Source organism: Xiphophorus maculatus, chromosome 4, assembly GCF_002775205.1.
Source record: "Xiphophorus maculatus strain JP 163 A chromosome 4, X_maculatus-5.0-male, whole genome shotgun sequence".
NCBI classification, from domain to species: domain Eukaryota; kingdom Metazoa; phylum Chordata; class Actinopteri; order Cyprinodontiformes; family Poeciliidae; genus Xiphophorus; species Xiphophorus maculatus.
Window position 1 is genome coordinate 16,473,598 of NC_036446.1, and position 119,173 is coordinate 16,592,770.

At 38.2% G+C, this 119,173-nt stretch overlaps 5 protein-coding genes across 7 annotated transcripts; 3 read left to right on the forward strand and 2 right to left on the reverse strand.

The window, feature by feature from the left end:
* The first annotated feature begins 331 nt into the window (after positions 1-331).
* Positions 332-10,220, forward strand: lipc (lipase C, hepatic type). The gene is made up of 9 exons (XM_005816477.2): positions 332-634; positions 2,951-3,129; positions 4,030-4,209; positions 4,278-4,395; positions 5,741-5,974; positions 7,655-7,897; positions 9,069-9,183; positions 9,510-9,728; positions 9,881-10,220. The coding sequence occupies exons 1-9, from the start codon at positions 553-555 to the stop codon at positions 10,011-10,013; spliced, it is 1,503 nt and encodes a 500-aa protein (XP_005816534.1). The 5' UTR covers positions 332-552; the 3' UTR covers positions 10,014-10,220.
* A 9,039-nt stretch (positions 10,221-19,259) lies between these two features.
* Positions 19,260-48,054, reverse strand: adam10 (ADAM metallopeptidase domain 10). Its single transcript, XM_005807728.2, has 16 exons — positions 47,818-48,054; positions 41,348-41,498; positions 34,948-35,066; positions 32,808-32,966; positions 29,443-29,543; positions 29,050-29,208; positions 28,189-28,281; positions 27,867-28,050; positions 25,365-25,528; positions 25,100-25,283; positions 24,866-25,016; positions 24,585-24,768; positions 23,990-24,101; positions 23,519-23,739; positions 23,288-23,414; positions 19,260-22,692 (listed from the first exon to the last, which is right to left on the reverse strand). The coding sequence occupies exons 1-16, from the start codon at positions 47,867-47,869 to the stop codon at positions 22,577-22,579; spliced, it is 2,277 nt and encodes a 758-aa protein (XP_005807785.1). The 5' UTR covers positions 47,870-48,054; the 3' UTR covers positions 19,260-22,576.
* A 1,978-nt stretch (positions 48,055-50,032) lies between these two features.
* On the forward strand, positions 50,033-67,870 carry mindy2 (MINDY lysine 48 deubiquitinase 2). The gene is made up of 10 exons (XM_005807712.3): positions 50,033-51,148; positions 51,361-51,418; positions 53,597-53,661; positions 58,445-58,603; positions 59,271-59,373; positions 60,444-60,586; positions 61,622-61,795; positions 62,219-62,416; positions 62,800-62,926; positions 63,044-67,870. Exons 1-10 carry the CDS (start codon positions 50,261-50,263, stop codon positions 63,127-63,129), a joined length of 2,001 nt encoding a protein of 666 aa, XP_005807769.3. The 5' UTR covers positions 50,033-50,260; the 3' UTR covers positions 63,130-67,870.
* Positions 67,871-69,826: 1,956 nt separating this feature from the next.
* On the reverse strand, positions 69,827-82,320 carry sltm (SAFB like transcription modulator). Of its 2 annotated transcripts, XM_005807713.3 has the most exons (20): positions 82,160-82,320; positions 81,177-81,264; positions 81,015-81,070; positions 79,971-79,998; positions 78,232-78,799; positions 77,581-77,624; positions 77,396-77,490; positions 76,631-76,780; positions 76,428-76,537; positions 76,195-76,334; positions 76,024-76,121; positions 75,881-75,937; positions 75,639-75,784; positions 75,353-75,533; positions 74,515-74,639; positions 73,765-73,935; positions 72,550-72,831; positions 72,377-72,470; positions 70,998-71,146; positions 69,827-70,909 (listed from the first exon to the last, which is right to left on the reverse strand). In XM_005807713.3, exons 1-20 carry the CDS (start codon positions 82,292-82,294, stop codon positions 70,801-70,803), a joined length of 2,826 nt encoding a protein of 941 aa, XP_005807770.2. In that variant the 5' UTR covers positions 82,295-82,320; the 3' UTR covers positions 69,827-70,800. The 2 variants fall into 2 exon arrangements, with proteins under 2 accessions (XP_005807770.2, XP_023188041.1); XM_023332273.1 differs by having other exon boundaries at positions 77,396-77,624.
* Positions 82,321-85,031: 2,711 nt separating this feature from the next.
* Positions 85,032-116,911, forward strand: rnf111 (ring finger protein 111). 2 transcript variants are annotated; one of them, XM_023332298.1, is made up of 15 exons: positions 85,032-85,503; positions 90,173-91,121; positions 95,991-96,123; positions 101,791-101,945; positions 103,804-104,001; positions 104,985-105,349; positions 105,976-106,222; positions 108,123-108,480; positions 108,559-108,684; positions 108,790-108,907; positions 109,925-110,008; positions 113,007-113,102; positions 113,359-113,445; positions 113,856-113,959; positions 115,353-116,911. In XM_023332298.1, the coding sequence occupies exons 2-15, from the start codon at positions 90,245-90,247 to the stop codon at positions 115,468-115,470; spliced, it is 3,066 nt and encodes a 1,021-aa protein (XP_023188066.1). In that variant the 5' UTR covers positions 85,032-85,503; positions 90,173-90,244; the 3' UTR covers positions 115,471-116,911. The 2 variants fall into 2 exon arrangements, with proteins under 2 accessions (XP_023188066.1, XP_023188067.1); XM_023332299.1 differs by lacking the exon at positions 113,359-113,445.
* The last annotated feature ends 2,262 nt before the right edge of the window (positions 116,912-119,173 follow it).

Below are 119,173 nucleotides of genomic sequence, written 5' to 3' on the forward strand. Positions count from 1 at the left end.
TGGTTCTCACAATCACTGCACTGAAGCTGCATGTTGAGAATAAACAGGTGCTTTTTTTTAAGGCCCAACATTGGAAATGACAACACATGGGAACAACAAACCAAAGTCCTGCTTGGAGCAACAATGTTGCTTCATTGCCTGGTTACTCTCAATCTTATGATCCCCTTCAGCCTGAGCCAGGTACATTTTAGTAAACGTGACGCAACATTGTGGGAAAATTCCACTTTAAGGACTCTTATTTTAATGACTGGTGTAATGCTTGATGGATGAGTGTGTTGAGGGTTTCGTCTGCAGCAGGTTTCAGCCATGGTTTCTTTCTGTCCATACCTTCAGTCTTTCACAACGTGTTGAAAGTACACGGCGACGCCTCAACCAATCAGGTCAGCACTGAAACCACCTGATGTCTGAACCAGGACTTCACCTTTCTGTCCGTTCGGAGCGGTACGATGATCTCACCTCAGATTTCTGGACAGCTATGATGCTTCTCTGACACAGCTTCAAAACCCTTCATGTCTAAACGCCCGGTTCTGAGGAAATATCAACCGTGAAGTCATGTCTGCGCTCAGACTCTTGTGCTGTTTGCTGATAGCATGTTGCCTCAGTGAGGGGAAGAGAACTAAAGGAAGCAGAGAAAGTAAGTATGAGTCGACTGAAAAATGTGACATAAAAGACATTTTTGTTGCTTTATCTTAAATGGAAAATTCATAAAGACAGAACTGATATTGTGAGTAGTTCTAGTTTATATTTGTACTGGTCCACAAAGTCCTTAAATACATCTTGTACTTTATTATATAAATGACATAAAATTTAAACTAACTCAACCAGATATACAGAGTTTTATTTCAGCACAACACAAAAAATTAAATGACCACTTAAAACGATCAGTTTCTCTGATTTTACCCTTTATTGATATATGTTTGAGTAAAATGAACATTGTTCTTTTATTCTATGAACTACTGACAGCATGTCTCTGAAAATCAAAGCAAAACGTTAGTATTTATTTGCAGAAAAAGAGAAATGGTCAAAATAAGAGATGCAGTGATACCAGACCTCAAATAATGCTAAGAAAACATTATTTTCATTTAGAAATAACAATACTAATGTTTTAACTCAGAAATCAATATTTGGTGGAATAACCAGGAGGTTTACAATGGGGTTCAGTCCAGCGGACTCTTCATTTTTTCCAGATTTTTATATTTTAAACAAATTTCCAAGTCGCTTGGTGCAAAAGTGCTCAGATTTTACTTGTTCTATTGAAAATGTTGCCACTTTTACCCATTTTCTGATTCCTAATTTTGATTTAAACTATCTTTGAAATGTTTTTTGTTCATCTGTACAGTCTGTAAACTTCTTATATCAAACAAACAAACTGGAAAAAATGTTTTTTGAACCACCTTCAAATTTTCAACCAAATCAGAATTATAGCTTGAGCAAAACTGGTAAATTAAAGTAATTTTTCAAAGACGGCTCAAAGAAATATTTGTTCAGTGCAGTTCAAACCAATAAGAATAATTAATCAAATCAGGACGGCGCTTTATCTATCATTATAATCTTCACATGTGGTTACGGTTGTTGTTTGTAGCTCCTGGCAAGCAAACGGATCCATCTGTTTAAGCTTATGTATATTTGAAAACTTTATATACACGGCATGTTTATTTATGCCAAAATGTGGCAACAAAAGTCAGCAAATCATGTCTTTAAAAATCTGAATTTGTCTTAGTTTTATATGTGGACATGGATAATCCAGTGTTGCAGTGAAGAGACCAAAGAAAGAAAAAGCAAATCAAAGAGAGTCCATATCTGCTCAGAAGGTTTAATAGTTAACTTCAGATTGAGCAGCAAAAAGGAACTTGATCTTTGATGTGAATATCAAAAGAGTGAAAACCAACAAATGTCGCGAGAGATATTTTGGTCAGAATCTGCAGGATTTCGTTCCTATTCCAAGAGAAACTCTTTTTTTATGCTTAGAAAACAATGACAAGTTGATGGGGGAAATGTTTTGCCTAAATTAACCAAAAGAGAGATTAATCTTGCTGAGGCATCTGTGCATGTCTGCCAACAAATCTGTGTAACTTGACAATCAAAACAAAATGTTGAAAGCAAGCGATTAATCAAAAAATCTCACTTTACTGTTTTATGTTTAAGTTCCTGTGGAGATCTGGGGAAATATTTACAGAAGTTTGTCACAAACACTTCATTCATTGCCAAAAAAAAAAAAAAAAGAGCTGCTGGGATGAAACATTGGCTCATTTTGTGAACAACAAACAAACTTTTTTAAAAAATTCAAAGAACCTGTTTATTGAACTCAAGACTGTTTGTGTATTTTTTTGTGCGTTTTTTAAAAATTTATTTCTGGAATGGAGAGAGGCGTTTTAATGCCATTAACATTAAATTAAAGCTGCACGGTATTTGGACAACCAAGGGCTTTTCTATGTCCTTTTGTTGAGTAAAATCATCAAAACAGTTGAAACGCATGATTGAAATAATGTCCAAATGTTTACATTATATCCATAAGGTACACAGTTTTATCTGGGTTTAAATTACAGGTTATATCACTGCTGTTTTGTTATCATGCTTGTGAGATTTACATTATTTTGTGCGTGCATTAGTTTATATCTCAAATAGACATTATTCAACTCTCTTTAGCGTAGAATAGACATGGATAATTTTAATAATTTAAACCAGATTTGATGTTATTTATATTGAAATATTTGGTGTATAACAAATTAGTGAAGACATTTTCTGATTGTTAAAGTCCAGCTATGAAATCATTTGTTTTGTAAATCAAGTTACTAGTTGGATATACTTTCAAGCGTTGCACATAAATGAAAACTAAAGTGAATTTTAGTGAAATGCAATGTTCGCCTCCTAAACCTACATAGTAAACATCCTGATTTCACTGCAACTAAGACAAAAGCATAACGAGCAGCGCCTCTGTTTGCTCTCTGAGGTGCGACGCACCCAGAGGACGTCGTCAGGCTGAAGGAGCTTCATGTCAGCGGTTCCGTGTTCAGGCTGTTTTTGGGAGGTGAGGACACCTGCATGCTGGACCCTCTGCAGCTGCACACTCTCACCTCCTGTGGTTTCAACAGCAGTAATCCCCTCATCATCATCACTCACGGGTGGTCGGTAAGGTCATCTCCTGCTTTCTGCGCACTTCACTGAACACAAAAACTCAGAACCAAGAGAAGAAACGTGTTCAAAAAGGATTACACGCAACGACTACTGCCGTTTGCACATTCAAAAATGTGTTTCAACATTTTTGCTTTGCTACACTGCAAAAACAAAAGATCTTGCCAAGTATTTTTGGTCTTGTTTATAGTGAAAATATCTTAGTACACCTGAAATGCGATACAATTAATTCATAACTTTTCAGCAAAATATAAAAGCTTATTTTAAGTATCAAATTCCTTAATATTGAGGAAAAAACACTTTCCCTCATATAACACGGGAAAATGTGTTGTCATAAGTGAAATAATTAGTTTTTTTCCCATCCATATTAAGGAATTATTGACTTAAAACAAGTTCCTATATCTTGCTAGTTACTTTTAAGTTAGTTTTGTCGGTAACACTATTTGAAGGGGGACATGTTGTGAATATGCTTATATCTGTCATCATGAAGTATCATTTAGTAAATAATGACACTTTTAATGCGAAGTTGACCTTTAATTTACTTTTAATGCCAGGTTTAATTGAACGTGTCATTATTTGCTGAATAATGCAAATTTGACACTTTAAATGAACTTTCAATGCAACTTTTAGAGCACCTTTGCATTAAAAGTGTCGTTATTTACTGAATGACATGTCATGACAAGTCGTAAACAATTATTAAGCGTCATTCATGTCGTTGAGTGATGTTATGTCACGTTTATGACAGTCGCATGTCATCAGATAAAGTGTTACCGTTTTGTCTCATTTCAAGATATTTCCTCTAGAAATTAGACCAAAATTACTTGGTAAGATTTTTCGTTTTTGCACTGTAGGAAAATGAGATTCCAACTTTATGATTTCTTGTTTTTCTCGTTCAAGGTGGACGGTATGTTGGAGAGCTGGGTGGTCCGGATGGCCACAATCCTGAAGAGGAACCTTGTGGATGTTAATGTGGTGATGACTGACTGGCTGCGTCTGGCCCATCAACATTACCCCTTGGCTGTGCAGAGCACTCGCACCGTGGGCAAAGATATAGCTCATCTGCTGCAGTCACTCCAGGTCAGATTCACTAACCAACGTGCAAAAATGTGGAAAAGATGTATTTAAATGTAATAACTCCCAAACAGAGAGAGTACCGGTACCCAGTGAGAAAAGTTCATCTGATCGGATACAGCCTGGGAGCTCACATATCCGGATTCGCTGGAAGCTTCCTGCGGGGTGCCGAGAAGATTGGGAGGATTACTGGTGAGTTTATTTTCTCTTACTGCCTCTCTTCTGACCGATCCAGAAAGGAGAAAGAAAAAGATTGGTGCACAAAACGCAGTAATAACAATGATAAAATATTGCATACAAATCTGAAATTATGGATCTGGGGAGAGAAAACATCTGGCTGAGGACAGAAGCCGTCTCAGATTTTAGAAATGTGACTCTCCACCAGTTCAGCATTAGCATTGAAAAAATGATGCCATTTCTGCAAGCCATACATTCTGGGGTGTGGACTGAGTAAACACTGTAAGAAAACATACACCATGGTATGAAACTTCTGATTTAATGTTGAACTAAGCAGCCTCTATGTTTAAGACATTTTAAAATACATTTGATAATTTCCAAAGCTCAAAAATTTAAATTTATAACTTTAAATAACTATGGATGTGTGCCATCATTTTTGTAACCCGTCTTAATCTGAGCCACTGACTGTCTTGAAGGACAGATTTTAAATCAAGAAGAGCTTAAAGGTGAAATATTTCAGCAATCTGGACAGGGTGTGTAATTCTGTAAAACAGACTGAGCAAATCTAAATATAACAATATCTACTAGTAAGGATAAAATGTAAAATACAACATTAAAAACAAACCAAAGTCCAGCAAAACCACAAAAATAAAATAAAAAGTCTTTTAGTCATAATATGCACAATTAAGAAAAAATAAATAAATTAAAGAAAATCCATTTTAAAAAATGCATTTGCTATGAAAAGTCAATTAAATGGCTTCTAATTTTTTCATTTAATGTAATTCCAAGCAGTCTGAAAAACAAACAAACCATTTAATCTTTACGTTTACTTTCTAGGGGCAGGTAGGTTTTGTGGATCATTGATACAGGAAGAAAGGAAAATCTCTTAACTCCCAAAAACTGACAATGGAAGAAACTTTGAGGAACATTTATCCAATATTTTTATTTGTTAGAACTGATTGTGCAAATTAAGGTTGAGAGTTTGTTGTGATCCAAAGTGTTACTTTGGTCTAAATGCAGCTGCATCCTATACAAACACACTGAAATGATTCAGTTTTGATAAAACAGAAAAAAAAAATACTTAAAAACAATATACAGAGCGCCATTCACACGCTCAATTTCTGAATGAAATCAGGATTTACTGGCACATCTGTAAAGTATCTATTAATAATGACACAAGCAGCCACTTAGATCACATTTAAAATTTCTAAACAACTTTAAAAACTTTTCTTTTTTATCAATGTGTTTGTGCTATTTTGGGTTTTTGCATATTTGTAAACTAATGCTCATTATTCTCATTTCTTTTTGCATTCTTTTGGAGAAGTGTCGTTCCTGTTTAAAACATTCCCTGTCCCCGCAGGTCTCGATCCGGCAGGGCCGCTGTTTGAGGGCATGTCTCCCACAGAGAGGCTTTCTCCTGATGATGCGGAGTTCGTCGACGCCATCCACACTTTCACACACGAACGTTTGGGCCTCAGCGTGGGCATCAAGCAAGCTGTGGCGCATTACGACTTCTACCCCAACGGAGGAGACTTCCAGCCCGGATGCAACTTTCATAACATTTATGAACACATAAGCGACTACGGGATCCTTGGTAGGACGAGTAGCACTGAAAACAATTTTAAAATACTGACTTTCAGCTTCTTATTCTCTCAGAAACAAGAGTAGCATAAGTCTCGATGGTTCACTATTTGGATGGAACATTTTATTTCTTTCAAAACCATATTTTTGCTGGAATAAACGTAAAACTAGATTACAGTATTCAGAGAGTCTTGTGAAAGTATTCACACCACTCTCCCTTTTCAGCTCTCATTGTGTTACAATATACTTCCAAGTAATGCTTAAAGGTGAAGTGAACAAAAGGTGCAGGGTTTGCAAAGAATAAAATAAACTGAGAATAGTGGCATGTACAGCTCTGGAAAACATTAATAGTCCACTGCACTGAACCCCCTTTTAAAACTTTCTAGTTATTCCACCAAATGTTGATTTCTGAATTCTCCCCGAGTTAAAACATTGGTGTTGTTGTTCCTAAATGAATATGAACTTGTTTTCTTTGCATTATTTGAGGTCTGAAAGAGCTGCAGCTTTTTTGTTATTTCGACCATTTCTCATTTTATGCAAATAAAAACGACACTTTTGCTTGGAATTTCAGAGACAAGTTGTCAGTAGTTCATAGAATAAAAGAACAATGTTTATTTAAATCAAACATATAACTATAGAGTAAAATCAGAGAAACAGAACATTTTAAGTGGTCTCTTAATTTTTTCTAGAGCTGCATATATTCAGCACCCCTTACTCTGATCCATCACAGGTCACCTTATTACTGTTTTTAGAGGTTTATTATACATCATTATTTAAAAAACAGCATCATGGAAAACACAGGAAACACACCAGGGAGGTCAGACTAAAGTTGCCGGAGACGTTTAATGCATAATTAGATTAAATCATCGAGTTCTCTGTCAAGCCGCCATCTGAAAATAGAACGTATGAAGCGACTACGAGCCTACCAAACCAAGCTGTGAACCATAAAACATGCTGGGCAAGAAGATTATTAACCTGAGATGCAACAAGATCTCCGTGGTAAATCTGGTGGAGCTGCAGAGATCATTTTTTGACAGTTCAAATAAAAGTCCCACACCCAAATCTGCTCTTTATGGAGGTATGAGAGGACAAAGGTCACTGATTTTCTTCACGTTTCAGACTTTTAGATGGAAAAAGAAATGAAAGAAATACTAAAACCCAATAATCGATTTACATCCACTTCCAAATTACACACTACTTTGACCCCCATGTGTCATTTTCAAACCACTGCATGTGGCACAGTGTGTTCAGCTGCTCCAAAATATTTCTGGTTAGCTGCTCTCTGTGCTCTACCATAACATTTTAATTCCTTAATTGCTCTTTCCAAATCAAAACATTGGTGGTTTGGAAGCCACATCTTGGGCAGCAGTTCATCTTTTTGCTTGCCGACGGTTTGATTTTGATGCATTTAATTCCCTCCGGTCCCACAGATGCTGTTCTGGAAACTGTGGTGCCCTTCAATTGAAAACACATCTGCGTAATCTGACAGCGATAGCCACATTAAAGCGACTGTCATCCTTAGGAGATAATCGGCAACATGTGCCGCTTTGTCCGTGAGCTGCCCCCAGGCGGCAATCAACAATCAGCGCAGAGCCGAGATAAATACAGCGAGAAGATGTGACAGAAAGATGCCACTATTGTATGATCCGACCCTCACAGTAATGTGTGCGGTTTTGTCCTGCTTTCCTCACAGGCTTTGAACAGACGGTGAAGTGCGCTCATGAGCGCTCCGTCCATCTGTTCATGGACTCGCTGCTGAATGAAGACAAGCAGAGCATGGCCTACAGGTGCAGCGACAACAGCGCTTTCGTCAGGGGCGTCTGCTTGGACTGCCGGAAGAACCGCTGCAACACCCTGGGCTACAACATCAAGAAGGTCCGAACGGCGAGGAGCAAGAAGCTCTACCTGAAAACAAGATCCCGGATGCCTTACAAACGTGAGAATGAACTCTGAGAATAATGAGAATATCATTATTATTTGTCTGTAATTATTGAGGTAAACAATAATATTGTTCTTTTGAGGCCATTTTCAAGTGATAATGGCATAAAAATGCAAGTTCACCATTTTAAAGACTAATAAGATTTAAACTTGTAAAGAACAGTTCACATCAGGATTTTAATAAAACCCAACAACCAAAAACAATAAATAAAGACAGATAAAGTCTCTGTAAGCAAAACAGCTGGTCCAATTTTTTTTTTATCACAATTAAAATGATCAAGTTCACCTTAATTCATCATACAGTTAATTGATTGCTGATTGAAACAGGCTTAATTAACACTTTTTTCATATTATGCCACGTTACAACCTCAAACTTCAGTGTTTTTAAGTGAGACTTTATGTGACAGATCAACTCAAAATAGTGCATGATTGTGAAGCTGAATGAAAACAGTTCATGCACTGCAAAAACAAAATCTTACCAAGTATTCTGGGTCCGGTTATAGTGCAAATATTTCAGTTCACTTGAAATAAGGGAAAACTAACTTACATGCAACTTCTCAGCAACACAGAAAAACTCGTTTTAAGAAAATAATTGCTTAATGTTGATGAAAAAGTGCTAGTTCCACTGGCAGATTATTTCACTTATAACATGGGAAAAATATCTTGCTACAAGTTAAACGATCTGCCAACGGAACCAGTACTTATACATAAATATTACAGAATTATTGACTTAAACCCAGCTCATATTTCTTGCTGAGAAGTTATATGCAAGTTAATTTGGTCTCATTTCAAGTGTACTGGGTTATTTGCACTAGAAACTGGACCAAAAATACTTGGTAAGATTTTTTTGTTTTTGCAGTGTGATTTTCTGCAATTAAGTTTAAAAAATTCTGAAAAGTGTGGCGTGCATATATACTTAGTTCCCTTTAATCGTATACTGCCAAACAAAAAAAAATAAATTCGGTGCAATCAAAAGCCTTCAAGTTCAGCTGTGTGTAATTTAATCTTTAACGTGAAGATCAAATTAATATAAATGCAGCTGGTCTAGTGGGAGCTTTCAAATGTGGAAAAAGTAAGATGTGTGAATACTTTTTCAAGGCATGGTGTTGTCTGTGTGTTTTCCACGAATCAAAAGCTGTTTGGTTAGTTTCTCGCTCTTTTTTCTGCAGTCTATCATTACCAGTTCAGGATCCAGTTTGTTAATCAGACGGAGGAAATCAAGCCGACCCTCATCATCTCCCTCCAAGGAACTGAGAATGAGAGCGGAGAGTTGTTCATCACAATGTGAGTACTGCAGCAGATCTGGTGCAGCGCGCATCTGTGCTTTCAGAGAGAAAAACCAACTTAACAACAGCAGCTGACAAACAAACTGCTGCATGACAGAAAACATGAATACGAATTGAATAAATTACTACAGCAGGACATGATTCATTCACAGTTATGCTGTGTTTATGCTATGTGCATCAAAGAGCTTTAAACAAACCACTGCCTGCAGAAAAAAACTCAACTGATTTCCTGCTGTGGGCCTTCGCATCAGCAAGCCGTCACTCTCCAACAACAACATGAGGATTAAACGATAGCCTTGTTTTTATTTACTCCCCTCGATGCAGAGATGAAGGCATTCGTGAAAACACAACTCTTTCCTTCCTGATTACGCTGGACAAAGACTTGGGGGAGCTGATGATGCTGAAGCTGAGTTGGGAAGTGTCTGATATGTGGAAGAACGTGTGGACTCGCATGCAGAGCATCTTTCCGTGGGGCGGCCAGGAGAGCAAACCTCAGATGATGTTGGGAAAAATCAGCGTCAAAGCAGGAGAGACACAGGACAGGTACAGCGCACGGTACTGAAATTTCAAATCGTAGTTCCACATCTGACAGTGGAAAGCATCTGGGCTTTTGATGCCATCTAGTGGACACTTCATCGGTATTTAAGCTTTTATCTTACAGTGTAACCACATTGTAATGTTTTGGTTTTTTTCAGGACATCATTTTGTTCCATGAATAATGATGGACAACAAATCGAAGTTGCTCAAGATAAAGTGTTTGTGCGCTGCAAAGAGGATGAACCGGCGCGCCACAGGAGAAAGCACAGCAGACTGGTTCAAATTAATTAATCCGCTCAACAGACTAAATGATACCTAATGGTCTCTTCATGATGAGGCTTTGCAGAGTAAGAAATCAGCAAAAAATAAATAATTGAGGGGGAAAATTAACTGAGAAGTTTGTCTGGAAGTTAAAAACAAGCAACCTGTTGACACTGTGTTTACAATGAAGTGTGATGAATGATGGGTTGATTAATAAACTACATCTTTTTCAGCTGACAACATAAGTTAGAATAAGTCAGTAGGTTTTATAAACCATGTTCACATTACATTGTTTGCACAAAATCATTCCCAAACACTGGAGATTTCACCAGCTCAGTTCTGCTTATTTTGAGCTCCTTTCAGTGTGAGCTGTTTTAGAGAATCTTGTTATTTTAAACATCAACATCTACACTCGCATATAAAAATGGCAGAATCTGTAGAAACATAGCCTCCTGACCAAAACTGCAGCAGTGGTTTCTGGTTAACAACTAAACATTTGTCATTTCCAGCAGCCATTGTATACAGCGGTAAGACCAGCTGACCAAACCTGCTGGTCTTCAAATAATAATAACTATTGACAGACAAGATATCAGAGCAACAATGAGCATCTCCATTAATTAACAGCCATTACATAACTGGATTCTCTTTGACCTGCTTCAAAATAAATACCAACAACCTGGCACAAACAAATTATGAAACCTTAGCTCACTTCAAGGAAACAAACACTTGTAGCAGCACTATTCTCTAAGTGCTGCTAGTTTACTGAAACTAACAAATATTTGATTTATTTCAAACAGGTCTTTAAAAACAAGCAATATGTAGGACAAAATAAAATCATGCATACATAACCAAGAACAAAAATAATTAGCTTACCACTCCTTTTCTGTTTAAAAATGAGTGGTAAGAACACTTAATTAATCCTATCCTTTATCTCAATTTAATTACTTACAATGCCCTAATTATCAAAAATTTGTAATTAAAACCATGTTATAATGTTCATGTACTGTGCTAAATAGTCAAATAAACTGCATCACATAAACAAAATGACTACAAACTCATAAGACAAGAAAATCTACTAATACATAATAATGACAATTTAAATAACAATCTGACATAAAGCCATAGAATAATTACCAACTCCTTGCCAATGTACACAGATACATTCTTAATTTGTGTTTTAATTATGACACTCTGGGATAAACGGCCAATTTTTACTGAAATAAATAGCAAAATACCTGCAGCATTCCTTAAGGAAGATTGCTAAGAAAGTTTCAAGTCAAAATGGAGAACAATCAGGAAGTGTCACCTGGAAAAGCTTTCAGGGTTTCCTCCAGAAAACCTGCTGAGCCCAGTGGAAGAGCTGCTGGGCTCGTCCATCAGTGGTCTGCTGCGTGTTTGAGTTAAAAAATGTCAAGTTACAGAAAGTCTGAGGTGCAGGATCAGGCATCAAAACTCAGAAACAACAGCGTGTGAAGCCAACGGGAAACTGATGGGACAGCACAATTGGTTCACAACTCCTCAGTCAGTTCAATGTTTCAAATATAAACCTTTACTTTAATCTGTATTTACCGTCACTGGTGGAAAAAAATCCCCATTTAAAATAACAGTCCATAGCCTGGTGGCCCGCCAGGCTGATAAGACACTGGGAGAAACTGACTTCTGTCTATAGCTCTGGTTGTAAGCGGGAACCCTGTCTATATTGCTATGTCTAAATAGGAACATTCTGTTTATATTTCTAAGTGATCTCTGGGCTGCTCTTGGTCCTATCCCTCACCTAGGACCAGTTTGTCCTGGCAGACCCGACCCAAATAGAGCCATGAAGCCTCCGATGGCTCCTAGGATCACTGGGACACTCAAACCCCTCCACCACGATAAGGTGGCAGCCCACGGAGGGGAAAAAACAAAGACAGAAACAGTTCCATTCTCTGACCTGAACTGATCTGGGGAGAGGCCAGAAGGTGGCGCTCTGGTGTTTCTAACTAAACAACCAGCTTAGTTAGAAACAAAATATTTTCTAACTAAAAAGTATAGTTAGAAACTAAGCTTCTTGTTTTCTCAGTTATTTTTCTCTCCACAGAAGCTACACCTGGTCTGGCGTTGATTAGCTGTGGTTGGTTCCTGGAAAAGGTCATTGGCTGACATGATGCTGCCATCACCTAACCGTTCTCCCTCTCCTTTTCATTTCCACGAACATGGAAAGTTCTCCTGATCAGTTGACCTGTTGTTGTGTTCCTGCTTGGTCTTCTCTCAGCTCCAGTCGGTCATGGCAGATGGCTGCTGGTACTGAGCCCGGTTCTGGTTCTGCTGGAGGTTTCTTCCTGGTAGAGGGGAGTTCTTCTTCTCCTCTGTCGCTACATGCATGCCCTGTATGAGGGACTGTTGTAAAGTGAACAACTCGACACAAGCGATTTGCTTTCGCCCCCTACTGGTCAGATGGAGTGAATGCTGTAAGTAATGACTCTATACAATCTGCTAGGTTTTATTTGGTACAACTTTTTAAATTACTTTATAACTAAATTAGCCTATGAATTGATAACTTGGATCAATAGTAATCTGACTAAATTGAAATGATTTTTCATAAAATGCATTGATAACATTGTTGTGAATTAGCGTTATAATTATAAGCTTTTAACCTTTTGGTATCTACTGTTATGGTTTTGAATGTTTTGGTATCTACTGTTATGGTTTTGAATGTTTTGGTATCTATTTTGGGGGTTTTGAACTTTCTTGATTTGTTTGTTGGGGTTTTTGTTTGTTTTTTTATATTGTTTTTTGGTGGGAATCATTTGTTAGTTCGAAAGTTCAATTTTATATATTGCCAATTCACAACAAATGTCATCTCAATGCACTTTGAAGTAACTATAGTTCAATCACATATACTCCAATTTCTAGGACAATAAGCTCAGTTGATTATTAAAGTAGTTTAAAAAGTTGTACCAAATAAAACCCAGCAGATTGTAGTCATTACTTACAGCATTCACTCCATCTGACCAGCAGGGGGCGACAGCAAATCGCCTGTGTCGAGTTGTTCACTTTACAGCAGTCCCTCATACAGGGCATGCATGTAGCAACAGTGGAGAAGAAGAACTCCCCTCTACCAGGAAGAAACCTCCAGCAGAACCAGAACCGGGCTCAGTACCAGCAGCCATCTGCCATGACCGACTGGAGCTGAGAGAAGACCAAGCAGGAACACAACAACAGGTCACCTGATCAGGAGAACTTTCCATGTTCGTGGAAATGAAAAGGAGAGGGAGAACGGTTAGGTGATGGCAGCATCATGTCAGCCAATGACCTTTTCCAGGAACCAACCACAGCTAGTCAACGCCAGACCAGGTGTAGCTTCTGTGGAGAGAAAAATAACTGAGAAAACAAAAGCAGTTGAAATAAATAATGCAGCAGAAATAGACAATGACAAACGGCAGCATAAATACAGACAGATCACAATAAACGCCAAAATGATGCAAGAACACATTCTCAAAAATCAATATACATTAAATTCTAACATTTAACACAAACGTTGGAAGATATTTTACATATCTAAAATAAATAAACAAAACAAAATTAATAATGAAATCTCTAAACAAAATTGTCCATAAAAAAAAGAAAAAAGAAAGAAACAATGGCTGGAGGAGGCCAAAGTACCAAACTGAAGACTTATCCAGTTTTTGGTAGGAAGAAAAAAATAAACAGATAAACTGAAGTCGTTTTGATAAATGTTTTAAGTTCAGCCATTTTCCTCTGTCGGCCGATGGGGAGCGATGAAGGGTGAAATCCGAGACAAAAAAAGATGATCCAGGAGGATTCCTGAAGGACAACAGGACAGAAAGACAACAAGACCTGTGCAGGTTTAAGGTTAATCCCTTTAACTCTGAAATTGTCACTTTTCAAAAACTCAAGAGACTTCTTAAATTACCTTCTTAGTAACCTTTATAATGGATTCCATACACATATTTGACTGAAGAATAAAGTTTGGTTGGTTAGTTTTTACACCTTTACCCGTCGGTAGGATTCGTCTTCACACAAACCCGACCGAAAGGCAACTAAGCCGTTCCCCATCGGGAGGGTTCATTATCACACAAACCCGACCGAAGGGCAACTAACCCCTTACCCGTCAGTAGGGTTCGTCATCACACAAACCCGACCGAAGGGCAACTAACCCGTTCCCCGTCGGGAGGGTTCGTTATCACACAAACCCGACCGAAGGGCAACTAACCCGTTCCCCGTCGGGAGGGTTCGTCATCACACAAACCCAACCGAAGAGCAACTAACCCCTTACCCGTCGGTAGGGTTCGTTATCACACAAACCCGACCGAAGGGCAACTAACCCCTTCCCCGTCGGGAGGGTTCGTTATCACACAAACCTGACCGAAGGGCAACTAAGCCGTTCCCCGTCGGGAGGGTTCGTTATCACACAAACCCGACCGAAGGGCAACTAACCCCTTACCCGTCGGTAGGGTTCATCTTCACACAAACCCGACCGAAAGGCAACTAAGCCGTTCCCCGTCGGGAGGGTTTGTTTTCATACAAACCCGACCGAAGGGTAATCCTAACCCTTTGGAACTGCGTGTGAAAACAAACACCGAACACACAACCTTTTATTACCCTCGGTAACAAAAGGTTACCAAGGATATCCACTGTTGGTTAACCAAAAAGATCTTTGTAACCAAGATCAGAACTCCTACATTTCAAATGACCTACCGTGTTTTTCTTGCGTGGAGTATTGTGCATGGAATGGATCAACCCCTTCGTTGTACTCATTAGTTACTAAATTTCTTGAACTCATCTGATGACTTCATAGCCTTGAGGAGTGGCTACCGGAAGTACCAAACCACATTTCCTGGCCTTGTATTCACAATCCGAGGCCATCTGGTGTCTTCGGAGTAATCGTTCCATCTCAACAAAAAGTGTTGATCAGCTTCCATATCTTCCTGGTCCATATACCATAGCTTCCTGGTCCATATCATGTCCATATACCATAGCTTCCCGGTCCATATACCACAGCTTCCAAAAGTCTAATTTTGGAATACTTTCCAAAATGAGACCAACACTGCACCAATTATACCATGTGGTGTTAAGGCCTTAAATTCTCTATGAGCTCAAAACTACCATCCACCGCCATAGACATTGGGGATGCATGTGGTTACCAAAAAAAAAGAAGAAAAAAGCTACCGCTATCCAACATTGATTAAAAGTTATCCAAGTTGAAGCAGAGACTCATACTGAAGATGTATGCTGTGACAGTGGATAGGAAAAACTTCCCTTTAAGAGGAAGACTTTCCAAAAAGACTTCCCTTTAACAGGAAGACTTTGCCAAAAAAAGTTAACAATGCACCAAGTAAGTAAGTTTAAGCAATGCCTCCTACTGAGGAGCCACATAAGACTTCCCAAAATAAGGTTTATATTGCACCTTATTTAAATTGGTTAGAGGTTAAGCAATGAGTCATACTGAGGATCCCATCTGGTGACAGTGGAGAGGAAAAACTTCCCTTTAACAGGAAGACTTTCAAAAAGAAATAATTCCCTCTAACAGGAAGATTTTCCAAAAATAAAACCTTCTCTTTAACAGGAAGACTTCCAGCAAAATGAACACTACACCAATTACATAAATTCATTATAAATAAGCTTAAGCATAAGCAATGCCTCCTACTGAGGATCTATGTGGTAAGAATGGAAAAACTGCCCTTTAACAGAAAGATTTTCAAAAAGAAATGCTTCCCTTTAACAGAAAGCCTTTCCAAAATAAGGTTGATAATAGACCAATTATTTAAATTGGTTAATTATTTAAATTGGTAAAAAGTTAAGACTTCCCTTTAACAGGAAGACTTTTCAAAATGAGGCTAACACGGCACCAATTATTTTAATTGGTTAACAGTTAAGTAAGCTAAATCAATGCCTCATATTTAAGATGCATGTAGTGACAGTGGAGAGGATAAACTTCCCTTTAACAGGAAGAACCCTCCAGCAGAACCAGAAGTTGGCTCTGTATGAAAGGCCATCTGTCACTACCCCCGGGGGATTTGAAAGGACAGAATAAAGAGAGAGACAGAAAAAGAAAAAGAGCTGCTCCAGGAGTATTTCTATAGGAGAAAAGAGTGTTAGTTATAGTAGAAGCTACTTTGGTGGCTTCATCTATGAGGAAAAAAAAAAAGTTATTTGCAACAAAAGGTCCTCCAGTTGCTTAGTCTAGGAGAAAAAATGGGTTAAAACAAACTTAAACACTGAAGGACAGGTCCCAGTCGATCCTCTCCAGATGGTAAACATGGAGCTCAGCTGAAAACCTGTAAATAAGAGATGGTGGATTACAGTGTGAACATTACCTCTGGGACCTCCGGCCTGCAGCTCCAGGAGATCTCTCCGTTGTCCATCCTCGTCCAGATGAAATGAAGTCAAATGACGAAATTGCACGAGGCCACGCGTTGTTTCGGCGCAAAAACTAATTGGTTTTCGCATTTGAATTGAACGTAAATTAAATTTGTTTGAGTTTTTGAATTATTAAAGTATGGAACTAAATATTAAATGGGTACAAAAAAATATAAAAGTAAGTATGTTAAAATATAAAGACCTCACCTTCACCCAAAAACATATTTGATATTCATTGGAAAGATAAATATTATCCTGGAGCTATACTAATGTCAATATAGACACATTATATTAGTACTAATAAGTAGGTATGTTGTCAAGGTTTATTATAGTGATATCTACAAAGCCTAAGCTGAATCACTTCTTACAGTCTCTAAACTGCATTTGCCAAGTTCTTGGCAGCCTTCTTTCTTTCACATCACAACTGACTTTAAGCCAGGAACTTCAGATTGTAGATATCAGATTCTAGTTGCACCTAAACCTAAAAAACGTCACAAGACCACAACAACTGCTTCAAACACTAAAAATCCAAAGACCGAAGGATTTACAGCAGCAGAATCCTTCTCAGCTCATTGACTCTCAGCAGAGAATCAAACCAAACCAGCACACCAAGAGGCCTAGCGTTGGCCTTCAACATTAGCAGCGTAGCAAAACCCGCAACCGCTCCTACCCTGAGATGTCTTCTGGACCCGCCATTGGAACAGTTCTTTGACTTAACCAACCTTTGATGGGTCGGGCGGATCCGCCAGGCACCTTGTAGGGAATCCTCAGCTTGACGGAAGCGATCCTCAGCTTGATTGAAGGGAATCCTCAGCTCGATTGAAGGGAATCCTCAGCTTGATTGTAGTATATCCAGAATCGATCAACTGCTAGCTCCAGACGCCATTATATCACCTCAGATGTTTCAGGGACGCCAGCAACCAAACTGCCGCTGAGAGGCCATGGTCGGGTCTCTCCTTGTGTGCTGCTCTGTTTAGACACAAAAAATGCCCTCACTAACGCCATCGATGGAAAAAGACAAAAAACTGGGAAAAGTAACTTACCGAATAACCAACGCAGCGATTTCAAACGTGGCTCTCCCGCGGCCTACTTGGCATCACTGCGGCCTGCTCGTAGGTCAAGTACAAGGCCCCAAACTAGGCCTCGATAAACACTGACACGATTTCAATCGCATCCACAAAAGTTTCAGTCATACGTCTGGGCGTCCGCTCGGATTCCGCTTCTTGGGAGATCAGAAAATATCATTTTTAATCCAGGTCGTCCCAAAATTCATGAATATCAGACCGTTAGTTCCGTGTCTCGTGCAGCCAGGTGCTAGCCGCATCTTTTTTTAAAAAAAAAAAAAAACGCTCCACCTAGAAGCTGCGTCATATTTCTATCCAGCATGGCGCATGCGCGTCACGCTCATTAATAACAAAAATGGCGCCATTGACACTTTTGTCAGATTTGGCATTTTCCAGTAAAAACAGGGTAAAACTAAACCTGTAAAACCTGCCCAACTGCAAAGAAACAGTGCAGATCTAAACCTCTAATAAAACTCATGTTAATAGCACTATAGGTTTTATTCATAAGCTATCCCTAATATATTTTTACAAATAATTTAGGGAAACAGCAAAATTTTATATTTATTTTTTATTGAGTAGGACTGAAGACTTTTTTAAAAGAACAAACTAATACAGTTTTTAGAAAAAATTTGCTTAACAGTAAGAACATTTTTTTTAAATAAATAAATATATATATATGTCCATAGCTTTTAACCCTAAAACCACATGAGGGATAAATGTGTTTTTATATTTTCAGAGCTTAACACCAAACTGCTGCTCCAGTATGTCCCGACTCTTATGGAGAGTGAAGAGTGTCAAATTACAATATATAACCTATGTAATAATTATTTAAGTGTGCTATTAATTTATCAAAACTCTTCATTCTCCATAGATCTGTATTTTTTATCTGTCTTTAAATAATAAGTTTATTCATAAATTGCTTATTTAAAAATGTACAATAAAGTTTTGTAAAATAACATTTTTTTTATCTTTGATTTTTTATTTTGCAAATATAAGTAAACAGATCTTAATTAAATGTTCAGCTTGGATTTAATTTAAATGTAAATCTTGAACTTCTTGTTGTTTTGATGTTCCTGAACTAAATAAACGTTATTTACTGGTCAGAATCCAGAGCTGCGCAGTGCAGATTATTACCAACTTCAACTGTGATCCCTACAGAAACAGAGATGCTTGGCCTTCAGCGAAACCACCAGCCAGATCCACTTTTCTGTTGAAAATCCATCTAGTTACAACCATATTTATTATCTTTCAAGCCCCTTACTTAACTATGAACCATTTACTTAAAAAAAGATAAATAAAATTGCAAATTGAAAGCAGAAATTTCCACCACTTTTCAATTTTCTCTAATGTGTTTTTTTTTAAAAAAAAGAATTCAATTTAAAATAGCAGTAAAGCTGAACTGATAATGTGCAGTTGTTGCATAAAACAACATAATGATCAAATTGTGTATTAAGACAACAGATCAGTGTGGCTACACCCCCTAAGAACTTTCTGTCATCTGTTATCCTGAATTATGTCACAGCATCATGGCAGCACAGTGCTTCCTGTACATGGAGGGGAAGAAATCATAGCAGTCTCTCAGTCCATTGAACAATACAAAATATAAGTAAGCAAAGAGCTTATTTATTATATTTTTATACAATCATAAGCCACAAATAGTGTTAAAATGTACATTTTCTGTGTGTAACTAATGTCACATATTTTCTACATTATACTAAAACAATAACTATGATTGGGTTTAATTCTCTTTCAAGTCTTTAGTGTAAGACAGTTCAGGATGCCACCTTGAGGATTTAAATAATCCTCCCACTCCTTTCAGAGATTTATTGCTGCTGTGTTTTTCAGAGAAGAAAACATTTAAAACCCATTTATTTAGAGCAGCAAACTGTCATGTAACAGAATCATGTTTTCTGATTGCTGGTTCAATACAAACACAAGTTTCAGACTAAATGGAAAGATTTCTGAATTAAAAGCTCCCGTTTCATCAATTTTCCGCAGGTAAATCTGTAAATGCATCCACCAAAAGCCAAATAAACTCATATCATATTTAAACATTCAAAATGCACATTTCACTTTACGCTGACCCAAAAGAAGAGCTGTTAAATATAGCTATTTCCGACTATGAGCCGATCTCATTCATTTTGCAACATTTTTCTAATATATTAAGGAGCAAAAAAAAAAAAAATCTTATGAGCCGTTTTGGAGACGAAAGAGCCGACTCTTTTTAGTGATCCGAAGCAAACGAGCAGGCAAAAGAGCACAGATGGTTAGAACACCGGTGCAGTGTCCGGTGATTTTGACTCAATAATTGGGATATTTATGAAACGGCTGCTTTTCCAGACACAAAGTTACAAGTTACAAACTTATAACTTAAAAAAATGTAAAGCATTTGGACTTTTTCCAGAAAGAGCCGAGATCCAAATGGAGCAAAAATGTTCAAAAATGAATTTTGAATAATACGTCCCCTTTAAGCTTCCTAGCATCAGTCTACGGTGCTTTACCCACCCCTAACAAGTTTTAAAAGGTTAAGGATCACTTTCCTGTTAGAACACCCAGTTTGGTCCAGGTTTCAAGCAAGTTGATGTAAATGTATTAAGTTGAAGAATGTATAAGTTTTTTTCCTCTTCTCAGTATGACTAGCAGTAAAGTAGACCCTCGCCATGATGCCACCACCACCGTGCTTGAAAACTGGAACAATGGTCTTAGGTGTAAAAGTCTCATCTCAACTTCCCCGAACATATTTTCCAATGCAGACTTTGACTGGATCATTAACTTTCTGAGCAAGTTCAGCAGCCAGTTTGAGACTCAAAGGTCCAACAGTAAATACAGATTTCAGGTGGAGAAAAAATTAACGAGCTATAAAAGCTTCACAGGTGACAGATTACGGAAACAGAAGAATGAAATGGCTCTTACTTAATCCCCTTGTGATTTCTTGGTAACTTGAGTCAGCAGCTCCCTCTAGTGGCCAACAGTCATGGTTGAACTGTGACACATTGAATACTTCTCCAATATAAAAACCGTGTATACAATTTAATCACACTTTGTTTTCTTTCAAACACATCAAAAAGCATTTTGATTAGTTTTAGTTTATTACTTTATTTCAAGTAGTTGTAAAGAAATTAGGTTTTTGCACATTTCTTGCAACTTTGTAAAATGTTCAAAGTAAGCCAGACGGGATACGGAACAAGAAGAACTGCACCGAAACGTGGTATAAAAAGACAAGAGGCATTAAAATCAGACCACAGCTCTGAATCTTTACCTTTGTTGGATTCGGTTGCTTTTATGACAGTGCACATTTTCACATCACAAGGAATAAACACATTTCCCAGAGACATCAACTCACTGAGGATCACCCATATCATACTGCTTTAACATAGGAAAAAAAAAGAATACACCCATAAAAGTTTGAATATAATAAAAAAAACACCATCAGCACCAAAAGCTAGGCAGTAAGTAAAAAAAAAAAAGAAAAGTTTTTTGTCGACTTGTAAGCTTTTTTTTTCCAACGTCTGTATGAAAACCTTTCATGTGTTCTGATTTGGGAGGAAACATAGAAGGCATTTCTCTGTGATGAGGCCAGCTTGTTCACTGATGAACTCTGATTCTCTGCATAGGCTGATCAGTGAGAACCTGGCTCTTTGCATACGAGAAACAACTTTGGGTTGCAGCAGTTCTCCGGACAGCAACGCTCTTTACGTTTCAGCCCCACCTCAAACCAAAGATTCAGCCATTTTCAGTGGCCTCGCTCATCTCTTTAAAGGCGATATGAAGTACATCCTGAATGAGGACCACTGAAGTTCAACTTGGGATTTAAAATGACGTTACAAGAGAATCTGAAAATCAAAAGGAGTTAAAGATTTGGCTAAAAAAAAAAAAAAAAAAAAGCATATGTATACCACATTCTCAAATATTTTCAAACCTTTGAATTTCAGCAGTTCATGTTTAGCAGTCATGCAACTTTAGTCATGCTGCTTAACGTAGGCACATTTTCAAGCAGTTACACAAACCAAGACGGTGCAAAGAGGACAATAAAGCTTTTCAGATGAAAACCGCAGAGTAAAGCAGAAAAAAACAAAAGGAGATTAGCAGAAGACATACTGATTGTTCGCTCTCACATAACAGCAGCGCCAAAGCGATTAAAATTCACAATCTACCCCCTATCAGACTCAGTTCGTCCATATGTACAAAGTCATCTGAACTGCAATATATTTCACTAAAAGAAAGAAAAATTCTCATTTACATTCAAACCAAAGAGCTGAACCGACTGGTTTCAGGTGGTTTTATTTGGCCTTTTTCTTTAACAGCTGACTAACTTACTAGAGATGAATGATGGATTTACTATGATTTAGTAAAACCGTGGAACAATCTGTTGAATAAAAAACAAGTTTCTCAAACTATTTCAGTTCTGTGTACAAAAGCAAGTGCAAAACAGGCTCCAAAGTCTAACCCTCAGATTAGAGGCGACTCCATGTTTTCATGCAACTTTTTCTAAAATTTGCATGCAACCATCTTTACACTTGAGCGCTATTAGTAATCCTGAGAAAGTGAATTAGAACAGTAGACAACTTAGATCCCCTAAGAAATATTTTTTCTCGGAAATAAGGGGAAAAAACTCTACACCAAACAATTAAGATGCTTGCATTAGAAATCAAATGTATTTGGTTTGAAAGAAAGAAATCCTCCAGCAATGATGTCAATACGATTATTTTAAACCGGCAGCTAAAACTCATGTACCGACATTCAGCTGCCATCATGCTGAGGATGGAAAAGATGCAGGACAGACACAATTGCAGACCGGCGAGAAAAAAAACATACAAAAAAAAATCAAGGCCACACTAACAAAATCATATTCTCATAACCATCTGTTCTCATAAAAGATGAGAAAAAAATCTTTCAAAGAAACAAAGCAAGATAATTAAGACCATGTGGAAAAACAACGGCAAACTTCCCCATGTCCCTCCTTGAAAGATTAGTTTCCTATAAAAGCTTTGTGAACCATTATTAAACTGGCTCTCAGAGTGGAGGAGGGGGAAGACAGCAGCCCCCACAATAAAACATCTTCGGTTCAAAGTTCTTGGAAATTTTATTTTTTGTGGTGAAGGTAACTCTTTGGAGTAAAGTGCTCCTGTTGTAGGCACTAAGAACAAAGGCAAAGAGCAGAGCGTCGTCTCAGCGCCTCAGCGGTTGCATCAGAACCTGATCTCCGGACCCTTGTTGGTAAAGCTGACTTCGAGGTGGCCGTTGCCGTTGCTGTTGTCGTTGACCTCTGTTTATTCTTAGTGTATCTGCAAGATTCATGTCAGAGAGACTCAATATAAATGACTCAGTAAAACGAGGATTTACAGGTAGTAATGTCATAAAACAAACAAGTAGTACAAGTATTTTAGCACAAACGTAACTTATTTGGGTATTTTTTACTCATCAGAAGCCATAAACATCACAAAAGTATATCTTTTTGGCACTCTTAGCAAACATTTGTAAAAAGCCTTAAGATAAATTCTTCCTTCGCTGCAGCAGAAACATCCCACACTGAAAATGTAAGAAAAATTCATCACTTGTTTAATTAGTGAGGGGGAAAATAAATCACAGCCTTTATAATCATTGCCAACATTAATACTTTTCCTTTGTAAGTTGATGAGTTTTTAGAAACTTTAAATTAGTAAGCCACAATTTTCTGTCTCCCTCTGTAAAATTTCTCAGTTTTTGCATGAACTGCACCCAGAGCTGCACCAAAACACAGGAAATCATCTGAACTCATCCTATTCTTCCGACGTCCATCATGGCGCCTCGAATGATTAAGTGACGTAGTTGCAAAGGGTCAATGCGTCATTTATGTTGTTGATTAAACACTGTTCAAGGATACTGCCCAACATTTTGTACCTGTGAGGTGTTTATGTTCAGGAAGTTTGGGGTTGTTGCTGGGTGTGTGAACACTGCAGATCTTGATGAAACCCGCCATCAGCATAATGAGAGCAATTCCCATCAATAGCACAGCCCACCAGTGAGCCTGAACAGCAGGAAATATAAAACATGTCAAGGGGTCGATGTTTTCTTTATTGGAAATTTGTCTGCATTTCTTATATACTAGACAGGTCTGCTGCAGACACTCACCACAATCCAATCTGCGATGTTCTCATACAGCTCTGGGTTTAAAAACGCTTTCTTCAGCCTGGCCAGCGGCCCGTCGGCGTCCACCAGTCGGCACTTCTTGAAGACGTCACAGTATCCTTTAAAGTCGTTGCAGGGTGAGCCGGGCTGCAGCGTTTTCACTTCTTTATTAAAGAATTTAGCCCATCTATCTGAACCGGTGCTGCTGCAGGTGCTGGCATCGTCTGGGTGAAATAAAGTCAAAGTAAAACCTCACAACATCTTCAAATGAGAAAGAAAACCACACAAACAAAGAAAGTGGTTTATTAACGTGATTTGAGCTATTCTAATTAGTGTCTCTCATTAATTAGAATAGCACTGAGTAGTGCTATTCTAATTAATTTTCAAGTTGTGATACAACAAATATGTCCGACTGAGTATTACTACTGAAATTGTACATGTTAGATGTAATCTAGAGGCAGCAGATCTACTCACTTTTTTCCTGGCAGCAAACATGGCAGAGCTCAGCTGCTTCGTTCTTGTCGTCTTTGCTGGCGCAGGTGCACACTTCCAGATCGTACTTCATACAAATAGAACCAGAGCAGATCTAATACACAAAAAGGTAAGAAAAATAAAAATAATGAATTAACAGAATACAAAGAGTGTTGCTCCTATTTTTATTTGTAGTCATGTAGTTCCTTTTGGAAGCACCTTTATTCATCTTAACATATGCGTGTCAGGTCACTGTCGGTGTTTATGTGCATTTAAAGGTTAGAGATGAAGAATGATTTGGTCAGAAAGTTGACAAATTAACATGTGCTTCTGCATTTGCTGCTTGAAATGGGTTTTCCTTAGTTTTACTTTTGCCAAAAGACTTAAAAATATGAGCAATTAAGCAGTTAAAATGTAAAATAAGTGTAAAAAAATGCAATGTAGTAATATCACTGATTGACATGTTCTGCTTTCAAACTCATTTTAGAAGTGTCTATATTTCAAACACATTGTCAGTTTTCTTTTTAGTTTTTTTTTTTTTTTACATCAAGTACTACTTATACTACACAGAGAAGTACATTAGAAATTAATTGTGTACCCCATTGATGCAAACTTGTGTTTCCTCGTGGCAGGTGGTTTTGTTTTCCTTTGGCTCTGAGGTTGGACACACTGCAGTGCGTCCGTTGCAAAAGCCTGTTTTAGCACATTCAGATTCCGTTCTGCAACTCTCACTGGAACCCTTAAAAGCACATTTGGTTGTACAACACGGGCCTTGGCTTGGACTGGGGGGGAAAAACATTACACACATGCAATCAGAAGTGGAAAAAGTTAGGCCATGACAATGTTGTTGTTTGATATTGTACTCTAAGAAAAACATACCTGCAGATTTTGTCAGGTTTAAGTTTGCACTTTTTCCCCACCTCTTCGTCGGCATTATAGCAGCACTCGTCCTTACAGTCATTGCGGTAGCCGCAGTCGCACTGCTCTCCCTCTTCCACCAGTCCATTACCACAGATAGGCTGACCAGACTCTGAGCAGAGATACATGATTAAAACAGAATCTACCTCAAACACACAAAAAGATTTTCTACATGGTTAAACATAGAAAGCTTACCAACAAAGCAGGAATCTTTCTTCTTCAACAGAACTGCACTTATATTCCGAATACTGCAGATGGAGAACCTGTTATTGTTTAGTTTGTCCCCAGATGTGGCTCTGGCGTACATGATGAAGTTTCCCGACTCCTTCTTAATCTTCTCCTTGGATTCTCCAGGGGTGCACTCATTCCCAGAGTCATGCTGTAAAACAGTAAGCACTTAAATTACCTGCAGGACGCATAGAGGAGCTTTGAGTGAGCCGTAGTGTTTCGACTAGCTTACGGGAGAGCCAAAGTTGTGTCCAACTTCATGTGCGAAGGTGATGTGTGACACTTTAGGCGGGACATGTGAAGCATAGTTCTGCACAGTGATGATACCGGTGTTGAGAGATTTCATCTTCCCATCAGAATAGTGCTTGCTTTTTTCACAAATGCCTCCAGAGCTTCCTGTTGAGTGGCAATAAAAAACAAAAACAATACAGGGCTGTAAGATAACATCAACGTGAGCAATGTTCCAGAAGAATTTGATTAAATGTCTTTTTATCAGCTTAGTAACATAAAAAACAGCTAATAGTTTATTGATAAAGTCCCAAATGACTAAATCTGACAGGACTATGTACAAGAAAAAGCAACCGCACCCAGTGAAGACTGAAAACATATGGTTTGCACAGATAATTGCTGGGTCTATCTAAACAAAACTACCATTTTGCAGAAGTGCCTGCAAAAAATCTCAGAGATGAGATGACTCCCCTTCTGCCAGTCGCTCTGTCTGAGTTTCTTTTTTGCTCTTATGATCAGAAACTCCTGAACGCGGGTTTCACTCTACAGAGCAGAAAATGGCAGATAAGCCTTTGAACTATCATTAGCTTTCTCTGTGAATGGCTGCAATTATAAAGGAGAGAGTATTTGGGAGAAGATTAGAGAACTTTGAGGTGAATCTTGACTATGAAACTTCTTAAAATTAAACTCTTCCTGCATTATCTATGACATGAGGGACGTGTGTGTGCCAAAGGTTAAAACAAACTGTATAGACACCTAGAAATATACAAGCAATGTGTAAGATTGTGATTGCCTAACCTGTTAGGGAACTATAAGTATGTGCATTTTCATGCCTCTTAAGGTATTTTATTCAATAACTGTTTAACATTTTTAAATAGATGCTTATGGATCAGATGTAGAATAAGAGAAAAAGATTTAAAAATTCCTTTCAGAGGACAAGAAACTGCTCTTACATAAAAATACCGCTGAGTGAAAATTGTTATTCCCTCCTCATCATAAACTGTAATTGCACTGTATGTGGTAGCCAACGTTTATGGTTTATATGTGCTTTGACATGAAAAGCAACACTTTTTTTCTTTCCCTCTGATGTTCCAAATATAATTCTGCTTTGACATTTGAGGTAAAGTTTATTAAAAAGACAGCAGAATCTACTGAACAGATCTGAATTTTGCCTGTGGGTTTTCATGTTCTTTGATCGCTGTGCATGCAGAGCCTGTTTTTAGTTGGAAAGAGAAGAAAAATAGATGCTACCTGGAGTATTTCAATAATCCAGAGCATTTGCTTTAACAGCCTCTTAAGCAGCTGTTTAAAACAGTGCTGTAAATGTTCCTCTTTTATATTTAAGATTGGTCTCAGTTTTATAAATACTTCAAATATCAAAGAGGCTCTTCCAATTTGCTATAACATGTGCTATGGCTCGGACACTTATTCAGAAATTATTTGATTTCAGGGCTGGAATTGATGGCTTTATTACCATTAATATTAATCTATTGACTAATGTTTCTCCAAATATCAAAAATTACTTTTTTAGTTTCTTTTTATTTATTATGCAACAAAAATAGATAAGGAAAGACTGAAAAGGCAAAGCTGGCAACTTAAATATGACAAAAAATTTATAAAACGTAAAAAAACATATATTTTATACTATATATTTAAAAACAAAAAATGCCTGAGTAATCAAAAGGTGACATGAAAAGAGATGAAACAGAAAAAGGCACATTTTAGAAATGACAATTGGTTTCCTTTAAATCCTTTATTCATAAATATTTATATATTATTTAAATAAAGACCAATATAAAAATAATTCATACAACTAGAATAATTAGGACATGAGTAAATCAAGTACACAAAATTTTTCCTAATCAATTTCTTGAAATATAAAATTTCAGAAAGTGTAACTTTATTGAATAATGAGTAGCGATACTTCATAATGAAATTACTCAAGTAAAAGTAAAGAATACAGCGTAGTAATAATACTCCTAAATGTACATTCCTTCAAAAAAGTTAATAAAGTGAATGTAACTGAGTAAATATAACTAGATACTACACAAATTTACCCAAAATAACACAACTAATCTGTCAGTGAGGTAAATGCTACATCCACCATGATCGTTCTGAAAAAGATAATTTCAAATTATAGTGGATTACTACGGCTGAACCACACATACGCACAGGGCCGTGTGAAGAAAAGAAGTTATTTTTGTGGAAAAGTACGAGGAAAAAATAAATAAATAAAATTTATCTGTCGGCCACAAATATTGATGTTGACGGATAATTATTTGACATACATCGTCAGATATCGTGACTGGTCAAAGCAGAAAGAACCTTAAGCATCTTAGGCATCCACATGTTCTGTGAAAAACCACAGTACGCAGGATGAAACTGTTTCTAACCAAAGTGGAGCAGATAAACATGTAAAAGCAGCACATAACACTTATGAAGAGAAAAATGTTTATAAACTTCACTGGACAAAAAAAAAGAAACAGCTTCTGGCTGTGATACGGACCTGAAGGAGCGCCGACCCAAGCCAACCCGAGCACGCCGTCATCAAAGTCCCTGTCGGTGAAGAGGTAGGCCAGGCAGTAGTCGTCGTGGTTCTGCTCAGAGTTCAGCTCCAGAAATTTTTCCACGCCAATATTAGAAAAGCGAAATGGATTAGTGGTTTCCTTGGTATCGGCTGTGGTATTGATCTAGACGAGGTCAACAATGAGAAATTGAAAATTCAGAAGAGAAAGCTTCATTGTACTACAGGCTCCTGAAACACCATCTGCTTCATCTGTTCTCAGCTCAGTTTATTTTAAACCAACTCTACCAAAGCTTCAACTCACCCTGATCCTTTTAACCATGAAGTTGATGTTTCGGATGCCCAAGAAGTCTGTGTCCTGGTAAATGGAGTCAATAGCCTTCACATGGCTGGAGATCTATAGAAAATGTAATTAATTAGATAAGCAGTAAAAGCACAAACAGAAGCTAATAAAATGCCTTTAATTAATCCATATTACATCATTCCACTGCAAAGGGGAAGACCAGGATTTTATTTGCATAACATGAACCTGAAACAGTGGAATAGTGAAGTGGAAATTCAGGAGAGGGGAAGGGGGATTTTGAGAAATAAAATACCGTTTGCATGTTGACAAAAAAACCCAAATCTCTGAGTTTACTCAGCTTAAAGCTACCAGTTAGTACTATAACTCACCAGATTTTCCAACTAGGCTTTTAAAAGATTTTTATGTTCTTGTAGGTCAAGAACACGCTATATTTTGTACAAGACTTTTAATCCACTTCCTAATATTTTTTGGGATGTGTTGTGATGTGTGAATCCTCAGTTCATCCAGTTTCTCACAGCACCCGTATACTTGCAGGCACCAGAAGTTCTGCAATGTTTTTGTTGCAAGTCCATGTGGGGCTAATGTTAGCTCTCGACTCATTAGCCCCTCATCCATGGCGTCTATGAGGACCAAATATGGCACTGGGTCACTTCGAGCCATGCTAGAACTGACACCAATCTGTTTCTGTGACTGGAATGAATTGAATTTATTTCTGTATATAAATTGGATCTGTTTGTCTTGAAAAGTTTTTTTGGAATTGAGAGTCACTGCTATATAAATAAAATCAACAGAATTCAACTGATTTATAATAACATGCTTTTACAAACATGATATTAAGATGCTGTTTCTGTGTGCGGCTACCTGGGCGATGACGGCCTCCCTGGAGCCGTAGTAAGCATGGAAGAAGTGGTCAGTCTGGATGTAGAGCTGGCAGGTGTTTTTGTCCTTCCCAGCTGCCCTCTTTTTCCTCAGAATAACTGGACCATAAGCGTCATCGTCTTCTGTCACCCTGCTTACATCCTGTGAAAAACACAAAACAAACATATCAAGTCAGTTCTGATTGTTTTATTCTGTTAAATAACACAATCCATGTCTAGAAAGAGAGAGAAAAAAAAAATCAAAGATAAGGAACAGTTTCTGCTCTGAAACGCAAAAGAAACTCCAATGAAAAAACAGATTAAACAAAGTTCACTCGTCCACCATCCTTGCCCAGCTGTGCTTTTAGGCCGGGTTTGTTGTGATGTTGGCACTTACATTGCTCGGCTCTTCGACTGCAGACGCCTGGTACTTCTTCATCCTTTCAAACACAGAGTGGTCAGCACAGCCTCCCTCTGAGCCGTACTTATGAGGATAATCTGGCAGACAGAGTGGAGATACGGGAATGACTTTGAAATGCTTAAGGAACATGATGTATCCGTTTTGATATGAGAGCTGATTAGTGGAAGAATGGAGCAGCTGGATTTAATAAAAGCTTTAGTGTAAGTGACATGATGCATCATGATATTAGAGTCAAAGTTTCACAAGAGCATTGGCACCAAAATGTTAATGAAAAATTTACAAAATGACACTAATGCTTGTATTTAAAAGGGAAAAGCAAAACATTTTGCTATTGCTGCTAAAATGTAACAACTGACCTTTAAAGTGTTATTAAAAGGTATCTTATTCATTGTTTTTTAATCTTTAAAAATGCACTAAAGCAGAAAGATGTGCTGGTATTTCTGACGTGCTTAAGATTTATTGTATCTTTCTGTCTGACTGGATCTCAGCTGAAGCTTTTCTTGTTCATATGTAGGAGGTTGCACATGTAAAGTAAGTTTGGATGACACTTATTGTGATCTAAATAAACTAAATGAGCTACCCTGAGTACCAAGAAGTTGATATTAGGCTGCTGGCCTGCAGTCAGCTAACCGTTTTTATCTGTTCACTCTGAAGTCGACTCATCTTGGTTCTCCTTCAGTTTCCAATCCATGACTGTTTGTGTTTCTCGGAGCAAAAATAATGTGCAAGCAGCTGATTTTGTCAAAAACCGTAGCAGCTGATTGACAGTGAGCAGCAACAGGTGCCAAAAGGAATACGTTGGCCTCAAGTTCATGTTTTATAAAACTGGAGAAAACTCTGGTTGCTATGATGGAAAATATTTGTGGTTTTGAAAATGTGACCTTGTTAAGGCCTCAGAATGTGATGCATTATTTGAACAAATCAAACTTACCAATTAACTAATTTTTCTAACTCTAATGTCAGCGAAAAGCAGAGCAAAAAAAGCCAGATATCATCACTAATACATCTCAAACAAGATTTTCTTCTCTGTTCATTTATGTACATATACAAAAGCTGAATAAAGAAAAAATGTAAAGGAAATCATTTCCATTGCAGTTGCACAACTTAGAAAGCTACCACCAATTATAATTACATTTTCCAGTAAATCTTACATAAAGTGCTACATGCTATTTAATCAGGGTATAAGTAACTGAACATGAATAAAATCACAAAGCCTCACATAAAGGTTATTTTAAAAGCAAGATGGCTGTAAAGCAGCAGTGAGATGTGAAACTATGCTGACCTTTCCATCAAAATGAAAACATTCCCCTCCATTATTCTCTAGCAGCTGACTAAACCGGTGAAACTGACACACACTGCAGGAACAGATTCAAGCTCTGACAATGTGTTTTTTTGGTGTTTTGTAGGAAAAAGATGTCTTTGTTCTTATGAAAGAGGTCTTGTACAACTGCTGATCAAAAGGCCTTTGACTTGTGGGCAGAAGTACAAAGAAATACATTAAATGATGGATTTTCTATATTTCTCACATCAAATGTCCTTTCACTATCTACAAGTTTACAGTAAATGTACTGGGAGCATTGTGAAGTGAATAGAAAGCTGCTAAAATAATCTTAATAAATCTTAATTAAGATAAAACATTTGAAATACAAAGATATGAAAAAGCTAGATATGCCCAGCTGTGACTTACAAGAAAGATTTTTTTTTAACTAAAAAAGGTCAAATTAATCTAGATATGTGTGTAATTAGAGGTTTGTTAACCAAAATGTGACACCATGGTGACATCTTTTAGGTAAAATTATTCAAAAAGTACTCTGCTTACACAACGTGTTCTTCAAAATGTCAGGTTTGTACAAAATTTGAAGAATTACAGTCTGAAGGCAGAAATTGTTTATTATGTGAAATTTCTTTTCCAAACTAATCCAGACAAACAGCAAAATCCAATTTGCTATTTATCAAATTGGAATTTGACAAATTAGTCAAATTCCAATTTGATAATTTGTCAAATTTGACACAAATTGCTTTAGCAGGGCAATACTTCATAGTACTAGTGACACACACAAACATTTAAGGAACATTTCATCAGGATTTAAAACCACATTTGGTTCTAGAAGAATAAAAAACATACAGTTAAAATTAGCTCATACCTCAAAATACATCTAAAAAACTAGAATATTGAAATCAATAATGATTATGGTTTGCGTCTAAATTCAGTGTTTCAGAAAATAAAATCAGCATCTCCACATGCTATAAAATGTCATGGTAAACGCCTGTTAGTGGAAAAACAGTGGACCAACACCAGTAGATGACTTGGCTCCTAAAACCATCACTGACTGTGATACATTCACTCTGGGCTTCAAGCAACATGGATTCTGTGCCTCTGAACTCTTCCTCCAGACGTTGAAACCACTGATTTCCAAATGAAATGAGCAATTTGTTTAGAAAAGAGGATTTTGAATCACTGATCACCAGTCCAGTCTCTGGTTCAGGAGGAGCTTGACACGAGGAATGCAACGTTTGTCAGTGCAACGTGGCTCTTGATGTTCTGATTTCAACCTCAATCCAGTCATATTGAAGCTCCTCCAAATATTTGAATGAATTTTTCCTGACAATCCTCTCAAGGTCGTGGTTCTCCCTGCTGCTGCTGTGCGGTAGGAAGCTTTTCCTACCACACAACTTTCTGCGAATATGCTTGGATACACCACTATATGAATGCCCAGCTTCTTAAGCAATTAGCTGATTATCAAAAGTTTCCAGTATTTCCACTTTTTAACCATATTTAAATCTGAGACACAGAATTACAATATCTGTACACCATAATCATCAGAACTACTAAGAATTAAAGGCGTGACATATTTCACTCTATGTGTTATGAACCTACAGTATATTATGAGTTTCACTTTCTGAAATTATAAAGACTAAAAAGAAGTTGGACTTTATCCATAATATTCACATTTTTTGAGATGTACCTGTATACATTGAATATTTGGTAACACTTTAACTGTGTCATTCGGTAATTAATGACAGTTCTAATGGAGTTTTAAAGCAAATTTTAATAGAACTTTGATTTAAAAGGGTCATTATTGACCAAATAATGCAAAGTTGACACTTTTAATGAACTTTTAATGCAACTTTTAGTCCAACTGTGCATTAAAAGTGTCATTATTTACCGAATGACACTTTGTGACATGTCATAACCATTCATGAAGACTCCTTTGAGTTCATAACATGTGTTGCGCCATGTTTTTGATAGTGTCATGCCAGTCTTATGCACACCCCTTCAAATAAACTATTAGCAAATATTTTTACTTCATTCCGTAACACTGGTTTTCATCAGTACTTACGAATATCATCTTCATGATAGATGACGGAGTGGAACGGCACATTGCTGTGCTCCAGATACCTCTCTGAGGGTTCGACATAAAACGTTCCTTGGTGGGTTTTAATAAATCCTTCAAATCGTCCGTCAACCACCGAGCCGTGAGTCAGAGTCCCCTGTTCACCTGCCAAACAAAGGAAAGAGCAGCAAAAAAATCTAGATCACGTCCTGCTAAACAGATAATCTCAGTTATAAGATGCCCCCAGACGACGTTCCCAGGCACAAAAACATAATGGCATACACTTCCCATTTCACCTTTTGTTTAAAACAATAAAAGCCCCTTTCCTGATGTTTATGTGAACTTACGAGGAGACGTGCAGCAGGAAGAAGAGGAAAGGAAATTAAAATATGTTGGGGGATGGGGTGGAAGAAAACTGGATTTACACTACTCACTCGGGTGTATTTATATATATTTATCTGGTAAAATACAACTCAGATGACGCAGACTAATCTGTAGTATGAAAATATGATAAATGAGGCAGAGACCTTGACTTTTGTAGCATCACACAACCTTTTTATCTCCAAAGGGAATTGCTTTCCTCTTGATTTAAAATGCCCTCATAGATTTTACTATGAAGTTAAAATTGTGTCTTAGTATAGAGAAAACAAAGCATTACACTTGTCTCTCAAAATAGTGTTTTACTGACTTTCCACGTTGGGTTGTAGGTTTTGTTTTTATAAAACCACATGAAGCTACTCTTGATTCCTTAAAAACGTACGGTCACGAGGGTTCCTCAGTTTATTCTCTTTTATTTCCAATCATTCTTAATAAACATCAAATTCAATGCTGAATGCTCAAATATCAAAATGTTAAAAGTATGCAACTGCTCTTATTTCACAAAGTTATTTAATCTCTTTAAGTCAGGGTTCCTAATTTTTATGAATAAATTCCTGACTTCTAAGACTTTTATTTCCTTTATGTTGATTTTAAAACACGCAAAAAAGAAAGTAAGGAAGTAAAAACACAACTAAAGAAAGGAAGGACACAATGACAGGCAGGAGGAAATGCACAGTGAATGAAAGAAAAAAGGAGAAAGAAAATGAAGGAGCATAAGGTATGATCGAACTAAATACGTGTGAAAGGAAATGAAAACGGTCACAAGAAATCAGAGAAGGATACAAGGAAAGGATGGAAGGAATACAAAAGACAAGAAGAAGAAGAGAAGGGCAGGAGAAAAGCAAAAGAGTACAAATATTAAAGAGCCGAATGAAGAGGAGTGGGAATGTAGACATGTTGTTTAGCAGAACGTTTTAGCTAAAAGAGATACTATTGTGAAGACGCATTTATACTCACTTATTCTGATTGGATAGCAACAGGGATTACCCACGTTGCTCAAAAGCCTGGTTTTATTGCTTGATCAACCCTGGCTGGCAGAGTCCAGGCTGAACGCTCTGAATGTTATGAAAAAAGCTTTGTTCAAACAAATCCACACGCTGGTGGTGTTGGGTTGGATGATGGTTGGTTTTCTTTTTTTTTTTTATCGCCCCGCAAGGGGTCTTTTTTGTGGGCTCTAGTGTCCCTTTTTCAAAGTATTCTGACAGGAAAGGGGGAAGACATGCGGTAAAAGTCGTCGGGTCCGGGAATCGAACCCGCGACAGCCGCGTCGAGGCCATGTTGCCTCTGAATGTGGGTCGCGCTAACCCCTCCGCCACCACGGCACATGGTTGGTTTTCTATCGCTACATCAAGATGTTTATTTCAGAGTAAAGAATTGCAAGATGCAATGTTGATATTTTTCACTCATCTCAAAAGTAAATCTCAAAGTAAAAGATTTCCAGGAATCCAAACCAGAACCAGGAATAACCCGGCTAGGTTGACCCCAACTTGCTCATTTCCTTTTTGCCCTCAGTGAGTTCTCTAACAGCATCGGTCACCCGAAACCATTTTTTAACTGTTTTTTTCCTCCATTGTTTTTGTTGGGTGAAAAAGGAACAAAAAAAAAGGGAAATGTTTTAAAAATAATTATACTGATAGGTTAAGAGCCCCATTTGATTTTGACAATCAGTAAGACTTGTGGAGTTATTTACAATAAATCATTTAAAAGAGACAGACAGACAATGAAGAAACTGTAAACAGGAAATGATGTGAGGAAAGCGCGGCCTTACCGAAGATTTCTCCACTGTAAATATGTGACGTGTCGATGGGTTCCTCTTGTCCTGACACCTCAATGACGAGATCCGGAGAAAAGAGCTTTGTATCTCTCTTTAGCCGCAAGTTAAAATGTCTAAAGAGAGAGAAAAAAAGGAAAATTAGCTTCAGCAATAAACAATAAGCATCCAAACTTATCTCACAAAATAAAGTCTGTGCTGAAAAACACAGATTCACAACAAAAACCTCAAGGCTGCAGATCAAACAACCACAACGAAAGCTTTGTCACTTTGTGCTGCAGGCTGTTGCCTAAAGATTTTCTCTATAATAGTGATGTCGAAAGAATAGAATAAAAAAAGAAACTCATCGCTGATATAATCCCATATGAGCCACTAGCTTACCAGAAACTTGCAGCGATGTTTGAAACACTTCAAACGATGAGAAATATCCGTGCTTAACATAATTCTTATGCAATCACACGACTGTGAAGGTTCTTCCACATGACTCAACTCTGAATCACCACTGCTTCTTACTCACTCGGACCCTGTGAGTTCAGCCATTTTGGCTTCATCATGTTGGTAAAATGGGGGTACTTTAATATCTTAGCTGTATTTCTCCCCCATTATATTTGTTTGTTCAGATGTACAATATAACTTAGCCGTGCTTCGATGCAGTTGGCAGTGCTGCAGGATAAATAATGAGTCCTCTGTGAGAAATAGCAATGAGTTCTGACAGGTCTTACAGAGAGCAGCTCTGACATTACAACATGCTATTCATTTTTTCTCATTCTATTTTTTTTAATTACAAAGCCACATATTTGCTTGGAATGTCGTCTGACCTGATTTCAGCGTCAGATACTGATAAATTCCATATTAGTAAAAATCAAGTTTCTACATACTAAAAAAAATCTGTTCACAGTTAAAAACTAGCGACCAGGCCCGATATCTGGGTGTAGTGATGGACTCTGACCTAAACGTTCAGAGCCACATAAAGACAGTTACAAAGTCGGCCTTCTATCACCTGAAGAACATTTCTAGAATTAGAGGACTAATGAATCAGTGAGATCTAGAGAAACTTATCCATGCGTTTATCTCCAGTCGCATTGATTACTGCAACAGTGTCTTCACAGATCAATCAAACAGCAGCTGATACAGAATGCTGCTGCTCGCATCCTGGCTAAAACCAGGAAGATAGATCACATCACCTCAGCTTAAGACCCCTGCACTGGCTCCCTGTAGTTCAGAGAATAGACTTTAAATACGTTATCAGTTTATAAATCACTGAACGGTTTAGCACCACAAAAGATTAAATATCTGCTGTTGTATCAACCGCTCAGGTTTTCTGGTTCTGCTCTGCATCCCCAGAAACAGAACCAAAAATGGGTAAGCAGCATTCAGCTTCTATGCACCACAAATCTGGAACAAACTTCCAGAAAACTGCAAAACTGCTGAAACGCTGAGTGCCTTTAAATCTAGACTAAAAACCCTCCTGGTTCAAGTTGCCTTTGAAGCATAATCGATTAAGAATTTAACGATGGCGCCCGACTAAGTGTAATGTTTCAATTGTTGATTCTATGTTGCATGACTTTGTGTTTTTTGTGTTTTTATGATGTAAAGCACTTCGAAATGCCTTGTTACTTAAATGTGTTGTACAAATAAAATTTGTTTGATTGATTGAAAAGAGATTTTTCTAAATGTGAACAGGAATATAATTGAAAGTCTAGCAGCGTTACAAAGTGAACTGCGTTTTGAGGGTCAGACAGAGAGCAGGATTTCCCTCTGCAGGATGAACCTTTGACCTGTCCAAGCATTCACATTTGAGGACATTTGCTGTAAACAGCAAACAGTAAACATTTGCAGTTTACAGCATCTTTCAGGCAGGTTTGGTTTTATTTTTTATATACAGAAACCAAAAACATCAACAAAAAAAGGTCAATATAGCCACCCAACTAGATTAATGTAACTGGTAATGGTACAAATGAGGTCAAAGACTAAATCAAATGCATTTTTTCTTTAATCACCGCATGTCCAGACTGTGCATGTAAAGGCTCTAATACAGAAGCACAGGTGAAGCTGTTTGCTCTCCAAGCGGGACACTGGTGTTATTTGTGTGAATGGGTGTGGCTACCACTGATATAGACAAAGAACAAACAGGCAAACAGGAAACAGCCAACTGTATCAAAGGTGACGTCTGTCACTGACACCATGAATGAAAGCACATCCAAATGATCCACAACAACAACAGCCCAAATAGCTGGTCTTTCAACTAACTGGTAACCAGTAAGATTATAGAAAACACTCAAGTTTACAATGATTAAAAAAACTACTACCAAGGTTTTTTTCCATGTTGGTGTACAGTGGACTGCACAATGAGTCTTTATTTTTTCCAATTTGTATTCAATTACTCTCTTTGCTCAAAATTCTAATTATTATACATCAGCATGTATATTTTAAGGCTCTTTGAATGAAATAGGTAATACATTTGAGCATTCAATTCAATTCAGAGAAATAATTACATTTCAAAATCTGAACAAAATTACAACTCTTGCTATAGCATAGACATAGTACATAATATTACTAAAGGTAATATTTTTAATAATTTGACTTCAACTGGTTCTTTTACCTATGATGATTTAGACAAAGCTTGGTCATATTTTACACACTATTCTCTTTATCTGGACACAAATATTAATGTGAGTGGGAATCACAAATAATGCTTTTCAAACGTTATAACAAAGATTCAAAGGCCTCTGCTCTGGTTAAGCACAAAGTGAGGACTATTTATCTTTTTATCTCAACTCTTTTTCGTGACTTCTTTAAGGACCTAATGTGGTTTTGAATAACTTCAGATATCTTAGATAATATACCATTTAAAGGATTTTATAAATGTCACTTGTAGCATCTGTGGTGTATTATTTCAGCTACAAATAGTCTAGTGAGAAAGTACAATCTCTCAACAGAACAAATAGTCTAAATTAGAACTCCATTAATACAACACAGCTAAAAGACCTGAATAATAATAATAATATTCTAATTCCTGAGGAAGGTAGATGTAAAGATAGTCATACTGGTACATCTCAACACATTACAATGCCACCAGAAAATCTATATATTTCAGTAATTCACTTCAAAAGATGAAAGTAATTTAGATTACACACATGAACGCAGTATTTTTGTGTTTCACTGGCGATTTAAACCCCCAAAGAGCAGGAGTCCAACTCCAGTCCTGGTGATCCAGTGTTCTGCAACTTTTAGATACATTTCTTGTTGAGCATTACTGAATCTAAACGCTGAAATATTTACTCAGCAATTACTTATTTTGGGGGGGTTGTTAAAACAGAAACAAATCTAGACGTTGCAGGAAATCGGTTGTCATGAACCAGTTTGACACCTGTGTCATAGAGATGATAAGGCAGTAAATAAGACAATCAGACCCAATGATGAGCTGAAAGCTGCTATTAAAGCAAGCAGGGCTTCCTTAACCCTCAGTAAAGTCACAGGGCTGACTGCCTCCATGGCACGATGCATTGATGTAGTGAATTGATGTAGTGAATAATGCAAAAGGAGCTGAATAGCAAAACTGAATGGCATACATCTTAATAAAAACTCATCTTTTTATATTGGTCTTATGTAAAGCTATACATTTGAAAAGAAATCAATGTTTAACAATATGTAAAATAAAATAACTTCAATATTTTAGTTTTGATATGATGGAATGAAAAAATTTATTTGGAAATCAATGAGAGATATGACTGGGCAATAAATCAATAACTATATATATATATAGCGAAAGACATGATCAATATCACTGAATTCCCGCCAGAAACGCACAACATTCTGGGGGACGTAGGCAAAGGAAAGGCTTTAGCTCTTCAACCTCTCAATGTTGATGGCATCAACTAACTCACTCTCTCGCTGTTTGGTTACCTAGCAACAACCTGACGACTAACTTACGCAGCAGCAGTTTCAGGTTTTACCACAGTGCCTCGAAGCTGCGCTGTGGTAAAACTTCTTGCGGTAAAATGCTTCTTTGGTTACCGAGCAACCAAATAGGCAAGAGCACTGTCAGGTTTCACCACAGCGCCACAAAACTGCTTAAAGTGAAGGAAGAAAATGATCACCATATATATTGGCTGATATGAAACTCTGGTATCGTGTTACTTTTTAAAAAATATATATTCTAGTCTGGATGAGAGAAAATCAAACCCTATGAAGACTGTTTTAAACTTGGATGTTTACATAGATGTGTGAAAATATTGAGTTGTGTGTCCATACTGTCGCTCTATACAGAGCAACGAGACCTCAGCAGAAAAAGATTACATTTCAACAGATATTCCACAGAAAACAGGTTTCTAAAACATAATTGGAACTTGCATTCTTGTACAATGTGGCTTTGGAATGTTCACCTTGATTTTCTTTGCATTTTAAAACTCAAAATGAATGAACGTATGGAGGAACTTTTGTCAAAAGCCGGCTATGACTAAGGTGTTCAAGAATGTGAAGAACCTGTAACCGTCAATTATAACACTGTGGGCCAAAGGGAAATCCAGTTTGCAGAAGCCTCATAACTGTAAGAACTGGTTTAAAGTTTGCTTGACACTTGTTTTTAATACACATTCTGATTTCTGTAGCTTAACAAATCAGGCAAAAACCTAAAAATAAGAGATTCACAGTCTCATGATCACCATGCAGCACTGAAAGGTGAAGGAGAGACAACCAAAATAAAAGCTAGACCGCTATCTAAGACATCCTCTTTGCTGATAAAGATGAATACATAATCAACACGGAAATACTAAAAATAATGTTGCAAAATCAATAACAATAAAAGCAGATCACATTTCTCCATAGACAACACAAGCAAAATGTTAAGACATTCTGCTTTACATGTCCCTAAAAGCAGCTTATGATTCTGTGTACAACTAAATTATTCAAATAAAATCTACAAAATGTGCATACATGTGTTTTCATTTGGACTGTGGATGCCATTACAAAACAGTAAGCCTTTAACAAACAACCATCCAAGAGCAAAGCGACATTGAATAACCCAGCAGTTCAGATTTTGCATGAAGCACTGTAAACCTTTTTTCCTTCTGGTAGACTTGACACTCATTAACGTGGCTTATCTGTCTAATTTTCCAAGCTTCTGCATCAAGGGTACACTTGCTGCTGTTCACTCCAGGTAAGTCACAGATGCGTGATATTATAAAAACATGCAGCACGCAATATTATTGCGAATATTTCTTTTCCACCATCAAAATCTCCCCCATCACTCTGCATTAGTTACAATGTCTTGGTCACTAAAATCTATAGCTAAATCTAGGAAAGCAGATTCTGAATGGCAAATGGTAATTTCCTTCTAAATACTGCATTCAAGTCGTTTTTCTGCTTCTGCAATATTGAGAAGCTTAGGGCTGAAAGGATTAATCAGATTAATTGATTATTGAAATAATCATCAACTAATGTAGTAATTGATTAATTGTTAACTGAATTACACAGCCTCAAAAAGAGGCTATTTACTGAAAGAACATGTTACTCAGAACTATAACTAAAACCGAACAAAAACTACAGACATATCAAATTTAAGATGAAAAAAACTTATCTTAAAAGATTTAAAAGACAAAACAAACTTATCTTAAAAAAGGTTCTATTATGAACTCCTCAAGTGACATACTTAGTAAAAATAAAAGCCTTTTAAGCACATTTTGCTATCCAATAATCAATTTCTTAATCCAGTGATGAACTCTATGCTGTATTGATGCCAAGTCAAGCAGAAATAGCTGAGCTGTTATTGTATTTTAGGAAATAAAATGCTTATTTAAAATGAATTAATTATTTCTATATTGCATTTTTCAAGGTATTCCAATAGTCTATAGAAAAAAATCCCTAAGTGGTTAAATTAAATGAAAAATCTGCAGAATGTGGCCAATTTTTTTATCCATCAATAGAAAAGTTGATTACTAAAATAATCGTTAGCTGCAGCCCTAAAATTGAAAATGCAATGCCAACGGTGATCTAATATATTGAGAAGCTCAAGTACAGGCTAATCACTGGGATTTCCCATAACTCCACTCGAAAAAAAAAGAAAGAAAAAAAGCTTTGTGGGTTTCTCCTTTGCTTGTTAAATTCCTACTTCCAAAGAGAAACCACGTGCAACAAAAATGGGAAGTGTTCCAACTTAGCTGTCTACATTATTGTGCAAAGAGAAAAATATAAATGAAATAATAACATCTGCATTTTTGAAACTTTAAACTGCATTGGTACATGTTGGACAATCTTTTCTTTTCCAGAAAGGAGTGACATAAAGCAGATAAAGGATCCAAATTTCCACTGCAGATTAGTAAGATTTCAGTAAGGAAGGGTGTGTGTGTGGGGGTGGATGTGTGTGTGTGTGTGTGTGTGTGTTTTGAATTGAACTGACCTCCCATGAGCCTTGAAGTCCAAGTGAACCGTCTTGTCTTGCGGATGAAGTGCCCTTTTGGCTCTCTGATGACTGCTGTGCAGAGCTTCTGTGTCATATGACAAACCCTCATAATGGCGAATATATTTGTTCAACGGCTTTTCAAACTGGCCTGAAAGACAATTCAATGACACAATGAGGCAAACTTTGTTTAAAAAAAGTCAGATGCAACATAATTTCTCTGATTTCTGGGACAAAACAAAACATTTGAATGAGCAGTCATCGAACGAGTCACGCTAGAAAATGTTAGGAATGTCTCCAAAACTGAGCAGGGTAAAGCTGTCACTCCCAGCACAAGTGTAAAAGGCTTATTCATTTTAACGCCTCAAACCCACAGAGTTCTTCCAACCATCTTTCATTCTAACTGCTTCCTTTGTTCTTTTATCAAAAACACTGAGTCCTCAGTTTAACACAAGGGGAGCAGAGCACATGATGCGCATCAGGTGACTGGGGGTCTGTTTCCACAGAATAGCCTGTCTCAATGCCAGTGAATGAAATCGCTGAAGGCTGCTGTAGTAGTAAGAAGCTCCATTAAAAGGAAACACTGGATGCCATTTAAATACTAGTTTCTGTTTATGTTGTCACGGCAGTTTTCAAAATAATGGCATTACAGTTGACAATTTATTATTAAGCAGAGAACCGAAGTCATTGATTTAGCTCCATTAACCTTCATGAAAGTATTAAAGTGCGAAACACAAATGGTGGAATAAATAGATGACAATTAATGTTGTTATTCTCAATAAAACCAATTTATTGAAAACACTAGAGGAACCAAAGAAACATAACAGAATATATAAATGCACCGATCAGGATTGAAAAACCAATTTCTGGTTTGCTTCAGCAGAAAATGACAAAATAACATTTTCCCCATTTATGAATGAAATTATTCCTTTTGGTTTTAATGACTTCACAACAAAGTGCATAAATGAACCAATGTTTGCTGGCGTTTACCTGGGTGGGGAGGATCATTTGTTGTTTAATGTTTTAGTCAATTTCACTCCTTTTATTTTTTGTAGCTACATGAGTAGCTCATTAAATGCTGCTGTTAAAAAAACAACAAAATGGTACAAGACTGAGTGAGTCAAACTCAATCAGTTACCGGTTGTAACTATGAGGAAATATGATTTATTTCTGTCATGCTCACACAGAATTCTGATACAAACGGAAAAACACTATACAGGCGTGTTTATCTGAAATATTTGAGGTTATAGTGCCTTACTTTTATTGTGGTAAAGCACTATAACAGTAAGAAAATGAAGGTTAGAGACATTTGGTCTGAAACACCAAATGTCTTTATTTTTCCACCCCACTGTTTTGCTCTGTAAAGTGGGAGTCACAACTCCCCAAACAGGGAGGGAGAGGCTGTACCAGCAACTTGTTCATGAGTGCACATGAAGCAACTTGTTCATGACTGCACATAGGAAACAGCAACAATCTGCTGCTCTCATCTATTTCTAAAATCACAATAATGTAAACAAACTAAGACAGGCATAAACTAGGCTTAGGGATGCCTGGACGGGCTTAGAGTGAAGGTGGCGGGTGTTTTTCTAATCAAGGAATGTAAATTTAGTACTAAAATAAATACCGCTATCCCAGATTGCAAGATCTCCTCCCTCAGGAGGATGTGGAAACTTTATTGATGTTTAATATTGACACTGAGTAGTAATTACATGTTTAATTCTGGGTCTAACACAGCAATTATTTTTATTTTTTTTTAAAAAGGAAAAAAAAGGGATTTTGTCCAAACGCCATAAATAAAACTTGCCTATAGCCATAAAACCCAAATCATCCTCTTAAAATGATAATTTATAAAGCATAATAAATGACTACTGTGTAAATGTATTTGTTTTATGGTTATATTAAAGAAACACTGCTTTATTTCTACTTTGAGGTTTAGGAACAAAGACAAAAAAAATTAACTATTACAGCAAAGCAAATCCAAATGACTTTTATGCAGTTTTCAACCTTAAGCTCCTAAAATATAGAGCTGCTGCTAAGATTGTGCAGCCTGTATAATTACCCTTATTTTAGATGTTTTATTCTATTTTTTTAATCTGTCTAATTTTTTTTACAATAATCTTTAAAGATTCTCATTTTAAAATCATGTGCTACTAGTGAAACAACAAGATTTAATAAGAAAGAAATGCACTGAATGAAAAATTATATTTTTATGTTAAATGAAAAAAAGAATGTAGTTTGCAGCAGTTTCTTAGAATTCTCAAAATGGTCATGAAAGCTCATCAACGACCAGTTAAAATTAACCTCTTATCTCATTTAGTTTGCTTATAATCAGATGTTTAGTTGACTTCAAAGATGTGCATGGCACAACCGCACGAGATTTGCATCTACACAAATACATTCCACACCTGAGTTACTTGAAGTCTCGGTGGGTGATCAAGCACAAACCCGGTCAAAATAATAACAATTCTGTTTTTTTGTTCTGGAACAGCCCAGTCTCACTCCGAACTTTTTACACAAGGATTAATGGTTAGTAATTAATACTAAAGGAGAAGTAATTCAAAATATTTTTTGCAGTTTCACTGCTGCTGCACATCTTCAGGATTGCAGAGCAAAGTGTTTCGAGTGCCTTTGCAAAGAGCAGCTGTTGACAGAAAGGAAACTGTTTTGCTGACAAGAAGCGAGGAAGTGGTAACAGCATGGATTCAACTCTTCTGGGCTTTGCAAGCAAGTTGATAGTTTGACAACAAAACCAAAACTGGCAACTCCAAGGTCTGCACTCAACTATGGATATAGCTGTGCATCCCACAGCGAAGAACAAACAAACCTGAGATTTAGTTGTAACCTGGAAAAACCCAAATCCTTAAATAAATACTCTTAAGGATCAACAACAATGAAATTAAGAAAACAAATCTTAAACTGTAGTGACATCAACGAAATTATGCCAGACAAATAACCAAACATGACTTAACAAAGCCCTGTTGGGCTGGAGTACAGGAACTTCACAATATGCTTTGTGAAAGCAGCAGTGTGGTGAAGCTGTTGGACTCAGCCTGCTATTGTTTTGAAAGTGTCTGGTCCAAGTTGTTTGCTCCGATTTTATGCTAACATTGACACGAACTGACACAGTTGCTGCGGATGATTTATTTCACCTCCTTCTGCTGCTATTCCTTAGACATGAGAAAGTCCTGCTAAGAAATTTGAAAAGGATCTTGTAGAAATTATTAGAGTTGACCCTCGCCTACTCGCAACTTGGTATTTGTGAATTTTTCTGCAAAACATAACTCCAAGTTATTTGTGATTTATCCTTAGAGCCTATTTTAAATAAATGAAAACATCTGTATTCCCTTTTTCGTGCTTATTGTCTTTGTTTTATTTGTATAATATATGGCTGACTTCTAGTTTTTGATTTGATGCTTTTATTTTGATAAGATAACTTTCCCTGTATATATTATAGAACGGCAGTTTAATGACAGAAAGTAAAGGAAGAAAGGTTGCAACAACATTAAGTGTATCTTATTATATTTGATAGAGGCACAAGGTACGTTTATTTTGTAAAAAATGATATTTCTAATATTGATTGGTTGAAATTGTGAACTTGTTTTACTGTATACAAACACTAGGTATAGCTTTTGAATTAGAGTTGACATTTTTAGTTGTGAATGTTTTTGTTAGTTCAAACGTTATGGTTGTAAGAGCATGGTTTTGTCCCTTACACTGTCTTTTTCTTGTGTGTTTGTACATACAGCTCCTCCTTCAGTGAAACTCAGGGTTTATTTCTAATAAACCTCACTGTTCTTCAGTAAAGCCTAAATCCTTCATTGGGCCTGGGGCGGGGGAGTCTGCTACACATATGTTCAGTCATCACATAATTAATTATAATTTCCTTTTTTGGCATTTGCTATAAATTCTCAACAAAACTTAAAGCAGCTTTAATCCAGATTGTACATGAACCCCCTCCTCTCTGACATCAGCAGCAGTAATTGTGTGTGGGCCTTTAACGCAGCCATGTTGGGCTCCAGCCATCTTGGATTTCATAAAGCACTTCCAGAGTGATATTAAGGTGTCGTTTTGCCGTTTCAATATATTTTGTGAAAGGACAGATGGTAGATGTGGCAGAAGTGAGCCAGCCTCTATTCTGCTGCTGACTCAACAGTGGAGGACATCACAGCTTCATCAGCTGACTCGTATAAGGGCAAGCAGGCTTTTTGGTGGAGGGAGCGATGTAGAGATGACATATGGTTTGTGCAACCACCCACTCACAAGTTGCACAATCAGGTTCTTTTGTGACAGAGGCTATTGGCTGGTTCTATCTACAGTAGACTACTGTGTGAGAAAAAAACATGCCAGATAGGGCTTCCTTTTACTCCCTAAAGACAATAGATTATTAAAGTTTCCCTCCTCCCAAAAAAACAAAGTGCTTAAGTATTCTTTAAAGCTGCTGAATGTACTGTAGTCAGAGGAGAGACAAGTCATCTATCTGCTATGCTTTCCCTGTAATTTTGACTTAATTAGCTACCTGCCTGTGCCTGTATGTTAATGGGCAGACTTCTTCCTGAAGATCATATTACTTTTCTTCATCCATTTCAAATCACATTGAACTGAATGTGAATATCTAATTTAATCAAACATTTTTCATGGTGTATAAACAATCATCTCATTTTGAATGTGAACAAAACAAAAGAAAAGATTGTAGATTTCCAGAGAAACAGGGTTAGATCATTATCCATTATCTGTTGTCATACAACAATGTCTTCAGTCAGAGGCTTCTTCACAACCACTATAACACAGACATCTACAGGACTCCCTGTAGCCGTCTGCCTTCTTGAAGAACCTTGAATAACATGAGTTGCAACAAATAATTTTTTTTTAATTTAACTGAAACAGGGACAAATTTCTAAATAAGCTAAACATAGTTGTATTACATTTTAACTAAAAAAGTGTAATATAAATATGTTTTTCTTTGGAACTGCACTATGAAATGAACTTAGATCTATTTTTATGTTTTCAGTTCCGTCTCATACTTGAGATTTTGTAAATAAATTTAAACAGTGCCACATTCACCCAAAGGCGCTTACAAATGCGCAATAGGTGGGCAACTTGGGGGTAAATGCCATGCCTAGGGGCACATCGACATGTGACACAATAAAGCTGGAATCAAACCCACAACGTTCAGATTAAAAGACAATTACACCTCCCAATAAGCTACAGTCACCGATAAGCAAATACATAAACAATAAAGGTCTTACTTTATTTATTTATGCAGGAGTTAGCCATATATATTCAACATTAAATATATTCTTTAATTATTAAATTAATCAAAGAGAGTTGCATTATTTGTGAGTGGCAGCCCAAAATGACACCAGTTTTAGATACTCAGGAAGTAACTATGTCTATAACAGAGGCACACCGATCAATCGGCCAGACTTGGGAATCAGACAAAGTTTCATTAATCAGCTCTGACGAGTGATCAACAGACCAAATGCTGAGATATCTGACACTTTTCTAACTAACAAACTAACTAACAGTGACAAACTGTCCTGGACATTTTAGATGTTTCTCTGATTTAACACACCGTTGCGCAAAAGCCAGTTAATCAGCCATAAATTGAAACATGTAAAGCATCCCAGGCAGTGTGCCTTGAGGAGCTGGGTTGGCAAACACTGACAGATGCAATTAGAAGCACTTTTATTCCTGTGAGCCTCTAAAAACATGTGCTTTGATCAATAAATAGGAAAATCTTGTAAATCCTTCACTTTCAGCTAGTTCTAATACTGCCTTGATCAAGAGACGTGAAGCACATTTTTCTCCTTTCTGCAACAGAAAAAAAAACTGGTACTGGCAGGTCTGACTTCACAGAAAACTTTAGGTTCGGTTTATTTTGAAGACTTTCAACACTTGGATTTTTTTTTTAGATCTTAAAACAATGGATGTCCCACTGGATTTACTTTAAATAGTGGCTTTCAAAAGAACAACACAATGCTTACAAGTGAAACAGCTTAACTTCAATTAAGTTGATAACTGAATTAGCTGCATGGTCTGGGCTGAAACTACAAAATAGCTGACATTTACCTTTGAACAGCTTTGTCTTTTGTAGATGTAACTATGAGTTGAGCTAAGTTTAGAGAACCTTTTTGCAATATTTCCAGCACTAGTGAATGTTTCCTCCTCCTGTCTGTGTAGACTTGGCTAACTGTCCGCCCTAAGAGCTCCTGCTCGTAGACACAACATGAGTTTTCCCACTCAAGAACTGTCAAAAAAGCTTCTATTTACCTTGACCGTGTCGGGTTTAATTATTCAACCTGACACCAAAGCTAATTTTGTCACGCTTGGGACCGACTCGTGTTCAGGCACAACTCTTAAAATGAACATTAGCCACCTAGCTAGCAAGTTAGAAAGCCAGAGTGCAACTGTTAGATCCGACTAGCGCCACCACTGAACACTTTCCCGGTGCGAGTGAATGGAAAACTTACCTCTAATATCCCGCAGGTAGCAAAAAATGATAAATAATTTGAAAAATATCATATCCGACAGACGTTTAGTACTAGTGAACTAAGCTAAAATACACATAAAAACCCGTGAAGCGCCTCTCGTTTCGTTTCGTTGTGTTGGTTGGAGCTGGTCGTCGCCCTCTTCCTAGTTCGCTGCCATAACAAACACCGGCGGCTCGGATCCGAACTCGCAAGCAGACAGGCCCCCCTCCCTTCCGGTGTGTACTGCCAAGAGAGCGTAGACACACCCATTCAGTTACCAAAGCACAACACGAAATCACCTCTAAACAACTATTCACTTTACAGTAGGATAGTAAAACTCTGTCTCAATCCTCTGCAACGACTCTAACACCCGGCGTTATTGTTCATGGCTAGTTTGTTTGCCTCTATTTACATTTGCTTTCTTATGAAAAAAAGACTTCCGGGTTCACTTACTGGGCCTTTCAATGTACAGTACTCTTTTGAGGGGAAGGAGATGAAATCTGGACTATGTTTTATGTAAAATATGGTTAAAATGAAGAACAAATATTAATAATTAGTCATATCCCGTATTATGTAGAGATTAAAGTGGGCATTAAGATTTTATTTGCTGTGTTTATTATTTATTTAATAAAAAATTTAAATAATGCAAAAAGTAGACAGTACAGTGCATTGAAAAGCATTCATATTTCTTTGACTCTCCTACATTTTGTCACATTATATTGCAATATATTTTTTGAGCTGCAAGGGTACAATTTACAGGATTTTCACATTTTTCATAAATAATTACTAAGACTTTCGAAAACTTCACAGTTTATTAACTTTCTCTGCTGTAAGGCTCCTCAATAAAAAGCTTACAATTTATTTTGTGTCAGATGACAGAATAATCTAATTTTGTTTTGTTTTTACTTGTTCCTTTTTGTCTTGATACTTATATTTTTATTTGTTTTTGTGCACAGTTGTGTGTGTGATGCAGTTTTTATTGACTACACCTCATATGAGAGGTACTCTTAATTTCATTTCACTAAACATTGACAATAAAATGTTCATTCATTAGAAGTGTGGCATGCAACTGTATTCAACATATAAATTCTCCCGTTATATAACTGCTAGCAGTTATATAACGGGAGATTATTTAAAAAATTACATTACATAAAATAATTACATTATAAAAAAAATAATTATTTACCTAAAATTAAAGCATAAACATTTATTTATTATTATTTTTTTTTTCATTTAAAATAATAGTATCCTTGTTTGGCTTTAGTAGGTTTATTTTAAAGGAAATCAAACCCAACTAAAATGTTCCCAAACCCTTCTATAACTCTAATTGTCACATTTTTAAAGAGAATTAAAGTATGAAATTTACATAAAGGAGCAAGTCTATAAGTCTAGATATATAACATTAAAATGTTTTATTTCTTGATTAAATTTGAATAATAAGATCATTTGTATCACTTCGTCTACTGTTGAATAAACAATTACACTGTCAAGTCTTTTCTGTGTTTTTGTACACTTGATGATCCAGGAGGTCAATTTCAGTCTTTACAACCTCACAATCACAGTTAGGCCCCTTACAGTCTTCAAAATAGCAGTCAACAAAATGTCAACAAAATGATGTGTCTGTCAAAAGTAAGAAAAATCCCTCAGAGAGAATCTTCTGCTTCACAGAGTCTTTGCTGCCCCCTACTGGTTATAAGAGGATACTGGAAGTTAATTTAGCTGTCAGTGCTGTACAGCTCTCTGGACCTTTGTTCGCTTGGTGGTCTGTTCATTTTTCGAGTTGTAGACATCAAAGCGAAATCTGAATTCAACTGAACCGCCGAGCCAAAAAATATCTGGCTCCTGAATTGTAAGGCTGAGTTCAAGTTCAGAATAATGCAGGTTTAATGGTTAATAGGGTTAAGTATATGGGTTAGGCCACAAGTAGATGTCAAAGCAACATCCCAGTAATACTGTGCATGAGTGTGCATGTCCTATACATTCAGGGTAGCTCTTTTCATTCAGTCTACGCTTGAGTTGCTTGCCACTATTTTTGCTTCACATGCAACCAGTGAACTTGAACAGCACATGAAGCTCCTGTAATGTCGCGTTAGAGTGGAGTCACAAAATGGGTACATCATATTCTCCATCACGCAGCCAACAGCTTTAATGGGCCGACACGTGGCTAATGAGACCTCATACTTTAACATCATATTTCTGTTTGAAAATAACACATCGAAACGTAACACATTCGTTTAGAGTTTACACGGCCGCTAACGTAGCGTCCGAACTAACAGTAGCGAGTTCGCAGAATACAAGCGGAACTGAACGCATCACCCAGCCGTTGGTTTTCTACTCTGGTGACGTCACTTGAAGAGTTGTCATGGCGTCGTCGAGGCTGAAGCTACCGTTGCAGTGTTGCTAAAAAAAAAAAAATATATCTGTCGACTGCCTTTAAACCGAAATGGAGAAAAATGCAAACCTGCATCGAGACACTGAGGTGACCTCTGTGTGTGGCTCTATTGCGGGCGAAATGGGCGACGCCACGGTCGCGGGCGACGTGAAAGGAGCAGTCGACAAATTAAAGAATAGTGAAGCGCCTCTCAGTACTTTGGATAACGCTCCTTGTGATACCAGCGCCTCAAATGCTACTTCTCCGAGCTGCGATGGATGTGTTCAGAGCGCCGTGCCGGAGGTTATCGAGGTCCCCCCTGTGCGGGAGGATCCGGAGGAGAACGCCGAGGCGATCCCGTCGCTGTTGAGGTGCGAGGATCAGGTCAGTAACGGGATGGACCAGGACTCGGAGCAGGCAGCAGAAGACAGCCAGGGAGGTGCCTCAAAGTTAGTAAACAACAAAGCCGGCAGCCTGTCCTCATCTCCCGCTGGAGACAGCATACATGTAAAGGCTGAGTTTGCAGCCTGTGGAGAAAGTGAGCAGACAAAACTTGCCAAACCGACTGCTCTGTGTCCGGACAGCGCAAACGCAGCGGACCGCAAATCTGGACAGTCCGGCGATCACACCTTATCGGAAGGACTGCCGAGTGGGAGTGACCCCGACCCGAGCCTCGGTGGAGAGTCTCGGAGCATAGATTCACTCGAGTCGTTCTCCAACCTCAACTCGTGTCCAAGCTCAGAGGGGCTGGATGACAGGGGACTGGCCTTGGCCTTGCAGAGCGAGTACGCTTCCGACGGGACAAAGACCTCCTGCGCTAAGGACCGAGCCGCTGGCCAGTCCATATACCACATTAAGTGGATCAAATGGAGGGAGGAAAACACGCCGATCATCACTCAAAACGAGAATGGACCCTGTCCATTACTGGCAATCATGAATGTCCTTCTGCTTGCATGGAAGGTAATCGCTCAGATTTGTTCTGTCAAGCACTCCACACATCGACACCAGATCACGTTTTATTACAGCATATCAATACAGGATGTATGCATTCAGCACGTGTGTATTTGGTGCAATTTCGCCCAGCAAAACGTATTTGGGTTAGTCTTTTAGGCGAGTTTTTTATCTAAGGTGTAGGAAATCATGGACAGCTGGTGTACATTCTTCTCTTTCAGGTTAAAATACCACCTATGATGGAAATTATAACTGCTGAGCAACTGATGGAGTATCTTGGTAAGTGTTTGCAGCTATGTTACTCAAGATCAACACATTTGTTGCTCCAAAGAAGAAGAAAAAAAATGCCTCGTTGAATCTTTTATGTAGAGATGCGCCAGTCTACCCCCCCCTCCCCCCCCTCCCCCCCCCAGAGATCAGAGTTGGCCAGTTTTCTCTTGATCATCTCTGGTCAGTGATTGGCAGGTCAAATAGTGTGAAATCAGAAACCGGGCCATCCTCTGCTCCTTAACGAGATGAAGCACAATTTAAAATTGGAAGATCTGTACATAACTTGTCAACTATGTAGCGCAAACAGTAGAGATGTACCAAAATTAGTGTGAGGATCAGCCACTTGATTGGCAGGTCAAATACTGAGAATTCAGATTGTAATGAATTTTTTGTATGTTTTATTTGTATTAATTTTAAGAGGGAACAAAAATTGCAATCAGTCGAACTTAGAATTGGCATTGCAGACCACTTAGAAATCGTAAATCGCTTACCTGCCCAGAAAAGTCTGATTGGTGCATCTCTACTTTTTAATCCAGGTAACGTCAGTGGAACTGGGCTCATTCTGTTTGCCCTGTGCAAAATGTCTTTGAAGAACGTTTTGTACAATTAGCTCACTGTAGTTTTTTGGGGGCCAAAGTGTAGTCTGCACAATCACATACTTGTATTCACAGTTGTCCATGAACTCCCTGCCAGTAGGTTTCAACATCCTGGTGAACATTCTCGTGTTTCATGCTCACACTAGTCGGCGGTTATTTTAAAGGCACAAGTTGGTCATCTGACTCAACTATGTATGTATTTATTGACGTATCCTCACTGTCCATCCAGAGGAACAACTTTATTCCCTGCAGGGAATATTAAGGAGTCGCACAGTTCAATATTCCAGAGTCAACAGAGGAAGCGACCACAGCGGGGGAATCCCCCCATGAACTTCTTCTGCTGCTGTAAGGGAAATAGGAGCTATGTCTTCTGCCTGGCTGTGTCCTGCCCCTCTTTACTAAAACAGTTTTCGGTGTCCAGGAGTCGTGTCTAAACAGCTGCATTTCTGCCAGTGTTTTCTTCCAGCTCTGTCAGGGATTTACACAACTCACCTGTGTTAGGAGTACAATATAATTTAATAAATGAAGCGTTTTTAATAATTCAGCAGCATATTTTTCCCTGACTTGTTTGTGTCCTTTAGTTAACATGACTCATCTCTATGAATCTCCCTGGAGAAAACTGGTGTGATTGTGGAGAGCTGTCCGTGGTTTTCATTTCTCCCCCAAATGTCAGGATTTGTTTTTGAAACAGGGCGAAACAGTTTGTTTTGTATTTGCATTTATTTACTTCACACAAAGACTTTAGTAGCTTTCAGAAACTTCTGGGCTACCTCTATCCTCTCCTGTCATCCCAGAGACTCAGGAGAAAGGGAGATAATTCTCCCCTAATAAAATCTGTATCTTTGGTGACGGCTTGAAGTAAGACGAGTCCGTGGGTCTGTTCAAACATCTTGTGAAATAAAAGCTCCTGTTGCTTAACACAGCTAGAGTTCATTAGCTTTACTGATGCACCAGATTTATTTCTGTTTAGTTGGTGATGTGCAAGTTTGACTCTGTTGAAGTATGTAGCCTCTCTTTCCGTATTGGTTGCTACTCTCAGGGTACTCTTCTCCTTCCAGGTGCCGAGTGAAATTCCAATGTTAGCGATTCTTTCCACGCATGGATGTTTTCGCCCATGTGGATTTGATGACTGGAGGTTGATGGTATTCATCTGAGTAATTCTCTGGAAAAGCATGAGTTGACAGTGCAGCGTGATGCTTTTGCCAACTCCTAATTAAATTAATGACTCTCAGTGAGATGTCATGAAGCATGCTCACACCAGACTTTTGAAAGGAGCTGGCTTTTTGTGCAATACTAGAAATGAAGCAATGTGAAAGGATATTCTCTAAGACGACTGTGTGCTACTGTTAGCTAGGTGATCTCGTGGAAATTACCAATGTAAAAGCCATCCTGACACAAAGCTTAACTGATATAGCTCTATAGGGAACCGAAAGGCATTTGAGCCTGCATACTTTCTTGGGAAACAGCTGTATAATGCGACATACGCATGATAAACAATCCGAAGCATCAAACAGATTCTGCTTCAAAAACAAATGATTTTCTTGAGTGTCAGTCAAGAGTGAATCAGCATCTGTTGACATTTCTTTTGCAGGCGACTACATCCTGGAAACCAAACCTAAGGAGATATCAGAGGTTCAGCGGCTGAACTATGAACAAGTAAGATCTGCCTTATAACTGCAGTTTGTGCAGAGACACACAGATGAAGCGTTTCCTGAATGGATCAAGTTCAATTTTGATCCATTCAGATTTTTTTTTCTAAAAATTATAATACAAAAAAGGAAAAAAAACATACTGTGAGTTTTTAATAGAGGTAGTAGTTATAAATCTAACACAACATAAAATAATTACAACATTATGCCCATTTTATGCTTCGAAGCATAAGCCCTAACTGTCATCTGATTTATATTTAAGTCTTCTAAGTACATGATGTTTTTTGTTGCATTTATTGACTAAAAATAGTGGAGGTAATTAGTTTTGATGCATTTATTGAATAGGGAAAAGTAATTTAGTATTTGACTAAAAAAGCTGTTTTTAAGGCTGATGTTGGTGCATCTCCAGCTGTTTTGTTTTTGTCTAGTGTCACTGATGCACTCAGAATATCCCAGCTATTTTCATATTCTACGTAAATATTTCCCTATGCGTACAAAGTGACTGGTCCGATGTAGCTGTATGGTCGAAAGAATGCGGGTCTGCACATTTGCATGGAGCGAGCCTGGGTCAGCGGCCGCTCAGTAACAGGGAAATAAGCAGGGAGCTGATTGGAAGCTGTGTGAAGCTGCAGCGGAGTGTCTTCCTGCTCCTCTGCAGGTTACATAAGACGACTCTTGCAAGTCTCCGGGAACAACAGGGGTTAGTAGTGTCAGATTGCGTTGTTTCACATAGTGGTGGATGCTTGGAGACGCATGGCTGGGTTCAGCTACCAGCTATTACTGAGAGAGTGTGTGTGTGTGTGTGTGCTTGTGTGTGTGGCTTACCATGAAAGGCACTTAGAGATGGAGCTCCAGCCTCTCGCTTCCTCCCATCTCCGTGGCGGCCTGCCTACGGTGTGGGAGGGGCCCCGCCTTTTCCCCCTCTTGCGTGGCAGCGTTGGAGCACATCTGTGAATGATTTCAAGCCCGTCAGTTACAGACGACTAAAAGTAATGTGCAGTTTCCTCGTGGAAGCTCGGGGTTTCTAAATTTAAGCCGAGGTGGAACGGAATTTCTTAAATAAATCGGCGGTGGCCCTCAGCATGCGGAGCTATAGTGAGGGAGGGGCCTGACTTCGGGCTGCCTTGTTATTATGGTTGTCTAATGACGGGTCGGTGAGCTGTTTTACATGTGGGTGTCGTCATGTCCGTTCGCCATCTGTCAGTGGTGTGGTTAGTTCACACAGAGCATTCGGACAGTGCTGCGGCCAGACCTCAGGGAAACGGGAATGTCGGTCAAACAAATTGGATTATCTTCCTAACATGTCGGGCGGGAATATTTTGTGACTTTCTAATGAGCTGTAAAACACAAGTTTTCACTCTTCTGTGGAAAAGCAAACACTGTAGCAGAAGTAGTTCTATTTATAACTTCAGCTTGAAAAAAAATCTCATCTGTCACGTGACTGCATTTGGATTAAAATAGCAGTTGCCTGGTTGCTCTTTAGCTTTTGTTAAATATTTACCGAGGAGAGCAGAGGAAGTGAGCGTGTAGTTTAGTTCGGCTTTTGTCTCACTGGACCCAGCTCAACAAGGTGATTCATCCATGATGACTGTTCAGTCACTGGAAGAAACAGGCTAACGTATTTAGGAAAAAGTGTTTTTCTTGTATTCCCAGTGTTTAATCGCTCCTTGCAATGTGGAGTTTTGCACACAACTGTTAAATGATCCTGCTTTTTATTTCAAAATACACGATAGCCCACCATTTGTGTCAAAGTGAGTTCACAGATGGGTGCAGGGGTTATGCTAATACACAACGAGAATCATGGAAGGGAAAACTTTAAAGATTCACTAAAAAGAATAAAAGCAGCATCGTTCATCAAATCCATACGAAGGAACAGTTCTCTGTGTGGAGGGAAACGGTTTGATCTGTTGTTGGAGTCGGGTTCATGGTGCGCACGAGCAGTTTCACATAAACTATTACAATAAACTTGACTATAAAAATTCAGAATATACTGGAAATGGTCCAGCTGCATGGAAATTTAGTTATATCAACTTCAAATGCATGGAATTAGATTGACGTATTGATGTGTGAAAAATGCTAAATGTAATAACAACACACTCACAGCAGTAACTAAGTCAAAACTTTAAAAAAATCTATACATTTTGCATTTAAGATAAAAAAAAAACCTTCTTTGTCTGTAAAAATGTTTTACCAGACACGCCTCAAAAAGCCTAGATTTTGCTTCATCTGGTTTAAATTATGTAAAAAAATCAACATATATCAGCCCTACACTATAGCTACGGTTAGGCATAGTGAAAGAAAGGGCCGAGCTTTTCACATGTTGATGTCAGAAGTATTGTTTAGCTGAAGATGCATCCTTTGCTACAAATGATCAAGCGTCCATTACAGGAATGCTATTTTGCCGCATTTTAAGCAATAAAATGACATTTTCTTATTTTAAAAATTAATAAATTATTTGGTTATTTAAATTTAATGAAAAATCTACAGCATATGCCAATTTGTTTTATCTGAATAATTGATCAAATAATCTGTGACAAAAAAAAAATCATTAGTTACAGCCATCATGTATTCCACAAAACAGTGAAAGTTTCTAATGTTTGACGGTGAGAAGTTGACTCTCACAACGCTGTAAACACGCCGATCATCACTCAAAACGAGAATGGACCGTGTCCATTACTGGCAATCATGAATGTCCTGCTTGCTTGGAAGGTAAACACTCAGATTTGTTCTGTCAAGCACTCCACACTTCGGCACCAGATGACGTTTTATTACAACATATCAATACAGGATGTATGCATTCAAGACGTTGGTGCAATTTCGCCCAGCAAAACGTATTTGGGTTAGTCTTTTAGGCGAGTTTTTGATCTTATGGTCTTTTCAGCTGATAATGAGATGCTATCCCATTACAGTATTGATCAGTATTGATCAAAAGTGGTCCAAGGAAGGAAATAGTGGACCGGTAACAGGCTAATGGTCAAAGCTAATTCTGCTAGTCTAATTGATACATATGGGAAGCAACGTTGGGCTCAGGTTGCTGAAGTAGTTAATGCTGGTTCTGTCACAAAGCTGTGAGAATACACAGTTCATCTCAGCTTGTTGAATATGGGGGACAAACCCTCCGAGCACTGAGGGTGGATGACAGCTTTGGCCTTTTGCTTGGAAGCTAATTCTCTCTGACACAAAGCAAAAACAGTTCAGGAATAGTCTGAGGAGCACAACGAGGTTGACATGTTGACTTGACCTCCAAATTCCCCGTGCGTCAATCCAATCGAGCATCTGGGGAATGTGCCAGATAAACAAGTCCGACCCATCGCTGCTCCACCTCACATCTCTCATGATTTGAAGGATCTGCTGCTGACATCTTGGACCCAGATATAACTGCACACATTCAGGGGGGCTCGTTCAGTTCATGTCGCGACTACAGCTGTTTTTGCTGCAAAACAGGGAGACTAAGAGGCATGTGGTCATAACGGTGTGCTCTTCTATAAGTGATGATTTAATGTGAGAACTGATGCTCAGTTTGCACGGGATTGTTTTAACTAGGACAATCATGATCAGAAAAGCAGGTATTGTAGAAAATGTCGCTGGAAACATTTTCTACAATGTAGTTGCTTCTCCTTCATTTTAGGATAAAAGTTAAGAAACATGATGGGGAGTAGGGCCTTGACTTTCAAACCGGAGAAGAACCTGAGAAAGCTTTAGGTGCTAATATAACAGTGATGAAGTGCGTCCACGTTGAGCTGGGATGATTCAGAACTAATCAGCTGATATCTGAAAACTTGAAAATAGAAAACGAAATCTGGAATATAAGCTCTATATGCCGTATATCAAGATGGGATCTCTGTCTGGAGAATTAAAGATTGAAATTCACAGCAGGGTTATTTCAAACCACCTGATGCTTCTGAGCTAAATATGAAATATTAGTTAATGAGCCTGTGTTTCAGAAAATATCTGTTTGAAACATCATTTAAATAAGCTCACAATAACATAAGACTCATTAAACTCAATCACATTTTAGTTGGACAAAAAGTTAAGTAACACTTCTATTACTAATTTATGATGATTTTGTAAGAAGCTTCAAAAGCTTAGTATTTCTCCATTTTTATTGTACAAAACTATATAATGACTAATCTGTTTTATCCGTCTTAAAAGCCAGACATACTTTCTGCATACTTGAGGCGTAGGGGTCATTCCTCTTCGGTGTGTCTTCTCTTAAGTTGAACCAGTGGACACTGCGGTGTCAGGGCTCAGCTGCAGGCCCGGTCTCGACCTCGGGGTTCAGCAGAGCGTTGGACCCAGCTGGGACACTTTGCTCTGGGCGTGAAAACAACAATGAGTTGGTTTCTGTGGGTTCTCAGGTGTGATGCTTTTATGTTTGCAGATCACTGATATCCGCTAAAATTTGGTATTCTAAATAAAAAATAAGGGATTCAAGTTAAATGTAAAGTGTTTGGATTTAGCCACAAATTAAAAAGGATATATTTTCCTCAAATATGTTTTAATGTGCTTGGTAGCAAGAGCAAATATTGAGAAAAGACTAAATAAAATAAAAAAACTTAACCGAAAAATCCTTCCTTACTTCCTCCTTTACAAGTTGTACTTTTTAATTTCTGCAAATTATTTAGATTTCAAAGACTTTTATGTGTAATTTTCACTTTTACAAGGCCTCAGTCGGCTGAAAAAATGAAAATAAATAAATAAGCGGTTTCTTTGCTCGGATGTGTCTAGTTAATATACCTGCTTTTGGAAATCTTTATTAATTTCTGTTCTTTTTTCTTTTTCTTTTTCAGAACATGAGTGACGCCATGGCAGTGCTGCACAAGCTGCAGACGGGTCTGGACGTAAACGTGAAGTTCACAGGCGTGCGAGTGTTTGAGTACACCCCAGAATGCATTGTGTTTGACCTTCTCGACATCCCTCTTTACCACGGCTGGCTTGTTGACCCCCAGGTACGGCCAATCTTTTTGCTCCTGAACTCCAACCCAAGGACCTCTGGGTATTCTTCAAGATCTAGTGCACTGATAATGAGTTAATGTTGAATTGCTCACGACAATAAAAAATGAAGAGGGAAAAGAAAATGTTAACACGGAGCACCAGATCTTTAAAAAGTGAACACTGAAGCAAATCATTAGCAATTAATAATAGTGTCATCATGGAGGATTTGTAGAAATGCATTGCCTGAAGTCATGTTCTTAAGAGATAACTCACAGGTTGCACATTATCCACATTTTTCTTGACTTCAAGCTAAATCTGCCATTGAAATACAAAGTTAAAGGTTAAACATACTCCAAAAGAATCTAGTTCAGACCAGATGCTAATCTGAATTCATGTACTTTTCTTCCCTAACAAGTTACCTTATATCCTAACAATTCTCTATTAAAACACCAGTGGTTTTTAACATCACCTACAGCGTCTATAGCTAGATGAAATAAAAGCCGTCAGGAGTAAATAAGTAAAGTTTGAAGTTCTCAGAGAGTAAAAACATTTAAGCGTTTGTTTAATCTTTCTTTCCTAAATCTTCCATAAAACAGCTTTTTAATGCCTGTTGGTTGGCGTCCTTGTTTTTGCTGAAGGTCTTTTTTCACGTTTTTAAAATTTTTTTATCTCTGTTTGCAGATGCACGACATTGTGAAGGCAGTGGGCAACTGCAGCTACAACCAGCTGGTGGAGAAGATAATATCCTGCAAACAGTCAGACAACAGCGAGCTGGCAGGGGAAGGTGAACACTTGCTTCCTGGCCACTTTCTGACTCTCTATTGCTTGGCTTTACTCCACACAGAAACACTCTGCATAGAAGTATAGGCCTAATGTAATAGATCCAAGGCATTTATTCTAATATTTCTTTTGCTCTTTGTTTTCTTTACCAATATCAGAACTTTTCTACCAGATATTTGCTCATTCAGCTCAAGTAGCTCCCAGCAGGACTGAAAGAAAACATTTTGATGCTTAGTCAACGATGTACTGATAAAAGATGCTTCCTCTTTGCTGTTGTTGTTCCACATTTCTGACCCTTCCTTTGATGACTAATGTAGCACTGAAGGTACCCATCACTTAACCTTCAACAAATCCCTTTGAATGGGATTATAGCAACTCGTAGAGAGAGTGTTTCTTTCCTGACTGGGTTCCACACAAGTAAAAGATTTGGTTGTAGCAAACAGGCTGTGGGTTTTTTTTTTTCATGGCCATTTGCAGGTCATTTCTGTAGAGGGTTCCTATTCAGTTTGGAAACTTGAATCTTAAAGTATTTTGAAATACAGTACACATCAGTGGTGTCCAAAGTCGGTCCGGCATCCCTCAGGTTTTAGTTCTCTCCCTAGTTTAACACCTGGATCAAATGATGGCTCATTAGAAGGCCTAAGAAGAACATTGACATGTTGGGGAGGCTGTTACTACCAGCAGGGAGAAAACTAAAACAGGCAGGATGGTCTAGATAAATATACCACCACTGGTCTAGATAAATATAGAAAAGGAAAATAGAGTATGGAAAAGTATTGTATTTGTTCATTTCTGTGTTCATATTTGTTGCCTCTATATATTGTTTAAATAAATGTCTTTGTGTTCCGTAAATTTGCACTGCTGTCACTATGAAGTGTTTATTAATAACTAAGGATTGCTTAATTGGGCTGTGTGTGTAGAGTAGTCTGCTATATCATTTCAAATGATCAAAACAAAAATATCTTAACATATTACAGATTTTTTGTGATTTTTAAGACTGTCTGTGTCTCGTAAAACAAGCAGGTCCATGTTTGTGTTTCAGCCATGTGTGTTTTCCTCCGTGTTTTGTCACAGGCATCGTGGCAGAGCAGTTTCTGAGCAGTACGGCCACTCAGCTGACGTACCACGGCTTATGCGAGCTCACCTCCACTGTGCAGGAGGGAGAGCTCTGTGTCTTTTTCAGGAACAACCACTTCAGCACCATGATCAAATACAAGGTAAACAAGTGCTAACAACTTATTTGGATACAGTCTGTGGTAGCAATTTGGCATTTGGGTTGGGATTAGTGGACTGCGAAACTTACACAACATAATAGGTCAAAGTGTGTGTTTTCTTTCCCTTTAAGCAGCAATGCTTAGGACCTCTATGGTTTGTATTGTATTTTCCACATGTTTCAAATCAAGATATATTTTAATATTAGACTAAAGTAACCAGAATAAATTAATTACAGTAAGTTAGTAGGAAAACGTGGGTGGCACAACCAGTTTAGGGGCAGTTACTTAGTTTGGATACATTACTACCCTTAATAAATTAGCTTAGCATTTATAAACAACATTTTGCTTTTACTCAAGTTAGCGTTGTCTGACAATAAATTTTCTTCATGCTCTGAAACTTTTTCACAGTACTGTAGGTCAGACTTATGATGGTTTGTTCAGGTTGGTTCAATTGTGTTGTGCCTTTTCCCGGTTTGTCATGTGGATATTTGTAAACGTTAATTTTTCAGCTCACCTCATCACTTTGTCAGTGTAATAAAAATTTATCCATCTGCACTGATAATTAAAGCCTTATTTAGGAGGCTTCTGTTGGATGTGTAGTGTAAGTTAGCAAGTTTTCCTCCTTCTTATTTTTCTTTCTTCCACTGAAGTTGTCTGGTATTTTATCAATAATATAATAAATTGTGAAAGTAATGCATGTCATGCTCTGATGTGCAGCTGGGATCCAGAGAGTGACTAATATTTAGACCAATTTCCAGAAACATGTGTCCCATCTGTAACAATTCCCAGCTAGCTTGACACATCTGCAGTTGGAACAGACCTTTCCTGTTATCTACAGGAGGGAAGTGGGTCTGCAGTTGTTTCCAGCGCAAGCAAAGCACTGTGTGTGTTACGATAACAGTCACACCAAGCTTCAGGACCGCTTTGTGCTCTTCTAATCACTTTTTGGAAACTGTATGTGTCTGTACAGTCAGTAAAAAAGTAAATCTTTAGATATTTAGAGTATTTCTCATCGCTTTGACTCCAATTTCTTCCCAGGGTCAGCTGTACCTTCTGGTTACAGACCAGGGTTTCCTGACGGAGGAGAAGGTCGTCTGGGAGAGTCTGCACAACGTCGATGGAGACGGAAACTTCTGCGATTCAGAGTTCAGGTTGCGGCCTCCGTCCGATCCAGAGACAGTGTACCGTGGACAGCAGGATCAGATAGACCAGGTCTGATCGGTTCTAGCCCAACTTGTAAAAACCTAACCAGGAGTTTGTCAAAGATTTACAAGTACAGCAGAGTAAAAACTTGAATTCTGAATCAGTAGCAAACCAACAGCATTCAGAGACAGAAATAAACAAAGACTGTGAAATGAAGGATCATTACACAAACATAAGTAACATGTAGGATCTGCAGTTCTACTACCATGTAGGACCCATAACTACTGGCTATTCAATGCATTTCCTAATAAATACATACAATAAATAAGTCACGGAAAATAAAAATATGAAATATTTGTTCATTATTGCCCTATTACTTCCCAAAAGAAACAATGGGATCAAAAATCTTTTGTGACACAGATGTGACACAGATGTGACACATTACACATTGTATTTGTAGAAAACATAAAGTAAGTTTTTGTTTGTTTTTAGGACTATCTGATGGCGCTCTCCCTGCAGCAGGAGCAGCAAAGCCAGGACCTGCAGTGGGAGCAGCTCCCCGAAGGCATCAGTGACTTGGAGCTGGCCAAGAAGCTTCAAGAGGAGGAGGACCGACGAGCGTCGCAATACTACCAGGAGCAAGAGCAGGAGCAAGCAGCGGCTGCAGTGGCTGCACAGGCTCAAGCACAGGTAAAGATGGCAGGAGGTGGAGACTCCAGGGAGACGGAAAAGGGAGGGAGGAACTGATGGAGCGGCAGCGAATGTGGGATTTAATTATCTTACTGTTGGGTTTTTGAGTCTAGCTCCATGTTTGTATCAAAGATTTTGATTTTGGATTATAAGCAGTGAGTTGTCAGTGTGAACAGATGTGTAACGTATGAATTAGATGCTTGTAGTTTCATAATTTAAAATGTGTTGAGAATCAAAAAACACATTTTAGATTATCTATAGTGTGCTTTTGGATTATTCTCCTAATCTATAACCTAAGTTTTCTTGAGCTTAAAAGTCTTTTTCATTAAGTTAAATTAAATCTGCTTCTAAAGCTGTAAACCTGCGCTCTCCTGTCTGCGCAGGAGCCAGTTGAAGGAAGTGAGGTGGACAGAGGAGGAGCCCCAGCAAGCTCAGCTGCAGCAGCAGCATCTGGGGCCGGGGCCTCACCTGCAAGCGGGGCCACATCCAGCCCGGGAAAACAGCCATCAGGTGGGGAGCGCAAAGCCAAGAAGGAATCGAAAGAAAAAGACAAGTGTGTTATTTTGTAACACACAGCATGTGGGGGTGTGTATGTGTGCTGTGTGTGTTTTCTTATATGTGTGAAAGAGACACCACCGGTCTCCCTGCGAACTGGACAGACAGCGTGCGGCCGCCGCAGGACGACGACGACGACAATGGAGAGACGTTACTGACAGAGGACTGGCTGTTCCCAAAAACCACTGGTGCCTGTTTTCTTCAATCCTCAGTGGAGCCTGAGCGTCGGAGGAAGGGACACTACAGCTACAGCAACTGGTCTTACATAGAGCCGGCCAAACTTTGTTACAAGTCACTCGCTGCACTGCAGATACGTGCCGTGGGTTGAAATTTACCTGGGGCGGTGTGTTTTATAGAAAAGGATAAAAATCCACACTTGTTTTCTGTTGTTTTTTTCAAACGCAACTTATTTCATTTTGTTTTTCACTCGTGCAGCTTATAAGCTTTTTTGTAGGCAGCAATATTTACAAAACATAGTTTGAAAGATTTGCTTTTTTTATTATTAAGTCAGCTGTTAATGCCAAGATACAAGTTTTGTTTATTTATCAGTTACACAGGTAGCTTTTCGGGAGTATTTTTTGTTTTGAAAGCCGAAAAGGGATTTCATTTTCATCTTGCCTGTTGGAAATCAGCTTACACTACTTGTGTCCCTTCTGAAACACTACACACTAAGGGTTAATGATGCCAGATTGTTGCCAGACACTGTAGCTGTGTAATAAGACTTTATGACCACTGCTCGCTCTGTTCAGATTTGCCTTACCAGAGTATGGCATCGTTGTTTTCTGCTCTGTCCGAATGTGAACGAGTGCTTGATTCGGTGAAGTACTTTGCGTGATGCGACAGTGTGTGGCGTGCGTTCACTAAGCACCATGGTTCTGACAAGTTTCAGTTTGGATTTACTCCGTTTTGTTGTAGGTAAGCTACACATTTGTTGTGATTCTGTTAGGCACGACCGTTTTTTGCAGATTAGATTTTAGTTTTTAGTTTGAGTGCAAAAGGCTCTTCTCATTTTTCTGTCAGGATGTCAGCTTCCTGATGAGATGCTGGGCCTTTCCTGATAATGCTGACCGATAACGAAATGATCCTGCTGTTTCCTCCGGGCCCCATTAATCAGTCAGTACAAAGAATCTAATTACTTACAGTAATTATGCTTTTTTTTAAAATAAAAAAGTATCACATAATCTTTTTTCTACAAGTACAAAACTGTGACCCTTGCAGAAAAGTTTCTATCATCAGAGCAACAAGCAATCTCAAAGGATTAATGACTATAGATAATTATTTATATCAGTAATGTAATTCAAAACTTAAACTCATGTATTATCTAGGTTTATTACACAAATGTGACATATTATAAGATTTTATTTTTTGTTAAATTTTATCATTTTGGCTTCCATCCAATGAAAACCTGATCCTCAGTTTCTCAATAACTGATCATTTCACGTAGGAACAATAAACATATGTTCTTATTACAGAGACATTTTTACATATACATATATTTCTTGCTTTAGTTCTGGTGTCGCTCTGCAACCAGGCTGTGAAAAAGAATCAGCAAAATAGAGTAACCGAAATGCTGTATTTTTCTAAATTATTACAATTAATGTTGTAATTTGTGGACATTAGTGAAACAAACCCACATTTAAATCCAGATGTGTGACTGGATCAGGCAGACGTTTAAGCTCAGACTGCAGTGCTGACAGCCGGCTCGGTTTCATGCTGAACCTGTGCAAATTCATCCACCTGGCTTTGTGTCAAATTTCCTCTTCTTTGCATAACTTTGCTCTGCAGCATTTCTGAGGACTGAATATGTGTAATATTTGTAGAGTTTAGGCCTAAGTGTTGGAATTCACAAACAGAGCAGCCATGGAGGAACGGGGTGCGCAATTCTTGACACTGAAATTCTTTGCTATCGCGTTTCAGTTTCTAAGCATTTCTCTGCAACACTGAGCATGCAACCACGTGATGTACATATTTAACCTGTTGCATTCTTATGACGGGGTTTAGCTGGTTGTTTGTGCCATTATTGTGCCGTGGGACTGCCTCCAGAGACATTTTTCTATCTATACATTCCAGCTGGATGCCTTGACACAAGCGCTCAGTCGTCACAGAGGGTCTTTGCAGTACTTGTGAAACGGTCTCTGTTGCTTTCTTGATTGAAAACAGATTCTCTATTAGGACAAGAGGATTAGACGGAGGCAGCAGGCGACCCGACTGTGTGGGGTAACCTTTGTTTTTTTTTTTTTTTTATGAGCTCTGTGTGGTGGCATGCGGTTGGCTGTGTTTCTGAGACAATCCATACATATTTTCCACAACAGAACTACTCTCAGGCCCTTTTTTATGAAGGGACATATCCTCACGTGTCTTTTCTAGCGCGTATGCTTTTTAACGGCACAGTTCCTCGGCCTGCAGTCGCTTTCTCAGTCACGGCTTTTTAGTACTTGTATACGTATAAACGCAGAACGTTTGACACTTTAAAGAATTTAACATGTCACTCTTAAGTTTTGATCCACACTCTAAAACCAATGAACTGGCTGCCCAAATAAAGACAGGGTTAAATAACATTAGGTGTGCGCACCTTTCATACAAGTTTCTTTTTTTTTTTTGTGCAAACGTAATTGTTTTGAGGTTTGTTTTTTTTTACTTCGTGTGTGTTGGCCAATTAGCTGAACACGTTATTAAACATTCCAGTAGGTTTAGAGCAATGAAACAGGACTAAGGAAAATCTGGATTGTTTTATGTTGGTTTGAACGTGTGAAGTGACATGCCACCGCTTATTACAAACATACTTCCTTGCTTTAGCTTGATATTCCTGGTCACTATTACCTGAATCTGATGTTTCAAGTGTTTGCTTCATCCTGGGTTCTTATGATGAAATAATCAGAGGGATATTGTGTGTTCTGTGTCTCATAGTGGGTTCTTGTATGCTTTGTAAAAGTGATGGTGGGGTAAATGCTGTAAAGTTAGTATTTTGACAAGGTGATCGTGGAACATATGTATATATTTTTTTGCGATTGGTTTTGCACTGTTACATTAATATGCACTAACACGAAAAGAAACATACCTCATTTTCTATTGAACATTAATTGTGCAAGAGTGCTATTGTTTTTTTTTGTGGGGTACCTTTGAAGAACAAAATAAGATGTAAAAGAAAAACAACTTGGCCAATTTATTTCTAATGTTGCTTACAGCTGGTCTTAAGTCGGCTGCGTAACTATTAATTGTAAAAGTCTGAAAAGGGCTGTTTTGGCTCAGACGAGAAAGTTTGTCAGAAAGGTAGCACCAGTTCAACACAACTTGCTGCAATTTAATACACTACTCAGGTTAGTGGTACATCTGTCTTAAGGCTACCAATGTACACGATTGAGTAGCAACACATCGCTTATAGATAATGAGTTTTGTATCATAAGGAAGTAGAGAAAAGATGTTGAAGGTAAAAATCTAGAGCTTGATTCTATTAGCGAAAAAAAAAATAGTTAAGGGCAAGTGTCATCACATTTGCAAATAAAAAAGTGAGCACTGAAGAGTAGGCATGATGTTATGTTTATGCCAAACTTGGGCATAACTCAATGTTCTCCCCAAAAAGTAATGACAGCAAAGTTTAAGTTTATAAAGTCAAGTTTTATCTTCTGAGGAGTCAGTAGAAATGTTGTCTGAGAGCAGTGGATTGAAGACCTAACCAGCTGGCATGCTATGGAGGGATTTAAAAGCACTCTGTCAGAAGCTCAACCTGCCTGTAATAAACAACAGCAGCAAATTACCACTTGTGATAAGGCCTGTAGTTGGAAACACTAAAATTCTGCCCACATTCAGATGTTGTACTTTCTGCTCCAATTCTGACCAGCATTGCTTATCTCCAGAATAGCCTACTTTAACTTAATAAGTGCAGTGATTGTCCAAGTTCCTCTTTGCTCCACACACAGGCTGTGTGACTCGTTAAGTTGTTAAACGTTATTCTGAATCTTTAATTCTGTCTGCATTACGTTTTCCTATGGAAACATGTCGTTTGGCCCTAAAAATTCACTTCAAGCTAATGCTAACCTTTAGATGGAAAGAAAGTTATAATACTAATATACAGACAGGCTGTAGTTACACTTAAACACTTCTTGATTTCGTGTAATAAGAAACTAATTAGCATAACTACAGCTAATTATAATGGCTAAATCTACATGTGGAGAACACAAAAAAGCTGAATTGATCAACTTTATGCTCACAAACAACAGCTTGAAACACATCAGCTGTCTGGCTGTAGAGGCTATTATGACTCTAAAATATGATGATATTTGCCCTTTAAAAAGTCGGTAGGTGTACTTCTAATTTAGGTAGTAATGTTTCAAGCCTGGTCCATAATTACACTACATAATGTTCTCATAGAAGAGTGATATGCTTAAACTAAAATGCAGAACGGGAAAGGTTTGCTTTTTAACGACTGAGTGTTACTGTAGCAGAGGAAGCTGTTCATTCATTTGGTATGAGACGCATCCAGAGGGCTGCAACAATCTAATAGAGATTTTTCTTTCTTTTCTTTGATGCAATATCAGACTCCCAGATTTAACTTTGTGAAGCATGTGTAAGTGGGGGAATGAAATGTTAGGCACAAGGATATTTTATTATTTACCACCGTTAACTCCGCTGTCTGGTCTGTTACGTTTGAGTGTCACATGAACAAGCAAAACGACTTTGTTTGAAAATAGGGGAGGTTACTCATTGTTGTCAATTTCATTGATCATTATTTACTTAAATGACCAAATAATGTATGTAGCCTTTCACATTACAGTCACATATTGTATATGGTGATGTGTGTGTATATATATAAATATAAATATATATAACAAAATGCCTTATAGACGAGGGACATTCAACCTGATTAGAAGTTACCTGGATAATAAAAAAAAATTAAGATCATCAAGTGGTTTGAGGTCTTTATGTCCAAGAAGACCTTCATTTATTTATTGTTCCTTTGAAAACGTGAAGCATAATCTCTCTTTTCTCACAGGATGATGGAACCAAACCAAGACAAATGACAGCTGCACTATTTTCTAGTAGATCTCCATATTACAGTTTGCAACATGACAGATCTGCTAGCCGGTAACTGAACCTAAATGTCCTTGGATTGTTTCCAAGAACAGACTTTTCATCTGACGACGGTGTAAATGTCAGACTGCTCAGATGACTGCAAATGTCAGAAGAATTTACATGAGGCACCATGGGCTCCGTCTCTGATATATGTTCTCAAAGTTGCGTCGTAACGTCAACTTCAGAGTTCACTTGAAACCTGGACAAGTTTATATATTATAGAACGTAAGGTGCTTTTTAGCCATTTTCTAAAAATCCTGTAAATTTACTATACATTTACTTTAGGAAATTAGACTATTAAATGTTAGTTACAAAACAAGAAACTCCAAAGAAAAAATAATAATGCACACTGACAAATTTCAAGAGCTTATTTCTTTTGATAAAACACCAAAATTAATTTTCTAAAAATGATGTTAATTTGCTTCCAATTCAATTCAATTAAAAAAAAAAAACACGTTATTGATCCCAAAGTGAAATTAAATCATTTATAAAAGAATTGAGTTTTGTTAAAAGGTCTCACTGTGTTAAAGATATTAAACACACAAATGTTCTCGCTGTCATGGGGAGACTTGACGGCGTCCACAGAGGTTAACCCACATAAGCTAAATGAGCTAGCAGTTTAGAGTCCAGTCGTTTTACTGGAGGATTTAGTGAAAGAATAATGTATGGTATAAAAAAGGAGCAACCTTGAGAGAATTGTGAAAGATTATTTAATGGTTTGGGAGAAATTTACAAGATGTGAATTGTGACTAGAACCAAATTACATCAGAGATTTTGTATCGGCTAAAGGGAAAAATTATGACGCTGTTGTCCAATAAGTGGACTTTGGTTTATGATCCTCTTTAGGTTGTGTTTGCTACTTGAGTATTTTTTTCTATCACACTTTTTCCTTCCACTTACCTTCCCATTAACATGCTTGGATTAAACACTCTGATCATGACTTTTATGGAGGGTCACAATGACTGCTCGATTAAAAATCTTATTTTCTTGAGTAAAAATTTGAAAAGTGAATTTAAGTTTTTCCATTTATTGAGCCACAATCATCTCAATCTACATTTATAGTTTAAATCTTCAAATATTTCACTGAGTTTTACTTTCTGAACTGATTTACAGAAGAGATGCACCTAAATTTACCAGACTTTCAGTAAAGCAATTAAAGTAATTACAGTGAGAACATAATTACTGTCACCGGTGACAGAGTTGAAAAGCAGTTTGTAGTCCTGGTTTGTTGCCTACATATATATATATATATATATATATATATATATATAAACAGGATTCAGTGATGGCAAATATATTATGGTTTTAACCAAACCAAGATGAATAAAATCTAACCTCAAGTGTACAAAAACTGTCATTACACAAAGTTAAAATCTTACAACTTTCTGTGCAAAAGGGGCATCCTTGCTGCTTCAATAACAAGATAACATTGGTGCTGCTAATTAATTTAAAACCTTCTCACTTAGTTTTGTCCAGTTTCTACTCTAGAGCATTAGAACATTATCGCCTGGTGGCAGAAAACCAGACAAGACAGTTGCATAATTTCCATCTGAGCAAATTCAACCTAAAGTAAAAGGTTGTGAAGAGCTAAAGACAACTGAATAATTGATTTTTTTTTTATTAATAAATATGTGCAATTGGTTGTTTTATGTAAATAATTTCAAAAGCAGATTATTTTCATGTCATTATGTAAAGTTCAGGAACTAAAAGGTGCATTTACTCTTTTTTTTATAACCCTGATTACATACACAGAGCAGCACATTAACGGGTAAAAAGCCACTTCACTTATTTTGTTTTCTAATTAAGGTTTAATAACCAATAACATCCGGTGTGTGGTTAAGGTTACAAACATGACATCCAAAGTGGCGACTGGTGCAACTGAAAGGATAAAGCTTTGAAATGACAAAAGCAGTGAAATAACAGGAATCCCTCCACATGATGGCCTAGTCAAAGCAGTGCCCTCTTCACTTTAGTAGCAGCCTAGAGCTTTTTCAAGCTTCAGACTGATTTTTTATTGTGCCAAACCTTCCAGATTCAAACCTTCAATAGAGGAACTGTTCCGTTTACAGACAAGGTAAAAAAATTTAAAAAATTAAAAAAAACTCCATGAAGATGAAAACTGATACTCAAATTATATTTGTAAAATGTCCACAGTTGAATTACAAACAGAAACAGATTTCCTCTCGCCGTTTCTTCTTAGCAACACCTGAACATGATTCAGTCCTCCCTGAATCCAGTCCATCACAGATTTAACTTTACACAGCTTTATCCTGTTCAAGCAGATTAGTACATCTTTACAAAATTTGACACCTTCATTAAAGTACAACTTCCAAACAAAATAAAAAAAGTATAAATAAAAAAAAAAAAAAAAAAAAAAAGAGGACCGTCATCCATTTCAATGAAACATCCAGATCCAGCAGTTATTTTGAGTTCTATAATACACTGAAATAAAACATTTCACAGGAAACAGAGCAACACTACGCTAATGAAAATATACAAACACTTGAGAGAAGTTCTATGTCATAACTGGAAAACTTGTTACAAAGACGCTGGGCTGTGCAGCAACTTCAGAAATATTAAAACGTGCACAGGGGTGTTTTGTGGTACCAGCAGAACTGAGGTCAACACTGTCCGTACAGATTAAAACAAGGGACTAAACCTCAAGGCTGCTAATGTTCCACCCAAAACAGTTACTTTAAAAATAAAGTGTTCAGGAAAATCTTCAAATATCCAACTCTTTAAAGCGTCTCTACTCGGTGTTAGAACGGCCGCGATGCTCCTTTGAAAGCCTTGAATCCGCCCACGGCGCCGCTGGAAATGGAGTTGTTGGTGATCTGTACGATCCGGCCCAGTCCTGACGAAGAGTGGCTGCAAAACGGACAACATATCCGTCAGGACTGTGACAAAGACGTTTCTTTAGGACTTCGATCATCAGCACTGCGTCTAATCTGTTTACCTGGAGGAAGCCATCATGCCGCCGCGACCGTCTCCCATCCTGCGGTTGTCAGAAAACACCTGAGAGCCTGAGCCGCCGTGCCACTCCTTCCTCAGTCCTTGATCCCGACTGTGACGCTCCACCACAACCTGGCGCCCCGAGCTGAACGGCTGCAACCACAGACGAGTCAGGAGTCACTCAGTGTGCGACAGCAGGAGCAAAATCCAAAGACTTTTCACAATGCAAATTTAATCTTTTTATTTTAAGTCAGCTGAATTAATCATGATAGAGAATTTAGTCAATTCAAGGACATAATGAAAAATGCACATTTGGTATGTGGTGATTTTTCCACAACCAGGAAGCATTTATTAGAGTCGCAACAAGACTGGGCTTAAGATCTGTCACAATAACTAATTTTGCTGGATGATAAATTGTCCCAAAGATTATTGCGATAAACAAGGATGTTAATGTTTTGAGACCATTTTTAAGAAATAAAGTAGCATAATGCAGGTTCACCCTCTTAAAAACAAATTTTGATTTCTAATAAACATTTAAACACTGGATCTGGAAGACATTTTAAATATTAAAAATAAATAAAACAGAACTAAATAAAAATAATTATGAAGTCTCTGTAAACAAAATTGGGTTTAGTTGAGATCAAAGCACCAGACTGAAGAAACAGAGAAAAATGATAATTATGCAAAAAGAAATCAAACTTGTTTTAATTTGTCATGCGATTAATTTATTGCGACAGGCCCATCTAGACTAGATTTCAGTTCAACTACTTAAATAAAACAGTCTAAGAAATGTGTTTAATTTTCTTTATTGTTTAAACCAGATTTAGGTTGGAAGTACTTTTTTTAACATGTTTGTTTTAAAAAAATATTTGAGAGGCCTAGTCAAAGTCCTGGCTTTAATCTGATAGTGAATCAGATGAAGGAGCTAAAGATTAGGGTGATGGCAAGCAGCTCCTCCAACCTCAAGCTCATAAAAATACCAGTGGAAATATGACAAAGCTGCTAAGCAGTTACAAAGAGCAATCTAACAAGCGATTAATCTTTCCCAGACACAAACTTCTTAGCTAAATGAAAATTGAAAGACTCAAAATCTGTAACTGTTTGCTTCCACTTCCACAGACATACAGAATTTAAATTATGTGTTCATATTGAATAGGATAAGCTCATATTTAGTCCAACTAACTTTAAATTAAATTCACAGTGTTCAAATTTTAAATTTCCTTCAGTCTCATCTACATCAACATGAATCATTTCTATTTTTTAGGTTTTATTGTACTGTTTATACAGATACAGGTTCACTTCATTAACCAAAGAATATGTTTCTATTAAAATATTTAGTGTTTTAATAATAAAAAAAGAACTGAACTGTCTTTAGAAACTCACCTGCTCATTCATCCCCATGGGTTGACCTCTGTTATTAAAGCCGCTTCTCCCAGCGTCTCTGCCAGGACGATCGTCACGCATACGCATCGGCCCTCTGCACGAAGCACAGGTTTTATGAGGCGCAGCTTCCAAAAGCTGCTGAATGAACTGCAGCTTCATTAACAGCTTCTCACCTCATGTCCCCCTTGCTGGAATTCATTCCTCCCTCATTCTTCCATCCTGCGGCGCCGTCCCTCGGCGGGCGGTTGTGCGACATGGCAGGGATCGGAGGTCTTGCTCCCAGGGGCGGCGGGCGCCGCTCGTCCCTGTCCCTCCGGTCTGTGTCCCCACGTGGGGGAGGCTCGGGTCTGTGGACGGCGTCGTAGTTCTTGGGGTATCTATCGAAGCCAGAACCCTCTCTGTGAGGAGCCGGCCGACTCTTCTTTGCCTCTGGTTCGCCCTCGAATCTATTACGTCTTGGAAAAGAAATGGCAATATTGGATTCATCAGAAACTAACAAGCAAAAAACAAAGCAGGAAGAGGCGCCAATTTACCCTTTGGTTGGAGAGCAACATTAAAAGTGACGTAATGTGCTTCCTTGAATTGGTAAAAATTCGACGATGGGTTTTCACAAAACATGTTGGTTGCACCTTTTGCACAGAATAATTCTTGGACAAAGAGAATCTAGTCTACTCAATTTGCCAATTTGGAGCCTCTTTTCACTTTAAATCCAAATAAGCTTCTGCTGGCTACGTCCCCATTTCAGCGTTTGAACTTGGATATGAATATGGCTGCAAACAAATCTTTGAAAAGCAGAAGTGGAGCCTCCTGCACAAGTACAGCAAGTGGTTTCTGGATGTTATGTCAACAACAAAACACTTGTCTTTTCCAGCAGCCATTGTACAGCAGTAAGACCAAACCTGCTGGAAGCCCAGAGGTTGCTAGGTAACGACGCAGTGCCGTCAAATTTAACACTTTGGGAGTTTTTTTTTTTAGGGTCCAAACTAATTCTATTAACTACAATAAGTCAAATAACGGAGTGCTTCTGTTGAACTTTAAACATTACATTTAGCAGAAACTTTTACTGACATATACTTAAAGAGCTGATGAGGAGGGATCATCAGGAATAGATACAAGAATATGATCAGCTTGATATGCACTTCTTAGCCAGACAAGCCTTTAGTTTAACCATTCAAAAATAGTAAATGTTAATATTTAGTGTTTCAGGTCATTTAGTCCACGTACAGTTACTTTTGCATGTTGACTGGAGATTTTGTTTGAAGGAATATGAACTTTCAGCAGCACATGCACAGATTTGCTCATTATGGAAACAATTCCTCAGACCGATAACCATATGGGACTGAGAACAAAGTTACAGTTCTACTCCAAAAACTACTGGAGTCACATACCTGTCAAACGTGTTGGGCTGCTGGCCAGCGTCTGGAAAACGGCCCCTCTCCCGAGGATTTGTGTTGGGGAAGCGGTTCTGCTGCCGGTTGTAATTGGAGCCCTGGTTCAGACGGACCTCCGACTCGGGATGCATTTTTTTGTTGCCATTCCAGTAGGGATCGTCCCGCCGACTGAAACAGGAAGCACAGATCAATCCTACATGACAGATATGTGAACTCAAGGAATGATGAGAGTTAAATCCATGAAGAAATTATGAATGATCTGGAAAGGTACTAGTAGCTACTTACAGGATTACAAAATATTAAAAATAAAATCTCTTGAATAGCATGACACTTTATACAGTTTATAAATTTAGTAATCACGCAGTATGGCAGTCCTCTAATATGGCGATTATATAGGTTAATGTCACAATAACTACATAAAAAAGGTGCGACAAGTTTATAAAGGAATGAAAGGAATGTATTAATGCAAAGCGCTTTGCAAGCCTTTTAATGAGGCTGAAATATAAACACTGGAAGTTATTCTTTTAATGTCTGTTCAGGTTTTCTAATGTGTTTACAATAACCTTTTTTTTTTTTGTTAATGGACAATTCTGCTCAGTTGTAATCCAACTTTGATTAGCAACATCTCGCCTTTCCTGGTTTTCATACCATCAGAGATCTGACTTGGATTTTCTCAAATCTCATGCATAAAACTCAGTTCAAAACTCCAAACAAATTCAAAACGAGGGTGAACAAAACGATAAATACCCGTGTTCCACCTCACGTCCTCTCTTCAGATTATTTCTCTTCTCTTGCTCAAAGCGGAGCTGCTCCTGCTGCCGCCGAAGCTCCTCTCGTTCACGCGCCATGCGCTCGGCTTCTTTACGCCGCTCCTTTAAAATGAAAAATTATTTGTTTGGATTTGACTCAAATGCCAACATGAACACCATCTATTGTTTTGAACTAATGCAAGTTCAAAAATGCCACTTCTTGATCCCGATAGTTTGTTCTTTGCAATAATGGCACCGACAGCTTGATGGAAGATGAACACTCAGCTGTGTCCAGAAAAATTTGTATTAAAGCATTATTTACCTTCATTCTCTTATGTTAGTCGTGTATTTAGCAAAGTGAGCTTCCTCTACATTTGTATCCTGTGTGCTTAAAACTGTGCAAGTTCCATCAACTTCCATCTAGGAAGGAAAGAATGATTTTTATGGTTTGTTCAAAAGTTTTTCAGTGTTTAGGAATGTTTTTCTTTAAGAGGAAGTTAAAAAGTTGTTCGACATAAAATTTTAAAATGTTGAATCCCCTGCATGAATATCTGCTCATTTCTAATGCGTCAGGTTTTTGAGTGAACTACAGAGGAAGATATGAGGCACTGCACGCAGTTCAACAGCAGTAAATACGTTGAAAAGAAAAAGAGCCAAAGTGAAATGGTGTGTCCAATACGTTTCAGCATCAGCTAAATCTCAACCACTCAGTGTGAAACCCCTTTGTTCCTTCAATCTATTGTTAAGCCCACTGCACAGTGTTTTCCTGTACCCAGTTTAAGCCCTGAAGCTCAAACTGGGTACAAACTGGGCGAGTTGGTTCACGCTCCTTTTACCTGCTCGATGCGAATCCTCTCCCTCTCAAGCCTTTCCCTCTCCAGCCGCTCGCGTTCCAGTTTCTGTCTCTCCATTTCCAGTCTCTGGCGCTCCCGGAGCAGAATCTCCCGTTCTTCTCGCTCACGCATCAGACGGACTCGCTCGCGTTCCCGCCGTTCTTGCTCTGCGATTTCACGCCGCCTGCACAGTAGGAAAAGTACATTTTAATCTCAGTATTCAAGTTTTTTTTATTACTAAAGATATTTTATTTGTTATAAATGTGAGTCATTCAATGCTTGAAGATACCTGCGCAGCTCTGCAGCTCTGTGGAAGCGCTCCATTTGCTCACGCATCCGCTGCTCTTTCTGCTCCTTGAACTTGTCAAAAGGCAGAATGACCATTTCTCCCCCTTTGTTGTGAAAGGATTGCCGCTTCTCCCTCAGCAATTGTACCTGAGAAAAGAATTATTTAAATGTAAAGATTCAATCTTGGGGGAAAAAAAGCTTGTTAAATGTAATTTTTAGTGTTTAGGAAGAGTAAGTTTTAACCTCTTCAGGGGGAATCAGCCACTTGGGACGCCTGTCAAAGTTGGGGTTCATAAATGGCTGAAAAAAAACAGCAAAACCATTTTCACTTAATGTCCTCTTTATAAAGATAATACAAAACATTAAAAACCAAAATCAAACCGTACTTTGTTAAAATATCTTCCAGTTCTAAAAGGTCTTTTTTCAAAGCCACCGTCTCCTTTAGGTTCATCTTCATCTGTCGACTTCCCAGGGCTCTTGGTTTCTGGAAGAAAACGAGTAATTAGCCAAAGCAGAGACTTGATGATAAACTAAAATCCTCTCTACTGAAAACTTACGGCCACGCTTTCTGTCGTCTCTCTTTGAAGACTCTTGATCGGAGCTCGATGAGCCACTTTTTGAATCCTGTTTCTTGGATGAATCCTTGTCTGACAGCTTATCAGATTTCTTTTCTTCTTTTTTGTAAGTTAGCTGTGCTCTAAATGGTCATTGAAATTGAAAAAAGGGTCAATTAAATGTTAATGCAGGAGTAAACATCATTTAAAAAGATAATCTCAAACTGATCACTCACTTGTTCGCCAGTTTAGTCCCAGTGAAAGTGTTCTTATTGGATTTGCTGGATCCTGCTTTGTCCTCCACTTCTTTCTTTGAGGGCTCCTTTTTGAATGGATCATTTTTAGCCTTTTAAAGATAAAGAAAAAAAAAAGTTGAAAGTATGGATAAGATTTAACAAGGAAGCATTTGAGGAACTTAAATGTTTCCTGCCTCGCCTACCCTTTCAACATAAATCTGCTGTCCATGGAGCTCTGTGCAGTCAAGATGGGAGATGCAGCGCGTCACTTCGGCACCGGAAGACATCGTCACCAAGCCGTAACATTTTGAACCAGGACTGCGAGCGTTTGTAACGACCTTAGCACTCAGAACCTGTTGAAAACATTTTTAGGAGCCTTTAAAGAACATTTCCGCATTTCTTTTTTAACGTGTTTTACTCTGGTCAACTGGGTTGTTTAAAATCTGCTGGCATTTCAAACAGTCCCAGAATACCACACCTGGCACTAAAGTGATTAATCGGTTATTGAAATAATCGTCTAATTTGGTAATCTGTTAATAGTTAACTGGAGTATGCCTACTCAAAAAAAACAAGCCATTTGTTGAAAAAACAAACAAAAAAATAATAATAATTGAGCAAAAACTGTACGGAATAAATGTACATTTTGCACTTAAGATAAAGAAACTTCTGTCTTAAAGTACGTTTTAGTTAAAACACCTTAAGTGGCAAGTTTTAGCTTCACCTGGTTCAAATTCACTAAAGGAATGTTGTGGTATTGCATTTTAGGCAATAAAATGATTCTTATTTTAAAAAGTAATACAAATATTCATTTATTTGCATATTTTAATATTTTTCTAACATTGTATAAAAGGTTTAAGTGGTTAAATGTAAAATCTGCACAATGTGCCCATTTTTTAAATACAATTAATCATCAAAATAAATCAAATAATTGATTACTAAAATAATTGTTAGCTGCAGCCTCATCTTACCTTCCCATATTTGCCAAACAGGTTCTTTAAATCAGCTGCTTTGGTGTTTGAAGAAAGGCCGCTCACCCACACGTTACGAGAGGAGCTGCTCACACCTGTAGATAGAGATTTTTTAAAACACATTGTTAGTATTAATTGCAAGACTACTGCCAAAAAGTTGGATGTTGAATATTTAAGTGCCGTACCCTTTTCATCCTTTGCTGCTTTTCCATCTCTGTCTCTTGAAGAGCTAGAACATGAATGTTACAAAACCAAACAGGAAATGAGTGAAGGCAAATAAAGCCATGACAAGGGGAAAAAAAACATCCATCTAGTGGATTTAACAGCATCTTTTCAACGGTTGAAGAAGGGGAAAAAAAAAAATCCTTTAGGCAAGACGTGGATCTGAGCCATTGTCTGATAAGCTTCATGGTTTTTCCAGTGGCGTGATGGGTCAGGTGGTTAGCCAATTTTTAATCCCTGGGTCAATGAAATCTTCAGTGGTCTGGTCAACGTCAGCAAATCATTGGACCAAAAAAAAAAAGTTTTTTTAAATCATCATGGAGGCTAATGCCGTTTTTACACTGCCTTGTGTAAAAACTGCAAAAGATTTTTAAAACTTCTCAAAAGGTCAAAGTAACAAAATAAGAGTTGTTTTCTTGTCTCCGGGTTAATTAGATATACGTTAACCAACTTCAGAGAAATAACGCAAAGCAGCAAACTGCAGGGTAAGGTACATCAGTGAATACTTCCCTTATGGCAAAAAATAAAAATCATCTTGAGGCTACCCACAATGCTGCGCTCTTAGTGAGGTGGACTTGGTAGAAGAATCAAAGAACTGACATAGAAAGACAAACCTCTTTGCTTGACCTGAGGCCCCTGTGGCAGACGGGCCTTTCTTCCCAGAATCCTTTTCTTTATCTTCGGTTTCAGCCTTCATCATGGCGTCTTTCTTCGTGGGCTCGTCATCGTCTTTCGTACCATCTTCCTCCATGTCTTCATCCTTCATGTCATCATCTTGGCCCGTCTCGGCACAAGTCTCAGTGCCCTTCTCTGCCTCTGTATCTGGAAGTTTCACATGTTTACCTGTTTCCAGGAGGTCGTCGCCATCAACATCCAGGGTGATGGCATCTTCGTTTTGGATTGAGACGGATAGGTGATCGTCCTCCGCTTCTCTAGAGGAGCTCAAGGTTTCAGCATCCCTCTCGGCTTCTTCTGTCTCTGCCTCGGCCTCTGGTTCCGGTTCTGGGTCTGCGTCTGCATCTGCATCCTCATCCACCTCTGCATCTACCTCTGGGTCGGGCTCTGAGTCAGCGTCAGCCGCCATGGTTTCAGACTCGGGCTCAGGCTCAGAGTGAGCGAGGCTGTCCTCACACGGTGGAGGCTTTGAATTTTCGCGACTACCATCATCGGTATCAGTTATATCTGAGGGATTTAACAAGGATAAACATGGCAAACAGACATCTTAACATTGACATGTCGCATGTTACTTGACCTACAAAAGTAGAATATAAAGCACATTCAGTGTTAATGGTCATCGAGGGCGCGGATACCACAGGAAGACAACACACACAATCTTCACTGAAAACATGGGATAAGTTGAGGCTCGTTTCTTGGCACAACTTCAACTGCAGTCATCTTTCGCAGTGGAGGTGTAGCTGTTCACCAGGTGAAAACAATTATACCAAGTCCATATATGGAGTTAGGACATCTCTTATTTTTTCCTCCAATAGAGTTCAGTCTGTAAAAGCTCATGGAGGGTTTAAGTGCTCTTCCAATATTTCTTCAGTTGTGAAGGAAAGTGTCCCATCAACAAAAATGCTTTATTATCAAGGGAAGCTTGCAGCAAGGTGTCCAGTCACCAGTCCACAAAAAGCCTGTCCTTTTAGTGGAGCAGTCCATAAATTCCAGTCTCAGTTAAAAATGAATGTGGTCCGGGGTCTCTTCCTGTACGCAGCAAAGTGGGACGTCTGTCCGCTGGATAGAAAACGTCCTCCATGCGGTGCTGCCTTTAGACACAAGGCCTTGGCATCATTATAAGGGGTTTCAATGAACGCAGCAGTCCTCGACTTTAACTGATCCAAGCTCATTCATTCAATTCCAGTTTCCCCTGTAAAATAGTGCCTGACTCCAGTGGACAAAACGCAGATTCATTCACATGTTTTACCAGTACATTTATCACAGGTCTATCCAATCATGTCAGTCACTGCTAGAAGCGTTGTGATCTTGAAATGGCTTGCTTTTTCATCTGATGGGACATAAAAATGTCCTCACAAAACGTTGATTTTCATAAAACGTTGGGACTCCAGAGACAACTGAACTTTTTATCGCAGCAGCAAATAATCAACTGGATGCATAAAGATTAAAGCGACCCAGACCTGAGGATACACTGCATCTCCAAAAAGGTAAGGAAACCATACAATTGGTTCTTCAAAGTTATCTAAAATAGCCCATCACTACTCTCTAGAGCGCAGCACTAGCAAACGCATTTAACACTATCTGATGAAACTTAGCAAGAGGTTTTATCATCAGTTTGCAGCTAAAAAAAAAAAAAGAAATTAAATTAACATGAAAAGTTAATTGGCAACATACATACCCTTTTCTGATTCATACTCTTCAACTTCCTAAAAAAAACAAAAACAACAAGAATTGTAAGAGTTGAGACCATTTTCCCCCCACATATAAACATCATCTCTATTCTATTATGGTATTTCTGTTACATAAGCATTAAGAAAAAATCTGAAAAAAGCTTGCTATTTGTTATAGTCATCTGAAAAAAAAAAAGGTTCTGAAGAAATACCATCAATTTTCAGCACACATTAACTCTGCAGTTTATTTGGCATCATGTCACCTGGGACAGTCAAGATTACAAATAGGTATAGTATTTACACGCTTCATTTTTTCTCTCTCAGCCAGCAGAGTGATTGCAGGAAAGAAGGGGAGCGAATCAAACTGAATCTGGGGAGTGAGGGAGTTTTCTCTTCGGCCTACACAAAGGCAGGAATACAGCGCAGTACACCACAGCCACGTCAAACAAAATGTTTTTGCAAAGTATGGGTGCTGTTCATTTTGACCTTTCATTTCATAATTTAGCAGTTCTGGTCTAACGGACCTGGCTGTTACAAAATGTTTAGCACCACCGATGCATCCTTTCCTGTCTGCCTTGGGGACATTTTGTATGAACTTTAAAAGCTGATGATTAAATTGCAATCATCTCTAATCTTTCTCAGCTGGCGGGTCACGGTGTTCTTGTCCAGGTCTAAAACAAATGTCAAGGGAACAAAAACAAAAAAAGAAAAAACAAAACAAAAAACATAGAAATAAATGGAGTCATATCTATTCAGTCTCCTTGCAGAAAGGAGCTGATATTGTCCTGAAATCCAACTTCAACTCATTGTTTTACATGTGTTAATTAGGAGTGGTGAAACGCAGATACCACACAGGCTGTATCAAATATTACTTCCCTTTTTAAACAAAGGGGTGCCCAAGTTACGTCGCCAAGCAACAGAGAGTCAGCTGGTGGCACCATTATGTGACTACAATCTGAAACTGAGGACGTAAGTCAGCATCATTGCCTTTTACAATGGTTATTGATTGCCCTTATTATATCATCATTGTGATTAATTCATGCTACACTCACCTTGGAAGACACGTCTTCTTCCACGGTATTTTCCAAATCAGAATCTGATTTCTTCCCTGAAACATCAAGTACATACACGTACTATGGAGTCAATATATGAAACTTAATAAGCACCATTCACACTCTCTTGAAACAATAAAACAATGAGTTGACCAGCATTACCTCTGGATTTTCCACTTAACCTCGACAATGAATCAGTCGACTCAGGAGTCGGAATGTACTCTGGGTCGCCGCCTTCATCTTCAATAGCCTTAAAAAGATATTTTTACAGATTAAAAAAAAAATCCACCCATCAACTCACTTCTTACAAATGCGAGATTATTAAAAACACAATCCAAAATCTTGGTATATTTTACACCCAAGAGGGTGGGCACAAATGTGAGAAATTAACCACAAATCCATACACTGCTCATCTATACCATCGTCTGTGCAAAAGGCAGAGTAAACACTGGATCTGTTACTAGTCCTTCACAAGGCAACAAACACTAACTAGCCAAAAAAAGACACTGGATGGCAATTTAGAGAAACCAGTTAAACTATTAAGAATCTATATATTTATTTTTGACTCTAGATCTAGGAGAAAGTCGGAGTATCCGAAGTGACTCCACAAATGCAGGGAGAGGGCATGCAAACTCCTTCCCGAAGGACTTCAGGCCGGGATTTGGATCCAGAACATGCGAGGCTGTATTTCAGCAGCTGAGGCTAATCATGTGTAATTTGCAGCACCCGTTCATTCCCCTTTCATTTCAAATAAAATATGCAGAGGGGTTTTTTTTTTTTCAAAGTACGATTAGTATTTTTCTCAAACGTAGATTTTCCGTTTGGCACCAATTTAGGGCGAGTTTTCAATTTCCATTTTTAGGGTTACAACAAGTCAAGGCGATAGCCGTTGAAGATTGAACCGAACATATTTACCATTTACCTATTAATTTACCAAACAAGACTGCGCATACGTTCACATATGGGAAATACAAGAACCGAGTCCCCCCAGTTTAAACCGTATGAGTGGCCATTTATCGATCTGGACAAAAAAAGAGCGGCTGGAAAGACCGTCACAACATTAGCTAGGATTAGCACTAGCCTCTCTGCATCGCACACAGAACTCATTCAACCGTCCTGCTAAAACAACGAATTCGTTCACTTACTTGCTTAAGCCTTGAAAGCAAAACACTTTTTACGCCAAACGTGTCCAATCCCCTTCTTTTGAGCTCGGATTTAAGATCGACAACCCTTAATTCGGATATTTTCTTTGAATCCGTTGAAATGGCACCCGACGCCATTTTACCTCCAGATTAGCGAGACGGTTTCTTCCTCGTGGTCTTTGATCAAATGCCACAGCGCCGCCTACTGTCAGTGCACCGACTGAGCTACTGTAATATATTCGAGAAAAATGACTTTTCTTCATAAGAACAAAGTAACACTGCTTTACTGTATTGTTTGGCAGTTTAACATACAAATAAGCAGTTATTCAGGACTTTAAAAACACAAACGCATGAGAACACAATTAAATGATAATTAGATCACCAACACAAACACTGGGAGGAAATGTATTCATATATTATATACTATAAAGCTGCTCAGCAAACCCATGACTTTTGTGTTTGACTTCAGTGCTAAAAGTGCTCGAAATATAAAGTGAGACCTTAAAAAGTAGATTAAATCACACTGGGATTTATGTGTATTAAACTCCACATAAACAAGCTCCAGATAAGATGTGAACAGTGAATATTGGCGCTTTGTGGTGAACATACTGTATGTACATCATTGTGCTAGGATTATAATTAACCCTCACATTACATGTACTAGACATATATTTATTTCTGGATATCTTCTATTTTAAACAACTATTTCATGAATATAATTTGTAAAGATGACTTTAACTAATTAAGCATTCCTTTTTTTCTCAGGTATATTTTCTGGATAACAATGTAACTCCTTCAGACTTCCACACTCTTTGAATGTACGAACGCTTAACACTTAACCTCATAGTGAGACAGTATTGTTTATCTTAAGCTGTAGCACCTGAGTCTTTATTTTTTACATTTTACCTGAGTATTGTTGTGTAATAAAGGATGAAATGTAGAGTTACTTTATTCATCTAACAGTAAAACCTTCTCATTATTACATTTTATCATGTTTTTTGTCAATAGTGGAACCCAAAATGAAAAGCAGAAGTCAATATATTGTATATATATATATATATAAATATATTGTTAAAAATATATTGTTAAAAATTGTACATCAAAGATACATTCACAAAACATATACTTTAAAATGCGATAGACATATTACAATGATAAAACTTAAATCCATGATGTGATTCTTTAGTGTGAATCAGTTTAGCAATTAAAAATCTAATTATTTAAATGCAAACATTAGTGTTACAATGTCTACATGTTAAAGGGGGAGCTGTTATTTACGTGTTATTTACATCTCGATGCACCCAATAAGTTTTAGTTAGCACAATGTTAGTATGTATAATTCCAGTAATCGAAAAGGATGGCTAGATATGGTGAAGTACAAATGAGGTTTTATTTTATTTTTTTGTTATTATGATTTTACCTAACAGTAGCAGATTTCAAGGAAACTTATTGCATTCGCTTCATTCAAATGTATTTTAATAAAATATAATAATAATAAACTAATATGTTTATAGAAAAAACACTGTTTGCTCTGATGTGAACAGACATCAAAAGACTGGACCCTGAAAATGACATTATTTATATTTCCACGGTGGATGTTAAAGAACATTACATTTACTTAACTGAAGAACAACTCTTGAAAAAATATAGACCGTAACGGATTCTGTGTTGGCATCAGTCATATTCTCTGTTGTGCTTCGTTGAAGCAGGAGATTATCAACAGCTCAGAGGAAACAACAAGATAAGCTGATCAGGAAGGCCAGCTCTGTCCACTTGACCCAGTGCCAGTGGTGGGAAACAGGAGAACTGCAGCCAGACTGACATTTCTGCTGGACAATGTTTCTCCCCCATACATGACATTGTAACAGCCCTGGAGAGCTGCTTTAGTGAAGCTTATACAAGCGGATGCATCCAAAATGCACAGAGGTCTGTTATAAGGAGCACTGCTCCAACCCTAATAAACAAGTTAAAACAGATCCTATTAGTTTTGTTTTTTTTAATTTATTTGAAGAAGCACATTTAGTGGGCAAAGATGTATACATTTGCTGTGCTCCTGTACGCATTATGCAACAGAAATCTATGTACTCTAGGAGGCAATGTACACCATGTAATTTACCTACAGGGTTCAGGATATATCTTTCCTTTTACTGCAAAAGTTATGTGTTTTCAAATGTGTGGAGCTTAGTTTGTTTAATTTTCCTTTTCACTTTGATAGTTTCTCTATTGGTGGACAAAATTTAGTCCCAATTTAGGCATCGTGAATCCTAAAGGATTCTCTCAAGGTATTTGGCTTAGATATCAGCATCTGTTACAGTGGAAAGCTGTGAATTTGCCCTTTTTAGATCACATTTTAAATGTTACTAGAGTTTTGTAAAGAACCATTATCCTTTGTGGTATTTTTTTGTTATATATTAACAATGAGATATTAGTAATAACTACTATCCCAATGAATAATTTTAAATTACTAATGTGGCTCTTTTTGCAGGTCGTTCTTCAGTTTACATAGCTCATTTCAGAATAATAAAAAATGTAACTGTTAATTTATATGAAAATGATTTGCGCAAATGTCCTCTTTTTGAGTCCCATCTTTGTACACTAGAGGGCGCACCAGTATTTGGAATGGAGATGGACGAGTCCATAACAGAGTAGTAGCTTAATATTCAGGATTCTGCATTAATCAGCAGTAACACGCATATGACTGTCCTTTCTTAGGTTTTCATGTGCTTTCTCTTAGTACAAATGGCACAAAAAGTGATGCTTTATCAAGAAATGATTTCTGAAAGGAAGCTTGTAGTCTGGGTTCGCAAAGTGGATGCTGAATCTGGCGCCTCCTTGTGGCATTCCGGAGAATCACCGCGTTGTAGCCGTAGCCAGCCAACAAACGACCTGCTGGGTAAACAACAGTAGATGCCTCGGAAGGCAGGAATGGGAACTTCGTACAGGGCAAATAGTGAGACTTTTCTGTCTTATTAAACGGGATCAAAAATATATAGCTCCTCTCCAGCCTTCTGAAGGTCGGTTGGATGCCGCGGCGAACCAAAATGGCTGAATATATTCGAGTATTTAAGAAGTAAAGTGGAGCTAGCCTTAGCTTAGCTCGCCGCTACGGAGGGCCCGCTGCCGTCGATTTTGTCTCTCGGCTCTGCTCGGGACTGTTGTCAGTTTCACAATCCCTGCTACAACCTCCCTCCGGTCGCGATCTCATCGTAGGCCCGTCCGGTTGCAGCTCGGGTTATCATCCAGATAAGTGTCCATCTTAAACGCTCGACTCCTATTTTCTTTAGGATTTAACCTCTCATGTCACGAAAAGGACAGTGACACATTTTAAAATCAGGACTTAGACCCAGGTACGTGTTGTCTTTGTTGTCTTCTGTCTGGAGTATTTTGCCAAGCTACATAGCTAGCTGTCTACTATGATTTCTGATCTTTATAGACACGTTTTTGTCATTGATAATGTTCAGATTGTAAGGTTTAAGTGTTAACTCGGCCCTGGCTTCTGTCACTTTAACAGTCTTAATGGGACACACACAAGCGGGTTGTAGATGGGTTTATTTTATTCTAATTAAAAAGCGTTGTAGAAACTGTCCTCAGTTTGCAACTCGGTGTTGTCAACTCAGTTTATTCCACCTAGCTGTGTTTCTGCTGGTCTAATCTCAGACAGAAAGAACAGAGGACAGCAGATATAGTAGATCTCAGCAAACCAGGCTCAGTTGAATAATTGAACTGGATTACTGTTACAGTTTCTGTAAGTACATGGGTTTGTTTTTTTGTTTTTTTTACAGGCAGCATGTACTTTTTTTATTTTGTAATGACACACCAATCTCCTGGCTTAGTTTACTGGTTATTAGAAATCTGTGTCAACCCTCTGCCTGAATGCGTTGGGATCTTTATTTCCTCCTAGGGGCCCTGTCATTGCGCAGCTTTTTGTGTGGCATCTGAGGACCCCCGTTTCCCCTGGCCACCCTATAATATAGGAAAGAAACATATCTGGATGTGCTTTTGACTACTTTATTTGGACTTTTGATAAATTGTTACTCAGATCAGCTCCTGCACAACAAAAATCCTGCATCCCTATTTCTCAGGAGTCACATCTTCAGGTCAAGTGACAGCCGGCATGCTGTTATGAAATAAGCTGCAAAAGAGGAAAGCAGTGGCATTGCCTTGTGTGCATTTTCCCCTCCCCATGACTGCAAATCACACTCACACTGCAAAACACTTCAACATCATGCACAAATGTACATACTTAGTCAGATGGCCTGCACCAAAGGTGATCTGACATTTTGTGTTTCTCTAGAAAGCTGCAAAGACATGGAGAGTCTAGATTAGACTGACTGTGAACTCCTGAAGGAAAAACAAATGTCTGGTCATTCATGCTACAGTTTATTACTAACATACTCAACAAGAAGGCTTTGTAATATGTCTGATTCAAATGAAATTCCTGTCATATGTTGAGAGACTCATTACAGCTAATATCCCCTCCCCATTGCTTTGAATTTGTCCACAACACAAAGGTGTGCCAGGAACTCGGAAAGCACGGGTTTTGTTTCCTTATACGTTACATCACTTGAACTTCCAGGTGGCTACATAGTCGTTGGTACACGATGTACCTAAATCGGGTTTTGACATGGTGGCAGCGTCGTTTTATATTCAGATTACATTGTGTAAAGCCGTGTGGTCTCTTACCACAGGCGTAGCGCACCGCTACAAGTTTAGAGGCACGTCACAATGAAGTTATGTGACTGTTTGCTGAAAACCACAGTGCGTTCACTCAGCGTATGGAACACCCTTAGTAGATAACAGCGGGGGGATGCATGAAATGCCCTTTTATGGAATATTTTGTTGTTTTATCAAAGAGTTTTTTATCAGATTCGCCTCTTTTACTGTAGAAGTCCATACAGGCCCTAAACTGCTTAACCACAGTTTCACATGCCTTGCAGCATAATTGTTGACAAAGAAACACCCACAATTTGTCTCACATACATAATATTAATGTATGTGACATTTTATTTCAGATCGTGTGGAGTGATTACACCAATTTCCTTAAAAAAAAAAAACAAAACCCTTATTGAGTTGTCAAGTGCTGACAAAGTCACTTTTGCAACTTCTTGCCAGTTTGGAAGAAAATGAATCTAGATTCGTCCTGACTGCCTCTTTGTGCTCATGGAATGAGATTGGAGCAGATTATCTCATATTTTACTGATTTTTTTAAAAAAGATCTTAACTTCAAAATTACAGTATGGGGAGATCCTGATTTCCCTCTAAGAGCCATACAGTGCATCCGGAAAGTATTCACAGCGCTTCACTTTTTCCACATTTTGTTATGTTACAGCCTTATTCCAAATTGTATTAAATGGATCTCTTTTCTGAAGATTGTATGCACAGATTCCCCTTCACGACACTAGGGAAACCTTTTTTTAGACTTTTGTAAGTTTATTAAAAAATAGAAGACAAAGAAATCACTTTGACATGAATATTCAATGCTTTTGCTTAAAACTTTGTTGATCAATTACAGCCTTTTTGAATAGGACGCCACCAGCTCAGCTCACCTAGCTTCACGCAGTTCCTCCCGTGCTGCTTTGATTCTTAGTGAAGCTCCACCAGGTGACTGGTTTATATTTGTGTAGCCATTTTCAGATCACTCCAGAGATGTCCAGTTGAATTCAAGTCTGGACTCTGGCTGGGCCACTCCAGGACATTCACAGGTCCTGGAGCTGAAGTCCTGAAGCCGCTCTTTAGAGGTCTTTGCCATGTGTTTTCCATCGTTGTCCTGTTGGCAAATGAACAGTCTCATCAGTCGGAGGTCATTAGTGCTCTGGAGTGATTTTTCCTCCACAATGTATTCATCTCCCCTCTAGCTTGACTTCTTGCTGCTATAAAACATCCGCATTGCTCCATGATGCCACCACTATGTTTCACTGTAAGGATGATGATGATGATGAGCCTCGCCCGTCGCACCAAAGTTTTCAATCTTTGTCTCATTAAATCATCAGATAATTTTGTTTCTCATGGTCAGAGAATCCTTCAGGGGCCTTTTGAAACTCCAGACTTGCCTTTTTCTAAGAAGTGGCTTTCATCTGGCTACTTTAACATGCAGGCCTGATTGGCGGATTGCTGCAGAGATGTTTGAGCTTCTAAAAGGCTCGCCTCTCCCTTCCTCTGGGGCTCGAACCATCAGGTTCTTGGTCAACTTTATAACGAAGGCCCTTCCCCCCTGATCTCTCAGTTTAGATGGCTGGTCATCTCTAGGAAAAGTCCTGCTGGTTCCAAACTTCTTCCATTTATGAATGATGGACCTTCAGAGCAGCAGATTTATTTTTCTGTATCCTTCCCCAGATCTATACCTCAATCCTGCCTCAGAGGTCTGCAGACAATTACTTTGAGTCCAAGCACCAAGCACAGGTGTTTGTCTTTCCAAATCAAGTCCAATCAACTGAATTCACCACAAGTGGACTCCATTTAAGCTGCAGAAACATCTCAGATTTGAGCTTCATTGCAAAGGCTGTTAAATACCTACTTAAATGTTATTTCTAGGTTTCTGTTTTAATTAATTTGCAGATATCTTTAAAATGTTTTTCACATTGCCATAAGGGGGTATTTGTGTGTAGATTTTGGGGAAAGAGATTAATGCAATTTGGAAAGAGGCTGCAACATGACAAAATGTGGAAAAAGTGAAACTTTCCGGATGCACTGTAAGTAACACAACACCCAAATACATTGTGTACCCCATTATGTCTCATGAAAAATCTAAAAACAAAATCTGTCATGACAAAGACTTTAAGTACGTATTGTGACCATTTCTAAACAGAATGTATTTTTTCTTTCCGCCTCCAACCTATGAATAAATAGACTACAGAAAAACAAACATTTTATTTAAGTCAATTAAGCGTGTCAAGAAGGGAATCATCTGTTCATATGTGGAGCAGTCAGTGCATTCCTTTAACAGCAGGGATGTTTTGAAGGTTTCCTCTGACCTCCCTTTTTTGTTTACTTTCTTTCTAGATTTACATGTCAGGACGTAAAGTGAACCTTAATAAAGCCTAAAATAACCCAGACTCATCACATTAACATGAACACGTGAGAATGACTTTTGTCAGTGATTCCCAAATTGCCTAAAATCAACAATGGAGCAGTCAGATCAGCACTGACTCATCCGTTGCCTCTGACTGAGCCTGCGGTATTTGTTTTCTCTCTTTAATCAGCAGCATTGAGTCACACTGTTTTAGTTTGGACTCAGACAGAAGCACTTTTTAAATGAACTTATTGCTTTATATTTGACAATGAAAAGTACTGTTATGACTGCTTGGGTTTTGGGGCGGTCGCATTTGATTCATTCAAAAAGATGTAAGAAATTCTTGATTTTTAAAAAAAAAATTTTTTTTTAAACACATCAATGCAAATTACTGATTTTTTTTCAGTTTACATTGAATTGTTTTTTTCTGATACACTAAAGCTTTCATTATCTGCGAGACATAATCATTAAAATAAACTGAAATAAACTTTTAATAAAAATAAACCTTTGTAGTTGAACTACTGAAATAAGTCGACTTTTTATTAATTACCTCATCGTTTCCATCATTACAATCCTGACCTTCCTCTTTACAAGACTGTCATTGATAAACAGAGCGTCTTCAGTCAGAGGCTTCTTCAAATTTGCTGCTATACAGACTGCTACATGAGATCCTTCCTGACCACTACCATCACCATCTACCATAACTCTTTGAAGACTCTTGAATTAATATGAGTTACAGCTATATTCAATTTCTCTTTGGGATCAATAAAGTATTTTTGAATTAAATTACTTGAATGTATCAGAATGAACGATGTGTTAGAGATTATCAGTTGTACAAGTATGCTGCTTTTTTAAAATGTATTTATGTGATTGACAAAAGTATTACATCAAGAGAATCTAATTCCTGCATCACAATGTTTAGCTAATTTGTAACACCAATTCCTTGGAGGATCTTTAACAGGGAATGCTTTTGTTGTTGCATTTTTAACTTTATGTCTCTGTTGTAGGTTTTGTGAAATGCTGCGGACAAAAGCCTTGGATTTAATGTGAGTGTGCCTGGAGACAGCGCTGCTGCCACCATGAAGAGTGAAGTGCCATCTGAGGCCTCTAGCAGACAGGAGCATCTGAAGGAGCCACTGGTGAACCCAGAGTCCATGGACGGGGCTAAGAACTTCCCCAACAACATGGAGGTTCTCGGAAAGGCGGCCAGCGACTTCGAGGCCCTTTGTGAATCCAGGCACCGGCCCATGAGGGACACGGGGACGCACAGAGACTCAGAGAGGAGCCTGGCAGGGCGGAGAAAAAGAAAAGGGCAGCAGGCGGGGCCGTCGGACTGTTCGCTGAAGGAGGACCACATCAGTGAGAACTCGCTGGCTCCTCAGCGGGCCAGAGTAGAACTTTTACCACATCCCAGTGAGGATGAACAGAACAATGAGTCGTCCTTTAGTGACTGTGCCTCTTCCCCGTCATCCAGCCTCCGGTTTGGAGACTCGGACACCCTTAGTTCAGATGATGAGGGGGAAGCCGGAGCGACAGGGGGCCAACAAAAGGCCCCTGCCCTACCACCTGGGGGAGGCGCCGCGGTTGGCCTGCGCCCCAGTCTGGGCCGAACTCGGGGTAGTCGCTCTCACAAGTGGGTCCGACCCGAGCCCGAGCCGGTGCTGTTGAAGCGGCCGTGCCTGAGCAGCCGGCGGCCACCGCATCGGAAACGCTTTGTGAAGATGGCTCCCGGCGGAGGCCAGCGGACTCAAAAGCAGAAGGAGCGGCTGCTGCTGCAGAGGAAGAAACGGGAAGTGATCGCACGGAGGAAATACGCTCTGCTCCATAGCACTAGCAGCTCCAGCAAAGAGCTTAGCAGCGACTCGTCCTCGGCGTCATCAACCGAAGCAGAAGACGAGCTGTATGTGGATGTGAGCAGCACCAGCAGCCAGCCAAACAGTGCTACTGTAGCCACAGGTAAGGGCAAACCTTTCACTTACACCAGCTCGGTTTGGTCCGTTTTAAACAAACTCTAGTACATTTTTCCAGAAAGTCTGGTTTGATTTGGGAGGTGTGAATGCAGAACTGGACTCTGGCGCGGCTCAAATGCATATGTGGATGCAATCAGACCAGAGACCACTAAAAAAGCAGAAAACGAACTATAGCGTAGGGCATTCTGGGTAAATACAACCAAAACAAATGCAAGAGTCTAGCAGGAGAAATGACTCGTGGTCTTTTACCAAAGTCAAGAGAAATCCTACAATCCCTAAAATCTTCCTCTGCTCCATTTTTGTTTGCATTTTGTGACAAAGCAAGTTGCACTCATGTCTTCAGAGATTTTCATCTTGCTTCCTTCAGTGGTTCTTGGTGCAGCGCCACCACAGGTGAAATGGGGCCTCACAGGTTTTTCAAAGGGTTTGGATCATTTGACACAATGCAGTGTCAAATGATCACTAAAGCTAACAGCACTAGCTAAAAATTTAACAAATGTTGCAATTTTTATCTTCGATCTAACCGAGTCTATCGGTCTGTCAGGTGTGAAAACACACGAACAGATATGTCAAACGCTCCGTGTTTTACTGCTACAGTAGATTCATGTTTGCTTAAAGGCATTGCTGGACAACATGAAAGGCCGCATAATGTGATTATTTGTCAATAGGAAGCAACACATCAGGCTACAAAGGTTAATATGCACCCATTGAAAGATATTATATGTAATGAACTGAAGTAGTTAAAGTATATTCTGTATGACAAATTACTGATTAGATGTGTTTTTAAAGCAGAATATTATAGATTGGTGCCTGATTAATCTGTTATGCAACAAGTGCCTTAAAAACATAAAAACATTTTATACTATAATGCAACATAACGGTGCTTTTATTTGTTCAAGTGTCTTCAAAAAGTGCGTTCGTCACATTTGTTACAGCTTTATTTTCTAAATCTTTCCGAAATTGTGACCTCAGATTCTCGGATCAGTTATCAGCTTTCAGTTGAAGCACAAATAATGCAATACTGTAAAAACTATGCAGTGAAAAGCTGAAGAGAAAACGGGCTGAGACAAGGTCATGCAGCTTACAACGATCAATGCGCTGCTGTTTTTATTCGGCTCAGTCGGCTCATACTGAGGGTCTTTGTGTCCGCACCGTGGAAGCAGGATTTTCAGCTCTTTCACAAATGTAGTAATTGTAGAATAATTGATTGTGGTGGAAGAAACTGAGTGACTTAGCTGAGCTGACGTGGTGCAAGTGTTTTCTGCGTTTAGTGTTTTATTGTACCTGTGGCCATGGCTGCAGCTGCTCCTAGTGATTAGTGAAAACTCTTACATCATCCAGTCCAAATAGATGCATCTGATATGGGACTCTTAATTAACGGATATGATCAAAACTTGGTTTTAAAAAGGCAGATTTGATTCTATCCTAGTTTGGTGGGATAAATACATTTTATCGATGAATAAAATGTTTGGTTTTTGAAGATTTAATGTTTTTTTGCACCAATGCACTCCTTGGGTTTCCATAGTTAGGAGTGATGTCAACGCACCCAGAGCGGCCATCTTGTTTTGAAAGGCGCATGTTACGGTTTTCTGTTTATTGGGACTTTGAATTCCCAATAAACAGAAAACCGTTTATTGGGTTTTGGTCAAAGGGTCAAAATTTGACCAGCTCAACTGTCAATTATCAATTATCAGTAGCAGGACTTGGAAGTGATTGTGCAAATGGCTGAATGTATTTCGAAGAATAGCACAAAGACTGGGGTGCTCACGTCAGATCTTGGTAACTCTAGAAGCTTTTTTCTGATGGTTTTCAGAGGTTTTCCTGGTAAAATTGCATTTTTATTCTGCTAATATCATGACAATGCTCTTGTAATTCAATAAATATTCTTGCAGCCTAGCTGTAATATGCCTTCGTACAATTTACAGAAGAGATTATTGAAATAAATGACACTTTTTGAAAACATGTAATATCCTTTGAAAAATTGTTTTTAGAAAAGAAAGCAAGAAAAACATTTTTTAAAATAAGAGCTGATATGAAAAATGTGAGATTTTATTTTTAAGCCATATTGCCGAGCCCTAGTATTTTGTAAAATGCAACTTAGCAAAAATGTAATATTCAATGTTTATTTTTTATTTTTTCATAAGTCTGATAAAAGCTGCAGCTTCTGTTGCCATATGTTAATGGAAACTGCTTCCCTCTGTTACAGTAACAGCTTTATGCAGATCGTGAGCTCAAACAACAACGCTCTGGTGTTTTTCTGAGCAACAGAGGATAATAAGCCCCACCTTTACTTTGGCATACAGTATCTCCTGTGTTGCCATTTAGCCTCGGTAATATTCCTGCTGCCGTGGCCCACGGGGAGAATGGAAAGTTAGCTGTTCTCCCTCCGTGGCGGGAGGCAGGTGGGAGAAAAGCGAAGACGCTGCCGAGCAGCAGCCTTTCGCATAGAAACAGAAGGTCTCTGAGGGAAAGCGAAGCATTTGTTTACAGCAGGAGGCACGTGATGAAACCTTCCCTGTGAATGTCCAGCGTTGGAGTGGGTGTGCCAGATATTCAGGGAAAAGCTCAGGCTTACCTGTAAGACAAGTCTGACGTAAGTTATTGAAATCAATTGGAGTTAAGCACCTCAGATAACTCACTATTCTATTATAAACCAAGCAATGGCCCAAAAGTGAACAAAACCTTGCTTTTCAATGTCTTTTTTAACCTTTTTATTTATTAAGCAGGGTTTATAAGCCAGGTGGGCCACCAGGCTTTACTTGAACCCCCACCAGGCTAAGCATGGGTTGTTTATTTATTCAAATAAAATAGTTTAAAGCACAATGGCAATATAGTCAGTATCTTTTTTTTTTTCCACTGGAACTCCCTAAGCACAGCCTGTCTTTACTGGTCTACACGCTAACAACTTCAGCAAATAAGGTGACAAATCACGGATAAAGAATCAAAAAAATGTGGACACTTTAATTAGGATGAAACAACTGAAATGCAAAAAAATTATATTTACTTTAATTGTATTTTTTCATGTTTGCTTTTCTTTTTAGGTATTGTTTATAATGTCTTCCAGTAACTAGTCATATTTTCAAACTTTCTGCCAACTTTAAACATTTTTTAAATCAAAACCATTTCGGACCGCTGGCGGACTGCCCTAGCACCGCTACCTCCGGGCTTAGCAAGTTTTCTGGGGGAAACCCTGTTAAGAATAGTAGCTGTCAGTGTCATTTGCTCAGCCAGAGTGAGGAGTTCACTTTCAGGCAGCAAGTCCTGCAGAGGGTGCCTAGCAGCAGCTCTCATGAGAGAGTTGGGACTAAAATCACAAAGGGGAAACATGGATTTCATGAGCAAGTCAAGGAGATGTGCACTGAATCAGACCTTACAGCATGAAGTAGAAGTTACTTTATTTTTATTTTACAAAGTAATGTTCTTCAGTGCACGTCTCATTGACTTACTCATAATGTTCCCCCTCTGTGGCCTTTATTCTGACTTTTGTTCCTTTGTCTTAGATGGAGCAAGAGCAGCACTTGCAGTCCTTCCATGCATGCTGTTTCCCCAGATTTTTACACACATGTCTCACTGTGAGCTCTTTCAGAATGTAGGATGACAGTGATAAAGTGGGCAGCGGCAAAGTGCTTAAGATTTACACAAAAAGCTCAGTCTTGTTACAGGAGTTTGACTCACACACCCAGCGAATGAGTCAGTAGCTCTCACTTACACTGAGATATCGTGACAATAATTAGAAACAGGCCTGCGACTGTGAGAACTCAGATCTGTAACTGGTGTGACCACACTGTCACGCTTTCTGAAAATAAGAAAATATGTTATTTGATTTATGAACTCCAAAAACGGCAAAAGTATGACAAAACGTGTTCCATGTTTATAACCTTCTCACTTATTATTTGTAGAAATTGGTCTGTAAAAGTACTTATTCAACTTTTTAAGGTTTTCTATTTATGTAAAACTAAATAAACATTTTGGATGCAAACATTACTGCAAGATTTCTTTTTCTTTTTCACTGTTTTTAGAGTTAGATTGCACGAAACAAAGACCCCTGTTGATGTGCCCATGCCTCAGGTTTTGAAGTGAACCAAAATAAATGTTGAAGTTTCCTGGGGCAAGAGACTGAACCACACTATCAACCCAGATATTTCTCTGTAACCAAAACGAAAGCTGAATATACAGAGTGCAATTGCTCTGTTTAAAAAAAAAAAAAAAAACAAGAAGTGAAGCTAGTGGCCAAAAAACTGATCAGGCAAATACTGAATTAGTTTTGAGGGGCATCACAACCAGCAAGCAGTTATAATGAGTTCTTCGCCCAACTAGTCGGAGGGAAGCTGCCTAGTTGCTCCCGCCCCAATGTGGTCGCTTTTACAAGGTGTTGAAGGTGTAGGAAAATGTATATAATATCGGTAAATATTGGTTATTAGCCATAGCAGCAGTAGTATTAATATCAGATATCAACATTTTTACATATTGGTACATCTTTAATAATTATCTAATTCGTTCAATAAAGAAAATAATTGCTAGTTTTTTTTTTTGTCTATGTCAACCAGCACTAACCTGAGGTTTGTTACATTTCCAGTTATTCTCTGTAGGTTTATGTGAAAACGATGTCTCATGTTTCCTGATGACGTGCCTCGCTCTAGCGAAACTATTGCTACCCCAGATCACAACCCTTCCGCCTCGGGTTTACTCCCAGTGATTCAACGTTACTCTCAGCTCTGCTGCTTTTTAAGAAATGATTTCTCTACGCCTTCGAGTGCTCACCAATCATAGTTACAAAATCAAGATGTCATTATGACCAGATGACGACCCATTTGCATCGTTTGTAGGATGCGTTAATGTCCGCTGGTGTGTTCAGGTGCTCTGGATGAGGATGTGGTGGTGATAGAGGCGTCTCCAGCTCCAGCGAATGCTGTTCCCGCCAGCGAGGAGATCAACGTCACCTCGACGGACAGCGAAGTGGAGATTGTCACCGTTGGAGACGGATTTAGGTAGGTGCTGAAGGGTCAGACGTTTCTGTTTGGTTGTCCTAAAGCACATGTGTCAAATTCGAGGTCCAGGGGCCAAATCTGGCCCGCCAAACCTTTTTATGTGGCCCTCCTGGCTCCTGAGAGCCAACATTAAAAAGAGCTTCAAAAACCACTTTAGTGCTTAAAAATGATTTTATCAAAGCAATTTTATCTGTATCTGCCGAATCACATCAGTGTGAGAGAAGGTTCAATATTATTTAATTTTAATAAGTACTCATCGAATGCAGAGTCAATACCAATCAACATATTGTTAGTGGATATTATTATCAATACATTCTGCCACAACTGGCCTTTTGAAGACATTCTTGAGCTTGCTATTGTCCAAAATGAAAATGAGGTTTGAAAATGAGGTTGACACCCCTGTCCTAAAGCATCAGTAAGCAATTGAATTGTATTAAATATGATTTTTGTCACAATGTTATGAAATGGAAACCTGAGCAGTTATTACAGCTTGGTGGTTGTACTTGGGTTCAAACCCTGCAGCCCCACTTCCTCCAGCTTTACTTGATTATATTACCTTTTAATTAAACATAACAAGGAATCTGAACTCCATCCAGTTTAACAAATGAATTTATTGTTTTATTTGCTTTGGCTAGTTTAGCTCTTGAAGCTTTGCAGATGCACCGTAGCTTTGGAGCTTTAGTGAACATATTTCCCTCTTCCTAATTCCAGTCAGAATCATTTAGCCTGAATCGCTGTCTGGTCTATTTATGAGGTTATTGTTCATCAATAAATGAACAATGACCTTATAACTTCTAGTTTTAGAGGAGTTCTTCTTCTTTATAGGCATGAGGAACCTGTTTTAACTATTGTTTTAAGTCTGAGAATAGAGTATAGAAAAACATTTCTTTCCAGGCTCATTTTCCAAAATACAAACTTCCAGTTATTTCCAATAAGCAACACTTATAAAACAACACCTTATCTGTCTGCTTTGCACATCATATGATGTATTTAATTTAACTACTCATAATAAACATTCATTTTTCTTGGCGAAATGCTTTCCCTGCCCTCCATCTTTGTATACAGCTGTGGATTGTGCCTCTCACAGCCAAATATTTACACAGTAAATCATAGGTGAAGAACGTAGAAATGAAATGTAAATTATTAATGAAAAATAAGAAAACCTTAGTCTGAGAAATTATGTTTTTTTTTTTTTTTTTTTTTTACATATAAATGTTGTCGGAATCTTGTTTTGGTTCAAGAAGCTCAAATAGGTAATAAAACTAAGCAAATAAAAATCCTTTATGATGGTTTGGTTCAGGCTGAAATGGTTTGAGTTGTCTAAACGTATTGAAATCCACTTAACTGAGTTATTTCCATGATCTATCCAAACGTTGCTCTTTATAAATCATTCTTTTATTGAATAATTTAGAGGCTCCTGTTCTTTTCCTAGCTTCAGTTGTGTCCTTTTGGGAAGGTAAAGATTGCACACTGAGCCTCTGAATATTATTTTGTTTTTGCGATGTGTGATAAAAAAACAGGATCCTCTCACTACTTTTTCTGTTTCTATTGTGTTTGTTTGAGTCTGTGTGATTATTTTCTGGTATACACCATTTTTTAAAATGCCATTCTGAAGTTTTATGAACTTGAAAGAAGTTCTGCAGCTTGGCATTTGTGTCTATTAGTTTGCAGAAGTGCCAATTTGAACAAGATGAGGAGGCTAAGTTGAAGGAAAGTCTTATGAGGAAGCTTTATTTTTGAACAACTAGATTGTCAATATTGACCATTTGGGTTATAATTTGTGTTGAAACACAGGATAAAATATTAAAGAAATGAATTTATCGAGAATGAATCTTGGTTGTTAACTTCATTAACATGTTAAAGTGAACAGCTGCTGATGTAACTGTTGCAACACACCACAAATCCATCCCACTGAACCCAGGACTTTCTTGCTGCAAGGCAACGATGCACCACTAAGCAGCCCATCTTTTACTGATCATATACAGCAAACAGAACGTCATTATCCTGAAACATGTCAAATTGTTCTTCTCTTCATTTCCCCCAGCATGTTGAGAGTCATATTTTCCCCCGTTCATGTGTAAATTTCTGTTTCAGTACTTCTTTTAATCTGTGATCCTGCACAAACGTTTTCCTCTGTGGTCACATCTGTCACACGTTTTTTTTTGGCCCCTCACTTCTCTAACCACATCCCTGTTTCCATTTTAGCACCAAGTCACTAAGAATATATGTTTTCGGTTCCTTAAAGTTGCTACCCAGAGCTTGGACGGTCATGATTTGCCTTCTTTCCTGTCACTTTTCAGATCTCCTCTCTCACTAGATAACGTAGCGATGTGTTGAAGTGGGGGATGGGCACTAGTGGAGCAGGAGGGTGGAGAATCAAAGGCCGACAGAATGAGCAATGAAATCTCTGTTCATGCTGACATCGACCCTGTTTGCTAACATGCATTCATCTGCAGTTTTTGTCACTTGTGTCTGTGTTAATTTTGTACTACAGTGTTTTATTCTATGCTGGGATTTCATATCTATATATTAAACAGTAAACTGTTAGAGTTGTGTGACATTTAAAAGAAGAGAATGAAACCTTTTGTTTTTAATAACTAACATCTATTCTTCCCAGGAGTGCTCTCTAGGAGTAATAATTTGAATTATGAATCAGTATTTGTTTATTCATGTAACTACTCTGTAAACTAGTGCAATAGAAGAAGTTTTATTAAGTTGGCTGCATTTTACTTGCAGTTTCCACAGATAATAAATAACAGCAGACATGTTCACTGGTCTCTGCTCAATACAGACTTTGTTTCCAGAAAGTGCAAGAAATCTTTGGTAAAAGAAATCATGATAAGAAAGTCTGCTGTAAAGCTGAGTGCCATAAATTGTTTACCACTCCTCACTCTGCTATTCCTGCCCTCCCTCCCTGTTGAACTCCCAAACTCCCAACCTTAGCTGTCACCAGCATCAGCCCCAGCAGTTTACTCCACATTGCCGCAGTACACGCAGCCCGCCGCTCTCCTCCTGTCCCCGGGGTCCGTGCCTCGTGTCGCTCTGCCTTGGCACCACCTCAGCCCTGCCAAGCCCCCTCCATTCCCATAGTGATCATATTTATAACGTTGTGTTTTCCTCTCTGCTGGCACCCCTCGTCCCCAGAGGTTTCCAGTGGTAAACAGATATTTACAAAATAATCCCAGTTCTGCTTAATTAGCGGCCCTTCCCTAGTGTGAAGCCTTGGCCCCGTGGGGTCAACCCAAAGAGTACAAGGAAGTCCAATTAGACTCCCCACTCATGTCCTCAATCTCTCTCTACATCCCAGCCTCACTGCCGGGTTGTTGGGAGTCTGTTTATTATGTCTGAATTTGCACCCTGGTTATACGTTGGTCATAAGTTATAAGTTGCTTTTGAAAGTGTAAAAGATAATTGAGCTTCCTCTTTGATTGTGTATGTAAAAGGAAATGGATAGCATGAGCAAATGGGAATTCCCCGTATTGCAAACGGCGCGAATAAAAGCATTTCCTGCCTCATGGGTGCAGAATGTAATGAAAGCAAACGTTTAGATTTATGTGAAAAACCATATTATTTAAGTAATTTATATCATTACAAAGTAAATTTACATTACTGTAAGCTAATACAAAAAAAAATACTGTCTGAAATTAATATTTTATATTTTATCTCAGTACACACAGTTCTCATATTTAGTAGCCAGGTCATTTCAAGTTTTTAAAAACAAATTTTATTTTGGATTTGAACTGAAAATAAACTTAATAATCAGCTGCAATCTTCTTGGAATTGGCATTACAAGTTTGCTTTGTACATAAAAAGCGACAATATTTGCAGTAAAGTCAGGCTTTTACTAGCTTCTGAATTTCATTGAGGTCTGACTAGTGGACTCCAGTTTTAATCAGCCCCAGTTTTGCTTTTCATGAACAGAAGAACAGCATAAACTTTGTTTTAACTCATAATAAAAAAAGAAAGTAATAAGCATAGAACATTAAAGGATACAACGTACAAGAAAATTAAATGAAAACTTAAAAAACATCTGTCACTAACCTTTATCTGATTTTTACCAAACAAAACATGTATCGTGTTTTTTGTTTTTGCAGGTTGAAGAATGTGGGAATTATTTTAGTTTTGATGCATTTAATAAACAGAGTAAAAAAAAATATGTAAATGAGTCGATGACCTGCAGATCACTGGTCAAAGTTCACCTGGGAACACAAAACTGTCCAATTTTAACATATTTGAATTTGCTGGGGGAAAAAAAATGTAAAACGGTGACGCACAGTTAGAAGAAGAAGCAAAATTGTGTTATTTTACCACAGATCAGATCTTTGTTCCTTTTAACAACAAACCAAAGCTGAGCAGACCAGCAGCATCAACTAAAGCAAAACCTCTCCTTGGTTTGATCCACTGCTTATAAACTAAAATAATGAAACAGAAATTACGTGAAGATTTCTATTAGCTTTGCTAGCAACGTGGGAGTGAAATAATTTATTATGCATATTAAAGAAATATCCTTGCAGGCTACAAGGCTGTTAACATCTTTACAGCAAACTGCTAAAATAAAATATTAAACATCAAAATTAAGAGTCAAACTGCTCAATCTCCCATCTGTCTGTAAACTGAACAAACAAGAAAAACTATGATTTTAATTCAGATTTCTCATTTGATTAAATCATTCTGTTAAGGTTTTCTCTCCAAGATTAAACTCTTTCTCCGTCGCTGCTGGATATTTTTCAAAAGCGCTTCACTGGCAGCACTAAAGTCCCCTACCTCAACATCTCCATGGCAGCCTGCTGCATGGCACGCCCACACAGCTTCCTGTCTCTCGGGGTCATTCCTCCTCCCTCTGTTCACCTGTCTCTTACCGCACCATGGAGGGAGCTGTGGCTGCTCCCTTGTTTCTCACCCCCGTCTCAGAGGCCGCAGAGAAGAGCAACAGGAGCCTTTGAGAGAGAAAATTAAAAGAAAAAGGAGAACGGGGCGAGAGGAAGAGGAGGCGCAGCGGCTGACATTTGAGGGGCATGCAGGAAAATTAAAGGTGTCTGGGGAATAAAGTAGAGGATTTGATGCAAGTTGAGTTCTTGTGGTTGAGCTATTTATATTAATGTCTTCGATCAATATCAATATTTATTTGATTTTGTCATTTAACCTTTGGATATGATGATTCAAAGGAGTATTCTTTATAAAATCAAGAAGACTATGGACAACACTGACCATCCTCTTCATTAGCCTGTCTTTGGAAAATAGTGTCTTCAGTCAGAGGCTTCTTTAGATTCACTGTAATATAGACTGCTACAAAAGATTTTTCCAGCCATCACCATCTACAATAACTCTTTGAGGAATTTGAGTTAATGAGTTACAACAACATTTAATCTCCCTTTGGGATCAATGAAGTATTTTTGAATTAAATATTTGGGCATTTTTATGCCAACTTGTGCTCCGTCTTGTACACTTGGTTTTTACACTTTTCAGAATAACCACTATTGAATTGCTTCACTTTGCATATTTTCAACTCTTCTATTTTATCGCTGTGTCAGTCAGCTGTCACCAAACTTGAATGTTCTGTTTCAGAAAACCTCAGCATCACTGAGCTTTGAAAATATAACTTCTAGTTCTATACCTTAGTTTTGTCTTGGAGGTAATTTTTCTTTTTTTATGTCTGCTTGCATTAAGGTCACGCTCAGTCGGGGGTCTTAGTAGGATTTGGGGCAGTAGTTGTGCCCAGAATCGCCTCCAGGAGCCGCGTGGACGTCACCGGCTCTCAACAGTCATCCAGCCGCTGCGCCAGAACCCCGGGGAGGTGGTGGATCTCACTGTCGACGAGGATGGTAAGACATCCAACTTCCAGCTCAATGTCTGAACTGAATAAAATGAACAGCGCTAGATTTTTTAAAAATTGATTTAATCTGAAAACCACAAACCTCAATGTATTGTATTTGGCTTTTAACTTGTAGTATTGCCTAACTGTGAAATAGAATTAAAACAATGAGTTGTTTATACTTTTTTTATACCAAAAAAAAAATCTAAAAGTACCCCACAAAGTCACCGAATTTGTACAAAACAGTACGTCCATTTTTAAAGGTTACACATTTTGAATTTTACAATTCACATTTTGCACTTTTTTATGTTTCTGTATTTGGTCACAACTTCTAAAAACAACCCAAGCTCCTAAAAAAAAAACAACTCCTAGTTGTTTTCTGGCAATAAGTTAATTTTTTTGTGTCTCGAAAACAAGTAGTTTCAAAAACTTCCCAAATATTAAGATAGAGTCAGTGGGCACTGTGCTGTTCCCTAGCAACCTTAGCAAAGGCCAGTCCATCACCTAGCAACCAAGCGGAACGCCAGCATGGTTGGTCAGCTGGTTTTACTGCTGCACGCAATGTACAAAGGCTGCTGGAAGAGACAAATGTCCTCTGTTTGCAGACATTTTTATGTGCGAGTGTAAACGTTGAGTTTAGGGGCGTGGCCAACAGCAGCTTATTTTGATTTGAAGTGACAAAAGTCCTTAAAACCAGCTCATCCTGGAAGGAGCTCAAAATAGGCAGAACTGACCAGACTAAAATCTCCTTATTTAAGAATGATTTTGTGCAAAACATTTTATGGACATATTTTTTGATAAATAAGTCTTTGAAAAACTTATCCTAACAAATTCAAGGAAGCATAAAAGGTTACCCTTAAAGTATAGAAAACTATTGATCAAGAAAGTGCTCATTTAAAGATGCATACAAAGTGCAGAATGTATGATGCTTTGACTCATTTATGTCTCTAATGAAATTTGTTTTGGTTACAAACTGTTCAAAACATCCAACTATCTGTTTTTCCTTATTCCTATGGGTTTTATCCTTGAAGTCAAAGCTTTCCTGATGTTATAGCTTTAATTTTACTCACTCAATTTAAAATAGCTTTGAGGAAAATGTGAACTAATGTAGTAGATGTGATAACAAAAACTTGAATTAAAAGACAGAAAAAAAGAGTTTATTAATTGAAGAAGTAAATTGCTATTAGGCATCAGTGAGCACCAACTTGTACATAAGCCAGTAGCCAGTATAGCCTTACCAGTTCTTTAAAAGCACAATTCTCAGCCTGGGACTGAATTCAATCAAAACACTTCGGCAGCAAAGCAATATAACTAAAGTGGACTGCACTGTGTGTGCTTCTCTGTAAACGCTCCTCAGTTGTAGAAACAAACCTTATTATCCTCTCAGTATTTGCAGCCTATCTGCTTTTCATATTCACAAATTAATTTTTCCCTGCCTCTGAGAAATGCAAACACTGGGAGGCCTTTCGCTTTGGTCTGCATCACTGCCCTGTGTGGATCACCAACGTTAAGTTTTAAAGTGGTCCACTTTATTCCTTTAAATAAAGGAATAAAAAAAGAAACTTATTTCTTTTTTTTGTTTTCTTGAACATAAACGTGACAAGCCTTTGTCATAATTAAAGAAAAAGCAAACATAAATAAGCATTGTACTAATTGTGAGACATTCATTCAGCTTGCTGGTCGTTTTTTTGTCTTAATTTACGGCTGTTTCTCTTCACTAATGGTTTATAAAAATTATTGACAGCTACATTAGCTGTAAACAAACTGTCTTTTTTATTTGATCAGACTCTGGAATCACTGTGCATTAATTATTGTCATTAATATCTTCTCTAACTATCTCAATTTTTAATTATTTTTTTCCTCTGCAGATCTCTCAGTCATACCAACAACCTCCGGCAGCATTCACACTCAGACAGTAAGGTCGTCCTCTTCATCGTCATCCTCCCATCACGCCTCTGCCTCTGAGCTCAATGATGCCCCGGGCCCTTCCACCAGCTGCGCAGGTTCAATGCCTGAAAGTGTGCACACACACAGAGCCAGTGGTTCTGCTCGCACAGCTGCAGAAGGTACGGTGACATGAGGACAGTGAAACCAACTATTGTTGACAGATCAGCCGTGATGTTCTGTCAGTCGGGTTTATGTTTACAGAATGGCCACATATCCTTAAAAAGTCCTTAAATTAATTTAAAAAAAAAAAAAAAAAAAAGGTAAGTTGGCCTTAAAGGTGCAGTCTTTTTTTCTTGTACGACTTTTCTGTCAGGCAGATGTTTGAATCGCATTTGAGACGTTTCTTCATTTTATTCTGTGACTGAATGCTGTTGTAACTCGCTGCTAATGTACCCTTGCTAACTAGTAAAAGGTACAGTATATTAGCAGCTATATATGGAGTGAAAACGGAGGAAGGAGAAAAACTAGGTAGCTAGCTACAATTGGAAGGAGAAAAACTAGGTATGTTGCTGGGCTAAAAACTAGTTTGCTAGCTAGTTTTTAGCTAGCGAGCTAGCGAGCTCCTACCAGCTAAAAACTAGCTTGCGAGCTAGTTTTTAGCTGGTAGGAGAAATGGAAGGAGAAAAACTAGCTGGTAGCTAGCTAAACCTAACTAGCTAAGTAGCTAGCTAAACATAGAAGGAAGAGAAAAGCTAGCTAGGTAGCTAGCTTAAGAAAAACAAGTTAGCCTCCTGTACTAGTAGCCACCCTGTGCTGGAGTTAGCGAGCTAGCTAGCAAGCAGGCTTTTTTGTACCTCTGTTGGATTAAGTAGTGCAAATTTATGACCAGGTGGCTGGACGGCATTGGTCTTTGCTATCGGATCACGTCTCTTGCCGACACATACAATGAAATCTATGCAAAAAAAGCTTAGCACTACAAGGGATCAGACTGTTTCTTTTGTACATTTCTGATGTGATACAGATCTTAAATTTCAGTAATAATGGTCTTAAAAAGGCTGAAAGAAGTCTAAAATTTGAGTTGGAGAAACCTGATAAAACCCTTGTTTTTTATCTAATCTGCGTTGAAATAATCTATCTTGTGATTTATTTTTTTCCTGTTCAGATGACAACAGACCAGGCTTGTCTGGTACAGGAGGAGAAAACTCAGGCACAGCCATGCCCAGACTCCCCTCCTGCTGTCAGCAGCACTCTCCGTGCAGCGGCCCCTCTCCTGGTCACATGTCCCTCAGCCACTCCCATTCTAGCTGCTTGCAAGCGTCCTCCTCTCAGCAGACCACCGGCTCTCAGCACAGCCACAGCAACACTCACCACTTTGTCCACCATATCCATCACCCTGCACCACAGCCCCCGGGAACCTTACCCTTTCAAGAGCCAAGCTGTCCTGTGGAACGCCCCAGTGCTCTGCCTGCCCCCTGTGCTGGAGTTAGCAACAGCAGCAGCAGCAATGCATCCCACTACCATGACCAGGTATAAAGGAGCTGAAGCTGCAAAAATACTAAACCTTATCTTGTATTTTTAGGCTAGTTTCTACTGCAAATATCTTAGTGCATTCAAAATAAGACAAAGGTAACTTTTCAGCACAATGTAGGAGCTTGTAAATAATTCCTTTACACTGATGAAAATGTACTATTTATAAGTGAAATAATCTGCCAATGTATTGACCCAATACATTGGGGAAAATGTATTTTTTCACTGACAGATTACTGTATTTGCTGAAAAGTTGCTTGTAGGGTAGTTTTGACTTATTTCAAGCATACTAAGGCATTTACACTAGAAACTAGACCAAAAATACTTGGGGAGATTTTGTGTTTTTTGCAGTGTGTTACCACCAAATGCACACATTTCAGCAACAAGGCAGTTCAAAGTGCCTTATTTGTTATATATTTTTTTTATTATTATAGCTGTATAAACTTAAAAGTGCTTCTTCATATTTCTACTATGTATAAACAACAAATCAGATCTGCAGGATGTGTGAAATTCTACATATATTTTCTTTTATATTAGTAAGAAAAACTACAACTTGTTTAGCAGATTGAAATAGACTGATGCCATTCAGTTCTTGCATCCTCAGTGTTTCTGTTTCCCTCCCACAGCAAACCCTGCCAGTGGACCTGAGCAACAGCAGCGTTCGAGGCGGTGGCACCGGGGGTGGTAGTTTCCATGGCAGCACGTCAGCCTTTGACCCTTGCTGCCCGGGCTCCTCCTCACGGGCCCCTGCTTATGTTTCACATGCCACCCCAGGGCCCAGTCAGCCAGCTGTGGTGGACTCATTCAGCTCCTCCATGGTGGCTCAGCCACAAACACAACCTCAGCCCTGCAGACATTACATGCACCCATCTTGTGAGTACAAGAAACCGGCAGCAAGAGTTGCTGATTCCCATAATAATTCAACATAGAGAATAAAGCTGTGTGACGAGGAAGAGTTGTTGACTGTGGGTGACACTGAACTGAAAATTTGAAATACCACTAGCTATTAAAACGCATTATTAACAGTACTTAAACACTAACCATAATCTCTTAAAAAAGGCTAGCATAAAAAATTTTTTTGCTCTTCAGTTGTTTTGTCTTTTGGTCCAAAGTGACCAAAATATTTTGATAATTTATCTGTGACTTGTAATTTTATTTGCTGAAGTTGTTAGCGGGTAGACTGGTAGAGACAGGCAGTGGTTATGAAGTTCTGGTTTATAAAAATACCACATAACAAAAACAGTGACACTTTATTTGAAGGGGTGTGCATAAGGCTGACATGACACTGTCACAAACATGACATAACACCTGTTTGTCATGTTGCGTACAGCAGTAAAACCAAACATTCACGAAGTAGTCTTTGTGAATGTTTGACTGTTATCAAGTGTCATTCTGTATATTATGACACTTATAATGCAAAGTTGACATTTATAATGGACTTTTAATGCAAGTTTTAATGCATCGTTGTGTTAAAGTGTCATTATTTGCCGTATAATGCAAAGTTGACACTTTTAATGCAAGTTTTAATACAACTTTACATTAAAAGTGTCATTATTTATTGAATGCCAGTCTTATGCACACCCATTCAAATAAAGTGTTACCAAATGAATAAACAATGCTCAGCCTGGTGGGGGGACAAGTAAAGCCTAGTGGCCTGCCAGGCTTAAAATACACTGGGGGAAACCGAGTGATAACAATAACTGCTACAATACAGAGTCAAAATAATGAGAAGTAACAAAACGTTCTGAAGGTAAAGGTAATTTTATTTATATAGCACATTTTCAGCAAAAAGGCAATACAAAGTGCTTTACAGGAATTAAAAGGAAATACAAACAAAATAACAAACCAAAGGAACGAGCAAAAGAAGAAAAAGCTAATTATGTTGATCCAAAATAAATAAACTAGATACTCCTATTCAGAGTTGGTAGATAAGTAAGTATCCTCTGGTCTTATTCCTTTTCTGGTTTGAATAGAATAGGAGTCTAAAAAGTAGTTGCTAAGGTAGTTTTTCTGGGCTCCAAGTTCTAATCCTTGTTCTGGGTTGCTAAATAAGAGTAAGTAATACAAACTAGAATTGATCTGTGCTCCTGTTATTATGAATCAGAGGCAACTCTAAAGAGATGGATTTTTTGTTTGATTTAAAGGAACTCAATACTTCATAATATTTCTGGAGGTTTGTTATAGATTATAGGAGCATAAAAACTCAATGTTTGGTTCTGGTTACCGCAAAATAATTTCCGTTCTTTTTGTGAGATTCAAACCAGTTGAGAAATTGACCTGAAAGTCCTACCCGACTCTCCATTTGTTTCAATAATATGTCATGGATAACAGTGTAAAAATCTGGCATGGAAGTCCAACAGAACCAGCACTGTGGTTCTTCCACAGTCTGTGTTTATGTGGATGTCATTCTGTCCATCAGTACATCCTTTTGTTTATTGATGTGTCCATCTCCCCATGTCCCTGCAGCTTTTGGATTTTGCAGATCCTAAACTTGAAGTCTGCAAAGTTTATTCATACTTTTAAATATTTTTTAAAAAGACTGGAAATAAGTAAAACATTTTTTGTTTTGTTTTTGGTTTGGAAATATAATTCAAGTTATATGAACAACTTTTTGTGATCTCTTGAAAAAGAGGCAATTGGAAACGCCTCATTTGTAATTTCATATCTTAAATGGAGCAAAAGCCTAATTTCTAAGCACAGTCTCTGTATTTTACTGTTAGTTTGGTATGAATAGATTTACTGACTCTTTCCCTGTTTTGTTCCCTGTTTCCAGATGGCTCTCTAACGCGATCCCTGCATCATCAGCCCTCCTCCGCCTGCCCTCACTCCCACGGGAACCCCCAACTCACACCGCAGCCTCCTCCACAAGGCGAATTCCTCATTCCTCACTCCTTTCATACACCACTGCCATCCCACCCTGCAGGTCACTCGGTTCCTCCTGCGCCTCCACCTCCCCTCTCCGCCCACCACCTCCCCAGTTCAACCGTGCCGCTGGCCCAGCACCTTCCACCGGACCACCAGACGCTGCAGCACCACATGCCACCTCTGGGGCCTTCGGTGCAGAGGATGCATCAGCACGAGATGCTGCAGAGGATGGAGGTCCAGAGGCGGAGGATGATGCAGCACCCCACGTGAGTATTGGCGCCACGGATTCGTAAAAGTTGCAGACATTTATTGGTGAAACGCGTGTATTTTATTTTTCTTTCCAGGCGGGCGCATGAGCGGCCACCTCCGCACCCCCACAGGATGCACCCCAACTACGGCCATGGACACCACATCCATGTGCCACAGACCATGTCTTCCCATCCTCGCCAGCCTGAGCAGAGAACGACATGGTGGGTTCATGGTTTCGTCTTTTAATCGATGATGTTTGTGTTTCTGAAATGTCTGGATTTCTACCTACAGCATTGATGTAATAATGACTCTGTCCTGTTGAACAGGGAGCTTGGCATCGAGGCTGGTGTGCCAGTGGCTTCATACACTTCAGGGCACCTGCACTCTCACCTGCCCCACTACCATACTCCCCCGAGACTGCATCACTTCCCCATCTCCTTAATGGTAGAAGAGACCTTTGCAACTATTAGCATAGAAGATAACAAACACATTTCATACAAAGTCTGTGTTGGATTAGTTCCGACGAGCCTTATTTCTAGCATTAGTTACCTCAGAAACAGTTTCTCAGACCTCATGAATTATGCATTTGCAATTAATTCGAGCTCATAAAGCATTTTAAGTCTGCGCTCAACAAAACCAAAAAAGGGCCCTTGACCTCCATGTAAAACATGTTTAATTTGCAGTTTTGCTTTATAATTTCATATACACACATCTGTTGCCTTCGTTGTTAAACGGTAGGCCGGTCACAATAAGAAATTTTGCTGGACGATAAATTGTCCCAGAAATTATTGTGATAAACGATAATATTGTTTTGAGACCATTTTCAAGTAATGGTAATGACATAATAATGCAGTAACACATTCTCAAAAATCAACAAACATTAAATTCCAATAAATATTTAACTTTGGAAGTGTAAGACATTTTAAATATACAAAATAAATAGAACAGAAACAACAAATATAATTAATTATGAATTCTCTGTAAACAAAGGTTAAGTTGAGACTAAAGCACCAGTTTTTGGTAGACAGAGATAAGTTGTTGGTCTGTAATGTTTGTTCTGTGTTCACTAATAGGTTAATTTAAAAAAAAAAGTGAAAAAGGAGAAAATTATAAATAATGTAAATGGAAATTATTGATTTTGTTTTAATTTATCATGCAATAAATTAATTTTGTATTACTGAAATACGTTCAGAAAACATTTTAGTTAATTTTTAAAATTACATGCATTTGTCTAATACCTAGTTTAGGTATTACACAAACTAAGTGTAATACTTAATGTATTAAATTAATGTAAAATTTAAGTTAATGTATAAATAAAATTTTCAACATCAGATATTTGGAAATGTTTGTTAAAAAGTTCAACGTCTCTTTTTAAGCTACACGCAATATTTTTGCTCCGCTTTAAGTGCTTTTCAGGGACTTGTTATAATGTTTTATATATGCTGTCTTTGTTTCCTGCAGCACACTACTGGCATTTCTGAAGTGACCTACCCGCACATTAGGTACATCTCATCGAGAATGACTGGCTTTGGAAGAACCTACGAGGTGAGAACTGCACCTGTCTGCTGCTAAATCAGCTTTTCCTAAAGCTGAAGATAAAGAATCCAACTCTGCTACAAGCACACACACACGCGCCCACACACACACACACACCGCATTCAGTCCCATCAACTCTAATTTTAGCTAGTTTTATCCAGTCACTAAATACAAGCAAATTGGATGCTCAATACTTGGTAGCTTGCTGTGATCTGAGTCCTGTTTTTTCATGTACTTGTGAAACTTTGTCACCAGAAGTAAGGTTTAGACTTTCCATTTTGTGATGCAGACTCAGTTTGGTGTCACAAACTCGAAAGACTGATTCCAGGGTGACAAAACAGTTGATGGTGGCGCTGGGTGTGTCCGTTTTTACCATTCTTTTAAAACGTGACTCAGCTACAGATGATGATGAAGATGATGATGATGAGGAGGCCAATGAGGCGAGTTTATCAGCTTTTTCAGTCTCTGACGAGAAATTGGGTCACAACTGTGTGTCTAAACTTTTGGTCTGTAGTGTATAATACGAGAACATTATTTATTAATATTAGGAGCATAGGTCATGTCCCACCATGTGTGAAAATGACAAAGTAAAAAAAAAAAGACAATCATTTGGAGTTAACATTTGAAACACTTTGTGGCGCAGTTCGTAGCACTGTTGCCCTGCAGCAAGAAGGTCCTGGGTTCGATTCCTGGCCCGGGGTCTTTCTGCATGGAGTTTGCATGTTCTCCCTGTGCATGCGTGGGTTCTCTCCAGGTACTCCGGCTTCCTCCCACAGTCCAAAAACATGACTGTCAGGTCAATTGGTTTCTCTAAATTCTCCCTAGGTGTGAGTGCGTGTGCATGGTTGTTTGTCCTGTATGTCCCTGTGTTGCCCTGCGACAGACTGGCGACCTGTCCAGGGTGAACCCCACTTCTCGCCCGGAACGTAGCTGGAGATAGGCACCGGCAACCCTCCCGACCCCATTAGGGTCAAAGGGTGAACAGAAAATGGATGGATGGATTTGAAACATTTGTTTTTAGCATCTTTAATTAGCATTTTGTCCTACTAAAATAATTGTCTTCAATCCTAGACGATGCAGATCCTTAACTTTGAGATTTCACAATCCACGACAGACGGCGATTGAAACCATAAATTTATAAAAAAAGAGGAACTGTGTTTTTTTTCTCGCTATTCTTCCTCCCTGTTATCTCAGACCCACAATAAACCGGAGCTGTGCCTCAACATGGGAAGGAAAATAGTTTCCTTTGAAATGGCTTCTTATATCTTCCTCTATGCGACTCAATTTTGTAACACTTCACCGAAACTTTAAATGGCAAAAGTGTTTACAGTGTTATTGTCAGGGTGACGCCTAGTTATCATTAGAGGGAAGAAAATGTAGATTTTTCAACAATCAGCAAACTTGGTGGAGCCAATTGAGGTGAAGGTCAGATTACCAGCGTTATTTTATTTTTTTAATTTTTTGGTGTCTTTACCTTATTGTACTTTTCTTGTACTTATTGTTAAAAAAATCACTCCATATCTTAGAAAATATTTACTATTTTATTAAATAGTAAATCTCTTATTTAAAAGATTTAATAAGAGATCAAGATTGAAAAGGAAAAACATTGAATAAAGAATGTATAATTGATATACAAACTTAATCTTGGCCCATTCTAATATATTTTAAGTGAGATGTGACATTAAAAGCTTCATAAGCAGTTTTATCTCTGCATGTTGCAGAATCAAATAATGATGGGACACAAAAGACCTGTCATTAAAAAAAACATTAAAAACCTAAACGAATCGGGCAAATTGCAAATCTAATGCAAATGACTCCAAAACCTGTATTTCTGTTCAGTTTTTTTTTTTAAAGTACACAGTTAGTGTGCGTGTTTTTTTCTCTTATGCTATAGAATTACTTGAACTGGTGAGCTAAAGCTGTCATTTCTGAGGCTAGCTTTTCTTCTGTGTCTAAACTTTATAATCTTTATTTAACATTTATAGAATATCTCAGAATATTTCATTGGTGTTCGAGCTTTTTAGGTATCAGCTTACATCTTTGCAGTAAGTAGCCAAAGGGTTTAAATATCTGTAAAACGACTCGACGTAATATTAAGCTGCAGGAGTCAAATTTATGTACAGAGCACATTTAAAAAGTGATGCACAGTTAATTAATCAACAAGATGCAAACATTTTTTTTATTTATTTAGTTGTTTTTGAATATGTAGTAATTTGTACGGAGAAGGTAAAATAAAATTACACATACTTACATGTACATGTATTCAGCTCTCAAGTTTTTACATATATTCAAGGGGTGAATAAGTATATTCTAACCATATAATTACTTTATTCCTCTTCCAGTGTTATGACAAAAGTCTTTTGCAACTTGTGACTCATGTAGCTCTCTGAGAATATTATTCACATATTTATCATTTATATTTTCACATATAGCAGCTGTACATTTAATTCTGAACAATGATAGCATGACAAAATTTAAGAAAAGCAATGTAAAATGAGAAACTTTAGTTCTTTCAATGTGATCACCATTATATTCACCTGCTTTTCATACATAGATTACAAACCAATCAATCATCCAGTTTTATTGTGTTGAGCATTTTTCATACACAGCACATCTAAAGCATTTAGATCAGAGAAAACAAGAAAAAGTAACAGAAAGCAACAACAAATAAAAGGCAATACATATGGGAATTTAAACTGAAATTTTGGATTTAGTTTGAAAATTTACACAAAGTACAATTATTGTGAGAAAACACATATTGTAAAAAAATATTTAAAATCAACTTGAACTTACTCTAAAGCAAAAACCCTGAGTACAATGAACCTAGGCTGAGGTTTAAATCTAAAAAATATAATTTTTTATTTTAAAATTTTTAAAGTTGAATCCTTTAAAAGCTACCGAGAAGACACTTTGTCATTATTTGTGCTACCTGGCTGAGCAAACACGGCCATTCAGGCTCTCAGTGATGTTGTTGAAGGAGAAGCTGAGAACCGTTTGTCTCCATCAGGACCTGCTGCATTTAGAGGAACGACTTGGGACTGTGAATCGAGGAGCCTCTCAGGGAACCATAGAGAGGTGCACCTACCCACACAAGTACAAGAAGGTAAAACCTGCTCAGAGTGTTTCATTCTGTCTCACAATTTCTCAACATGTTGGACATACCGTGTGCATGTCTGCTGCAGTGCGTTCTGGGACAGAGTGCGCAGTGGTCTTTTGTGCTCTGATGTTTTAGAAAACACTGTAGTGTCTTTTACCAGAGATTGCAGCCGTGAAGATAATGTTTGGGGCGGGGGGAAGATTCCTTAGAGGTTTTCAAATGTACCTAAACAAGCAATCTAACACCCTGCCACCCAATACAGAAGGTGTTGGAGAGAGACATTGACCAACAGTTAACCCCTGAAGCTTGGGCATCTATTGGGAAAAATATGCACGCAACCCCAGAATCGGTGAGAATCAAAACGAACAAATCAATTTGGAAACATGTCTCTGCTCACATGTACGTTAGATTTTATTGTTATCCTTGGGGGCTGGGAAATTCGGCTGATATCTTTTTTTTTTTTTTTATTAATTTTTTAAATTACTATTATTATTATTATTTGGATTACTTTGATTTGTTTAGCATTGAGACTAGAGATAGAAAGTTTTCTTTTCTGTTTCAGGACCAAATGACCATTCTCTCTGTTCCCAAATTTCAAGTTTGTTTTGTTGAAACAAGAAAAAAAACAAAAGTTACTGTTATGGGGCTTAAGCCATTTGTTTTTGATGTCATGCTAGGAGTTTAGTTGAGCAGTTTGAGTGATTTCATTGAGAGAATTTGCTTTTAAAATTCATGTCTCCAAATGTTTCTCCCCGGCAGAGAAAGCTGCACGGCAAGCAAGACGAAGATGAGGGGGCTGATGAAGACACGGAGGAGAAGTGCACCATCTGCCTGTCGATACTGGAGGAGGGGGAGGATGTCAGGTAAAGCTCTCCCCTCTCCCGGGAGTTCGTCTTGCCTTTTTCTCACAGCATTAAATGTGTTCAATTATCCGTTCAGAGGGGCGTGTCTGTGAGCCCGCAAACACAGGTGGGGAGACAGGTGCAGCCGTTCCAGTTTCCTGCCGTCCAGCGGGATTTTCATTTTTCTCTAAAAACTACCCAAAGGAGTTCTGGTAATCAGCAGAAAAGTCCCAGAGTGCCTTAAAATTACCGGCCTCATGGAGCTGCTTTTTGGCACAGGCTCAGGTTTTCCCGGAGGAGGCGCTGCCCCCTGTTGGCAGAAAGGCTGATGTGTCTAAATTTGAGGTTGTGTACGGTTTACCTTTTGTTTTTCCTAGTTTATTCCCGATTCCTGCTGCTCAGACAGAATCTTAATTACACCAAGTGCGAATTACACCAGGGTGCTTGAAATTCTTTAAAATATTTGAATTTCAATTTGGTTTTTTCAATGCTTGGAAAATGCTTCATACCTTTATAAAGTCTGTGGAAGTGCTTGCTACTAAAACTGCACAGTCTTGTAGTAAAGTACAATGTAAATTTGGAAAACGTTATTTACAGTTGGGTCCAGATATTTTCATACACTTAATAGAAAGACACATTTATTTTCTGTCTGTCTGAAGTTAAATCAGACTAAACTTTTCTTGTTTTAGGTCACTTAGAATCACAAATGAGAATGTTTTTTATTTTATTTTTGAATATTTATTATTCCTAATATCTCAGTGATTCATTGATTTGAGTAATTAAAATAAAGTTTGGCTTTTATTTTAAAGAAATTGGCAGACTTTCAAAATTTAAATTAGTGTTTTACTCTCGGACCAGTCAGGTGTGTGTGAGTGACATTTCAAAACATCAAATTTTTGCTGTGGAATGTAGAATACTATCACAAGATGCAGAATATTAATAACAGTATTAAATTATGTAATATAATAGTGAATTTAAACTGTCTTCTTCTGTTTATTTGTATTGTTTTTATATCCAAAGCTTGGTGCTGAAAGTTTGAAAACTTAAATTGAAAAGTGTACGAACCCTGTTACATGCCGCTGCTTTGTAAAGTGTAATTTGTTTGCAAAACCAACCTATAAGTACATTTAAATTTCTTCGCTTTATGATATTTGAACCGTTTTAAACACTGTTGTTTTCTAGACACCTGGATACCAGCAGCATAAGCTGTTCGGTTGCATCTGAATGGTTTCGTCTCAGGGTTGTTCTTATATTGAGAATTTCATTTTGCAAAATTGATTGAGTCATTTGATCTGATGAAATGATCTCCTTTCTCGCCATATTAGAGAAAGTTTGCTTTCTGCAGTGACTGTTCCAGGAGACGTGGTCAGATCTCGAAGCTCTAAAAGTGATCTCCGTGTGTTTTCCCCTGCAGGCGCCTGCCGTGCATGCACCTCTTCCACCAGCTGTGTGTGGATCAGTGGCTCCTCACCAATAAGAAGTGCCCCATCTGCAGAGTGGACATTGAGGCGCAGCTGTCTGCCGAGAGTTGATGCTGTTTTCCCAACAACACTTTTGTTTGTTCGGAGTTTATTTTCAGATCATATTAACTTTCTCTTCAGTACTGCAGTCAACCAAAGATGGCACGAATTACCTGCGCAGCTCTACTACGAGGAAAAATAAAAAATAAAACAAAAAAGCATCGAGCCTAGAGTGCCAGCTCTCACATAGTAAAACAACAACTAGATTTCTCCATTACGGATTTAAGATTTTATTGTATTTATGAAGCTTTTATGTAGCTTTTGATTGTTTCCTCAAGTGTCATTTTCGTTTTGTTTCTCTGCATGTTTCCTTGCAATGCATTTCTTTGCACATATAACGTGGGCTTAACACAGCCCGCCGAGTTGCAGGTGAGGGGAACTGCTCTAGTAAAGATGCATTTCTGTAAACCTAATGCCTTGCTTTACTAGAATAGAATGTCAACCTTCAGTTTAAACAAAACACACAAAAAAAAACATTGCAGGATTCATTTTACCAGTCATTGTATTGATTAGTTTATGTTTAGCAGATGTGGATTGTTAGTGAAAGATGTTCTTTTTTTTGTTTTTGTTTTTTCTTCCAAGTAAATCAAGACATTCCTAACTAAGGAAATATGTTAACAAATCAGCTGCTGTATTAGTGCACACCCAGTATTTCTAGAGTGGAAATCAGCTCCATGGTTCACCTCACTCCCAGAATATGCACATGCTTTGCTACGACTACACCACCCTCCTGCACCTTCATTGGGCGACAGCACCCTCATCACCATCCCCATGTATTTTAGGGAGCAAAAAAAAAAGAATGTCACACCCCCTCTCTTGACTGTTGTGTCCAAACTGAGCGATTGTCGGGAACTGCTGTGAATCTTTTCTCATTTTTTATTCCGTCGGGGTTCTTCCCGCAGACAGACGTGCGAAGCCTAACTAAGGGTTTTTGTGAGATGATCTCAGGCCTGTGAGTGTTGAAGAGTTTTGAAAACTGGTGATCATGCTGTTCAATTGATACTGGCAGTGGCGTTGACTTTTTAATCTCGTGTGGGTGTGTGTGTGTGTTCAGAGGGGAAAAACACAGCTCAAGTTGAGATTTACTGTTTGTTCTCACACTTCTAACTGATTTCGCCACCATCCCTTTCTGTCTCTCTCTGTAGTTGAGCAGCAGCGTCCATCTTGGATGCTGTGGAAAGAAAAGAAAAACACTAATACTGTTGACTAACTCACTCGCATAGACTTGCACAAGAGAGAAAACGGTAGATTAGTAGTGAATATGACGCTGAGGCCATGTGATGATCATGAGGGGTGAAAAAAAGGAAAAAATATATTTGAGCTGAGTGTTGAAATGCAGTACTTAAAGCAGGTATCCATGCATTCATTGACTTAAAGGCACCAGGATCATATTATGTGGGATTTATATTAGTTTTGAAAAATAATATTAATAAACTTGGATAACTCTTGTTGAGTCCTTTGATTGATGTTTATTTGAATGAATGTTTTGATGGAGGTGTTTTTTAAGTAAGTGACGAATTTGAGGGACAGAAAACAATCTTTGTTTCTCTTCTCTCTCCCCAGATCATGAGTGTAATGCTTTCCATTTTCATGCATCTTAATATTTATTAAAATACATATATATTAATATGTGTTATTTTTGAAAAAAAAACAAAAAAACACTGTAGCTGAAACACACAAAGCAAATCATACAAAATAAAAATCTCAAACTAGATTATCATTCAAATGTGTTTGAGCATTTAAATCAAAAACAAATTGTGATATTTTTCAGAGGTTTTAATATTGCATATGATCGATTCTGTATATTTAGATACAGAAATATTCTATTTTGCCCATAATATGGCTGTCGCAATCATTAAGAGAACTCAACTCGGAAGTGGGAACTCGCAGTTGGGTATGACGTCAGAGCTGTGTTCCAGTTAAGTTGGGATTCCAATATGGCGACGACCATAAACATTGCGCATGAACATAATTTAAAGCTTTACTTTCCGTCATTAAACACCATTTTTTTATTTGTTCAGGTCAAAGCTGCGGGCGCTACATATAACATTTACTTAACATCCTGCCACAGCTTACTGTTGGTCGGAGAAGCGGCCATATTGAAGCGCGGCATACTGGGGGTAACGGTGACAAACTCCAATCCAATCACCGAGTGCATATCCGGTATGGTTCATGCACAGATTTTTCTACTGGTTGAAATTCATGTTTTAAAACTTTTGGACAAAAAAAATGTCATGTAATATTATAGTTTTCTTAAAGGTACATTTTGGTCTTTCATTAGCTGAAAACCATATCTACCGACATTTGGAAACGCCTGAAAATATCACAGTGTGATATGGATCTTTATACGAGTTCACTTCTTAAATTTTAATTCCTGTTTTAAATGATATTCAAATTCATTGAACTCTGCCTGTAAACTAGATGAATAACTGAAGGACAAGAAATTTCATTTAGCTGAACAAATTCTGATTAATTTTTCTTCAAAATCGCTGAATTTTCGCATTTTCCCATTCAAATGCTCGGAAGCGCAGCGGGTGAGGCAGCAGCAAACAGCCTCACCTGGGATTGATCAACCTCTCCCTAACTGCACTGGCTGCCATTCTGAGAGCATGTTCCTCCTGTCTGTACGTTGCCAATAAAATGACTAAAAAACATTTAATGCAAGAACTGATTTTCCATAATTTGGCTTATTTATATAATGTAAAGTGTTTTGTGTGCTGAGGAGCGATCAGAAACGGCAGAGATCAGATTCGAGGTGAGGGAGGCAGTTCTCTTGCCTCATGGCAGGGGGCGCTCATGATCCCAGACATTGTGACTCCACAACTGCAGAGTAAGAGGCAGTAACAGCGAGCTAGAAATACAGTAAAGTCAAGTGCAGCGATATATCTATAGTTTTGAGTTGTACTTTAACGGTTTCCCCCTTTGCTGTGGAGCATAGCATGAAAAATAATATCTACATGTTCAAGTTTGATTGAGTTAACGGAATTATTCTACGGCGGCAGCGCAGCTATTGATGGCATGTAAAAGAATAATCTTTTTACCCCCCAGGTGTTTTCAGCAAGCGCGAAATTGTCTTATGTAAACAACATGCAGGAGGTCTATATTTGTAAATATGATTATGATTAAATCAGTGCCTCACCAGCTATGAACGTCGCCGCACGTCACTGTCCATGAAATATATCTATAGATATATTTGGTCTGGGAATATATATATATATATATATATATACATACATATATATATATATAGGTACATTTGGTGTTGTAGGATTTTTAGGGCCTGACATTTTTTATTTTACATCCTGCACCTAACAATTTTACAAATTCAATGAAAGTCTCCAGAAAGCCTTCACATCTAGTCACAAAACACACTTTAAAAATTACAAGGACTTTTGGCTCCCTGAAAATAAAACACAAAGTAATTAGGGTAATTTACAGCTTTGTGCTGCTGCACTGCATACATAGAAATACAAATGAGAATTGTGTCCTTTTAATAATTCCTTAAAGTTTTTTCCAGGCAAAGTGAGGAAACTTGTTGCATATCAGAGTAAAACAAAATTTTAATAGAAAAAAAGGCCATTGCACCTGCAGAAACATGAAGCTTACCTTAAATTTAAAAGGGGGTTGGCAAGTAAAGATGTACGTTCATCTAGAAAGAGGGTTTTGGACCAGTGAGTAAAAGTAACTAGGTAACTAGTTACCTAGAAAAGTAACT

Coding starts and splice junctions, on each gene's coding strand:
- lipc (XM_005816477.2), top strand. CDS start 553: ATGTCTGCGCTCAGACTCTTGTGCTGTTTGCTGATAGCATGTTGCCTC. Junction 635..2,950: donor AACTAAAGGAAGCAGAGAAA/GTAAGTATGAGT, acceptor TTGCTCTCTGAG/GTGCGACGCACCCAGAGGAC. Junction 7,898..9,068: donor ATCCCGGATGCCTTACAAAC/GTGAGAATGAAC, acceptor TTTTTTCTGCAG/TCTATCATTACCAGTTCAGG.
- sltm (XM_023332273.1), bottom strand. CDS start 82,294: ATGGCGTCGGGTGCCATTTCAACGGATTCAAAGAAAATATCCGAATTA. Junction 76,538..76,630: donor AGCAGATTTATGTTGAAAGG/GTAGGCGAGGCA, acceptor TATCTTTAAAAG/GCTAAAAATGATCCATTCAA. Junction 75,534..75,638: donor AGAGCTGCAGAGCTGCGCAG/GTATCTTCAAGC, acceptor CCTACTGTGCAG/GCGGCGTGAAATCGCAGAGC.
- mindy2 (XM_005807712.3), top strand. CDS start 50,261: ATGGAGAAAAATGCAAACCTGCATCGAGACACTGAGGTGACCTCTGTG. Junction 51,419..53,596: donor GCAACTGATGGAGTATCTTG/GTAAGTGTTTGC, acceptor TTTCTTTTGCAG/GCGACTACATCCTGGAAACC. Junction 58,604..59,270: donor GCTGGCTTGTTGACCCCCAG/GTACGGCCAATC, acceptor CTCTGTTTGCAG/ATGCACGACATTGTGAAGGC.
- adam10 (XM_005807728.2), bottom strand. CDS start 47,869: ATGATATTTTTCAAATTATTTATCATTTTTTGCTACCTGCGGGATATT. Junction 25,529..27,866: donor TTGGGTCGGCGCTCCTTCAG/GTCCGTATCACA, acceptor GCCACTCAACAG/GAAGCTCTGGAGGCATTTGT. Junction 24,769..24,865: donor AAACCTGACAAAATCTGCAG/GTATGTTTTTCT, acceptor TTTCCCCCCCAG/TCCAAGCCAAGGCCCGTGTT.
- rnf111 (XM_023332298.1), top strand. CDS start 90,245: ATGAAGAGTGAAGTGCCATCTGAGGCCTCTAGCAGACAGGAGCATCTG. Junction 105,350..105,975: donor CATCCCACTACCATGACCAG/GTATAAAGGAGC, acceptor TCCCTCCCACAG/CAAACCCTGCCAGTGGACCT. Junction 110,009..113,006: donor GCTTTGGAAGAACCTACGAG/GTGAGAACTGCA, acceptor TGTCTCCATCAG/GACCTGCTGCATTTAGAGGA.